Genomic DNA, 144,179 nt, shown 5'->3' on the forward strand with positions numbered 1-144,179 from the left:
GGCAAGAAATGGAGCAGTTGTTCTACCAATGCTTTTACAAAGTCCAAAGGAACGTGGTAACCATCGAGCTCCTCACCTTGATGCAAGACCCTAGGGAGCCGGTTGACAAGTTCATCACCCGATGAAGAGAGTTGGCGACCTTTCATGCCATCCCCATGACCGAGAAGGAAGTAGTCCAGACCTCCATACGAAACATGCTTCCCAATATCGCCTTACATGTCGAGGCATCCAATCCACCCTCCATGTCAGAGCTCATATCTAACGCAGTTCGTATCGAGGGATTGTTCAAGCACCACGGCAACCCTCATCAGCTCTCAAACTCTCGCTCCAACAGTCAGGGCATTCAAAGGGTAGTGATCAGCGTGGCCATCACCGTGACTGACACCAAAGGCACGACTCTCGAAACTCTCGACCACTCTAAAGCACAGACGCCTCAAGCCAGGGGCAAGCAGCAGTCCTACAATGCGATCCCGCCTCCTAAAAACAGTAAGCGAAAAGACTATTAGACCCAGCACCAGAATAAAATTTACCCCTTTGACATAAAGTGGACCCCTGCACTGCTCCTACTGATGTTAGAATAGAACATGATCCAACTACCAAAGGTTACCACTGTAGAGTCACCGAGACAAGAGTCGAATAAGAAGTATTACGCCTATCATAGGAGAGTAGGCCACCCCACTCACAACTGCTACAAGCTAAACGACACTATCGAGGACCTTATCAATAAGGGTCAGATAAAGCTCGAAGAGTTGAAATAAGCATTCGAGGCAGTTGAGGCATCTCACATAGTCACGATCCAAGAGAACAATGGGGCACCCTCTATTCTTCGTGCATTTTTCTCTATAATGCTCGAAGAAGGGATTGCCACACAAAAGACGACAAGGAAGCCCAAGTTCCTACCTCCAGGGACCGAGAACCCTTGGTGTGCGTACCACCAGATACGAGGTCATGCCATCAGCGAGTGCACTGGCTTCCATAAACTTGTGGTAGAAAAGATGCAGCAGTGTCAAGAGGTTTAGGGTGACCCGGCAAGACACCCTTAGGTCCCTCTTCCACCTGTGAAAGAAGACCTCTTGACGCAAGCCCAGCAAAACACTGAGCAAGACCCTCTACATGCCCTCTTTGAGGCAATGCTCCAGCAGGGTCTTGTCACCCCCAAGTCAGCCAGACAGCCTAAGTGTTTTGCCCGAGACACGAAAAAACTCTGGTGCCCCTATCACCAAGTGTGGGGTCACGAACTCAAGGAGTGCACTGGGTTCGAGGCCATAGTCATGGAGAAAGTCTAGCAAGGCCACATCATCTATGCGGTTCTCTCAGGACATGTCTAAGCCCTCACTCCCATTCAAGAGGAAGCCCTGCTACAAGCCCCTCATGAGCATGCACTGGACCTTTCAAAGCCATTGATCTCTCAGCCCTGGGAAGTCTACTATGGGTGAAATAGGCTCAAATCCCTGAAACGTGAGGCAATCTACCAAGCTAGGGCCACTCACCAGCCTGATAGGGCGATCCAAACACCCCCTCAGGGATCTCGAAGGAGACGGTGAGCACCTAGGTCTGCCCATCGAAGGAATCATCTTCCTCAACCACCAGTCGAGGGAGAATTCCTTAGGTCCCTTCCTCCGCTGCCGACCTTGCGGGACTTCATCTCAAGCACAACTCGCCTCATCTTATCATCCAATCAGGTAGTAATCAATATCTCAAGCGTTAGCCAAAATGGGTAACGACATTAAAAGCACCCCACGATGGTCAACACCAGGGCATGACCTTAAATACCCCCCACTCTTGAAGCTAACCCTTATATCGCTTGGGCCTGTCAGAGACCAATCCTCTCCCACGTTGTGCCCCTCCTAGAGATCGAGATGTCAAGATCATGGGTGGCCATACTCAAGATCAAAGAAGACCCTTGTGAGTCCCCCGACGAGGAGCTCCAGCAGGCTCCTAAAGAGTGGGAAGAGGGCGAGCAAGCTATGGCTGATGAGCTTGAAGAAACCAACCTTGGGGATGAGGCCGACCTAAGGCCAACCTTCATCTCAACGGAGATATTCTCGAAAGAGAAAAAAAGGTATATCTCCCTCCTTCAAGAAAATCGCGACGTCTTCGCCTGGCATTATCATGAGATGCCCGGTCTAAACCCTCAGATTGATGTCCATCGCCTCGGCATTGATCCAACCATCAAACCCATGAAGCAAAAATCAAGAAGGTTTAGGCCTGACCTCAAGATGCAGATCGATGTTGAGGTGAACAAGCATAGGCAAGCTGAATTCATACGTGAAGTCAAATACCCAAGATGGCTGACGAATGTCGTCCCAATCAAGAAGAAGAATGGCCAAATCAAGGTCTACATCGACTTTCGCGACTTGAACATTTTTGCCCCAAGGACGATTTCCCCCTGTCGTTCATCGAGATGCTGGTTGACTCCATGGCCCATTGCCAGATCTTCCCCTTTATGGATGGTTATTCTGGTTACAACCAAATTAAGATGGCGTCAGAGGATTAGGAGGCCACTGCGTTCTTGACTCCAAAAGGTGTCTTTTGAAACACTGTGATGCCTTTTGGGCTAAAGAATGATGGTGCCACGTACCAGTGAGCCATGACAACCATCTTCAAGGACATGATTCATAAGGAGGTCGAGTGCTATGCGGAGGACTTGGTGGTAAAATCTAAAACAAAAGTCACTCATGTGCAAGACCTCAAAAAGGTGTTTGAGCGGTTGCGGCATCACCAGCTCACTTGAAATGTGCCTTTGGCATTTGCCTAGCAAAATTCTTAGGGTTTATCGTGAGATACCGTGGGCTGGAGATTGAGTCAGTCAAAATCAAGGCAATTCAAAACATGCCGCCGCCTACAACCCTACATAAATTGCGGTCTCTCCAAAGACAATTCGCTTACATTTGGAGGTTCATTTCGAATCTTTCAGGGCGATGCAGATCCTTTTCACACCTCCTGAAGAAGGAAACTCCCTTCATATGGGATGAAGCGTGTCAAGCTGCGCTCAAGGACATCAAGCAGTACTTGTTGAATCTACCAGTACTCTATGCTAGTGTTAGGAAGGCCTCTCATCCTATACGTGACCGCCCTAGACGAGTTAATCAGGGCACTCCTGGAGCAGAACAATAATGGAGGGAAAGAGACAACGCTCTATTATCTCAGCAGTAGAATAAGGGGCCGAGAAGAAGTACCCTCCCATCAAAAAAATGTGCCTAGCGTTGATCTTTGCCGTACAGAAGCTCCGCCATTACTTGCTCGGCCACGAAGTCAAGTTAATCTCCAAGGCAGACCCGATCAAGTTCGTTATGACCCAGCCATGCTTGTCAGGTCGTTTGGCCAAGTGGGCACTATTGTTGATAGAGTTCAACATCACGTATGTACCACAGAAGGTAGTTAAAGGTCAAGCCCTAGTAGACTTCCTTGCGGCTCACCCAGTCCCTTTAGAATCTCCCCTGTCAAGAGATCTCCCTGATGAAGAAGTTTTCTGTGCAGCGCTAACTCAGCCTTGGGAAATGTACTTTGAAAGAGCATTCCAGTTTGATAGAAGGGGCGCTGGAGTTGTGTTCTTGACTCCCGATGGAGGAATAATTCCTCTATCATTCTCACTTGTAGAGATGTTTTCTCATAATGAAGCCGAGTATCAAGCCCTCATAATCGGAATAGAGATCGCCCAGGAGCGAGACTTAGAGCAGCTAAATATCTTTGGTGACTCTGAGTGGGTCATCTGGTAGCTAGAAGGGATTAATGACGTAAGGAAGGATACTCTCAAGCCTTATCCCAATACAACCAAAACATACATGGCTCAGTTTGATGACTTCTCCCCGAGTCATATCCCTAAAAGGCTAAACTCGTAGGCTGGTGCACCCTCAAAGCTCGAAGCCACCATCCAATTGTCTTCAGCGGGCCCCACTCCAGTCTGGGTAGCCTAATGGAGCTAGATCGTCTTGAGAACCGAAGTTAACGCAGGCAACGAGAGAGATGTCTTCCCTGAGTGTCCGCCTTACCCATTCGGGGCACTTCTCGAGGCTAGGGATGTCATCAAGATAGAGCAGGAAATTTCTCAAGGAAAAGAATCTAAGGCCAGGCAGTAAGAGCCCAGATTCTTCGACCCGATGTGTGCAGAGGTTGAACAAGTAGAAGATTCGAGGGAGCCCATCATGGACTTCGTAAAACATGGGAGGTTGCCTCAAGATTGGGCAGAATGCAACGTCGTACGATGAATGTCCACTAAGTACACCCTTCTCGATGGGGATGTCCTCTTTCATCGGTCATTTGATCGAATCCTCCTCAAATATGTCGATGCACAAGAGGCAAGCAAAGAACTCGAAGAAGTACACTCGGGCATCTGCGGGCTGCATCAATCCAACCCCAAGCTCTATGAGCGCACACACAGACTCGGCTATTACTGGCCTTCCATGGTGGCTGACCCCCAAAACTACGCTAAATGATGCTAAGTGCCAAATTCATCGAAGTCTCATTCATCCCCCCCTCGCCCCCCCGAGCTTCTCCATCCTACAGTGACGTCATGGCCCTTTTCCCAATGGGGCATGGACAATGTAAGACCCATCGACCCTCCTTCTGCTTTGGGTCATGCCTTCATCTTAGCGATGATAGACTACTTTTCCAAATGGGCTGAGGCAGTTCCTCTCAGATAGGTTCCAGGGACTGTTGTGGCTAAGTTCTTACAGCATAACATCATCTATCAGTTTGGGGTCCCGGACCGAATAACTTTTGATAATGGCCCTCAGTTCAGGAGCTAGCATGTGGATGGCCTAGTCAACCTCTTTGGTTTTGAGTGGAAGTACTCGACTATGTACTACCCTCGAGTCAACGGGTTAGCTTAGGTTACACCAAGTGGGACCTATATACTGACGAACTCCGATGGAGAAGAGGCGATGCCCCCTATTAACGGGCAATATTTAAAGAAGTATTATCCCTAAAATGGTAATAAAGTGCGGTGTGTGTGATAAAAAAGATAGAAATAAAGATGGGAAACATCAAGCCAACTCAAAAGAAATTCATTTCTTTAATTGCATTAGAAAAAGTTGCAAATTACAACCGAACGCCCATTGTTAGGGAAGTTACAAAGCTCTTGCATCTGAGGATAAGAGAAAGCAAGCGGTGTTGCTCTTGCATATGAGGATAAGAGGATAGTTACAGGCCAAGAGAAACGCCCTCCTTGTACAGAAGAAGCAAACCCAGCAAAGAAATGCCTGCTTCATGAAGAAGTGGCAAAACCACTTGGAGAAGTTAGCCTCGATACCGCCAAGGAGAATGGTTACAGGGCAAAAAAAAAAGCCAACCACTTTCGAGTCAGCTTCAATTCATCTTACGGGTATGTCAAACATATAGGGCAGACTTCTCTGGCAAGGAACTGGCCTATGATGGAGAGAATACCCTATTCACAGTGGACGCGCCCTTCCACAGAACAATATGGACTTCACGATTGTGCAGGAGGATTTGGCTTCCAACACACTACGGCGGCAAGGCCTCCCCATTTGCCATCACCTAGCAAGATGTCGCCGTCCAAGGTCATCGTCGTGCACAACACAATGTCACGTCCTATCACCACCACAGGTAGGCTCACACCGTATGGGACTATCGCCCCCAAGCGTGGCTATCACCGTGTGTGACCAAGGAGCATGCGAAGGTGGCACTGCATGTGACTTAATGGCATGCGTGACTTTGAAGCACCCCAGTAATGTTCCCCATTTTCGAAGGGCATTGACGCCTCTTCGATTCCCCCAATTGTCACCCCTCACAGATAGCACACCTTCATGCAACCTTTTGCCTTCCCCCCAACCCTCCAGGTTCCCACCGGCATTTCCCCTCTTCGAGGGTAATTCACTCCCGCCCACCAGGAATATCCTTTCCACCTTCTGCTCCTTGCAGAAGTTGGAGAAAACCACCGAAAATCCCCGAAAGCTTCCCTACGACTCAATGGATTGCCCTTCTCTGTGGTTTCCCACTTCAACAGTTCACCAAAGTTCACTGGAATTTCGTTAAGCTTTCAGTGAACTCAATGTGGCCCCGTCTCCTACTCGTCCAACAACTAGAGAGCTGACAAAGCCCTCTGAACTCTCTGCGACCTCCCCTTTAGCAGCAGAACGACCGGAGGAGCACTAAAACTTGGGCAAGGCACCTTTGCAAATGCTGCTAAGGCCCCGAGAAGCCTTGTTCCTTGCTTAGAAAGCCTCGGCACTTCCCAGAAAGGTCTGCAATCAGGCTACGAAGCTTCTCACCTCCTGAAGCTCGCCAGAAAAGTCCTTAAAGACCTGTCCCTACACGTTTAGGCCAGGAAGTGCTCGTCGAAAAACCCTCACCAGAAAGCTTTGGCTCTCTCTCTCTCCCTAAAGCTTTCTACTGTTTTAGCCTTCAATAAAAATAGTAAACTGGGGTTTCTCCCCTTTTTATACGCCACAGTACCAAGAACTGCCCCCGATAGCTCAAAACGACGCTCCAATCCCCAACTCTTGATGGCGATAAGAACAGGCCGGGGCGGGTCAAGCCCGAGACCCGAAGCATCATCACTGCACGCCTCGTTAAGACTTGCGTCACGTTCCTCATCAGAAGGCTAATGTCGCATGCCCCTTCAAGACTTTTATCGAGTGCATTGACCAGAGACGATCGTCGTGCGCCTCGAGTAGAGACTATCATCGTGTGCCTCGACCAGAGACTATCGCTGCGCATCTCGTCTAGAGGTTATCGTCTCGCGTCTCATCCAGAAGTCATCGTTGTGTGTCTCTTCCACAGATCACCACCACATGAAACGTCAAGGCCTACTGCCACGTGCTTCACCAAGGGACCTAACGCATCACCTGGGCTTACTGATGTATGAGCCACTCCACACTTTGTGCCACGTGCATGCCTTGGCACTCCCCTCTAGAACATTGTCCTGACTCTTCAGGAAGTTCATTCCCTGCATCACATTCTCACTCTTCAAGGAGTCCAGTCTTTGGTGACGGACCTGTTCCCCATGGAGTCTCATGCCTTCACCCCTTAATGGTCTGCATTGCATGACCTTAAATTGCAAAGCCATGGTCCGCATTGCATGACCTTAAACTGCAAAGCCATGGTCCGCATTGCCTGACCTTAAACTGTACAGCCATGGTCTGCATTGCATGACCTTAAACTGCACAGCCATGGTTCGAATTGCATGACCTTAAACTGCACAGCCATGGTCTATATTGCATGATCTTAAACTGCACAGCCATGGTCCGCATTGCGTGACCTTAAACTGCATAGCCACGGTCCATGCTGCATGACCCTAAACTGCATAGCCATGGTCCAAACTATACAACCCTAAACTGTAGTGAAGATCTAGTTACATGACCTTAAACTGCACGGTCCTGGTTGCATGGCCTCAAACTGCATAACCACGGTCCAAGCTATATGACCTTAAACTATAGTGTGCATCCTGGCCACGTGAAGTTAAACTGCTTTGCTCAGGTCTAGAAGGCACGACCTTAAAACATGCCCCCATTAATCACACACCCCTTTCATGTGTATCTTCATGCACGCTTTCCCTAACTGACCCATTTGTGTGCACATACCCTCTTCTTCTCTCTAGTGAGCTTACTTAGGTGCACATGCCCTTTACGTGCATCTCCACGCACGTCTTCCCTAACCGGTCAATTCATGTGCACAGGCCACCTTCACCATCTTTCATCCTCCCCCAGCGAGTCTTACCCATGCTCACCAAATGGAAAGCCATCCTGGCACCCATATTCGCCCTCAGCTAGTGGGTCACACCTTTCACCTACCATCCAATCAACTCTCCACATGCAACTACATACCATCCTCCCAAGTGAGTCAAAGTCATCACTAGACTCACTCTAGGGCCTCTACTGACTACCATTCCTTACTGCTACGGTCCAGCTGTATGACCCTAAACTATAGAGCGCGTCCAAACCGCATGTGTTAAAAGGCTTCGCACAGGTCTCAAAGGCACAACCCTAAAACAAGCCTTCTAAACAAAAAACTGGCAAGGTGTACACCTGGACAAGGGAACGCCATGAGTAAAAATTACAGATGGGCATGGTCACAAAACCATGAGTGAGAGAGTTCAGTGGAAAGAAAAATCCAAGCACACTAAAAACCCTAAAAGGGCACCATGAGTAAAAATGGATGAAAAGAGTGGACATGACTGCAAGATCATGGGTAAAAGAGCCTAGAAATAACAGAAGTTAGTGAAAACCATCTTCATAGTGCCACTTCTCCTGTTCAAGTGAAAACCCGCGAAAGGGCGCTTGGACCAATAAAGCAGGTTGACGCACTTCCATAGCCTCAGCCGACTCCCCAGTTTCATGGCTCATCAAGGAGTGAGTGCCTCATAAGATCTCCCCAGTTTCATGGCTCATCAGGGAATGAGAGCCTCATAAGATCTCCTCGATTTCATGGCTCATCAGGGAGTGAGAGCCTCATAAGATCTCCCCAGTTTCATGGCTCATCAGGGAGTGAGAGCCTCATAAGATCTCACTGGTTTCATGGCTCATCAGGGAGTGGGAGCCTCATAAGATCTCCCTGGTTTCATGTCTCATCAGGGAGTGAGAGCCTCATAAGATCTCCCCACTTTCATGGCTCATCAAGGAGTGAAAGTCACATAAGATCTCCCCAGTTCAACAACAACAAGAGTCCTTGAGGGTGAGGACGATGACAAAAATAATCCTTTGGAAATGCTAAAAGCCATCATGAAGGAAAGAAACTGACAAAGCCAGGGTCAAACGTACCACAGTCTTTAGGGTAGTCTTCGCAAAATCCTCAAGGCTACATGGGACTAGACTTTTTGGTTGGGTCAAAAGCCCCCGATTGGACCCTGCTAAATACAACCTACAAGAGATACCTTGAGCATCAAAAGCAAACCTGGTGTCGTAGCAAACAATGCCGAGTGAAGGTTCGTAGCATTTGGCCTTCAAAAAAGGCCTGGTTCTGTACGAGGAGGTATTGACAAAGGCCTCATGCTCCAGGACCACAGATAGTCTCTTGAGGGTGCGAACTCTACAAAGATCCCTCAAACATTCCGAATGATTGTACTTCTCGATTCTCTCAAAGCACAACATTCGGCGAGGCATGCTGTTGGAAGGTATTTTTCATCAACATGGGGCCCCTGCTCAATAAAGGCCTAGCAAGTAGTGAAAATTTTGACTGTCTCAGAACAGCACCAGAACTGGCTAAGATCTTCATGAGGTCTCGTAAGAGTCTTTTGTCAAGTTTTGTTGCATCCGACATGTTTAAGACAGTACAAAATGAGAAGTAGTTCCAGCAGAATATGCATTTAGCACCTTGAAACAAACCCCTATAACTAGAGCTACATTTTTAGCGTCTGAAATTGTTATTGGACCACCACCATTGGATCCAACATGGTTAAAAATCCCCAAGGGTCAAGTTTCAGCTCAAACAGGCATTCCAAGAATAAGTTACAGGTGAAAAAGTGATATAGGAGAAGCCGGATGCTATTCCCATGTGGCCACCTTGCAACACTACACCATTGAAGGGACAATCACGACCAGTGACTTTCGATGCCCATATCTCATTTTTCCTAAGTCATATCGTGCTCAAATTTGGTGAGCATGTTTGTCTAGTCAAGATGAACGATTAGATATGTGGCACGCCCCGTGATGATACCCAAGCGCGAAGAAACGCTAGAGAGAAGTTGCAAATCTGTGAAAATAAGTGCAGGAAATTCAGCAACGTCATGCCTCGCTCAAGTGGCCAAATAATGCCACTCGCGAGCTGGATCGACGCGAGACCAATTCCATTGTGGGCATAAGGTCTCGAGCCATCTTTGACCTGAACCCCATACATGATTAATGGTCGGATTCTGCACACAAAGCTGACGAACAAACTGTAAATTCCGTCACTGGAATAGTTGATTCTGACTAAAATTCCAAACTTGCAAAATCTTCTTTCGGTCACGGAATTGAGCTGCGTTTGGTGCCCCGTGATTGAAGTGGCATGCTCAGTGTGATTCAATGAAGAAAACACAGAAAAACATCAAGGAATCTATCGCTCCAAAGCTTCAAGATCTACTCAAATTTCAAGTCATGTGATCGTGCAACAAAAACACGATCCATTGCTCGAAGTTGGTATCAAATCGATTGTCATGTCGAGCCCTACCCGAAAAAAATCATCTTATTATCAACCAGGTATCAAAACGGCCCCGGATCAACCATGCAAGAGCACATAAGTCTTAGGGCAAAACAGGGACTGTTATGGAATTTCATGACTTGTTAGGAAGGTGCAAATATGTCATTTTGCACCCTATTTTTTAATTTATTTTAATTCAATTTAATCTTAATTTTCAGCAACTAGGGATACTTTTGATCATCCACCCATGTTTAGGGCATAATTTTATATAAACGTATCATCATTGTACACAGGAAAAAAAGAAGAAGCAGAGGCATACACACACAAGAGAGAGTTTTCACTTAATACAAGTTTGTCTTTCTTACCATTGTTGTGTTACACTTGAGAGAAGGAGTGAGGTGAGAGAAACTTTTGATCGATACCCCTAAGGTTGAGGTAAACCTTCTCTCTCTTCTTTTTCTTTTCTTCTTCTCTCTCTTCTCCACTCTCGTCCCCCCCTTCTTCGTCTAAGTTCCTTGCAAAGGTCGTGCAAGGCAGTGGCAGTGTCATGCATGCCTCTCCCTCGGTCTCACAGGGTATGCATGGCGATGGAAGCACCATGCACGAATCCCCCTCCCTTTGTATTCGTCTTTCTTCCAGTGCAGTCTAAAGATGGCACTGCCTATCACGGCCCACAGACATAGCTATGACGTCTCGGCAAAGAACCCAGACGACGAAGCTTATTGCCGCTCGCAGGGGTCTTCCTCTGCTGCACGTCTAGTGAAGACGGTGAAACCTATTGTCGCCTGCTAGGGGCGTCGACAACACCTATCATTGTCCGCGAGCCTCCTCTGCGCACTCGGTGCTTGTCGTCGTTCTCTCTGTGTCCCATGCCTGTCGCCATGCGACTTTGGAGAAACTATCACTGTGTGCCTCCTCAGAAGCTGTCACCATCCAGAAGGGATGTGTCGTCTCCTTGCATTGCCCACCGTGATGCCTATTGACGTCGGGGACTTCCCCTTCTCTTTATCGTCTCGTTCTTTCCTCTTCACCTCTTTCTCTTTCCACTTGACGACCTCGGTTTTGAGTAGTATTGTCGTCGTGCTGGTCTTGAAAACCATCCTCGTCTTGCTACCACTCCGAGTCGGTAATTTCTGGTTGTCATGCTAGTCTCACCCCCATGTCAAGCTCTCTTCTCTTTTCTATCTTTCACCAAGCCTTTCACTTCATCACCTTTTAATGTGGACGTGCATTGCCCTAAGACAAGAATGGGTCCCTTCGACCTACTTGTCTTACAAATTAACCATAGAAGTGTTGTACAGAAAAAACAAGATGATTACAGGTCATGGGAGGCGATTCTGAACCAGCTCAAGCAGCTAGGGGGCTTTCTTCGTGATCTAAGAGGGCGCCCACGCAAGCCAGCCTGAGTAAGTCCAGAAGCCACCTAAAATTCCTCTCTCATTAGTTGGTATACCTTCCCTTGCCCTCATGCAAGGTTCTAAGAGAGCAATCTCAAGTCCCGAGTTTACCAGAAACCCGAGATACATGCCACCAAATCACCTAGACAGGAGGGCGAGATCGAGGCACCTAACCAATGCCTTGGTCGACAACACTGCGGGGCACGAAATGTTGTCATTCATGAACGACTTCTCAGGTTACAACCAGATCCTCATGGCAGAAGAAGACACCAAAACATCGTTCATAACACATTGGGGAACCTACTGCTACTATGTCATGACCTTTGGCGTCAAAACCGTTGGGGCAACTTATCAAAGGGCAATGATAAGCATCTTCCACAACTTGATGAATACCATCATGGAAGATTATATTGATGACATTCTGATCAAGTCGAAGACCAGGCCTGATCATCTCACCAACCTGAGATTCATTTTCGAAAAACTCTGGAAACATCAACTCAAACTCAATCCACAAAAATGTGCCTTTGGAGTTGAATCCCACAAATTATTAGGCTTTATAGTGAGCCAAAGGGGCATCGAGGTGGATCCATCCAAAATACGAGCCATCACTGAAATGCCCTCTCCCCGAAACATTAGAGAAATTCATGGGCTTTAAGATGTTTTATTTCACAACTGGCAGACAAGTGCACACCATTCAATAGGCTCCTTAAGAAAGATACCCCATTCATATGGGATAATAAATGTTAAGAAACTTTCGATCAAATCAAGGAGTACCTAACCAAACCTCCCATCCATAGTCCTCCAAGTCTAAATAAACCCTTGTTCCTATACAATATCTGTGAAAGACAAGACCATGGGGGAAATGTTAGGACAATATGACGATCATGGATAAGAACAAAAAATATATTACATCAACAAAACCATGGTCGATTATGAGACGAGAAATACGGACGTGGAGAAGCATTGCTTAACACTTGTGTGGTCTATGCAGAAATTAAGACACTATGTCTTATCTCATGCAATCAAGATCATCTCAAAAATAGACCCACTCAAGTACCTATTAGAAAAGACCAGTCCTTAACGGACATTTGGTGAAGTGAAGATTATTATTCAATGAGTTTGAGATCGAATATGTCACTAAAAAATCGATCAAAGGACAAGCCATTGTTGACCACTTGGCTGAACACGCACTGCCAGATAACACTCCCGTTAACATAGATCTCCCTGATGAAAACCTCTTCACAATTGAGGACTCAAATTGGGAGCTATACTTCGACGGTGCAAGGAACGAATACGGGTCAAGTATAGGAGTCATACCATGCTCATCCGAGAAGATTTTTAATCCCAACAACCATCAAATTGAATTTTTCATGTACTAATATCATTGTTGAATATGAAGCCTTTATAGCCGGGCTAGAGAAAGCTATGGGAATGAAAATCCAGCAAATACGAGTGATTGGTGACTCTTTACTCGTCATATACCAAGTTCAAGAAATTTGGAAGGTGAGAGAATAAAAGCTCAAACCTATCAAGAAAAGTCTAAAAGATGATTCTATATTTCAAGAAAGTCACCTTTCAGCATGTAACTAGGGAAAATAATCGGTTCACCAATACCCTTGCAACCCTTGCTTCAATGGTTGATATTCCTTCAGAAATCACCATGTTGACATTCTACATCAAGAAAAAACATAATCCTTTCCCACCAAGGATCGAAGAAGAAATAGAACAAGAAAATGAAAACGATGAGGAAGTGTCTCTCATGGCTTTAGATGCACCAAAACCATGGTTTCACGAAGTTCTATCCTCGTTGAAAGATGGGTCATACACCTAAGGAACCACCAAAAAGGATAAAGAAGCCTTTCAAAGGTTTTCTATGGAACTCTTAGTAAGAGGGGATCTCATGATCAAGAAATCCTTCGATGGCATCATTCTACGGTGTCTCGATCAGCAAGAAATTGACCAAGTACTGACAGAGTTACATAATAAAGGAGGTCATTCTGGGGCAGCTGCCTTAGCTCAAAAAATTAGGCGTCAAGGCTATTACTGGACCACCATGGCCGAAGATTGTTGGAATTTCGTTAAGAGGTATCCCAAATGTCAACTTTATGGAGACCTCATCCATGCATCGTCCGTACCACTCAACTCAACACCGCCCCGTATGGCCCTTTACCATGTGGGGTCTTGATATCATCGAAATGATCTCACAAAAAGCCTCAAATGGCCACTGTTTTATATTAATGGCTACGAAGTTCTTAACAAAATGGGTAGAGGCTGCATCATTTGTCAAAATTGAAGAACAACATGTTGCCCGTTTCATAAAGAGCAACATTTGTATTCAGAATCGACGTTCTTGAGTCAAATATTACTGACAATGGATCCAACTTCAAAAATGAAAGGGTCACCAAGGTGTGAAAAAAGTTTGGGATAACGCAAAAATTCTCCACACCTTACTACCCTCAAGGAAATGGATAAGCAGAGGCCACGAACAAAAGACTTCTCAAAATTATAGACAGAATAATAGAAGGTGGCAAAGCTTGGCACGAAAAGCTAAATGACACACTATGGGCCTACCGGACCACTGAGAAGACTCCTACTAGCATGACCCCATACTCATTGGTGTATGGTATGAAAGCAGTGTTATCCATTAAAGTTGAGATACCGTCTCTCAGAGTGCTTATTCACAAAAAATCAGATGATGAACAAAAGATTGAAGCACGAATCGCTGCCCTCGTTACTTTGGATGAAACACGACTACAAGCAACACAAAATATCATTGCATACCAGTGTAGAATCGAGAGGGAATACCAAAGAAAAGTTGTTCCTCGACAGTTCAGAGAAGGGGATATGGTACTCAAGAAAATCTTCCACACTCCTACAAATGCACACCCTTTAGGCAAGTTCAAATCTAATTAAGAGGGGTCATTCGTGGTTACTCGAGTGCACGTAAGCAACTCTTACAAGATAAAAAATCTGGAGGGGTACGAACTCAACGACCCTATTAATGCGATGTATCTCAGAAAGTACTACCCGTAACGAGTTCAAAAGCATGGTGAAAACCTGAAAAGGCATCACAAAGAAAAAAATAAAAAAATAAAAACAAAAAATAGAGGTGGTGAAAACCTGAAAAGGCATCACGGGTAAAAAAAAAACAAGAATAATAAAAAAAATCTCCAAGAACGAGCTTCTGATTCAAAACACTCAAGTACAAACAAGTATTTGCAAGTTCCAATAACACTGCACAAGCAGACTCTTAGGATGAAGGCTACTCCTAAACCCTGCAGGTTCCCAATAAAACCAACTCAAAAAGATGTAAGAGGGTGACATAAATGGAAAATCGAAGTGACTTCGACAACCCTAGAAGAACGTCGAGACCTCTCCAAGATGGAAGCCTGACAAGAATCCAGAGAACTCTTCATAAACCTGCAAAGCATAGGATGAAAGCTCCAAAGGTAAAAGGACAACTTCGAGACTTTTGAGTTCTCACGATCCCACAAGGAAATCCTTTCATCATATTTAGGTAAAACATAATGAAGAAAATGACCACCAAAGGGGCCACAGGTGGCAAAATTGTAAGGCCCGTCCCTTTTGAAAATGCTTTTCCAATTGACTTTTAAATCATCCATTTTCAAGAACAAAACTCTTTTAGAAAGGACTTCCTCCATCACTACAAGAGGTTAAACTGTTAGTGGTCTGGCCTCATTCTCGAAGCCAACTTCCTACACCTATTATGAAGGCTTGAAACTAGCCATGCACTCCATGATTGTATGAGTATAACTATCAACTACCACATATCGGAGATGGGTAAACCTCGTCAATGACGATATTGGCTAGTCTGGGAGTGTTTTTCTCTCAACTAGATCCCCTGAGGCAAATGAGGCAAGCACACCCCTGTGTGTGCATACAATGACCCAATAGCCGAGAATTCGGGACAAAAACCCTACAAGTAGGGAGGTTGAGTATGTAAAGATTCAGTTTGAAAAGTGTGTGCAAAGCGAGTGTCTCGCTCTACTTCGACAAATTAATTGCACACGTACAAGTTGAACAAGGGCCCCCCAATAGGGGCAGCAACAAGGAGAAAATAAAAAAGTAGAAGGGATTCCACAATCCCAGAGGACCAATCAAAATGGGAAATAAAATTTGATTTTATTCTTCCATTGAAAATGGCTTATTACATACACTTACACAATCAACTCTGGTTTTGAGTCCAAAATTTCTACTGTCCTAACAGACTTCAACAAAAATAAAACTACTGAAAATAATGCTGATCATGAGATCAACTTATTCATGCCAAGAAAAAAATTAAAGAAAAAGAAAATATTTGGCTTTTCAATCTTCGGCTTTGGATCAACATCCTTCTCCTTGAGTTCCGCTACGAAGGCCATCCATCGAGCCAATTCGACTTCAGCCTCTTCCACGCTGATGGCGTACACATCCTCATTGGATTTGATTCGTTTATTTGAGGAAGAGTCATTGTCCTCTCGAGAAAGCATGGAATCCTAAGCAGGAGAAGAAGGTTCACCACGAAGTCTCGAAGATCTAGGGCATAGTGGAAGAGGGCAGGCACATCCCCACCAAGTATAATAGTTGGAAGTGGTCGTGGGCTTGTCTTTCTTAACCAACCCCTCACTAGAAGAAGACTTCTTTCCCTTCCACGACAAACCCGCCTTGACCATAAGGGTGAAGAGTGTCGTCGTAGTGTAAAGATAGGGCGATGATCGATCACTTCCCCAGGAGAAGTATAATTTTGAGCATGACGAAACTGGCGAAGCACCCTTTGAGGGAAGTACCCCTCTGTGAAGAACTTCCCTACTAAAATAAGACATGAACATCCCATAGAAGGTAGAAACAGGGGCACATTCTCAAGACCCCTAATGACCCAATCGAATGATGACAACTCGTCAAGAATCCCACGATAATGGTTGACATCACGTGGTCCGGTGGTGTCATTCACATATGTCAGTCCCAGAGCAGCAGATATAGCTGTCGTTGATTGAGGACAACGAACAATGGCAATGTGTTCATAGGCCCAAATCTGTAGAAAACAGGAGCAAACATGATCCCAACAGGTCACAAAACAGAGCCCTAGACCCCGAAACCATCCGGGACAGATTTACTTGGGCGACACAGGCAGTGTCGCCCAGCATGTGTGGGCGACACCATCAGTGTCACCCAACTGAGACCGTTCCAAATCGAGTCAGGCTTTTTTTAGTGAACATATGTTGCATGAATACGGGGTACAATGGCCAAAACTAGAAGAAAAACTAAGTTGCAGGGGCAAAAATAAAGTAAAATTGAGTTAAAAAATATACCTGCAAACCCTCAATGAATCGGTCACCTCTGGTGACCCAGTCGTGAAGACCTCGGTAAATGCCAGCCAACATGGCCTGAACAATGGTGTAAACCCCTCGCTCCCAAAAGGCATGGGTTAAAGGAACAAGAGAACTATGAACCGTCTTATGACCACTTGAAAAAAGAAGGGAACCCAACAGCACAAAAAGGAAAATATCGATCTGTTCGGCTGCTCGAGATCACTCTCGATTCCTGACCAGCAACTCCATATCGACCCACTAACCATGTGAAGAGTAGACCGCCCCCAACAGTCACGCACTCATGATGGAATGATCGTCGAAAGTAGTAGAAGGTTGATATGCAATCCTGGCCAAGCTCAAGCCCAAAACCCTGACAACTTCCTCTAAAGTTTCGCCGGTAGGAAGGAAGAAGGTGTTTGTTTGATAGTTGAACCTCTCCATAAAAGCCTCGAGGAGCGGAAAGTTCACATGGCAAGAAGCCGTGTTCAAGATGTCTATCATTGAAACTGAAGCCAAAAAGGCCGTGAGCTCGGGCCATTACTGACAAAAAAGAAACCAATCCCTGAACCAGGGCCCGATGACAAGAAAGCCATTGACACGTCGAGGAACTTCACCCGATCGAAAGTCCTGTAAGATATGGGAGGGAAGACCTTCAGGGAAGTGCCTAACCCTAGGAAAAAGAGGGAAAGCCTCCTCCTCTCCTCCATTGTCAATCCGCTTGAAAACCTTCCCCTTGCCCGTGGAGATTGCGTCGTCCTTCTTAGGAGCCATGAAAGCCTAAGGATGAGTGTAAGGAAACCCAATAAGATCAGAGGGAAGACGCTGAAGAAGGAAGAAGATGGAGATGGGAAGAAGAAAGATGAGATTGAAAGATGTGAGAAGAATGGGAAGGAGGTGATTTTTATAAAAAATAGGAAATCCGAACTAAAACTCGTCCTGTAGCTATCCACTTCGACCAACATAAAGTTTAGATAACCCTAAAGCCTTCCAAAATGATAAACTTTGATTTTGGAGGTCTGAGGTCTGGGCGACACACCTGGTGTCGCTCAATTCCTTACTCAAGCTAGGCAACACCACCAGTATCGCCCGAGCGACACTACCAGTGTCGCCCACAAAATTTTGAAAAAAAAAACCCTCTTTTCATCTCAGCATTTTACAAATACAAAAAATAAATAAATAAATAAATAAATAAAATAAAATTATATGAGCGACAAGCCTAGTGTCGCCCATCCTGTGAGGGCGACACTCCTCATGTCGCCTGAGCAACACCACTGGTGTCACCCTTATCTTTTTGCAAAAAATATTTTCTTTTAATTCCCCGACAAAGCACAATTAAAAAAATAATAATTTTTTTCATGGGCAACACGCCTAGTGTCGCTCAGCCTGTGAGGGAGACACTCCTCATGTCGCCCAAATATTTTTTCCAAAACTCTTTTTTACTTTCCCATAAAAAATATAAAAAAATACATGGTTGACATACGCCTAGTGTCGCCCAGCCTGTGTGGGCGACACTACTCGTGTCGCCCAAATTTTCATTCTCTTTTTCAATTCCAAGAAAAATACATAAATAAATAAATAAATAAATAATTAGGTGGGCGACATCACCAGTGCTGGCTGGGTGACATGCCTAGTGTCGCTCAAAACATTTTTCCAAAAAAGCCCCACTCAATTTTTGAGGCCTTCCAGGGATCAGTCTTTGGCTTATCATGTGTTTTATGACCATTTTCAAACATTCTGATTAATTTTCAAAAAATTCAATAGAAAGAATAATTCGCTCCTCGGTTGCATGAGCCTAAACTACCAACCAATTTTCCAGAAAAAAGAAAATAAACAAATCAAAAAGAAAATGCTCCTTGGTGGCATGAGCCTAAATAGCCAACCAAAGTCCAATTCAGAAAACGTCAAACTCGTGCAATGTAAAAGAGCCGAGACAGGAAAAACGTCACACTCCTGCGATGTTAAAGAGCCAAGACAGTTCCATCTAGCCCCGTATGACATGAAAATTCGGGTGTATCCAGTTCAAAAATCAAACTCGTGTGATGTAAAAGAGTCGAGGCGAGTAACGTCTAGCCCCATATGACATGAAAGGTCGGGTGTATTCCATCTAGCCCCGTATGATGTGAAAGATCGAGTGTATTCCGTCTAGCCCCATATGACGTAAAGGGTCGGTGTATTATGTCTATCCCTGTATAACGTAAAAGGGTCGGGTGTATTTTGTCTATCCCTGTATGATGTAAACGGGTCAGGTGTATGGTCCATTGCAGCATGATGCTAAATTGCTTAGAGGGCTCTATGGTTGCAGGAGTTAAAACTACTAACCAACCTTGTTTTTCGAAATATCTTTCTCTTTTCAAAATTTTCACTATATGTCTTGTGTTTTCAAAAAACTTAGTATCTTTGTTAAAGTTGTAACCTATCCTTGCTCCGGGTTCTATTTCAAATCTCCCCCTACTTTCAAAATTTCCTAAACGTCTTTTAAAACAAAGGAGCTTCGACACCCGTATATGATGAGTATCGCGTTGCCGTGATTGCTGCGTTGCTGCCTCGTCTCTCTCTTCAGATTCTACTAGACAAGTCTCTTTCTATAGAAAGCCTTTTCCTTTAGACAGCCTTAGGAAACCCTAAGAAAATCAAAGAAGATGCCAGGGTTAAAATTTTCAAATTGTGAAACCCCTGAAGTTAAGTGGCATGGACAAAAAATCCAACTCGAGTTTGAAGCTTGTGTAACTCACCGACATCTCACACCAAAAACCCTAAGAGGAAAAAGGCCCTAGGTGGGTGAGCTCAGTGAGCGCAATGACTTGGAGGGATTAGTTGGTGCACCCTCTGACCATGTGACCTCAGGATGAAATTTAAAATGTCTGTATTGTCTTTGACGTTCACTTGCCCCTCGAAGGACAAGGAATACCAAAGTGTCTACTTCTTTGCCACTTACCTGTCCCTCGAAGGACAAGGAGTGCCAAAGAGGGGCAACTGTAGATACCCCATTTTAAATCTGGCAAATTCTATAGTTTCTTGAGCCCTTAGGACCGCATTATCCTAGTACACCCTAAATCCATAGTTCACAAAGCCTACCATGTGACCCAAAACCAATCTGCCTATCTGGAACCCTGCAAAAACCTTGTTTTGATTTAGAATCCTGCAGACGTCTTATTTTACCAAAACAATCATTAAAAATAGTAAGAAAATACTTTTTGACCCAAATTTTCTTTGAGTGCTTCACAAGAGGCTGACGAACACACCATAAGTGAAAAATATCAATTTGGATCAAGTTTGACATGGGCGACACTCCTAGTGTCGCCCATCTAAGACTTTAGTAGCGCCCAAATTTGGGCGACACTACCAGTGCCGCCCAAGCGACACCACTGGTGTCACTCAAACGTTTTTTGCCCAAAATGAAAATTTTCTTTCCCGTGTTGTTTTTCCTACCTTTTGTAAGGTATTTTCCCATTTTACTTGGGTGACACTGGGTGTGTTGCCTAGATCCGTACCCCAAAAAATGATTTTTTTAAATAGGGATATGTTGGTTATGGAAAGTTATCCTTTCCAACATATCCTTGATCCCTATAAGATGTCTTTTCGTGGCCATTGGAGGGACGGCTAGAAGAGAATTGAAACCCTAGCGGATAGACTGGCTTCAGAAACCCTAGCCTCCTGAAACCTTAACCCTAAGCCTGAGAAAACCTAGACCTAGGACACAACAACCCTAGATATAAACCATCTCCAGGGCATAACAACCCTTTTTACACCAGAGACTTGTTGGTCAACATTCGAATCAGAGAGGCAAAGAGGACGCCTTTGATACGGGTGAGACCTTGAAGGCTCGGGAGTCCCGAGCCATTCGGCCCAGTTTAGTATTGTGTTTTCCCTTTTATTTCTTCTTTTTACTATTTTCATTTTATTTTGATCTTATTTTTATGTCTTGGATCATGCTGGCTCTGCCACAGATCTTAGAGCAGATCTGCTCGTTTTCTGGCAGATTTGGCCTTAGATCTGAATTCGATTTATCCCGTTTTCTCTACCACATCTTTTTCATAAGTTTAAGATGTCAAGATCTGAGAGATCTTCATCGGAAGATCTGTCAGGTTTTCATTGTAAACAACTCACTCATCTTTCATTCAAAAGTGGTTTTCACTCATTCAAACATGATTTGGTCAGTAAACTATTCAATACAAAAACAAGTAAAGTTTCTAGAAAATTTCCTGTCATCACTATAGTGACCTCTTCATAGAAAAAGGGGAATAATTTCAGAACCACATGGAATTTTGTTTTGATTCCGAAAACATATTTACAGTAGATTCACTCATATTTCATTCAAAAGTATTTTGAGCTCATTTGAACATGATTTGGTGTCACGACCCTGTCCCCTGAACCCTACCGTCCCATACCGCAGGGAGACAGGGTCCGGGATCGCGATCACAGAGGTCGTGAACGTCACTCAGGTGGAAGTGGCTCAACACATAAGATAGGCAGAATCAGAAGCAAACCATGAAAGAAAACTAAAACTCCCACCATAAACATGACAAAAGCGGGATAAATTAAAACCATTCATATCCATAAATAGTCTCAAAGGTCATAACTACAATATCCAGAATATTACAATCGTCCAAGGCACTGCTGGCTTGCCATCAAAATACATAACTTCAACAACAACAACTGCATGACCGACAATTAACAAACACCTACTGAAAAACTACACAAGAACAAGGATCCGCTCGTCGAGCGTGCGATTTCCATCCACCAAACACAATCACCTCCTATTGCTCTCAACCTGCAACAGTCAATTTGCAAGGGTGTAAGCAAAGGAATGAGCTAAAAATGCCAATAAGTAGATCACAGCATTATGCTTCCCTGCCTATGAGTATTATCACACATCACAGATCAAGATTCTATGTCATGCTCATAAAACAGGAGTCATGCATCACAATTCTGTCACAATTATAGGATGATGCTTTTCAGGTAGAGCAGGCACCATATAAGATATCAGAATTCACATTTGTTCAATGTTGTAATTATTATTCACATTCACAATACAGATAATGGATATCACATGAATTAGCAGTTCAGAAAGACCTTTCCTCAGGAGTATCATCATATGCATTCCTCAATATTACACATTCATCTATAACTGAACATGTTCTACAATATACATACTTATCACAATGGAGCATACTCTTATTTCATAATAATGCATATTTTAATCCCTTAGTACTCACAGAGTCAAGTAGTGCATTACACTTCAAGGCATGTACCTTACTGGCATCAAACACACAAGCAGACGCTGCAATACTCTCAAAGCGGTGCCCACTCATATAACAAAATTAGAATATCCACTACCAATGGAGGACCCATTGCGTAGTGGCAAGAATTACAGTATCAGTCAATGCAGTATGCCTAAAGCAAATCGAGAAATCACTTATCATCTCGTGGTCATGCAATACGCTCAAACCACACCACTTAGTCACTTAACATAGTATGGTCACATAATCAGGGCCTGCAATACCCACAAAGCAGGCACCTCACTAATATCAAACAGTCACATATCTCAGGCAGTGCAATATGCTCAAAGCATGCCGAGAAGTCACACATAGCTTATCATCTAATGCGCACCTCATGAGAAGTTACATGTCCCAGGCAATGCGATACGCACAAGGCATGCCGAAATATTCCCATATCACTAAAAATGTCATCATGCCACAGCTGGTAGTGCAATACGCTTAAAGCATGCCAATAACTCAGTATGTTGGTACCATTATTCACACAGTAGGTACCCATTCACATATCACATAAGCAGCACGGTACCATCATTCACACAGTAGGTACCCATTCACATAACACATAAGCTGCATGGTACCATCATTCACACAGTAGGTACCCATAAACATAACACATAAGCAGCATGATACTATCATTCACACAGTATGTATCCATTCACGTAACATATAAGCTGCACAATACCATCATTCACACAATAGGTACCCATACACATAACAGATAAGAAGCATGATACCATCATTCACACAGTAGGTATCCATTCACATAACACATATGCTACACGGTACCATCATTCACACAGTAGGTACTCATACACATAACACATAAGCAGAATGATACCATCATTCACACAGTAGATATCCATTCACATATCGCATATCATATAATGACGATATCAGTATCTTGTCATGATAGTAGCAATATCACATTTTCAGTGTGGCACAACACATTTTAACGATATCACAATGACAGTTCTATAGTAACAGTGACATTATTTCAGTTAAGCCTTATTGCTCAATTTCCTGCCATCAAGGAAATGACGTGTGCTTACCATTAGGGCCGTAATCATTGAACCATTTAGAGTTTGAAGATGGTTCCAAAACCAATTTTCCTCCTATCTTTCAAATCGTGGTAGTTTGAAAACAATTGGACCTTGTTTGGCCCCTCAAAAGTTCAAAAGAATGAAGATATTTTATCTGAAATCTGTTGTGCAGTGAAGGTAGTGACGTGTCTTCAAACTATACTTCATAACTCACAATCAAGAAGAAATTCCAAAAAGTGCTCAACATTTGCATTTAATCTGACTCATGAACCGTTCAAATGGTAGTGGTTTGGAATAAAATGGACCCCTTTTGGCTAGTCAAAATATGTGACGACAGAAGCATAAATTCTGAATTTTATAAAATCTGTCCATAGTGACATATTGTTATAATTAATCATGTAACTCTCAAATTAGGGAGAATTTCGAAAAGTTCTAAATCTGTGATCTCAAAAATATTTCAAATGGCAGTGGTTTGGAAGAAATCGAACCTCATTTGGTTGTTCAAAACTCTTGACATCAGAGACATCATATTGGTGTTTTTATCAAAACTGTCTACGGTGATCTACTGGCATGTTTCTAAGTATAACTTTACATAAATAAAGAATCAGAGCAAGGTCAAAACAAAAAATCAAAATATACTCATGCATCTTTCAAATGTCTATGATTTCATGTCATTTGGACTCCAATAGATCAGGCAAAGTCTCAGTACAATAAAAGCGATGTTCCTGAAAATTTTCACAATTTGATAACAGTGACATTCATGCACATTTCACATCATCTTCCAATCTATCAAGAATATTATTTAGACATAAGCATCAAACTCAAAATAGACTCAGAAATATTTCCAATGGGGGTGATTTGAAGCAATTTTGAGATCATTTGATAGGTCAACAATGAGACACAAAAACCCCAATTCTCCCTGGAATTCCACAGTCTAGCATAACATACCTCAAAGATCAAAGCATAACTTCTAAAGTATACAAGATAATCACATGAAACCAATTCTAGCTTAAACTAGACTCACAAGAGCATCAACCCACAAATTTTAAGACTCAACAGAAATCACAACGGTGCATATCATATTGTACAAATGATCCTAAATTTCTGGAAAATCGAGCACAAACACACATGCAAATCTTATTCTTCCACACAAATTTCTATACAATCCCATGCTAATATCATGCTTAATTTCACTCTTATTCATGCCTAAATCATTCTTCATACATGCTTAGATTCATGCTTCAATTCAAGCTTCATACTAAAACACACAATAACGTGATCTACTTACCTTGAGCTCTAAACTTGCTCCAAAACTCCTGCACACAGCCACTTCTCCAAGCTCCCCAACATGAGACTCTACGTGTTTTAGAGAGAGAGAGAAAGAAAGAGCAAAACGCGGGAGAGAGGGGGCCAAAGCTCCTGAGTGGGATGAGAAGGGCTATATGTATAAAAGAGGAAACGGCAGCAAGTGACAAGTGTCATTCATGCAAAGCTAAATGATATGCATGAACAAGCATGGAGACATAATGATTATGGGTACAACAAGCATGGAAAACAAAATGATTATGAGAGAGAGCGAGAGAGCTCCTAGACTACCATGCACTCAACCACTCACGAACAGCGGTGACTCTGTTTACGCACTGCGTTATACAACCGGCTGGTCCATCTCTCTTCACAGCCGGCGCTACGCCTTCTCACACAACCGGCGTTACACCTCAACACAGTCGGCGCTAGCTCACTCAGAAACACAACCGGCACTGGTACACTTCTCCTCCACTCAGCCGGCACTGGCCACAACTTCAGCCGGCACTAGGCAACTCAATCGGCGCTGACACTTCTTCCCCTTCACAGCGGACGCTGTACAACCGGAGCTGGGCAACACAATCGGTGCTGGCCTCCTCCTCCAACACAACCGGCGCTGACCTCTTCACACTACTCCAACAGGTGTTGGCCTTTCATACAACTCCAACAGGCGCTAGCCTTTCACTCCTACTCAGTCGGCGCAGGTCTCTTCTTCCTCTTCACAACCAGCGCTGCACAACTCAGCCAAGAAAATTTTGGGTCATCACATCATCCCCCAAAAAAAAAATTATTTTGTCCTCAAAATCGTACACTTTATTATCATACAAAGGGGGTTCAACCATGGCACTTCTCTCTAAACAATCCACTGAAGCATGCACACACAATCAGGTCACGCTTAGAAGGGCGCCCAAAGACCTAAGCATCCAAGAGAAACAAATTCTATAAGCAATACTATAGCACACAAACACACAATACATCATTTAGAGTCAAACACCAAAGAGATTCCACCAGAATTTTTTACAGGTTAAACACATTAAGCCATGAATCATAAATCAAGAATCTAGATCCACTTACAGCACTAAGTGAAGATCCAAAGTACTCTACACATGTTCATTTCAATACCAAGCTCCAAGGTTAGATTCAAGCTCCAAAGCTCTTAAGCCTAAAGAGGGCGGGCGTGCTAGAGAGTGGGCAGGGAGAAGAGAGAGAACAAACCTCAAGGTAGGGTGGGAAGTGGGTATAAATAAGCAAATGAAAGGGGGGTGGCAACATGCACAATACAAGTGGAACACAAGACAGCATGCAAAGGACAAGTGGTACACAAGGAAGCATGCAAAGGAGAGAGAGAGAGAGAAAGCAAACAAGAGAGAAAAGAAGAAGAAGTCGACTGGACTATCATATTCAACTGCGCACGACGGCTCACACCCACATCATGTACAGTAGCTCACGTCTATTCGTGCACAGCGGCCCATATTGCACATGGCAGCTCACATCCATTCGTGCACGATGGCCCACAACACACATGGCAGCTCACATCCATTCACGCAATGTGGCCCACATCGTGCACGGCAGCTCACCTCCATTCACGCATGGAAGCCCACAACGTGCACGCAGCTCACTTCCATTTGCGCAAGGCGGCCCACAACGAGCATAGCAGCTCACATCCATTCATGCATGGCGACCCACAACGTGCACGACAACTCACATCCATTCGTGCAGGGGCCCACAGTGCGCATGGCAGCTCACATCCATTCGTGCATGGAGGCCCACATCACGCAAGCAACTCACATCCATTCGACCCACAACGCGCATGGCATCTCACATCCATTCGCACACGGCGGCCCACATCATGCACTGCGGATCACATACATTCGCGCACGGTGGCCCACAACATGCACGGCAGCTCACATCCATTCACGCACGACGGCCTACAACGTGCACGGCAGCGCACATCCAATCTCACACAGCGGCCCACAACGCGCACGGCAGCTCACATCCATTCGTACAAGGCAGTGAAAAGTCTGGGTCCTTACATCATCCCCCGCTTAAAAGGATTTTGTCCCCAAAATCATATTCTGCTAATCGAACAAATGGGGGGGGTACTTATTTTTTCACTGTTACTTGATTCAACTACTTATAGTCTATGCAAAGTCTCATGGACTCATCCTTCTTTGCACAAACAGAACCGGTGCACCATAAGGTGACAGACTAGGTCGAATGAATCTCTATCCAACAACTCCTGCAATTTCTCCTTCGGCTCCTTCAATTCTACTGGGGCCATCCAATAAGGGGCTTTAGAGATGGGAGTAGTGTCAACGACCACTTCTATCTTAAACTCTATCTCCCTTACTGGAGGTAAAGACGACAATTCCTCATGAAAAACTTCTGGGTAATCTCTTACTACTGGTATCTCTTCTAACTTGGACTGGACGTCCCGATTCTGTACCACATAGGCAAAGTATCCAACACAACTTTTTTGCTAAAAGATGGTAAGCCCGAAGGGCCGAAATAAAATGTAGAGGGGGAACCTCCTTGATATCAACAAAGTGCAACTTAGAATCCCCCACAGGCATGCACACTACTAATGTAGTCAGGAAGTGAAGGTTCAATATTTAGATGACATGCAAAATGAGGTGCAACAAAAAAATAACAAGAACCAGGGTCAATCAAGATTTTAGCTTCTCTATCACAAACAAAGAGCGTACCTCTGATCACTGAGGTAGACGCCTTCGCGTCCTACTCTTTGAGTGCAAATACTCGACCTTGAGTCTCGGTTTTCCGGCTTTACCATAAGGCAGTCGTTGATCCAGTGGTCAGGCTTTCCCCACCTAAGACATGTTTTCGATTTCTTGTAGCACTCTGCTGCAAAATGGTTGTCAATCCACAGTATGAGTAGGTTGGGCACTGGTTCTCCCTCACATCGCCCGAAAGGTCTTTTGATTTTTTACGTTGTCTTCGTTTGCCCTTCCCCTAAAGTCTCTCCTAGAAGGCGACCGAGTCTTCCTTCCAAAACTTCCAGGCTGCACGGACCTTTCTCTCCCTTCTTTCCTTAGCTGGAACTCCTCACAATCCCTCTTGATCTTCATAGCAAGGTCCACTAACGGGGAGAGAGTCTTAAGGTTGGCTAATATTACTTTCCCTCTTATATCTGGTCGGACGCCCCTTTCAAACTTTCTTGCCTTACATGCCTCTGTATTGATGATATGTGGCACGTGGCAGGAGAGCTCTGTAAATTTAGTTGCATACTGCTCCACTGACAGTCTCCCTTGCTATAGCTCAATAAATTCCACTTTTTTTCTGTCTCAAACTGAATCAACGAAGTACTTTTCACTAAATTCCACTAGAAAACTTTCTCAAGTTTTCGCAGTTCCTGTCTCCTTCCAGGATTGCCTCACCAAACCCCACCAGTGCTTAACATCTCCTTCTATCATAAAGGTCCCCAATCTCACTTTCTTCTCATAAGAACAATATAACACTTCGAAGATATTTTCTACTTGCCTCCTCCATTTTTCAGCCTTTTCCTCTCCTTTGTGTCCCGAGAATGCTGGAGGTGCAAGTTTCATAAACCTCTCAATCAATCCACCACCATCTAAAACCTACAATCAAAAGAAGCTTCCTCGCCGAGTTCGGGGCTCCAACTGTTAGCTGCGATTGCCTAACCATCCCCCTCAAATCACAAGTTATCACTCTACATTGAAGAAAGTCAAAGGGATGAGCTATGAAGCCCAATAAGTAGATCCAGATGCCAAGCTTCACATTTATATCTAGCAATGAGTTGTAAATGATTCTTTTCAGGGATATGCAATTACAATGCAGATATCATATGAATTAGCAATTTATCAAATCTTTCCATCACAAGCATCATAACAGTCATCATAACTATAACTCAACAAGCATAATAAGTATAAACCCATTAACAGACGTTAACCAACTCACACCTTAATTCACCTACTCCCGAAGTACAAGCCTTATTCATTAGGCCAAGCCAATCTCATTGTTTAGAACTTCTACTATCACTCGAGAGGGAAGATAATAACAAGTGGGTAACCCACTTTGTAATGCCTTCACACACACACACACACACACACACACACACACACACACACACAATCCCAGTGCGCTTTGGAGCTTTTGATAGACACTGGACTTGTAAGACACGACCTCTCATGTGCCCTTCTGACGAGAGATCGTTACACTACCAAAAGGATCCCAATGGATAGTGCCTCATACAGAAATTTGGGGGGCACGACCCATCCCAACAGAAATAATCATCCTAGCTCCAATCCTATCATAGAGAGTTACAGAAATATCTCAACTGCCGGCACAACTTTCTTATCAGATCACATTACACTACCAAAGGATGACCCATTGTGTAGTGCACACTTTTATTGGAGTATATGCTTATCAAAACACATTCCTATCAAAGCACAGTCTTATCATAGCACATTCTTATCAGAACACATTCTTATAGAGCATAGTCTTATCAGAACACATTCTTATCATAACATATTCTTGTCAGAGCACAGTCTTATTAGAGCACATTCTTATCAAAACACATGACGGCCATGCTACACTCAAAGCAAGCTGAAAAAATTACATATCACTTAGGTTGTCTCAAAATCATGCACACGTATCACTTACATAGCATTTATCTCCAAATTATACACACATATCATGTACACATCAATTATCTCAGAATTATGCACATATATCACTGCAGAATGTGTATCATAGTCATGTACACATATCGTAATAGGGCGTATCTTACAACATGCTTTTATATCATAACAGATCCTATATCATTATCATGAATTCTTGCAACCAAAGAGCATACTTTAATGCACACAAGTATAAGAATTATTTTGCTGGTTTGAGAAGTGAACACAGTCCACCTTTAAGAGCATAATGTCCAAATCACAAGGAATTTCATTTTGATTCCAAAACATTATTTAAAGTAGAATCACTCATATTTCATTCAAAAGAGTTTTGAGCTCATTCGTACATGATTTGGTCAGTAAACCATTCAATACAAGACATGTAAAAGTTTCTGAAAATTTTCCTGTCATCACTACAGTGACCTCTTCATAAACAAAGGGGAATAATATCCAAACCACAGGGAATTAAGTTTTGATTTCGAAACCATATTTATATTAGACTCACTCATATTTCATTCAAAGGTAGTTTGAGCTGATTCAGATATGATTTGGTTAGAAAACCGTTCAATACAAAAAATGTAAAGTTTGTAGAAAATTTCATGTCATCACTATAGTGAGCTCTTCATAGATAAAGGAGCATAATTTCCTAACCACATGGAATTTGTTTTGATTACTACCATATTTATAGTAGACTCACTCGTATTTTATTCAAAAGTGGTTTGAGCTCATTTGAATATGATTTGGTCAGTAAACCGTTCAATACAAGACCATGTAAAGTTTCTAGAAACTTTCCTGTCATCACTAGAGTTACCTCTTCATAGAAAAAAGACATAATTTCCAAACCATATGAAAAAAAAATTTGATTCCAGATGCATATTTACAGTAGACTCACTCATATTTCATTCAAAAGTAGTTTGAGCTCATTCTGACATGATTTGGTCTGTAAACAGTTCAATACAAAAACATATAAAGTTTCTGGAAAATTTCCTGTCATCACTACGGTGACCTCTTCATAGAAAAAGGGAAATAGTTTCCAAACCACAGAGAATTTTGTTTGATTCCAAAACCATATTTACAGTAGACTCACTCATATTTCATTCAACAGTTTTTTGAGCTCATTCTAACATGATTTGGTGAGTAAATAGTTCAATAGAAAAACATGTTAAGTTTCTGGAAAATTTCCTTTCATCACTATAGTGACCTCTTCATAGTAAAAGGGGCATAATTTCCTAACCACAAGGAATTTCATTTTGATTCCAAAACTATATTTACCGTAGACTCACTCATCTTTCATTTAAAATTATTTTTAACTCATTTGGATATTATTTGGTCAGTAAATCGTTCAATACAAAAACATGTTAAGTTTATGGAAACTTTCCTTTCATAATTCTAGCATGTTCTGGAAAATGGCTCATAACTTTCCAATCAAAAGATATATTGATTTGGGGTCTTTTTCTTCTTAAAATAAACTCAAAGAGGTATTTCCACACAAAATTTCATAATCAACAAAGATATTTTCGGTTCGCAAACAGTTACTCAAATGGCAGTCATGGTTCTGGAAACATAGTACATGCTTAGTAGAATACTTAGCAGAATTTCAGCAATATATTTCTACACCCATTTTCACAATCACATTCATAATCATAATTCAATTTCATAATTTTACAAAAAAATTAATCATGCATCAATCAAGGCATGAAAACATGGAATCTAGATCCACTTACAACACTAAGTAAAGATCCAAAGTACTCTACAGAGGTTCACTTCAATGCCAAGCTCTAAGGTTGGATTCAAGCTCCTAGGCTCTTAAGGCTAGAGAGGGATTGCGTGCTTGAGAGAGGGCAGGGAGAAGAGAGAACAGACCTCAAGGTAGGGTGTGAAGTGGGGTACAAAAAATAAAAGGAAAGGGGTGTGGTAGCATGCACAAGACAAGTGGCACACAAGGTAGCATGCAAAGGACAAGTGGTACACAAGGCAGCATGTACAGGAGAGAGAGAGAGAGCAAGCAAACAAGAGAGAAAAGATGAATAAGTCCCCTAGACTACCATATTCAGCTGCATATGGCAGCTCACACTCACATCACACACGGCAGCTCACATCCAATTGTTCACGGCGGCCCACATTGCGTACGGCAGCTCACATCCATTCACACATAGTGGCCCACAATGCGCACGACAGTTCACATCCATTCGTGCACGGATGGTGGATGGGGGAGGACGGACCACTCCTTGTCTCCCGGCAAGCGAGTTGAGCCTCTGACAGGGAGGTTGGAAAGAATAGAGTCTTTTGGGAGTCCTGTGTGTGGTAAACCTGGTATGTGAGCTTGGTTTCATTTCTTCCTTTATCAAGAATAGAAAGGGGCAGGACTTCGGGAATTTGTAGTTTGGAGGGGCTCTGCTGATGTATTGCGGGGGATCAAGGCAAGTTTCCTTTAGTCTTTTCAACATACAACACCTTAGGTATTTGCAAAACTTTGAGCCGATTTGTGGGATAACTGATTTGAGAAGTGGAGGCACCATCCCCCCTTTTTAGAGAGACAGGGATGCATAAGACATTCTGATCAGGTTTTCGTTCTACGTTAGTTGTATGCGTCGTCTCAACTTCGAGAAGGGGGATGAGGATATGTAGCATTTTCATGCCATCTTGAGCATAAGTGACTATAGATGTCTGTGGCCCTAAACCAGCAATTGCACCTCTGCTACGCTCACGCTGAGCTTCCACTGACAAGGATTCTTGTGCTGAGGGAACTGGGGGTGAAACTTCCTCTTCGGTTTTTGACCTGTTGTGTCTTTTGGGGGTGAGGTGAGGTTCACGTTAACAGGGGTCAGAGGGATTATTCTCTCATATCTATTTTCCTCTTGAGAAAGATGATTAAGGGATCATGTCATGTTTTCTACATCCTCATGAGAGGTTGGGGCAGTTTCTGTCAATTTCAGGTCCGTACGAGCTTTCGCATGAAATGAAGGGTACTGAGAGTGTATTTGATTTGCAAAATAATATTTTTCATCGGCATAGTGTGATTCAGCGATGGGGAACAATCGTTTGTCAGCATAGACTGCATGTTGTTTCCCATCTCGGCTATATTTGAAACATTAATGAAGCGTGGACGGAACCACACCATGCTCATACAACTAGGCACGACCCAATAGGATGTTATAAGAGGTATTTGTGTGAATGACATGGAATAAAGTGATAGTGTTCAAATCTCCAATTCTGAGTTTGAGCTGGATCGTACCAATCGGCTTTTCTCCAGATTGATTAAATCCTTGAACTGTTAGGCTTGTAGGTTCAAGTTGGTCCATGCGCAACCCAATCCACGTAAGGATCCTTTGGGGCATTAGGTTCACTGCTGATCCTCCGTCCAGCATGATTTGGTTGACCAGACAGGCGTGCAGCTCGCCTGTCACGAAAAGGGGTCATTTGTGCGATTTCTCCCCCAGTTGTAAGTCATCGTCTAAAAACATGATAGCCAAGCAACTGTTGAGTATTACAAGGCCTACCTCGACTTTTGTACTGAAGAATGCTTGTACCAGGGCCATTCGGAGGTCATTAGACAATATGAGGGCATCATAGATACCCAGGAGAGCTGGAAGTTTTCTTAGGGGGCCGATCATCTCATATTTAACTTTGTCGGTCTTGGGAAGGGTAGTTCCTCAGTTCTCCGCTGATTTGAGGGGAGCAGGTTGCAATGGGATGGTTTTTGGGGGAGAAGGGTTCGTCATAGCTGTCTGGGAAGCATCAGCCGTTGTCACAGGTTTAGACCGAGAAGGCTGGCTAGACCGTGCAGCTAGAACAGGCACAAGGGGAATAGGTTGGGGTGAGGACTGCGCCGGCGTGAGGCTCTAGGCGTGGGCAAGCAACGTGTTTGTATGAGAAATTGGTGCGGTTTCAGGGTGATTCAAGAAAGAGGGTAGTTTATGGAGGAAAGTGGTGGGCTCTGAATAGGGAATCGGTGGTGACCCCGGGTATTTTAGGGTTTTGGATGAGGGAGGCCTCTAATCTGGTTTTAGCCTTCTTCCTAACTGTAATCGCATCCCGTCAACCGGGACTGCCATACATCCTTGACGGAATACTAACATGTGGCATGCTTCTCTATTTGAAGAGTCAGCTTCGTTCGACTCCCTTGATACCTCTCTCCAATTGGATTTAATAGATCTCTAGGTTTCGCCACTGCCAGGCTTGGCGTTTAACGGCCTTGGGGCCAACATTCAGGTTGGTCAGGCTCAAGACAACTTTCGAAGCATATTCCCTTTATTTTCTCATGATGACCTTGGGGCTGAGGGTCGAATCGAGGAGGCCCACCTTTCTATGCCTCGATGACGTAGTAGTGAATAGTGTTGCTCGTTTCAGGTTCTTCCGCGTCTTGCAACGGTTCGAACTTGTTTTGTTTCATAAGGCCTCCTGAGGTGGAAGACCTTAATTTTTGCTCTTGGAGAGGCACTTCCATGCCCCTCGCTTGTTTAAACTGCAAGCTCTAGTAGATCTTTCCCCAGAATCGAGAACGATTCCAATTTCCTTCCCGACTGGCTCGCTTGACAGAGGCAAAGTATGTCGCCTGTGAAGAAGGGAGCTCGCAGTAAGCCTTTGGGACTTAGAACAGTCCGAAGAAGGGGCGGCAGGCTGGTCGTCGCCAAGGGTGTCCTCTTATCTCGAGCCCTGCCACGAGGGCTAGCTCGCACGTGCAGGAAAGGAGGATTGGAGAAGATGATGCTCAAGGGGAATTTCTTCGAGTACCATTTAGTGAATGGCTTTGGGGCAGTTAAGGGTGCGACGGACGCTCTTTTCCCCTTCCCACAGACAGCATCCTTGGATCTTCATGTGTGTGCACGATCCACAGCAGTGTTTGGGGTGGTTCTAAGCCCAACCCCTTGTGAAGTGAGACACTAAGTATTTGCAATACTCGCCAATTTGATTTGAGTGGCCTTAGAGCCTCCAGCATGCATGTGCACTTGCTTGTGGGACCTTCGATTATCTCGAAAGTTGTGTGCTCATTTGGTTATAGCCTTTGGGCTGCCCCAAGCTATAGGATTAATATGCATGGCATTGGTGGTATTGGAACCACCTATGTTGAGTTTGGGTCTGAAGAAACTTGAAGCAGTTGAGGAGACTGGGGTGGGCTGTTGCCAGCCCTGTCTTATCACATTGATGGTTAGACCATCAGCAATGACGTGAGTGCATGTGTATGCGGTGGTTGCAGGGCCGCGAGGACTGGCATAGGGATTGTTAGAGTGTGGTGTGTGTAGTGACATGCTAGTGCTAACGACACATTTGTGCGACATAGGTGGGTTTACCTTTTGGTTACCCATAGAGACGGTGGTCTTATTGGGACCCATCGAGCGAAGAGGAGTAGTGGCGTAGGGACCACGTTGAAGCTTTCGACTGGCGGGGTGTCCACCAGTGACTGGGTGCTTATGCGAAGGAGCGGTTGCGATGCCACCCATGCAGTTGACATCAATGGATTTCCCTTTGATGCGGAAGGAGGAGGGACAAGGGGTTTCAGTGCCCGTGCCCCGAGTTTTCCTAAGTTGGACTAGGATGGCAGGGCTAGTCAGGCCACTTGAGTAGGATGTGAGGGAGGCAAGATCAACTGATCCGCTCGCCACAAATGAGGTCTCAAATATGGGGATGAAGAAATTCCCAAAATGGACAAAGGAGGGGTAACAGAATCCCATTGCAATTTTAAAGAGAGAAAGAATATAAGTTTTCGCCTGAAAACAGTCCAAGTCAACTATAGTGTGGCGTGTCCCTAGTGGAGTCGTCAGTTTATCGGGGCTGGATTTCCTTTAGGTCCTCACGTGTGGATGGGATGGATGCGCAGGGGACAAAATCCTCTCTTAAACAACCGTGGAGGGCGCACGCGTCACATGTTCATGGGTGTGCGTACGCAGGCTCTCCTAAGTGCGGATAGGAACCAACAACGAGAGAGATTTTACAGCAGGGATACGTTCAGACGCTTACTTCCCTGTTTGGGGTTCGAGGGACACACCCGGGCAGTTCGCCTTCTTAGAACAATAACGAAGCCCTCCGACTGTCTGCGAGTGCAATTTGGACATGGACTCTCTTCATGTCTTCAATACGTTGCTTCTCTCTCTGTCGTGCTTGTAATTGCGATGTGGGTTCGATTATTCCTCATAATGACGATTCTCTCGAGGAGGCTGACTGGCAAAAGGATAGAGTGCAAAGGAAGGGTGGTGAAAATCTTCCTCTCCACGTGAGCGTTGGGCGTTCGAGCACTTAAGCTAATCAAAGAGTTGGATCCCTCTTCACTACTAGCTCAGGTTGACTCCTCCCGAGTGACTGAGGGAGAGAGCGTACACGTCCCTCGGCTCAACTCAATTGTACGAGAGGAAGTTAGAGCAGTGGCCCGAGGGTTAGAACTCTTGGGTTCACTCGTGGCGGAGCGTTTGTCGCGGACGGGGTTACTGCGCAGGGTAGGTAACGATTAGAGAGGAAGAGAGAGAAGGCTCGGGGTGAAAGAGAAGGAATGAGACCGTGCACTCAAGGATATTTTCTCCCTTTGAAAGTTTTCTCTCTCCTCTCGACAGGATTAAAGGGTTTAGAAACAAATGACATGTGAAAACAAATGTGATGCCTCTATTTGAGTGATGAATAATTTGCCCTTCTACAATTGACCTAAGCTTATTTACATAAAGAACTCACCAAATAGGGGTGAATGCTCAAAAACTAAGCTTAATTAGAATTAAAAGAATTTAGAACAAAATCCTGAAATTAGGTACAATGACCAAAATGCCCCTAAAACTTTTTGAGCTAATGACGAAACCATCCCTCTCTGAGGGGCCTCCCACTATTGCCAGATCCTGGAAGCTTTTCCATAAACTTGTAGCGATGGTTTAGACGATTTTCTATTATTGATTACGTACCTCGATCTCGCCCCTAGGTCGAGTTGACCTGATGGCGTGGTTCCAGGTTCAAGATGGACTCGGGACCTGAGATCGCTCTCTCGAGAACCGTGCAAAGAAGACATGGGCAGGAGTACCAACTAGTGAGAGAGGAATTAAGGTCGTGAGGCGAGACTTACCTCACGTAGGTCCATGACACACTTAGGCTAGCTCACATGGGCACCCTCTTAGATCACGTTGGAATGCCCCCTTGGCATGTGACTGGTTTGGAATCGCCTCCCTTGACTTGTTTTCTCCTTTCCTGCAAACACACACACATACATTAAAAGTACAGACGAGTGGGGCATAGGTCCCCACCTTGTTATAGGGCGAGTGCACATGTGAGTGTGTACTCAAGGAAGAAACAGAAAATAACATAGGAGAATCCGTATCAATTCGATAGCCTCACGGTGTCTTCTTCACAAGGGACTCTCAGTACATATTTTACAAGAAAGAAATAGAAAAGGGGAAGATAGAGAGAAAGGAAGTGTTTGTCTTTGAAGGAGAGAAGAAGAGGAATAAGAAAGAAGGCGAAGGCCAGCTTGACTCTCACTAAACCCTTCCAAATGGGAGGAGAGACGAAGAAGTGAGAGAAGAGAAGAGAAGAAAAGAGATAAAAGAAGTGAAAGTGAGAGAAGAAGTTTGACCGGGCGGCTAGCATGGCACAGTGGCTAGACCAGTATGGTGACTGATTTGACGTGGTAACAAGACGGGCATGGTACCTCAAACCGACGTGGTGGATTAACTACTCAACGACAAAAACCAACATCGACCAGCCTGACGTAACAGCTAGTCTAACGTGGCAGCTAGACGGGCATGGTGACTCAGACCGGCATGACTGCTAAACTACTCGACACCAAGACTCGCACGAGTACCAGGCTCAGCCTGCCTTCTGGTCAAACGATCAAAGGGGAGAAAGATGAGAGATGAAGACTAGCTTGACTCTCTCTAGGTCTTCCAAAAGAGAAGAAAGCGAAAAAAGAGTGATAAAAAATGAGATGAAAATAAGATAGATGAATTAAAATAACATAAAACTAAAAAATAGGATTACAATTAAAAAAATTAAAATAGAATGAAGTGAAGTAAAATAAATAAAATGAAGTGGAGTAAAAAAAAAAAAAAAGATGAGATAATGAGTGGAATAGAGTAAAGTACGGTGGGATAAAGTAAGTGGAATAAAATAAATAAAATAACACAGGACAAGGGGAAATAAAATGAGTGAGTGAAATAAAATAAAATGAAGGGAAGGGAATAACATGAAAGGAACGTGGTAGAAGAAGTAAAATGAGATGGTGGAATAAAATATAAAGAAAAAAAGATTGATTAAGAGAGAGAGTGGGTTTGCTCATTGGGTAGATTAGTTAGACAGAGAGGGCTTTTGTTGAGTTCTTTGGATGAGAGAGAAAGAGAGAATTGGATATTGGGTTATTTGAATGAAAGGGTTTGATAAAAAACAAGGGCTTGGACGAGAGAGTAACGAAAAGGAGAAAGGGGGCAACAGGAGGAATGAAGAGAGGGGCCTCTTATTGGGTTTTTATGTGAGAGGCTGGGATGAAAACGTGAGATAAAAAGGAAGAAGGAGATAGAGGCTTAAACGAAATAGAGAGCAAGGAGCAGTGAACGCAACTTTGACGAAAACGAAACAATGAAAAGAAAACGAAGTGGGTTTTCTTTTGTGGGTTTTTTAGAGAGAGAAAATAAATAAATAAATAAGGGAGAGAATGGGAGGTGATCAGTGGGTGGTCGATCGTCATGAGAGAGAGGGAAAAGGCGAGAGAGGGCTGCGAAGGAAGAGGATGGGAAAGGTGAGAGCAGGCTGCGAGTTGTAGACGATGGGTCAGCAGGGTAAGGGCGCAGTGAAGTGGCGGAATTCGTGGAGGATTAGGTGGTGAGCAGCAGAGGTATGGGGCAGCAAGGTGGAGATAGCAGGTGACAGGGCAGTGATTGGCTGCAGGTTATTGCAGCAAGAAGAGTAGGGAAAGAGAGCAGGTGGGTGTGGCAGAGGAAGTGGAAGAGGTGATGGCTGGTGTGGGTCGTGGGTGATTGAAGAAGGGAAAGACGGAGATGGCTGCGAAGGATTGCTGGTTGGGGAGATGGTTGCGGATGGTTATAAGAAATTAGAAATTTTTGAGAGGGAAAGCAGCAGAGTAGATGGGAGAAGAAGATGGGTGGCAGTGTGGTTGGAGAGTGGCTCGGCAAGAGAAGAGTGGCGTGCGACGATGGTGGTGTGCGGGCTCGGCTGTGACGCACGGCGTCGGTGTTGGGCGGGAGTTGTCGTGCACGGCGATACGGTGAAAGTCGTGCACGGCGATAAGCTGGAAATCGTGTACGGCGATAAGGAGAAAGGTACGGATGGACAAGAGCGAGCATAAACAGTGAGAGGGAAAAAGTGAATGTGAGGATGCATAACAGCGGCAATGTGAGGGGACAACGTTAAAAAAAGAAGGGGAGGCAGCCAAACATGGAGCAAGTAGACGTGATTTGCAACGGGTGTTTTTTTTTAACAGGATGGAAAGTGAGTATATATGAGGAAAAATGGTGTTAAGGTGGACATGCGAGGAGTACACATAGTGAAAAGATAAAGGTGGATACGAAAGAACATGGGAAGTGAAGGTTTTTTATTTTAAGCAAAAGGCATGTCGTGCTCGACCATAAGTACTGCCGAGCTAGATAAAAAGAGGAGAGAAAAAGAAAAAAAAGAGAAAAAAAAAAAAAAGAAGAAAGAGAAGAAGAGAAAAGAAGGAAAAGAGAGAGAAAGGAAAGAAGATAGAGAAGAGATAGAAAGAAAGAGAGAAAAAAGAGAAAAAAGAGAGGAGAGAGAAAAAAAGAAAAGGAGAAGATGAGAGAGAAAGAGAGAAGATGAGAAAAAAGAGAGGAGGAGAGAAAAGAGATGAGGAGAGAAAATTATCTTAACTCAAAGGTACTAAACCTTTTTTCTCTCTCCTCTTTGTCCCTCCAGACCGTGGCCCACAAACTCAAGCAAAAATCTTAATTTTTATTCATTAAGTTGGGGTTTTTTATATTGAGGTATAACGTGATATATATAAAAGCGAGATCAAAACATGGGTGGATGTTTAAAATTTACCCTAATTGTTAAAAAATACAATTTATTTGAATTAAAAGAAAATCTAAAAATAGGTGTAAAATGATGATTTTGCCTCTGTCCAACAATACGCGAAATTTCAAACCAATCCATGTATTTGCCATAGAACGTGTGTAATCTTCCAAGGTTGATTCGGGGTTTCTCTGGCATTCGTTTAGCCAAAAGATGAGTGTTTTCTTATTTGGTTCAGAATGACGATCGATTTGATCACGTTTTTAGACCATGATCATGTGACATGAAACTTGTAAGAAACTTGAAAACTTTGAATTGATATTGCGTTCGTTTCTTGACATATTTTCATGATTTCTTCGCTGAATTGTATTGATCATGCCGTCACGATCGTTTTGCAATAAAAGCTGCTCGATTTCGGACCCAAACGAGGATATTCCACTTTTGGATTTTTGGCCGGAATTTGGATTTCGGCAATTGGAATTTTACGGCAACTGGAATTTTACAACAACTTTAACGTCTTCATACGCCAAATCTAACAGTTCATCAAGTGCGAGGTTTGGCCCAGATGTAACCTCAGACCTTATGCATGCAATACAACTGATTTCGTGTCGATCTGTTGTGTGAGAGTCGTGATACGGTCGTTCGAGGGAGACGTCTCGCTGCTGAATTTCCAGCAACTCTTGTCACGAATCATCAACTTCTCTCTAGCTTTTTCCCTTCTCGAGCTTCGTCATCAGACGTGCCACATATCAAAACGCTCAACATAACGAGACGAACACGCTCAAAAAATTAAGGCTTGATCCGACTCAAGACGAGGGAGATACGGCCTTCCAAAGTTGAGCCTGAAATTGTGAAAATCAATATTCATTAATGTCAACTGGTACAGGGAAGGCACACGAGAATAGCGTGTGGCCTATCCTTTTTTAGTATTTCGGCCATAACTTTGTCCTAGAGCGTCTGATTGAGATGAAACTTAAGCCCTAAGGGTTTTCAACCTGTGATATTCTATGTCTTTACTTTGTTTGCAAATGAAATAGGAGACTGTCACAGTCATTTTGAACCAAGTTTGGTTTGTTTTGGTCTTCATTTGCAACATTCCCTAAGATCTCGGTGACCAGGCAGACCTGCTTTATTATGTAACCTTGGGATTTGTGCTTATCTTACCTTAGATTAAGTACAACAGTTATACCAGTTTACAGTTGAGAAGGTCTCATTGAACTCAGTTTCACGATGATCTGATGCACGGATCTCAAGTTGTGCTTTACGAGGTTCGAGATATCTTCCTCTTGAAACTCTGATTTTTGTAGTTTCGTGCTCATGGTCTTTCTAAGAGAAGTTTGACTCTGGGTCCCGTCATGGTGCATGCCTTATGTCAAAATGACGGGGTCGCCGTGATTAAGAACATGTCCAAGTTTTGGCTTTTTTCTGATTCCAGACGAAGGTTCTGTAGATCCTTGAACTCCATCCCAAGATGTGAAGTCGTAGCCTCCATGATTGGGTGACTGGTTCAGTGAAGCCGCACCACGATAGCATAAAACCTACCCATTTGAGGTAATTTGGGCGTAGAACCCTTTTGAGTGGTTCGATTGAACTCAAATTTGGTCCTCGTGGGGTTTTGATGTTCTGAATGCAACGACGGTTGTCTGGTACTGTTCTGAAGCCACTAGTACAGGGCTACAGTTGTAAGGTGCTTTCTTGGCATGAAAGTACTCTTCCCAAGTTGTCTAGTTTGAGGCTTATTTCGTAGTATAACTTTGGTCTGACAGTGTCTTGAGTACCAGCAGGACAGAGTTGTCACTGGTTCTCTCTTTATTCATGTGGGGGATGTAAATACGTCAAAAATGATATACAACACCTATTTGTGGGATCATAAAGCCATTGAAACTCAACATCGTCTGACCTGAGACAGGATAGAACCAGGGAACTGAGCCATAATGTCCAGTAGGTCTAGTCATACTCATCCTACAGGGTCTAGACTATACAATAGACGTAATAACTACGTTATAACAAACTATGGACATAACTACAAGACTATGCATGAAAATTTTTTTTTTTTTTGTGTCCAACGTTTTGCTTTTTATTTTATTTTTTTAGCTCTCTAAAAAACAAGATAAAGATGCTTCTAAAAAGAAAAATATGTTTTCTTAAAAAATAGAGATGCACCTAAAGAAGATAAACAATGCTCTAATGAAGATAAATGATGCTTCTAAAAATGATATAAAGTAGATAAATAATGTTCTAAAGAAAATACAGATTTGAAAAAAAAGATCCTAAATTTTATGGAGATGAGGTTCTTTCAAGAGAAAATATAAAGATCTAAAAGAGGAAATAAAAATTCTAGTCTAAAGAAAGAAGATAAGAGAAAATCCTGTCTTTTTTTTTCTTTTTTCTTTTTTATGTCTAGGAAAGAAAATTTTCAGTTTAACCTGTAGAAGAAGTATAAAACCAAAGATAATCCAAGTGGAAGGAGAGGGGGACATGAAATTTTAATGCAGTAAGCAAAAGGCAGAGCAAGTGCTCATTAGTAAAAAAAAAAAATTTTTTTTCTCTTGAAAATAGCTTTTGTAATGAAAATCAGAGAAGGACAAGTAAGATGGGAAATCTCAAAAAATCCTAGGCTGAGAGGATTTGATAAGAAACCAGGGAAAAAGAAGTGAAAAGTTAGAAGGTAGAGAGAGAGAAAAAACGTATACGGCAAAGTGCCGGTGAGCAGAGAAAGCAAGATATTTTGTTTTGTTTTGTTGTTACGAAACTATTATAGGAAGAATCAGGGATGAGGATAGAGGTGTGAGAAAGAGACGAGGATAAAAAAAAATCAAGGAAGTTATGTGCGAAAATAAAGATTGGACCTTTGTACTTCTCTGAAAAAAAAGGTTTTCGTGATAACTTTGCTTTGATAAGTGTTCAAATATATACACTGATAATATGATACACTGATAATATAGTTACCCAAATCCCATATTTTAGGCAACTAGATACCATGATGATATATTTAGGAGGTATTTAGAGATATCAATTTTTTTTACTTATTATCTTGTATTTTCTATTTAATACTCGATGAATGAAATTATGGGCACGATTGAGTAGCCTTTCAACCGTGGCTGTAGGTCAATGAGTCCAAACAGTAAACTTGGTTTTTCTTCTTCTTGCCTCTTCATCTCAATTTTCTACATAGTATCAAAGCAGAAGATCCACGACCTGTTCTATCCTATTCGCACAGTTTCTCTCTTTAGAAAAGTCTGATCAAAACCTTCTCAAATTTGGATAAAGTTTGCTCAACAAATTGTTCTCCTTGCAATTACCCCCACGTATTTTTGTGCTTGCAAAGCAAAAGCTTTTGCAAATCTCTTTTTGCAGTAGTTTGCAATATATGAATTATATCAATCGAGGGTAGATGATATGGTCCTTCTTATTCACAGTTGCAAGAACACACAAGACCTAGTGAAAGGCAAAGTGATCCATCCGAAAATCCACATTTTGCATTTGGTAGACTACATGATAAAGCTATGTACATCAAAAAAACTTCTTCCAAAGGTAGTTGACTTTGCTTTAAAAGGTTTCCTTTAAAAGTGTGTGGTCTTTAATCAGGTACAAAGAGCTCTTTGGTGCATGTATTGGAGCAGGTAGTGGCAAGTCAGGCAGATGTGTTTGTTATCCACAGTCTTCATCCACCTAGTATTTCTTAAAACAAGGTACATCAAGGGACTTTTGTTCACAGATCTTGCTGTCCACAATGATAGTCATTTTTGTTGGACCTTAAATTAGGTAATCTCTAAGTTTTTCTTCTAAATGGGGGATCAAAATTCCGGTTCAAACATTGTAGTGTATGAGGGAAACCAAATTGGAAAGACGAACATTGCTTCCTCTTCTGAGATACTGCCTACTACTCAAGGTATGTTTTATGCTCACCTATCTTCTACTGATTGTCATTCTTGGATTGTTGATGCTAGAGCTATAGATCATATGATTGACCATTGTGAAGGACTCGAAGGGTTTGAATACACGTCTTCAAGAAGTCATGTGTCATTGGCCAATGGAACTATGATACCAGTTTGGAGAGTAGGAAATATTAGCCTTTCTTCTAAGGACAAGCCATCGGAAGTTTTATATGTTCTTTTTTTCCCTGTAAATCTTTTGTCAGTTAGTCAAATCATAAAAGCCTATAATTGTTTGGCTATATTGTCTGCTGATGAAGTTGTTTTTTCAGGATCATATATCTGGAAAGAAAATTAGTGAGGATAACCAATGACATCGATTTTACCTATTGGATCAAACATAAAAAAAAAAATTGTAGGAAAAGTGCAATCCGAGGACAATACATAGCATTGCAAATTGGGACACCCATCTGATTGAATTCTAAAGCAGGTGGTCTCTAGGATTGACGCATCATTTGCATCTGGTGAGGTTTGTTGGTATGCAAAACATACTTGATTTCCATTTCCAAATTTTGATAGAATCAACAAAAATAACTTTGATATTATTCATTCAGACTAATGGGGACCTGCTTCAGTAGATTCTTGTTCTGGTTTCACATATGTGATTTCTTTTATCGATGATAGAACTCCTCATGTTTGGATTTATCTTTTGAAGTTCAAGAGTGATGCATTCCTTGCCTTTAAGGAATTTCATGCTATGAAAAAAAACATTAATTTGATGCTAAGGTGAAAATTTTCAGAATTGATAATGGTACTGAATATACAAATAGACTTTTTTCTTCATATTTAATTGATCATGGGATTATTCGCCAAATGTCATGTGTAGAAACTCCCTAGCAAAATGGAATTACTGAGAGAAAAAATAGGCACCTTCTTGAATTGACATGTACCTTACTTTCTCAAATGAATGTTCCAAAATCATACTGGTCTGAGGGTATTCTTACTGCCTGTCATCTGATAAATCGATTGCCTATTAGAATCTTGGATAACAAAAGCCCTATGAAATATTGCATGGTCGTCCTCTAATTGTTCATCATTTAATGATATTTGGTTGTCAATGCTTTGTGCACTTATCAAAAAATCATAGAGACAAACTTGATAAGCGATCCATTAAATGTATATTCATGGTATATTCACCTACCAAAAGGATGACAAATGCTATGACCCAAAAACTAGGCAAATATACATTTCATGAAATTTTGATTTCAATGAACATACTCCTTATTTTCAAGCTGATAAGCCTCAGGGGGAGATTAATAAGACAACCTCTACTGAAGATCTCTCAAAAATAGATGGTCTTGATTCCAAAGTCAAAATCAATAAGAGTATTATGGCAAGTCAGTAAATACCTCAAGAATCCATTCTTGAAGCACCACAAGATTCCAATGAGGATGTTCATTCAAATGAATATCAAGGGGAAATATCTCCTCACGACTTTCTACCAAGACGATCTGGTAGTATTAGTCAACCTCATCCTGGTGTAAAGGATTACTATACATGTCAGGCCAAGGAAATCCATCACAAGGTTCCTTACCCCTAAATATCGTGCTTTTTTTACCAAAATTTTCTCAATTAAAGAACCCACTAGCTTCGAAGAAGCTAATTCAAATGCAGTATGGAGGACTGCTATGAAAGAAGAACTTGTTGCTTTAAAGAAAAATCATACTTGGGATGTTGTTATTCTTCCTAAAGAGAAAAAAACCAGCTAGATGCAAGCGCGTCTATCAAACAAAATACAAAAGTGATGGAACTATTTGAGAGGTACAAGGCAAGACTTGTTGCAAAGGGACTCACCCAAGCGTATGGTGTTGATTACAAGGAAACTTTTGCTCATGTGGTCAAAATGAATACTGTGAGGGTTTTACTTTCTATCACTGCCAACAATGACTGACCTTTATATCAATTAGATGTAAAAATGCCTTCTTGCACAGAGATTTGGAAGAAGAAGTTTACATGAAACTTCCTCTTGGTCATCCTCAAGAAGACAACAAAACTCTGGCATGCAAGCTCAAGAAAGCAATTATGGGCTCAAATACCCTCCCAGGGCATGGTTTGCAAAGTTAAGTCAAGATCTTGTTGATATATGGTTTTCTCAGAGTAATGCTGATTCATTCATGTTCGTAAAAAGAAGGCAATCCATAAATGTTATTATCCTTGTCTATGTTGATGACATTGTTATAACAGGAAGTGATTCAAATCCCAAGACAAAATTGAAAGATTACCTTTATACAAAGTTTGATATTAAAGTTTGGAAAACTTAAATATTGTCTTGGAATTGTGGTTGCATGCTCTCACAGAGGAATTTTTATTTCCCAAATAAAATATGTTTTAGACCTTTTGCATAAAACTGGCAAGATAGGTTGTAAACCTATGGATACTCCAATTGAGACAAATTATAAAGCAAACATAGACTCAAGCAAAGCTTTGGAAGATATTGAAATGTTTTAACATTTGGTTGGTCGACTAATATATCTCACTGTCACTAGACGTGTATTGCTTATGCGATCAGTATGGTAAGTTAATTCATGCACTCTAGTTAATTCATGCACTCTCCAAAAGCTGCTCATCTTGAAGCTGTCAATCAAATTTTAAGGTACCTTAGGTCATCTCTTGGAAAAGGTATTTTAATGAAAAAGAATGGTCATACTGATATTATTGCCTTTTCTGATACTGATTGGGCAGGAAATCCTACAGATAGAAGATCCACCACAAGATATTGTACATTTGTATGGGGTAACCCTCTAACTTGGAAAAGTAAGAAACGGTCGACGGTTGCTTGATCTAGTGCTGAGGCCTAATACAGAGCCATGACAACTACAACCTACGAATTAATTTGGCTCAAATTTCTTGTCAAAGATATGGGTTTCGATATTTTGCATCCAATGGTTATGAATTGCGACAACCACACTGCTATACATATCACATCAAATCCCGTATTTCATGAATGGACTAAGCACATAGAAACATATTCTCTTTTTGTGAAAGAGAAAGTTCAAGCCAAGGAAATTACTACTCCATTTGTCAGAAGTCAAAATCAACTTGCTGATATCCTTATAAAGGCCACAAGCAAAGTACAGTTTCAAGAAACATTAAGTAAGTTGGGCTTGATAAATATCAGCGGACCAACTTGAGAGGGAGTGTTGAAATATATCCGTGTACAGTTTTACTACTGAAATATAATACACATATGATATAGTTACCCAAATCTCATATTTTGGGTAACTAGATGTGAAGAATGTCATGATGATATATTTAAGAGATATTTGGAGATATCAATTTTTTTTTAGTTGTTATCTTGTATTTTCTATTTAATACTCGATGAATGAAATTATGGGCATGATTGAGTAGCCTTTCAACCGTGGATGCAGGTCAATGAGACCAAACCACGTAAACTTGGTTTTTCTTCTTCGGATTTTACCAAATAACTGACAACTATGATTCAAATTGCTGTGAAATATTTTTTCAGAAAGTCACGAGTGCCGCAACTTTGCATGGTTCAACCTTTAAATTCTTGGTGTGGAAAATGATTTTTTTTTAAAACATGGGTAATACCTTAGGGATGGATGGCAATGAACGTAAACGGTTAATCATAACCGTTTTTTTCTCTTTTCTTTCTTTTTTTTTTTTTTTTTTTTTTTGTGTGTTTTTCTTTTGAAGAAATCGTAAAGAGATCCAAACAAGGTGAGCGCAACGCAGAAGAAAATCTCAGTAGAATGTCAACAAGAAAGATAAGTTCAGCTGTTTTTATTGAGAAGGAAGAAAGAGACGGCAAACAAATAAATTGGTGCTAGGAGATGCAAAGAGGCATGCACAGCCAGAATGCAAAAAGGTGGGCTTTTTATACAAAATTTTTTTTTAAAAAAAACAGCAACAGTGCATTCAATCTACGGAAGAAAATTTGTCACCTTTTTTTTCCCATAAGGAGAAGGCCTTAAAAGGTTTTTTTTAATTTTTGAATTTTGCTGAAAATAAATATGAGAAGAAAAGAAGAAGTTTTTTTTAAAAAAAAATCTAAAATACATATCTGAAGTTTAAGAGCCCCACGGTGGGCGCCAAACTGTTTATGCTTTGATCTTCGCATATCTCTGAAATGAGATTTGCTCAAATCTTATCAAAACTAAGTTTTTTTTAAAAGGTCGCTTGAATTATGGGCTCAAAAAAAGTCCCAAATCTATACAGATCCTATCTTTTTCTGAGTCCACTGACAGTGCCAGCTCCAATCCGTATTTGACCTAAAAAAAAAACTTTTAAATTTAATCAAATCTAATAATAAATAAATTCCCGAAATTAGGAAATAAAAATATTGGAAAGAGGGTTGAGTATACATGGCCACTCACCACCTCATTCCCCAATCCTCACCAACCCCTCTCTAAAAACCCACTCTAAAATCCTATTCGCACCCCACCGCCCCCTCTTTCTCTCTCTAAAAACCCATTCACTCTCTCTCTAGAAACTCAATCTCTCTTTTTCTAAAAACCCAAAATCCGTTTTTCTTGTATAAAATGAGTTACCATAATCGGGCAATGTAAGAAAGAGATTAGGAGATTGATTTCATCAACCTCATACATCCATCTCTACTCAGCTTCTGGCAAAGAATGAAGTTTCTAGTGAGAATATTGCTTATTAACTGGCAGCTTGTGATAAAGAGAGAAGACTTGAACCCTATTTCTGTCACTCTAGAGAAAGGGAAAGGGTAAGGTTTCTATGCTTCCCTTACAACAAAGAACTTCTATCCTCCCCCTTATCCAACAGTTCATTCTGATTGGAGAGCTAAGATTGCCCCAATCACAATATCACAACTCTATACTATTTTATTTTTAATTTTTTTTCTATAAATTATTTTGACACCAAATTTTGGACATCTATTCCTCTATTAAACTCGTACTAACGAAAAATAATAAAAAAAAATATTTTAAATAAAATGAAATGATCAAAATACCTTTTAAAGTTTCAAAGGGTATTTTGATCATTATATTTTATCAAAATTTTATTTTTAATATTTTTTATAGGTGCACCCCAATGAGAAGATGACACATACCAAATTTCATAGTCATACAATTTGTATAAAAAAACTAAAAATAAAATACTTTGAGATGGATCTAAAATCAAACAGTGAGTGGCTCTCTTGATCAAAATTGGACGGCTGGATGATAGGAAGATAGAAATTCTTTATTATAGGGGAAGCATATAAACCTTTCTCAAAAGAAAATAGGATTTCGCAAGAGACCAACAAAAGTCTATTTTTGGAAGTGAGAGAGAGATGGCAGATGCAGAGAGAGGACAGATGGCGAAGGGAAGTGACAGAACTAGATGGTGGATGGAAGAGAGAGAGAGAGAGAGAGAATTTAGACAGGAGAAGTGGGGCAAGGAGGGCTTCGGGCTTGTCAAGCAATTTCGGGTTGGCCCGTTTAAAGCCCTTCCCAACCCAATAAAGACCAACTTTCCTTTAACCTGGCCCAGCCCGATAAAGACCGACTTTTCCTTTACCCCGGCTTGAAGCCCTACCAGGCCCAAAATGGCCTGAATTTATGGCACGGCCCAAAAGCTTGAGGCCCGGTCTGGACCATTGACAGCCGTACACCACAATCTATAAACAAAGGCCCCTTACCCATCCCTAACTAAAAAGAGACATTGGCAAATGACTTCAGCTAAAAACAGAAGGATGCCTAATGGACTTGTTTTAATCGAAAATTAGATGAAATTTGAGCCCACAATCCAGAAAAAGAATTATTTGTTTTTTATGGATACGTGTAAGAAGTTGTCAATTCCAGATTCAGCTGAAACGACAGGTTTCAAACCGAAAATATTTTTGAACCTGGCTTTGAGGCGTTGTAGAAAAGAAAGAATGGGGAATCTTTTTTATCATTCCCCCAATCATGCATTTATATTTTTCTCAAAAGAAGTATGGGCATAAGTCACACACAACACATGCACAGGGAGAAAAGACTGAGTACGACAATAAGGGCAATGACGGGGAAAGCGTAGAGTTTGAGCAAGAAAGGCTGGCAGTCCTTAGGAAAGATCTTTTTCCTTTCTTACTCATATTCATACATAGCTGAAGTCTGAGACTAGCCCATGGCATACTTTTGGGTCCAACTCCGTGCGGTAGTCTCATACTTGCTCCGGTCAGTCTTGTACATGTGCGCAATCTCTGGCACCAAGGGATCATCGGGATTTGGATCCGTCAGCAAAGAACAAATTGAAAGCAAGACCTGATTGTCGATCACCACAAAAAATTTCGCTAAGTGGCAATATGAAATTTCCCTTTGCAAAATCAATAAATTTTTCTTCTCTAGGAAAAGAAAAAAAAAAAAAAAATGAATTACAGAACATTGGGCAAGAAATTCAGATGATAAGCAAGCTATGTTGGAAATACGTGATAGGATTCAAGTGGCTCCAAAAACATAGTGGTCTTGAGTCGAGCATGAAAATTTTTTATCATTCAAGGACATGTTTTGAGTAAATCATGCTAATGGGCTCCCAAAAGGCTCTCGTGCCTGCCAAACAGGCCCGATAATTGGGCAGGTAGAGGTCGTTGGTCTCAATCACAGTGATATTATGGAACTTCTTGGGTAATCTAAAACCCCATAAAATATCAATATCTTCATCAAAGATAAAAAACCCAAGAAACTAGTCCCCCTAGATCAATATCTAGCTACTAGCACCAAAATTTCATGTTCTAAGTACTAATCAAGTCTTTCAATCTTCATTACAAGGTTATCACCAGAGCCCCACTCAATGAAAGTATTCATTCAACAAAACCCTAATGGACACTTTGGTCACCTATGCATATGCGAGCCCAGGTCTTGAATCATAACCTGATAATGCGAAACCATGGTTACGCCAAAACCAGGCTATGGGGGCAGAGCTGTTTGGATAGCTTTTGGAAGGAACTCAGGTTCTACATATATCTTGTTTATGTCATTTGTTTGTCTAAGCCAGGTTTAATATTCATTATTTCATATGGTCCTTAAATATATTATCATATGTTATTTTGAAGTTAATAATGATGATGATGATGTTGGTGATCAGGATAAGAACGATAATAAATTATTATTTATGGTATACAACAATATATTAATATTATGCATATCATGTGTACGAACATCTAGTGGAGAGACGAGTGAGTTTTCAATGACAATAGTTCTACATCAAGGATCAGCATTGAGCCCGTACCTCTTTGTCTTAGTTATGGACGACTTAACTAACCACCTAGAGGATGAGGTACTGTCGTGCATGTTGTTCGCAGATGATATAGTTTTTTATTGATGAGACCCAAAATGGTGTCAACACAAAGTTAGAACTTTGGAAGGATGCTCTAGAATCCAAAGGTTTTAAAATTAGTCGGACTGAGACAGAATATATGGAATGCAAGTTTAACAATAATATGAATAGAGACCGCACTTTCGATATCTTGGGTCCATAACCCAAAAAAATGGAGAGATCGAGGAAGATGTTACACACAGAATTAAAGCTGGTTGGACGAAGTGGAGATGTGCAACTGAAATTTTATGTGATCACCTTATAACAATGAAGTTGAAGGACGAGTTCTATAGGACAGCGGCAGTGTTTCAAAAAGCGTTAGGCGGTACCTAGGCGGTCAGGGGGGTCCCAGCCACTCAGTGCCTAGGCAGGTGCCTAGAACCTGAGCGGCCAAGTAAAAAAAAAAAAATTTGTTTGTTTTTCTCTCTAAAATAGACTCTAATGGGTTTTAGGCTCATTTGAAACCCTAAACCCACAATTTTCACCTTCAGTATTTAAGAAAAATGACCTAAAATGACCCAAAAATGGCCTCAACGAGCAGTACTTTCACCTCTGGGCGGGGTGCAGGGCGGCCCCGCCTAGGCGGGTTGCTGGGCGCCTGAGGATGCCTGCCTAATATGGCCGCCTAGGCCTGGGCGCACCGCCTAGGCGGCCGCCCAGGCTCTCGGCAATCCGCTTTTTGAAACACTGGACAGCAGTGAGACCAGCTTTGCTCTATGGGGCAGAATGTTGGGCCGACAAAAAACAATATACCCATAGAATGAGTGTAGCAGAGATGAGGATGTTGAGATGGATAAGTAACAAGACAAAAAGGGATAGAATTCGAAATGAATCTATTCAAGAAAATTTAGACTTGGCACCAATAGGTGATAAAATGAGAGGGTAGACTTAGGTGGGCTAGCCATGTGTAGCGCTGACCAAGTACAGCACCTGTTAGGAAGTGCGAGTTAGTTCAAGTGAAAGGACTGAAAAGAACAATGGGTAGACCCAAAAAGACATGGTTGGAAGTAGACTGAAAAGATATAAAGACTTATGGCCTCGCTGAGGACATAACCTTTAATAGAACAGAATAGAGAATCAAGATTCCTGTAGCCGTATTTGTTGGGTTGATTGCGATAATTATTAATATATATTTATTTCATGGTAGGTATTCTCATCATTGTCATTATGCAATAAACATAATAATATATATCGTACATATATGTTAATAAAAAAATTAATAAATATATATAATATATTCTACTCTATTCTATTCTATTGTATTCTATTATAATAAAATTGACAATATATTAAAATCACACATAATAATAATAATAACAACAAAACTGATGATGATGAGAGAGAGAGAGAGAGAGATAGAGAGCAGTAAACGAGCAGCTCATGCCCCAAGTAAATAAAAGTTTGCTTTTGCATAATCATGTTATACATAACGGAGTTTCCTTTTTTTTTGTCCTTTTTTAACTACTTTGAGATAGTAAGGCTCTGAGGTACTTTTTGCTTAGCAACAATCTAACTTTGGGGAAAAAAGGTCGCCAAACAGCTTTTTCCTTGAGATAACTTGAGTATGCAAAACATGAGTTCGCATGCACAAGGATCCAAACGACCCACAAGGTGGGATGAGCCGTTACCAAGTGGGATGAGTAGATATGAGATTACTCATGTCACCTCATGATGGAAAGCAATAAATGCATAAACATGCAAAGAAGCCTTAAAACCATAGAAATCAACCTCATGAAACAAGGTTGGATCTCACTCAGAAGAAAAGATTAGCACAATCATTTTTTAAATCTTTTTTGAAGAAACAATCATTTTCTAATTACTACTATGCAAACCTTATACCAAATAAAAATAGCTCCAACAATTACCATTTTTTTTTTTTTTAATATCATCAAACCAAAGGTGGAGAACCAAATAAATTATCAGGTATGCATGACCCCTAGAATTAAGGATGCGGAACAAAAACCCCATGTCACTAATCAATAGTTTAAAGAGGCCATAAGCCTCCATTATGTTGAACCAGACCCAAACATGAGCTGGATCAAGTTAACCAAATTAACAAAATGGAGCAGGGGATTCACTTTACAAGCAGGTAATCAATAACTTCTTGACATGTTAATAGCAGGAATAGACAGGTAATCATTAACTTCTATTAAATAAAAATCATCACTAGGTAAGCATCATGTGGAAACTTCAAGTTTTTCTTTTTGTTTTTGGTGGGGTGGGCGGGGAGAAGGTCAAGCGTAATAACAAATCAGAAATATGGGAGGATGCATATAATAGTTGAAAAAAAAAAAAAACACACACACACACAGAGGCTAGTATCCTCTTATGTCCAATAATACCTCAGGATCCAAAGAATGGATCCCTCAGCCCAACCTTTGCCAGCCCTGTACCAGTCCTACGCCATCTTTATCGCGACCAGCCTTCCCTAGCTCGCCAACCCCCTCCTAATCCTCTACCTCTCCCCCTCCCCCTCCCCCTCCCCCTCCCCTTGTCCACGTGTTCTACGCTTGTCGCCATTGCTCCACACCTCTCGGGCTCTACGACTTTTCCGGCTCCAGGATCCCTCTCCTTCGGAGGCTCTTCTCAATTCCCTTGTGAGCTGCTTCCACCCCCCTAGGGGCGATCAGAGGGCCATCAAAAAATGGGCTCAGAAGGGTTGAAACAAACCTAATGTTGGGCTGCAGGTCTCTGCAGAGAGTCGGTATCCTATTCTTATTCCTGTCCCAGGAGGCATCTCTTCTTGCCTTGCGCATCCCTTTACCGGCTTTCAAAGGGGCTTCTCTCTCCGTTACCAAATGGATGCACCCTTGTGCGCAAGGCAAGAAACCGTTGCCGCGCTTACCCCCCTACATTTTGTCGATGCCATTTTCGGACGAATGGCTTTGGCACCTGAACAACGACGGCCGTCGCCAAACCCCTGCCCCGTTCTCTGCCCACCTCTGCAATCCATATGCGTGAAGCTCCACCGCCATAGATCCCTTGCTCTGAGCCAGTGTATCAAAAAGCATTAGGCGGTTCCTAGGCGGCCTGGGGGTTCCAGGCCGAACAGTGCTTAGGCAACCGCCTAGGCAGGCGCCCAAAAACCTGGGTGGCTGCCAGTTGAAATTTGAAAATAAGTAAAAGCCATACCAAATTATTACCAATATAATATCATACTCCAAGTTGAAAAAAAAAAGATAAACGTTGAGAAGAGAATTTTGATAATCCATATTGTTAAAACAGTAAATTGTAAAACCATACAAGTGTAGGTAGAATATAAAAGTCAACACTCAACACAACAGAAATTTAGAAAATATACAGTATAGCAAAAGTCAACACTCATGACTCAACACAACAGTCAACAGACTCCACACTCAGCACCAAGAGACAAGAGTCTTCAGTCGCCGTCATTATCATCATCATCAGAAGAAGAAGAAATATTAATAGGGCAAGCCTCATCATATGCATCAAAGTCGAGGCCATCATCATCAGAGTCATCTCCCTCTTCAATATAATGCTCGCTGATAGCTTCCGGAACATTTTTACATTTGGAAAATAAGGATACTTGAAAGTGTTTCCTTGATGAGGGTAAGCCTTCCTGCCAGGGAAAGAAACTTGCCTTTCTATCCTGCAAATCTTTTGTCGAACTTGTCAATTAAGTGGGACCAAAGACAAGCTTGGGTGTACCAATGCACATGGGTGGACTTAGGTAGGAGGAAGGTAAGGGTTGGGCCTTACACCCCCAAAGGTTGGCGAACTGCGAGAGCTCGGTTGAGTCTATGGCCACCCCCATCACAGTAGTTTTGGAGAGGTTCACTTTGAATCCCGTGGCCCATTGAAAGCATCTTAAGAACAGGCGAAGAGATTCGACCTGATCATGCTGTGCATCGCTGAACAAAAGAGTATTGTCGGCATATTGAGGATGGGAGATGTGGGTCCTCTAGTGCTCACTTGGAAACCACTAACAAGGCCAGCATTATATAATCTAGAAAGAGTAGCGCTGAACAGCTTGGCTACATTGGAGAAGAGAAAGGGCAATAAAGGGTCCCGTTGCCGAAGCCCCCTCAACGCTTGAAAAAGGCCCTTTGGGTGCCATTAACAATGACCGAGAAAGAAGGTGACGACACACGCCCCGTCATCCACCTTCGCCACCGAGATCCAAACCCCATGCGGTATAAGGTCTCATCGAGGATATCCCAATTGACATGGTCATAGGCCTTTTCCCAATCTAACTTGATGACCAATTGTAGTTTTTTGGCAAGGTGCCAAGAGTGAAGGCACTCGTGAACGATCAGGGCGCTGTCGAGGACTTGACGGTCCTTGACAAAAGCACGTTGAGAAGGAGAAATAACCCATCCCAGGACCCCTCAAATTCTTGAGGCTAAAACCTTAGAGAGAATCTTGTGAGAGCTATTGACAAGGTTAATAGGCCTATAATCCTTTAAATCTTCTGCTGCTTTGTTTTTATGGATTAAGGCTTGGAAGGTAGCATTCATTGCCTTGTTTATTACCACTAGAATGGAAGTCCAAAAAGAAGGCCACCAGATCAGCCTTAAGGGTATCCCAGAATTGGTTGAAAAGAGCCATAGGAAAGCCGTTAGGGCCTGGAGTTCTGTCTTGGCCGAAGTACTTGATTGCATCATGGATTTCCTTTTCATCGAAAGGACGTTCTAACCACACGGCTTTTTCAGAGGGGAGGGACTTGAAGTTCAGAGAAGACATAACGGGCCTCAGTCCTCAGACCTCTATCCGCCTTGAAGAGGGATTTGAAAAAACAATGGCCTTCTCAATGAGGTCCTTGTCTTCGAAGATCTGATTGCCCACTTTGTTGAGAGAAATGGTGTTATCGCGTTTGTGACAATTGGCTTTCTTGTAAAAGAAAGCGGTATTGTGATCACCAAGTTTCAAACACTTGACCCTGGACCTCTAGCCCAATATTTTTCCTCCTTGCGAAGAATAGAATGAAGGGAAAGCATGGCTTCGACGTGCTTATTCAGAAGGGCTTGGGGGAGGGGGGAGGATTCCTCAAAAGAATGGATGTGGCTGATGGCTTCAAGTAGGGGTTGCTTTTAGGCATGGAAGTTTCTGATAAGATTTTGACACCAATGTTTGAGGGAAAGCTTTAAGAGTAGGAGCTTACGCTGTAATCGAAACTTCGGCCAGCCATGGACAAGGGGGTGAAGGATTGCCACCAAGAGGAGATGAGAGAGGGGAGGTTGGGCTCCTCCAACCAAGGGAGAGCTCAAAACAGAAGGGCTTAGGACCAAGGCCTGGGCATTAGTGAGGAGGAGGATGGGTCGGTGGTCGGATGTAGGCTTCAAGAGAGCCGAAGAATGGGAATTAGGGAAAGAAGAGTCCCAATCAAGGGAGAGAACATACCGGTCGAGTTTGTACAAGTTTGGTTCCTCGGAGTGGTTCGACAAAGTGAAGCAAGCCCCTTGGAGGGGCACATCTAAAAGCTGGTTCCTTGATATGAAGTCAGAAAAAGCCGACATCGAGGGGCGAGATTCTGGAAATGGAATTACATTCAAAGGACCATCGGGTAATGTTGAAGTCCTTCCCCCCCCCCCCCCCCCCCTTAGTGCACCAAGTCGAGGGAGGGGTTGAGGCAATCATTTGCAACTCTTTCCCCAAACTGTCTCTTCGGGAGGGGGAATTGGGGCTATAGACGGCTGTAAATTTCCGCGGCAAGCCATTTGAATTTCTAAGGAGGGAAATTAAACTGAGAATTCTCCTATGGAAGAGGAGAGGAAATGAAGAGATGGGCCCAAACTACCCAAATGCCACTAGAAGCCCCGTTGGCAGAAATGGCCAACCCTTGACAAGGGTGATATCCCCAAATTTGGTGAACCTCGAGAAATGAGGGAGCTTAAAGTTTGGTCTTGAGAAGGGCTAAGACGACAGGGAAGTGTTGTCGACAGAAGTTCGATGTTTGAAACATGATGGTACGTATGGGGTTCGTCAAGACCCTTTATATTCCATGTAAGAATCTTCATGGGAGGGAAAGAGAGTGGGCATAGCATCTTTTGGAGAGCCTGGTGCAAGGCCGACCACATTTGGGGGGCAGGGGGGGGGGGGGGGGGGGGGGAAGGCAAGGAGGATGGCCGATGGGGGTTGTTCCTCTGTCATAATTTATGTTGCAGAACAGATTGGCCAACTCCCTATGGCCCCTTGATATCAATCTGGCTTATAATTGAGGGCCACTTGTGATAAAGTCTCCACGGGCATGGGAAAGCCATACCCATAACCTCAAGGACATTGACAGTATCACCTTGGGCTTCATCGAGTGCATTTACGAAGATTGAATTGACCGAGGGCACATCCGAGGAGCTTTGGCAAGCCTCAAAAGAGCTAGCTAACGAAGGAGAAGGGGGACAACTGCTAGAGGCTAGGGTGAGGGAGTCGTCAAAGAAGAAGAAGGATGGTGGGGAACTCATGGGGGGGGGGGGGAATGAGAGGAGTAGGTGCGAAGAAAAAAGGGGTACGACAGCCAGGGGAGTTGGTTTGAAGGGTTTGGAGGGCTGCTGCAAAAGGAACAAGAGCATCGAGAAGGAAAGGGTCACTGCAGATGGAAGGACGTGGGATGGGATGGGTTGGGGGTGGGGGGAGAAGGAGGAGAGGGAGGGTCGTGTTTAGAGAAAAGGGGGGAACAAGAGGTCCATCCGCAAAGGAGGGGCCTAGAGAGGGGGATGAAGAAAAGATGGGTGCAAAAGGGTCTGAAGCTTGCCGGGGAGATAGGAGAAAGGAAGGGAGAGAGGGTTAGGAGAGAAGAAAGCCTCCTTACCTCTGCAGGGGAAGGGGCAAGAACGAGCCAGGGAGGGTAGATGCACGGCAACCGCACGCGCTTAGAGATTACAAGCACTACGAGAGGCTAAAGACGACGGCAACTGCACGCACTTAGAGATTACAAGCACTACGAGAGGCTAAAGACGACGAAGGCTGCACGAGGGTAGGTGTAACCGAGGTACCAAGAAAGGAAGTGTGGACAAGAAGGGGAGAGAGAGGAGAAGCCGTTGACTTGGTTGAAGGCAAGTGGGCTTCTGGCAGGCCGAGAGGGTGACCTGAGGAGAGAAGTTACAGTGATTAAAAGTGGTTGGGGGTGGGCCCTCGGGCTAAATGTGAGGTTGGGAGGGGGGTGCCAGTTGTCATAAAGGGAGGGGCAAAATGGGGAGGGATGAAGATTGCGCTAGGGGATTGGGGGGGAGGGGGGAAGGGGTCGCCGCGTGGCCTAGAGGACTCCTGAAGCATGGTGCGTGGCAGGGCAAGGTGGCCTTGATGAAAAACTCGTGGTAGGGGGGCAGGTATATCTACCACCAAGCATGAAAGGGGGCCAACACAAACAGGCACCTCAGTGCTAAGGCCAAAAGGGGAAACCCTCTCGATCAATGAGGGTGGCTCAGAGCATTGCTCAAAAAAGCGGACCGCCCAGCGCCTAGGCGGTCCAGAAGGTCTAAGCGCATCACCCAGGCCTAGGCGGCCAAACTGGGCTTGTGCCCCTCTCAAAGGTGGACAATTTTTTTTTTTTTTTTTGTTCTTTGCAAGATATAAAAGTTTATAAAGATGGGTTTTAGGTTCATTTGAAACCTAAACCTCGAAGAAACCCTTTTAAAGAGAAAGAAACCTAAAAAAAACTACATTTCATTAGATCGAATCATTGAAGTGTTTCTCAAAGTTTGGAGTTCGAGCAACCAAAGTAAGTGCAACTTTTAGATTGCTTGTTTTATTTTGAGATGTCTTCTTTAGGAGTTTGTCGGAGTGGAGGTTCGGGTTGGAAAATATAGATACAACCCGAATCCAAATGACAAAAATTGCGTTAGATGCTATTTTTGTGAAAAAGATACAAACTGAGGCATAAACCGGTTTAAGAAACATCGTGCCGGTATTAAGGGGGATGTTGCCCCTTGTAAAAATGTTCCGGAAGCTATCAGCGAGGAGATGGTTGTAACAAACCTAATGTAAATCCCGAACGGATGCATTATGTGTCGTAACGAGGCCGAGGGCCGAATCCAATGCTCACCTTTTTTTTGCACTGCGACAGAGATGGGAAAGGTGCGGAATGTAAATCCCTAACCGATGCATTATGTGTTCTAACGAGGCCGAGGGCCGAGTCCAATGCTCAACATTTTTTTGCACTGCGACATCGCTTCCCATCTCTGTGGCTTGACCCTTACCTCTTCGGATGCCATTGGCTCACTCTAAATTCCATCCCCCACCTCTTTTCATCGTACTTCTCGCCACCATGGGCCAAATCTGGTATTTTGTTATGGCGAGCCTCAATGGCAGCAATCCTTTGGACCCTTTGGCAGGAAAGGAATCACAGAACTTTCAAGGGAGTATCTTCTTACGTTGATACTTAGTTTGAAAAGGTGCAATTCCTTGTCATCTTTCGAGCCTCCAAGTCCAAACCTTTCAAGCATCTCTCCATAGCGGATTTTCCATCAAAACTGGAGGGCCCTTCTTTACCTCAAGCCTTTTCAAATCCCTCGGACCTCTTTTCGTCTCCTCCCTCTCCCAACCTTAATAACCTCAACTTTGATGGTTTCTCCTTGGGCCACCCGATCCATTTCACTCTTTTCTCCTTTGTCCACTTCATTGCCTCCTCGGACTCTAATCAGACAGAGGCAATGGCTCTTTTAGTCCGGTTGAGATGCTTCAACACGGATCGGGGTAACTCCCTAATCATTGAAGGAGACTCTGTCAACATCATCTCGTGGGCTTCTAGAGTAGCCCCTTGTCGGTGTTGGCTCGACCCCATTTTTGACAAGATATTCCATAACAACTCGGACCTACATTGTCACACCCCAAGCTTTATAACACTAATATTCCCGAGGTGTGACAGTCTAAAATTCATTGACCGGAATGCAAATTTTCAAACAACTGTTTTTACAAGAAAATAAGGTCACTTAAGCATCAAATTTACAGTATCTTATATGATAGATGAAAATATTACAATTATGTGAAGAAGTTACCAGTTTATATAGCTATTTTATAGGAAAATGAGATCACTTGCTTTTATATGTCATGAGATGGGTGTGTTCCTACTGTCGCCAGAGCAAGATTGAGATTAATGGCGTTCAGCTAAAGGTATGGAAAAAAGAGACCAATTGAGTTCATATCGGAAGCATAAAAATATGTTCATATAAGAGAGAGAAATATTATATGCCTATGAGAGAGAGAGGAATTATTAAGACGGGAGGAAGATATAATTTTTTTTATATATATATAAGAACATTATTATGAGAATAATATTATTTTTACGAAAATATTATAGTTATGGATATAATAATCATATAAATATAGTATGATATAAAAGACAAATTCAATTTGTATGGTATTGTTCAAATTTATTAATGTGAAACAGTGTGATCTTACATATCAATTTTATTCATACTGAATGAGTGACATATATATGTAATATTTGAGATACCATATAGTCCGTTTATCACATATACATCACTCAAGTCTATATGAATATGGTGTGGCATTATAGACTATATTCATCACTGTAGATAACAAATTTTATTATATGGATACCATATAGTCCTTACATCACTATAAACTTTAACTATTTTTATAATTAAGAGAATAAAGATACTATTATTATAATACTAATATTTATGAGAGGAGAAGAGAGAAAATAAAAAACTAATATTCGAGAGGAGAGAGAAGACTAATTATGATGGAATTATGAGAAAAATCATGGAAGAAGAGAAAATAAATGATTGTTAATAAGTCTATATTATGATAAAGTTAAAAAAATGTATAAGAGAGAGAGAGATGAAATTTTTTTGATGAGCTTAATGATTAGCTCATGAAGGGAGAGGGCCTTTTAATAGTGAGGGAGAACCCTTCTCCTTGATACACATATTCAAATATGTGTCCTACCTTTTGTTTAGTAGTCACTTGTTTTAGTCAAAATTCACATTTACTCAATTTGGCATCCAATTCATTCTCTTAGTATTTGCAATACCATTCTTATATGTTGCTCACACTCCTCGCGATCCTTGGAATAAATTAGAATATCATCAATGAATACTACCATAAACTTACCTAAAAAGGGCTTGAAGATTCGATTCATCAAATCCATAAATATAGTTGGTGCATTGGTTAATCCAAAAGGCATGACTAAGAATTCATAATGTCCATATCTTGTCCTGAAAGTTGTTTTGGAAACATCATCATTTCTAATCTTTAGCTGATGATACCCAGATCTGAGATCAATTTTTTAAAATATTTACGATCCTTGTAATTAATCAATAAATCATCAATTCTAGGCAGTGGATATTTGCTTTTCACATTCACCTAGTTTAGTTGTCTATAGTTAATACATACCTCATGGACCCATCTTTCTTTTTAACAAACAATACTGGACACTAATACTATAAGAAAATGAATTGTATATCAAACTGAGTAAATGTGAATTTTGGCTAGAACCAGTGACAACTAAACAAAAGGTAAGACAAATATTTGAATATGTGTTACAAGGAGGAGTATTCTCCCTCACTATAAAAAGGCCCTCTCTCTCCCCGCATGAGCTAATTATTAAGCTCATCAAAAAAAAATTCATCCATCTCTAGTACGTAAGTCCTCTCTCTCTCTCTCTCTCTCTCTCTCTCTCTCTCTCTCTCTTATTCATGTTTTTAACTCTCTCATAATTTAGAATTATTAACAATCATTTATTTTCTCTTTCTTCCATGATTATTCTCATAATTTCATCATAATTGGTCTTCTCTGCCTCTCAAATATTATATTTTTTTCTCTCTTCCCCTCTCATAAATATTAGTATTATAATAATAGTATCATTATTTTCTTAATTATAAAAATAGTATGTAAAATTTATAATAATGTAAAGACTACATGGTGTCCATATATTTTAATTTGTTATCTATAGTGATGAATATAGTCTATAATGCCACACCATATGCATATAGAATATATTTTAATTTTTATCTAATATAGTCTATAATGCCACACCATATTCATATAGACTTGAGTGATGTATATGTGATAAACGAACTATATAGTATCTCAAATATTACATATATATGTCACTTATTCAGTATGAATAAAAATGATATGTAAGATCACATTGTTTCACATTAATAAATTTGGACTATACCATACAAATTGAATTTGTCTTTTGTATCATACTATATTTATATGATTATTATATCCATAACTATAATATTCCCATAAAAATATTATTATTCTCTTAATAAAGTTCTTATAAAAAAAAAACAATTTTATCTTCCTCCCCTCATAACAGTTCCTCTTTCTCTCATAGGCATATAATATTTCTCTCTAATATGAACATATTTTTATGCTTCTTCTCCCCATATTAACTCATTTGGTCTCTTTTTCCCACACCTTTAGCTGAACGCCATTAATCTCAATCTTGCTCTGGCGACAGTAGGAACATACCCATCTCGTGACATATAAAAGTAAGTCATCTCATTTTCTTATAAAATAGTTATATAAACTGGTAACTTCTGCATTTAATTGTAATATTTTAATCTATCATTGTAGATACCGTAAATTTTATGCGTGACTTTATTTTCCTATAAAAACAGCTATTTGAAAATTTGTATTTCTATCTATGAATTTTAGACTGTCACACCTCGGGAATATTAGTATTATGAAACTTGGGGTGTGACATACATGCAGTTTGAGGACATACTTGAAGGGAGGCTAATTCCATTGCAGATTCTCTTTGAGCCTCCAGTCTAAGGAAGGGGCCCGAGGCTCCACTCCCTTAGGGAGAGGCTAAGGAAGGGGCTCGAGGATCCACTCCCCTGGAACCTAATATCAAACTCCCCTCCTGAGCCTCCAGTCTAGTGACTTTTTTGAGCTTTGTGTAATCATTGTATAATTTCTTAGCCCTTTAAAGGGTTTCCTGAACACCAACCGAATCAGAAATACAAAGTCTGAAATAAAGATCAGAGATTCAAAGGATAAAGTCCCGACCTCCAACTTCCCATATGCCATCACTAACCTACTTCTTTATCCAAACAACTACAACTTGCAGCAAGTGCCTAATGATCTATGTCCGACCCTAGTTCTACTGATTCTCACACCAAAAGAACAAAATAAAAGTTTCTAGAGCAGCAGCACACCCCCCAACCTAATCAACATGACTGTATTCCATGGGTGTGTAGTGTGCCATTCCTCTTTGGGGATTTTCCTGCATATATTACAAACATCTCCGACCTTTTCACTTGGATGTAGGAGGTTACAGCCTTATGACTCTACAATATCCACTTTCTTTCCACCTATGCCAGATGTATTTCAGTATTTCTTCAAACACTTTTGCAGCTAATGCTTGATTATTCAAAATCTCAACAAATATTTTTCTAGCTCATGCCTAGCAATCTAGCATACATCCAAATCTCTAGAACTAATCCTTGTTATTTTATATTGTGTTACCTCAACGAAAGGAACAGAAAAAAAATACTTTCCTTTTCACTGGTAATGTGCATGTGCTACAAAGAAAAATCTGTTGAAGGAAATAGAGCACCAAACTGTTACATTGTCTATGCATGGTGATAGATTACACAATATGTAGCATAGAACATAAAAGTCCATAACATAAATCAAATTGTTTACCACTGATGAGAAGCCATATCATAAATTTTTTGCAAGGATTATGCATTGGTATTAATTTAAGAATTTACCAATCGCCATGAGAGGCAATGATCATCATAACCTATGTTACCTAGAGATAGGCATGGGAGTCCAAATCCAATGCAAGTCAACGGGTCAGATGTAGCAACCAAAAATCGAGACATGAGATATGTCCCAACGCATATTCAATATTCAACTACAGACACGCACAAGCACATGTACACAAGAACACACTCGCGCACACACACACCCACCCACAAGCACACACATGCACACAAGCATGCACACACACACATACACATAAATATGGGGAGTGATTTTATACCACCATTTTGTTATAATATAACGAAACCACTCTTTTACAAAACCATGTTCAGGGCAATTGTCTGACCCCAAATGTTGCAAACACGTTCACTTCATTATTCCAATAATCAAATCATTCCCAAAAAATAAAAAATAAAAATAAAACTTGCACCCTAGAAAAAGGCAAATGAGTCCAACAAAGGATCAACATCCATTTAGTACAATAAGATCTAGGCCTTTTAAAGAACTCAAAAACATTTTTTCTATTTCAAAATTGTTCATTCACTGATGATAAGGCCATTTACAAAATTTGGGATAAAAATTGAATTCCTGTAAGGCCTAGACCAAACCCTCCCATCAAATGAAAGGGTTGTGTTAATTGGGTAAAAAAATTCACTCCTTATGGATTTTCATAACTTTGCCCCCGTGAGATTGTCCATCTAAATGAAACAATGTACATTTAAACATTAGGGTCAAGCAAATGACCCTAAAATGGTTTCTAAAGTACGTTTCATTATATTACTATACAATTGTTACAAAAACACACACACACAACCCCTCAAATACAAAAGTTAGTGTTAAAATAGGTTGTGATGGATGTCTTTACTAAGTCATCATTACTTTTTGGGAAAAAGTAGTTTTTCGTAGTTAATCCTTAAGTAACAATACATTTGAAATTTATATAGAAGCACAATCATTTTGAGAGTAAGCGTCCTGGAAGTTTGGTACTACAAATACCCTTGTCCTTTAGCAAAACTTTCAACAATTTCACATGCATAAATACTAAAAGCACAATCATTTCAAAAATTTCAACAATTTCATGTACGCACACACGAAGGCACGCACACAAACATACATAGATACACACACACACACCTACACACAGACACCCCCCCCCACACACCCACACACACATACACACACACACATAAACATATGAACACATACATACATAAACACACACACACACACACACACACACACACATATATATATATATATATATATATATATATATATGGAATGATTTCATCTGACTTAGCTCTAGAAAACCGTGTTTGTAGCATTTTTATGAACCCAAATTTTGCAAACACACACTCTTCATTCCAATAATCAATCCCAAAATGATAAAATTCAATATGCACCCTAGATATCGTCAAAATGAATGCTCTCCAACAATGAATCTCAACCATCCATATGGTGAATTTAAAGATCCAAGCCTTAAAGAATTGAAAATCACTTTTTCCTTTTTTAACATTGTTAATCTTATGATAACAAAGCTATCTAAAAAATTTGGAAAGGAAAAAAAATCTTTCTAAAGCCTAGATCTAAGCATCTCACAAAATGGACGGCCGACATTAAGTGTCCCTCTCCCTTGTTCTCAGTGACTCATCAAATGGCACTCAATTCATATCTGTAAGTTCAATCATTGACAAGGTTCAAAGAAAAGATAACCCGAACTTCGTCTCTATCGTTGTGAAATAACTCTAATCTTTTGGGCTCTTCAGCTTTCAAGTTTGAAGTAGGGAACTAAGGTTTTGAGCTAGGCTTTCTTTCTTTATCATGTAAAGGCCTATAAGGCTGCCATGAGGTCAACAACCGAGGCTATTTTCTTACTTAGGCAACTAACTGAGAAGTGTATGTGAAGGGAAAAGACCTCCACATGGTCTTTATTGACCTAGAGAAAGCTTATGAAAGAGTACCTCGAGATTTGATTTGGTAGGTGTTGGAAAAGAATGGAGCCTCCAAACACTACATCGACTTGATGAGAGATATGTACAATGGAGACGACTGAGTTTTTAGTGACAAGTGGTTTACATCAGGGATCAGCATTGAGTCCATACCTCTCTGTCTTAGATATAGATAACTTAAATAGGCACCTACATGATGAGGTACCATATTGCATGTTGTTCGCAGATGGCATAGTTTTGATCAATGGGATCCAAACGACGTCAACACAAAGTTAGAACTTTAGAGGGATGCTCTAGAATCTAAAGGTTTTAAAATTAGTTGGACTAAGACAATATATGGAATGCAATTTTAGTAAATATAGGAGTACAAACGAAGAAGTAGTTAAGAATGAGGGCCAGGAAATACCAAAAAGCGTGCATGTTTGATATCTTGGGTCAATAATCCAAAATAATAGAGAGATTGAAGAAGATGTCGTACATAGAATTAGAGCTAGGTGGGTTAAGTAAAGATGCGCGCAACCTGAATTTGATGTGATCCGCATACCAATGAAGCTGAAAGGCAAGTTCTATAGTACAGCTGTGAGACCAAATTTGGGTGTTCAAAAAACAATATACCCATAAAAATAAGTGCCACGAAGATGAGGATGTTGAGATGCATGAGTGGCAAGACAAGAAATAATAGAATTCGAAATGAGTACATTCAAGAAAATTTAGGTGTGGCACCAATAGTCAATAAGAAGAAAGAGAATAGACTTAGGTGGGCTAGCCTCATATGGTGCAAACCCAGTACAAAACATATTAGGAGGTGCAAGTTAGTTCAAGTGGAAAACTAAACTAGGGCAAGAGATAGGCCCCAAAACATGGTTGAAAGTAGTGAGAAAAGATATGGAGACGTATGGCTTCACTGAGGGTATGGCCCTTAGTAGAGTAGAATGGCGGACCAGGATTTGTGTAGCCAACCCCAATTAGATGAAAAAAGACTTGAATGATGAAAAGAATGTATATTTAAGAATTGAGGTCAAACAAATGGACCTAACATGATTTTTTAAGATTGTTTCATTGTATTACTATAGAACCATTGCATCATCACTGTCTAATATATATATATATATATATATATATATATATAGTGTATGTTTTGCGGATGGCATAGTTTTCATCAATGAAAGCCAAAGCGATGTTAACACAAAGTTAGAACTCAGAAGGGATACTCTAGAATCTAAAGGTATTAAAATTAGCCAAACTAAGACGGAGTCTATTGAATGCAAGTTTAGTAATAATAGGGATAGAGACGAGGAAGTAGTTAAGATTGACGGCCAAGAAAAATAAAAAAGGGAGCATTTTCAATATCTTGAGTCGCTGATCCGATAAAATGGAGAAATTGAGGAAGATGTCACACATAAAATTAGAGCTAGATGGGTGAAATGCAGATATGAAACTGGAGTTTTATATGATCACTGCATACCAATGAAACTGAAAAGGATATTCTATAGGACAACTATAAAACCAATGTTGCTTTATGAGGGACAGAATGTTGGGCAGTCAAGAAACATCATACCCATAAGATGAGTGTAGCTGAGATGATAATGTTGAGATGGATAAGAAACAAGACAAGAAGAGATAGAAATCCAAATGAATACATTCGAGAGAACTTAGGGGTAGCTCTAATAGGAGATAAGTTTTTTAGAACTTTCAATCTAATCAATGACATGCTCACAACCACCTGATTTGAAATCCAAAGGATAAGAGTGATTATGACCTCCTTGTAATAAAAATAAATCATCTCTTTGGAGACGTTTCTTTATACGTATATATATATATATATAGGACAATCTAAAGTTCACAACCTTTCAAATTACAAAAGTTAATGATCGAATGAGTTGTGAAGGGTAAATTTAATAACTTTGTGGGTTTTTTAAAAAAAAAATTACTTTTGTGATATCTTCATCATTAAGGGTAATTTTGTAAATATCACTTTAAGACAAGGGGTATTTTTGTCATCTCCATAAGGGGTAAAATTGAAATTTTTACTAAAGGACAAGAGCACTCTACAAATAAATTTTCAGGACACTAACTTCCAAAATACCATTGTACTTTTGTAAAAATTTCAAATTTACCCTTGCTTAATGGTTAAGTTACCTATTAAAATAATTTTTTAAACAAAAAACAATGATCTTTTTGATAAATACACTTATCATAACCCCGTCTAACTTTAACATTTGTATTTTGAGGGGATGTTAACTCTAGACAAACCATATTATATATATATATATGAAAAATGTTGAGATTAGCCCACTAGCTTATATGAAAATATGAGTTCATATGAGCCCAATGGCCCAAATTGAATCTGGGCAGATCAAATAGTGACTACTCATTTCGTATTTTAATTTTAATTTTTTTTTTTCTACGAATCCAAATAACTTGAAATTTTAGGCGTGTGTTCTTCAAAAATAGGATAATATATTAAAATTATCAAAAAAAATATATTACAAAAAATAAATTGACAAAAATACCCCTGAAACATTTTGGGGGTAGTTTGGTCAATTTATTTATTTATTGCAAATTATTTTTAAATATTTTTATTAAGTACGTCTTGATGAGAAGAATGGACAAATAAAATTTCAAGTGATTTAGATCTTTATAAAAAAACTTAAAATTCAAAAACGAAATGAGGTCGTGACCGTCAGATCAGCCCAAATTCAATCTGGGCCGTTGGGCTCCTATGTTCATGTGAGCTAGTGGGCTAATCTCATAATTTTCTATGGGAGTCACCGCTGTACGCCCATACACGAATGGCCCAGATTGAATTTGGGGCATTCTGTGGCCGATCTAACTATCACAGATGTCAATAGTGTTTTAATTTAAATTTTTTTCTACAAATCCAAATCACTTGAAATTTTAAACGTGTGTTCTTAAAAAATAGCCAAATCTACGAAAAATATCAAAAAACATTATATGAAATAAATTCACCAAAATACCCCCGAAAAGTTGTGGGGTATTTTTGTCAATTTGTTTTCGCAAATTATTTTTTTTATATTTTTATTAGGTATACCTTGATGAGAAAAACACACGCCTAAAATTTTAAGTGATTTGGATCTGTAAAAAAAAATAAAAAACTCAAACGCTATCAAACATCATGGAGCGTCAGATCGGCCCAGATTCAATATGGGTCGTGGGCGTTTACTGTAGCAGTACGCACCTGTGTGCACAACATCTTTTCCCTATAATATATATGGTTATGTTAAAGTGCTCACACTATAGAACATTTTATAATTGTACTCAATAAATTTTGGACACTTATACACTCTTGTTTTGTACATGGAGCTTTTTTATGGTAACGGTATTTTTGGTCATTAGAAAGGGTATGACATCATCCACATGGGTATGACATCATCCACATGGGATGTGACATCACGCACATGGAGTATTAAATACCACTAGTGTGCTCTATGTGGGTGACGCCATACCCTATGTAGATGATGTCATTCCCCTCTTAATGAACAAAAATACCCTTATTAAAAAATATTGTATTACAAGACAAGGTTATATAAGTGTCCAAAACTGTCCAAAACTTGTTGAATAGAATTATAACGTGCTCTATAGTGTGAGCATCTAACATAACATATATATATATATATATATATATTCACCAAGGGTAACAAAACACAAAAAAGGGTCCATTTTTCCATTTGCTGTTGATTCTTAAGAGAGAAACTCATTTGCCTAACCTTTTGTTTGTTTAAAGAGTAAGAGAGTGGACTCATCTAAACACAGAGAGAGGTTTCCAATCACAGAGAGAGGTTTCCAATGCACCCTTGTAGTTTCTAGTGCTAGCATAGCACTCAAAGCGCTCACGCATAGCTTTGCTCGTTGGCTACACAAGCTAGACCAAAAGTCCCAATTTTGAAAAATATCTTGCATCGCTCATTGATTGAATAAGTTTGATGTAAAGGGTATAGGTTGCTCTTTATTCATGTGCATGACGCATTCAATGGATTCCATCATGAACCAGGAGCAGGTGAAGACATACAACTTCCGCTAACAAGGTACATAGTTACACGCTAGGGTATATACCACACCCATCCAGATGTGCAAGGTGCAGCATCTGCCTGAATGTGGACAGGATTTCTCTCAAAAGCTAATAGGCTCGCTAAGATCCAGTTTTAAATAATTTCCCAGTGCATAGATTCCAAATGATTCAGCACATAATTGCTGGGATGTCGTCCACATCCTCTTTGTCAAGTTCCTTTTCAAGAAGAAAATCTTAAAAAGAGTAACTCGGGAATCTCTTTTGCCGGTTTGTAGAGTAGAAAGGGAGAGGATTGTTTCAACTAGTGGAGAAAGAGCCATTGGTGAGATGGGTTTCCACTGAGTGAGATGGCCCGCCCAAACTCATAGAGAGAATCAAACCATACACTCTTATCTACGAAGAAAATGACTTGTTTCTTAATGTTAAATTCATATTTAACAAAATAAAGTCTTCTTTGTTAAACTTGGATTGATAAATTAAATTTGAATATATTATCATATACAGCTTACAATCTTTGGTGTTCAGAGTATGTGGCTTTAAAGCATAAGGCTATAAGTTCAACTCTTGTTGGGGTATTTTTTGCCTCTGTGAACAGGGACACTCAGTGTCTACAGTGTCTAAACTATTCGATAGTGACTAAAACAGTAATAAGTAGATTGATAAGAAGTGAATAAAAGAAAAGCAACGTCAAACCTTTGATATGGTCAAAGCAGGACTCCACTGCTCCTTCAAGATATCAAGACAAATGCTGCCATTACTGTTAATATTCGGATGGAAAACTTTGGTCCTGAAAGCCACCTGTATAAGGACAAGCAATTACTGTATAAAGCAGTTTCCTTCGACACACTTCAAAGAAGTAATACAAACATGCATAAAAGCTATTATTCGCAGCAAATTCTACTTTCTTTCATTAACATATTGTGAAGATGTAAACCTTAGAGTAACATATATAGTAAAACGCAAACACGACATGCACACAAAAACACATGCGAACACACACATTCGCACACACAAACAGAACATACACACACACAGGCAATTTAGCTTTGCTAACGAGGTTAGTAAGAAACAACCTTTTAGGCACTTTACATAGATATCTGTCGAATGTAAATGTGCATCATCAAGAACGATGTCAAGCGACAACAGAGAACGAATTGTGAGTGATGGAAATGAAGATTCAGCCAACGCCAATAAATTAGATGTGGCATCTAGGTGGTTGTGCAAAAACAAACCTCTGATAGGGTTAGCACTCCTGAGTTGTGAAGGCAATGCACATTTCCCAGTAGTTTTATCATGACTCACAAGAAGCTTGAATCTGAACCAAAAAGGTACTATTTTCAGAATGTCAGTAAAAAAACAAGCAGGTGTTCGTCTGAGTGAAGGAATCCAAATGGGGTTGGATTAAGTGGAAAGGAGAGTTGAACTCGGATCTTTTAAGTACCCAAGAGGGGTGCAGGAAATAAGCTCAAAATGACATCGATAGTTAGCAGAGTAGCTGAGAACATCGCTATGTGATGGGAGGGGAAAGGGGAAGCTAGGGAAAGAGGTGGTGTTCGCAAATCCAGCCATGGAACATAGAAAGAAAAGAATACTTTAATCAAAAGAAGGCTAATGAGATAGTGGTTAGTCATGAAGGGAAGAAATTTCATAATCCTCCAAGATCTCAAATCAAAAAGTGTGAGGCATAGAAACACAGGTCATTGACAGTTGAGGTGGTCAAGGGAATCTCACATATGTTTTTGCCACCCCCACGCAAATATTGAGAAGTGTTAAACATTTATATTATTGAAATAAAATTACAAGAGGGTCAAAAAAACGAAAAAAATCACATATGTTTTTGCCACCCCCACCCAAATATTGAGAAGTGTTAAACATTTATATTACTGAAATAAAATTACAAGAGAGTCAAAAAAACGAAAAAAAAATAACATATGTTTCTGCCACCCCCACCCAAACATTGTGGAAGCTTGAATCTGAACCAAAGAGGTACTATTTTCAGAATGTCAGTAAAAAACAAGCAGGTGTTCGTCTGAGTGAAGGAATCCAAATGGGGTTGGATTAAGTGGAAAGGAGAGTTGAACTCGGATCTTTTAAGTACCCAAGAGGGGTGCAGGAAATAAGCTCAAAATGACATCGATAGTTAGCAGAGTAGCTGAGAACATGGCTATGTGATGGGAGGGGAAAGGGAAGCTAGGGAAAGAGGTGGTGTTCACAAATCCAGCCATGGAACATAGGAAGATAAGAATACTTTAATCAAAAGAAGGCTAATGAGATAGTGGTTAGTCATGAAGGGAAGAAATTTCATAATCCTCCAAGATCTCAAATCAAAAAGTGTGAGGCATAGAAACACAGGTCATTGACAGTTGAGGTGGTCAAGGGAATCTCACATATGTTTTTGCCACCCCCACCCAAATATTGAGAAGTGTTAAACATTTATATTACTGAAATAACATTACAAGAGAATCAAAAAAACGAGAGGACCCTGAGAGCGAGTCTCTTAGTATGAAGTTACAAAACGGGCTTATAAAAGTGCCCCATGCAGGTGCCCCTTAACAGGGAAGGGTACAATGAAAGTAGAAAGAAAACGAGATCAAAAAGAATGTGGTTGGTGTTCAAATCCAAAAACGAGGTGTAGCTGCAGGCAAAGCTAAGGTGTCTTCCTAGCTCCGTTTTTCGCTAACAGATCCGCTGGCTCGTTTGACACCCTCCAGTTATGCCTCTATAAGACGTCCATATCCCTATATAAATTAGCAATCTCATGAAAATAGATGCTAGGTACCAAGGTGGTGTCGTAGACCCATTAGCCCATGCTATAACATTTTTTGAATCTCCTTCCACCAGTAGTTGTGTGCCCCAATCTCTATTAAAAGATTTAAGACCAAAGAGCAGGGCCGAAGCTTCGGAATGTTGTGAGTCATGGCGACCCAGATATTCCGAGTAAGGAGAATCTGGCTATTATGATCACTGAAAACCCCGCCTGCCCCTGCATGGCCGGGATTCCCAATAGAGCAGCCATCAAAATTGAGCTTGATGGTGCCTTCAGGTGGGGGCTACCAGTTGTTAGCTCTTCTAGGTTTTCGAGGCCTATGTTTGAGGATGCATTGCCAGTGTGTATGGAAGGAGTTCGCTGAGATACCCGAGAAGACCTTGGATTTGAGGCCCAAAAGATTACTAAGGAAGTAACCTTGTGGAAGAGTGCTTGAGTGTGGTTAAAATGGCCCTCAAAGATCCTAGAATTTCTCTCGTTCCAAATGGTTGCAGCTACTGTCAACCCCCACAACTTTGCCTTACAAACTTGCATCATCAAAACTCTCCTTATAGTTTATGAAAAATAACACATAAAAGCATTTCTGTTTGTGAGGAAGGATCACATGATACTTTACACAGGGTGCAGTAAAAAGCAGGTCATGCCAGAAAATGTCAATCAAGATTGAGGATTGTAGAAGCAAGAGAAAAATCAGATGACCAAGAACTGTACCACAGAATCATCCCTCCCTTTCTTTCACAACACCCCCCCCCCCCCCCCCCCCTTCCCAAACAAAAAAATAAAAACACCCCAAAACCCCCACCCAGTGCTCTCGGCCACCCCTTAGAGCGTCTAAATTCGTCCCCTTAAGGGCCTCCTCCACAAGTAATGTAGAAAGACGGGGCATGGCTCCTATACGAGCTTGACATGTGAGGTGGGTGTAGAGAGAAAGGGTTTTGGGTAGGGGAATTCTACTTACGTTAGGATTAATTATAGGTTCCTACAAAGATTGGGATAGGTTTTGGAAGTCTTGAGGTTTTCTTTTCACTATGACGAGAGGATAGAAGACCAAAAATGGGTAGGACTTAGACGGGCTACTGGAAAGGCTTGTTTTGAGTACGTGGGGATTGGTTTTAGGTTTTAGGAAACAGATGTAAGACCAAGGGAGCTTGGCTCCAAAATGAATGTGTGACACACATGGTGGTGTAAAAGGATAGGGCTTGTGTATGATTGGGAATTTTTATAAGGTCCAAATTAGTTGTTCTAAAGGATTTTAGCTTCCTCGAATGATTAGGACAGCAGGGCTTTGGAAGTCTTGAATCTCTATGTTGAGTTGGAATGGATGACAGAGGGCCTAAAAGTAGTAGGACTTAGATAGGCCAATGAGAAAGGCTTTAGTATGACAAGGGAAACAATTTTTAGGGCTTGATTTAAGGCTTTTAGGATAGGAATACCTTGCTGGAAATCCATAACATACAATGATGGTTACAAAGGAACCATAGGGTTTAAACTTTGGTATGAAGGCCACAGAGGGTATAAGGTTGCAGCCTTATATAAACTTTTTCCTTTAGTTAATAGATGAAGGATGCAATTTGAAACCAAGTCAACCAAGCCAGCTTAATGTTCAATTGTCAACCATCACCAAGCAGCTAAGGTTCATGAAAGAATGCATTGGTAGAAGGGAACCAAATGCAGAGAAATCTTAGCAAAAACATGCATAAGCAGCCTGCTATAGGTCCCAGACATAATTCTGCAACTAAAAAAGAGGAACTTCTTTGAGATAGCAACCATTGAGCTAATAGATTACCTTAGGTGGCTTAAATGGATAATCTGGTGGAAAATGAATAGTAACTAGAAATACTCCTCCTGCATATGGACTATCAGGAGGACCCATGATTGTTGCTTGCCAATGAAACATATCTTCAGCTACAGGTCCTATAAAATGTAAATAGTGCAGCAAATGGTTAATACAAGAAGAGTCAAACTAAATAAATCTCCAAGGGTCTTATAAAATGTAAATAGTGCAGCAAATGGTAAATACAAGAAGAGTTAGACTAAATAAAACTCCAAAAGGAACTCGAAATAAAAACATGCAAAAATTTACTAGCTTAAATATCCAGCAAGAGGTGAGCAGGCCAAACAAAAGGCTAAAAGCCAATTAAGAGAGAAAATAACAATATAAAAGCTGTCCAATAAATAGATTGTAGCGAAAGAATAGCAGTTAAATATATTAGTATTACAAAGAGGAAGGTTCCCCAAAGCCCAGGCTAGTCTAGCCAAAAAAAACAAAGCGCAGTTAAATATACCTTGTTGCGACCATATGCACAAACAAAAGACAAACAAGCTAGGAAGAAACGGGCCTTCCAGATTCCTTAAATCCTACCCAACAGAGAAAGAATCTCACAAACATTCACTAGCTCTACAGATCAAACAGAATAAATGGGAAAAAGAAATCCATTGTCCCTCTTCTCTTTCTGGATGGTTTAGTTCATCCCTTCTTACTCCCTTGAATATTAACAGCTATCTGAATTGTATGGTGCCACCTAATCTAGAAAACAACCATGCGTGTTTTAAGACTTCAGAAATCTTGTCCTTCAGAAATCTTGTCATCCCTTTCTTTCCAAAGCCTCGGTGAAATAACGCACCACATTTTCTCAATATGTAGATGATGCACTACATCTTCCATTATTCATCCAGACCCATGATTCAAATTAAAAAATATAAGAATACATCTTAGTGAATCCATAAGCAACCAATGTAGGAATTGCACACATTAATCATTTTTAATGCACCATTTCTCACATGCAACACCAATCCAGCAACTATTTACCTCCATTCTTCAAGCCAGGACAAGTTAGAACCATAGTAGCCAAGAGCATTTATTAAAGTGGGACCAGTTGATTAGGAATTGCATGAGTGTCGTTTGTTTTTTCCTTTCAACTCCATGATGCTTCAGTAACCAAATGTAAAACCACAAAAAATCAGGATCCAATATTCGGCTAGCAAACACAAGAGGACAACCACTTTAGCCTGACATAATAAAACCATCAATCCCATAATTAAGGATGGTAAGCCCCACCACCGTGCTTCATCCACTCTACTTACATCTATAATTACTCAAGTCCACTATCAAACACACTTAGACCGATATTATCAAAGTGTTGAGCAATCAGGTTCTTTCACATGTACACAGTGCATGCTACAAATATCCTACTTTTTTTCAGTTGCACAACAATCCAAGTTTATGTTGCCTACAACCTCAATGACAATTGACACCAAAGCCAAAGTGGAGAAAGAGAAAACAAAAATTAAAATAGTGGCATAACAAGATTACACTAGATCTTCCCAATGCTTCAAAAGAAGTTTGATTTTATCTACTACCAGCCTCACTTAATCGCAGCCATTCTGTCCATCATAAACAAACATTTTCTATCCGCTTTGACTCATACATTCCATTTTAAATCTTCATTCACTCAATAAGCACTCTTTCAAGATGACCAACTTAAAGATCCAAGAACCAACAAATAAACGATCCTAATAACCAAGTAGGTTAATGACCCTAATAACCAAATCATGTATGGCCATAAATGTAAACTACCCAACAAACCAGTAAAATGAAGCCCAAAATCTGAGTATCACACATTGCCAAGTTTGAATGAAGTTGAGACTGCCTCATAGCATATAGACATACTAAATGTTCGAGAAGGTGGAGGTGCCCGCATAGGGGTCCTGGCCACATAAGCAAGCGCCAGAAACACCTTTGCCCCCCCACCCAGGGGAAGGAGGGGCATTGGGGTTGAGGTGGGGGGTTAGGGGCAGGAATTTGTTGCACCTTGGCTATAGTCTATTTATTTCAAACGTAGTTTTTTTTTTTTTTGGCTTTATAGTCTATTTATTTCAATCAATGATAGCCCAATAACTCAAAATACATACATGAAGGGATATGCACAATATTTTTCACCTTTTCACACGAACTCTTTGTTGTGTAATATTAAACAACATATTGCACTTATCCATAGTCAAATTTCTTAAGATTTTTTGTGGGGTTTAGCCAAATTTCTTAATTGTCTCATAATTAATCTCCCATCTAACTAAAACATGCAACTAACCCTAATTTGTGAGGGTCCCTTGCATATTTAGTACTACATATCATCGAGATTGGTCCTTTTTATCATCAACGGTCAGTTCAAAATCACTTCTAAAGAATAAAATTAAGCCATCATTCTAAAAATAATCAATAGAAATCACAACTCAATTCCTCAAATTAACCATTAATTGCCCCGAATTAATTCCATTAGAGTAGCAAAAAATCAATGATATAATCCCAAAACCCAAAAGCCCTTAATAAGTTAATAAAGGGCGCTTACGCTTTTTGGGGGGTTTGGGGGATTAGATTGGTCTCGAAAACCCTTTCCCCCCTTTCTAAAAGAAAGACCCTTTGGGGGAGGGTACTTTTTTGCCCTTGGCCAAGTTGCCTAGGAGCAAGGACACCCAGGGCGCTTACCTAGGCCCTGCCAAGATGTTGGCCGATCGAATTTAGGAATGACATACTAGATAACAAAAAATAAAAGAAAACCAGCCAAAAAGACCAGTTTAGAAAAAACTCAACAAGTTAGTCAACTAAGGAACCAGTTTAGAAAAAACTCAACAATTTAATCAACTAAGGAAACAATGTTCATTTTACTTACCAAGAAACATACAAATTATACACACACACACACATATATATGTGTGTGTGATTTTCTACATATATAGTTATATAAACACACACGTGTGTGTGTTAGCTAACATAGGGTCTATGCCCTCTTTAAAGTATGAAATGAAGCCACGATCCATGACTATAGAATCAAAAAGGGGTCTCCACTAGTGTCAATAGATAGGGCACGTGGTATGCCCATGTGTCTACATGTTGTGTTTCAAGAAATTAAGACTATCTCACCATGTGTCTACATGATGTGTTTCAAGAAATTAAGACTCTCTCTAAGATAATCCATGTATCGCTCAACCACATTTGAAGAGAATACAATGTGGAAGCAATGTTGTGGCGCATGAGGATGTAACTAAGTCAAAGATTTTTGTGAACTCTTGAAGACTAGTGTGTGAATTGGCTACTGTCAAGAGAATAGTTATCGGAATCGAGAGCAAGGTCAAATCCAGGATCAAGATCGAGACCACATAAAAGAGAGATGCACGAAGATCTATGCAATGGGGATTGAGATCTGTACACTGTGAGTTAAAGGGATAGCGATCCCAATATAAAAGGAGTGCAATCCAAATTTGTCTAGGACTAAATGATAAAGTACATGGCGATTAGGATCTATCCAGCTTAGAATTAAGGGCCCCCCAAGAGCACTTAATAAGGGTACTCTAGCTCGGGAACGAAGTCCATTGAACGATATGATTAAGGGCCTCCTTGATTCGTGGAAAATTTTGGGAGTGGGAAGCCCAAGTTCTGCCAATCAGCCCTTACATGTTCAACGAGGAGCATGGAAGCTGAAAAAAGGGATTGCAGCCTTCGACACCCCTATCAAAAATGGCCCTTGTTTGGAAATACTACTTAAAACTTTCAGTATGCTTCTTTAAAATGCCATTAAAAAAATACATATACCACAAGAGGGAGAGGGGATACATGGACTCTTTTTCTCCTTTTCTATTTTTTTAACTTTTGGTTTTTGATAAAAGAAAACACATAAAGGCCTGAATGTTGAGAAATAAACGACAATGTTTCAAAAAAGGCTAGGCAGCCCCTAGGTGGCCAGCCTAGCGCCCAGGCCCTAGGTGGGTGCCCAAAATCTCAGACGCCATGAAATAAAAAATTAAAGAAACGATTCTTTTTCAGTCATTTTTGGGGATGCGAACACTATCATCTTTGAATGCTTCCATAGGAATAATTATGTATCATAATCGTGTTTGAAAGGATGAGCATTGGGCATTATAGTAGAAGAAAATTTGCTCAGATTTGTTATGGTGCTCTGGCTGGGCATTGGGCCGCCATGTGTTGTTCTTGCCTACATGGATAGAGCCGTCTCATGGATGCATATTTGGAGGGAATCAAATGGCCTGGCGGACCAAATGGCTAAGGATGGAGCTCTCGCACAGGCCGTGGATCCGTAGTTGATCTTAGAACCCATGCTTTTTGACCGCAGCCTCATCTTTTTGTATATCTACGCTTTTTGTATATCTGCGCATTTTGTGGTCCTCCTCATCAAAACTCCTACTCTTAACGGACCTTTCTCTTATTTCTTTTTTTGTACATCTCTATAATGGGCAATGTTATAAGCCCTCCTCATTTTTTGTATAGGCATACTTGACCAAGGTTAGCTTATTTTTTGCCGAGAGGCCCCGTATGTGGGTTCCCTCTCTAGATCATTGTACTTTATTCCTTTTTTAAATACAACAGTTAACAGTAGCAAAAAAATAAAAACAAGGGCCTCTAGATTGACAATTTCCTTTTCTATAAAATTTGCTCTGCTTAAAAGACCTCTTTCGATGGATTTTGTGAAATTTCAGAATTTTTTTTGTCTTTGCCCCCTCAATGTTGTCACAGGATTTAGGACCAATCATTGGAAGTTGTTTTGCAGCACCAATTTGATAACATAATTTTTTAAATTTTTTATGCGCACAAATCCAATAACATCTGAAATACCAAGGATTTCAATGCTATTCCCTCAATAGATATTGTTTCAATCACCATATCTGCAATGTTTCCAGGTAAAGATGCTAAATAGGTGGCATTGCACATGGGCGTTCAATGTAGCTTCAACCTGGAACATTCATTGCTAAAACTATCAGAGAAGATTTCAAAGTTGTCTAAATCAAATTATCTTCTACTCGATAGTAGAAGCATATCCATGGCAGTCTGTCCCGAGTGACGATTTACAAATTCTGTGTATATATTTTATACAAGCTCATTTAATTCTCTATATAGGATGATATTCTTTTCTTCATCAGTTAAACCATACCAACAATAAGAGCTCCTCCTAGTAACATTCCAATAGCTCTGTCCACAACATCTTCATTTGCCCATCTTCTTATTTCTTGAACCAATTTGCATTTATTGGCCCATACTATAATGTCTTCTTTAGCCTTAATAGTGATTAATCCATTGATATTTAGAATAAGAAAGTTAATTCTTTTATCTCTCAGGCTGAATTTTTTTGACGCTCTCATCATTTTAGTTTGAGAAATAATTTCTGACACTCCATCTATTTATTCACTGGTCCCTTGAAGCTTTCTAGTACGAGTGAAGAAAGATCTAGATTCTTGAACTTTCTTTTTCTTTTAAGTTTCCCTGCTCTAAGGTATTTTTAAATGTTCATCACGAATACTCATAATCTTCTGTTTTCCTTTCAAAGCTTCCTTTTCTTTTTGCTGCTTGACCTAGTTAGTAATTCAAGATTCTTTTGAATTTCTTTCAATTGTTTATCAATTGCAAAAATGTGTTTCTCAGCAAAAGAAGTCCAATGAATCAAATAATTTAGCTGCCTGACTTCATTCTTTTGGACTTTCTAAGAATCAACACAATGGCGCAGCTGATAGCTGAGATCAGCTTTCAGATTTGGGCTTTCAGTACCAAGCTGATTTGGAAGTGTTAAAATAAGCCATTTGGGGCCATTCTCTATCTACAGTTAGCTTTTCTTCACTGCTATCCTTGACTTAAATATTCTAAACATTTTTGCCAGGGCTGAGTTTCTATTAGGAAAATCAGTAATGGTTTCTATAGTGGATTTAAGTGGACAGTAAGCAGTATAGGAGGTTAAAGAAGAGGATGTAGAGGAAGAGGTTGTAGAACAATGGGATTTAGGAAGAACTAGAGAAATTTTAGAAAAGCAAATAGCATATTTATATGGATTTTTTTAGAACAAACTAAAGTCTGCATTTCCTTTTCAAAATTTTTGGCCTCAAAATATTATGCAATAGCAGGGAACCCTAAAATAAACCGACCAGTATTTACAAGAGTGCTTACTTCTGTAGTAGTTTGAATACTTAGGTAAATGAACTGCATAGTCTAACCTAGAACAAGTGACAACACTATCTGTTAAGTGAAAAATACATCTAGATGCTATGGCGGCATATACAAACTCAATACCCTGATAAAAGAAAACATTGACTATGTTTTTGATGTTCTTGAATAATAAACGACAACGTTTCAAAAAACACTAGGTGAGCCCCCGAGGTGGCCGACCTGCCACAGCGCCCAGACCCTACGCAAGCATCCAAAACCTCAGGTGCCTTGAGGTGAAAAACTTTTAAGAAATATGCATATATGTGTTGTTGAAACATACATATATGTAGATATGTGTTAATTTTATATTGTTTTGCATTTATACATATTTTAACTTTTTCCATCCAAATATACATACATCAATGTTAAAACACATTCTAAACTTCAAATCATTGAAAATTTGGTGAAAAAACATAAATGAGCCCATGGTGTATTAGTCTCCAACTCTCCAATCCATACTCCATATTGAAACACGATCATGATACACGCACATAGACAATCTTCTAATACCTATGGAAGCATTTAAAGGCGACAATATCTAAATCCTCGAAAATGACTAAAGAATAACATTTTATTTTAGTTTATGAAAGGTTTAAGCATATTCATTTTTCTATTGTAAAGTAGATTACTTTAGCTTTTGCTTTTCTTTTGAAAACATGTAGATAAAGATTATTTAGAGTTTTTTTTATTTGATATAAACCACCTAATGTGATGTACAAGTGGTTTGAGATTCCTTTTGAGGCTTACAAATATGTAAGCTAGTATTCAAATAAAGCAATCGAGAAATTTTGAGAGAACTTGTCTCAGTTTAGAGATCATTGCTTGGAGTGTTAATTTAGGAGTACAAGTTTTCATAAGTCATGCTCTTAATATGAGTGATTCCACTTTGGAAGAGCACCACTAGGGGTGTTCATTCTGAAAGATTGCATCACACCCACCGGAACTATAAGTCCTAGTAAGACTTCCGAGCATCTTGATCGGATTCTCTCATTTATTTCTTCTCAAGAACCTTCATATAGCAAGTTGGCAATTGCAAGAGAGGAAGGGAGAGAGGGTACAGGTTTTTGTGATTTTTTGATAAAAGAAACAAAAAAACACTCTCAAAGACTGACTCTATTCTTGGTATTTTTTATATAAAAAAAGACAGACTCAACGCAAAAAAAAAAAAACAATCTTGATTTTTTTCCAATCAAGAGAGAGACAGAGAGAGAGCGAGAAAGAAGGTGGAGGAGATAAGAGAGGCAGAGTCACCTAGATGGCACTTTAGAAGAAGTAGATGAGAGAGAATCCTAACAGGATGCTCAAAAGTCCTACTAGGACTTACAGCTCCACTGGGTGTGATGCAATCTACCCTAAAGAACACCCCTAGTAGTGTTATTCCACAATGGTCTCATTCCTATTAAGAATAAGACTTAGGAAAGCAAGTTTTCCTTGGATTATTAACGCACCAAAGCAAGGATCTCTATACTGAGACAAGCTTTCTCAAAATTTCTCGCTTGCTTCATCTGTATGCAATGTTTCATATTTATAGACCTTAAAAGGAAGCTAATACCACCTTTACATCATTTTAGGTGGTTTACATCAAATAAAGAAAAAGCAACAAGAATCTTTCGTTACATCTTTTTCATAAGAAAAGAAAAAGAAAAGGACTCTACTTTAAAAAACGGAATTTGCTTCACATAAAGTAAAAAGAAATTATTCTTTACTCATTTTCTAGGATGTAGACTTTTTCATCTTTGAATGCTTCTTCGAATTCTTCTTCAATCTCTATTATGCTCTATGCCAGCTAGATTTCTTTTTCAAAAATTGCCCTAATCTACTTTGGAGATTTTGATGGGCATTGGGCTGCAACATGTCTGCATGCATAACAAGGACCTCAAGAGTGAGCATTTCCTTTTTAAAAAAAATTATAGGGTTCAAAGACCTTTTTCAATGAATTTTTTGAATTTTGGGATATTTTAGGTCTCAATACCCCCATTATTGTCACAGACTTTAGGACCAATGTTTGGTAATTGTTTAGATGCACCGATATAATAACATAATTTTTTAATCTTGGTTTGGGCAAATGCAACCACATTTGATAAGACCAAAAATTCTAAGGCTATTCCTTTTATAGAAATTATTTCAATTAACATTTTGTGATATTTCCAGGTAAAGATGAAAAATAGTTGGCATTACACATAGGCGTATGGTATAGCTTTCTTTAGTCTATAACATTCATTACTAAAAGAATCAGAAAAGATTTTGAAGTTGTCCAAATCAGATAATCTTCTTGGTAGTAGAATCATATCCATAGAAGTCTGTCCTAGGTGACGGTTTACAAATTCTGTATATGTCTTTGACCCAAGCTTACTTAAGCCTCTATACTCTTTTCTTCTTCAGTTAAATTATACCACCAGTAAAGAGCTTTCCTTGGTAACATTCCAATAGCTTGGTCAATAGCATATTCATCTACCCATCATATTATTTCTTGAACCAATTTGCAAGTATTGGTCCATACCATAATATCTTCTTCAGCCTTGGTAGTGCTTAATCCATTTGTATTTAATATGGAAAGGTCAATTCCTATATCCCTTAGGACGAAGATTTTAGAAGCTATCATCATTTTAGCTTGAGAAATGAATTTTGAAATTCCATCTATTTTCTTCACCAGTCGTTTGGAACTCTCTAGTAGGGGTGAAGAAATATCTGGATTCTTCGATTTTATTTTTCTTATGTGCTTCTATATTCTCAAGCATTTTTAAATGGTCATCATATATACTCATAATTTTCCCTTCAGAACTTCTTTTTTTATTTTTTGTTGCTTAACCTCTGCCAGTAATTCCATGTTCTTTTGAATTTCTATCAACTGCTTTTTGATGGCAGAAATATGTTTCTCAACAAAAGAAGTCCAACGAATCAAATATTTAACTAACTGAGATAATCCTTTTAGACTTTCTGAGAATCAATATTTTGGACATTCTGATAAAGAAAAAGTTTATATATAGCCTAGGCTCTAAACAATCAACTTAGAGCCCACCTCAAAAATTTAACTAGAAAAGGTTGTTTTGATGCCCAAATATTCTAAAATTGATCATCTCGACATCAAGATGTATGGACATGATAAAAAAATGGAATTCAAGTTGTAACACATTTTTGGACCGTCAATTTTCAAGACTTTCAAGTTCTCATTGATCTGCTCGATCTACACTATTTTTTAAGCTTCAACTTTTATAATTAAAGATGAAATTATATTTTAAGGCTATCACAAAGATTTTAAATATTAAAACCACATTTCTCAACACTATTTGAAGGTGTGCTTTACTTTGATTGTTTAGAGCCTCGGCTCTATACAAAATGCAACCTTCTGATAATCACAATTACGCAGCAGCAAATAATTGACATCAGCTTTCAGATTTCAGCTTTCAGTATCTAGGTGAACTGGTGTGGTGGTAGAATAAACCATTTTGAGTGGTCATTCTCCATATGCAATTAGCTTTTCTTCACTCCCATCCTCGATATTTAATGTTCTAAATATTTTGCCTGAGCTGACTTCCTATTAGGAGGATCACTAAAATTTAACGGGATAGTTGGCCGTAGAGGAGGTAAAGAAGAGGATGACAAGGAAGAGGTTCTATAATAATGGGGTTTAGGAAGAACTAGAGAAATTGTAGCAAAGAAAACAGCAGATTTATATGGTTTTCTTTAGAACAATTTAAAATCCGCATTTCTTCTGGAAAAAACTTTTCAACTATAAAATTCTGCATTGGCAGGGCATCCTACAATAAACCCATCAGTATTTACAACAGTGCTTACTTCTTTAGTAATAAACTCATCATTTAGAGATAAAGAAAAATTTGGATGTATAGAACATAAACTATCTTTATCTAAATATCCCCTAAACTAACACAATAAAGCTTCACCGCATGCTACATGCCTAACATCTAATAAGAAACCAAATACTCTGCATACATATTTTTTAAGTTATAGTTAAAATGAGGGGGAACTAAAATATCAATTTGCCCATCAGGTATTTTTTGTCTATCTACTGTTTAATTTCGGTTTTCTCAAAAAATGGTAAAAAGACTGAACATATACCCCTCAATCTGGGCTGAGCCATGGATCCCTAGCCCAAGCCTCTAGGAATAGATTTCCGGCTTCGGCTTGGCCCACGAGCCAAATTTAGTGCCCAGGACCAAAGCCAAGGCTAGCCCATTGCCAAACCAGCATATGGGAAAATTTTCCATACTGCAAAGTGCGAACCCCCCTTCAAGAACACCTAAGGCCCATAACATCCTAAACATTATTTTCATACCCGTCGACCGGAGCACATTGTCATCTCTCCTATACATCCACACCTTCTTGGTTCGGTCTATTAGCAAGCATTACTAAACACAACAAGACATCTATGAAAATTGTTCCACTTAAATAAAGTGTTAACTCTTCCAAATCCTAGAAAAGAGAGATACCAAGTAATCATCTGCATGAGTCAATAAATCAAATATGTAATAGATGGCACTCCAGTGAGTGCAACCTCGAATGTGGAGAAGAAAATGATGATATAAAATATAGTTAAATCTACAATGCATAGTGCATGAAAATTTGTGCTAGGTCGCCTTAAAAATACAAATAACCACAGGCTAGGACTTATTATTGCCATGGAAACTTAATATAAAGTTTATGAAGGATGAACTGTTTTCCAAGTCACTAACATATCAACGTTGACAAATGGCTCCATGGTTACTTGAACATGAATGCCATGTGCATCGGCATAAACCAATAATATTGTCGGAGCAACAGTAACAACTTGCTTGCCACAAGAGGAACCCTTCAGAAAAGGTGTTACTGGGCATGCCTCATAAGTATTGAGTTTCAGGAAATTCTGAACAGATTCCACTATTTGGGATCAATTATTCAAGCCATGATGGGGAAAAGAAATCAATAGCAATGATGAAAGTAAGAGCTGCTACAAACATCCCTAATGAATGTGGTGAAAAGATACCAATCAATTGATGGTGCTTTCACTCACACCGATAAGCTTTCATAATAAGTGATTCCCTAATCTCTACTTTGAATAGATGCCAGATGATCCTGCAACACATTGCTTTTGGTTTTTGAATAAGCCAAATTCTAAACATATATTTCTTTGATATTCAATTTGTTGGCAAACACCCCAATAAGTACAAGCATAATCCCAACTTACATGCCAAAATTCATCATTTTGTGATGCCTTCCAATATATATACAATCTAAAAAAACAAGATGATATCCATGTTAACAACAGAAGTCAAACATGTGATAGTCACTCTATTATGATACCTCAGACCTATTTTAGCATGTCTGATACTAACATTATATTTGACAGGGTAGAATGCTCGATACTTCAGAACTCCTAGAAAACATTTCCAATTCAGAAAACACTAGACAGCGCCTAGGCAGCTGGGGGGTCCAAGCCACCCAATGCCTAGGTGGGGCGCCCAGAACCTGGGTGGCCCAGTAGAAAGAAAAATGTCTCTATAGTCTAATAATATAAGTATCATTGTATAATACATAAGAGTTAGGGACTTAGGGCACATCAAATGTATTGTACACAAGTTCATAGAGCACACTCCTCTCCATACTCCATAAGTCCATATCCAATCACCCATAGTTTGATAATCCATACTCCACACATAGTTAAAACTTAAAATATACCAACCAAAGTTACCAAACCGATGAACCATAAATCGACAATACACAACCAAGAGGAGGAAAACAAAAATAAAAGAAATATAGTATATAGATAGACTAAATCTATATCAATGGGTGATGCTTAGATCAATTTCTCGTAACTTTGAGAAATCCTTCGATCCTATGGAAATCGCTAAAAACTAGTCTTTTTGGATTTTTCTCTCACTAAAATAGGCTTTAATGGGGTTTAAAATTCAAATGAACCTAAAACCCACAATTTTTCCCCTTTCATATTAAAAACAGCACCACAAAATGCCCTCAACGAGGGGCATTTCCGCCCTTGGACAGGGCACATGCCCTAGGCGGCCGCCTAGGGACAGCTAGCCTAATTTGGCCGTGGCCTGGCCGATGCGCCCAGGTCTTCTAGACCGCCTAGGCTCTAGGCGGTTCGCTTTTTAAAACAATGTTTCCAACTAGTGTTGCCACCATGTATGAAGTTCTTTTTTGTGTCAAAGACAAGGCCATGAGAATTTGGCCAACTACAAGTGTTCAAAAATTTTGGACATCCATATCTGAATTGCAGACATGCATGCCCATTATAGACAAATGAGTAGAATTACAGAAATGTGTACAAAATCTTCAAATTTTTGTATCAATTCTATACCTAACTATGTTTTATTTTTAGCAATCTATACTATGCCTCAAACACATTTTGGAGTATCCAACACCTACATGATATCTGAACGCATGCCGTGAGTATCAACAATTTCAGCTGATACTTCGAATTATTTTCACCACGCAAGTATCAAGAATATGTCAAATATGAGGCCATGCAATGATCACTAACACATTTCCAGAAATTTGAACATGAATAGCTGGATTGCAAACACATGCATGATTTAGACAAGTGAATTTGGATTGAATGGTGTGTGCATCAAAGTTGGACATGCACGTCAATATGCTGGACAGATCTAATTTTGTGTATTAATTTTGTTCTTATTTGGTTACCTTTCATATTTTATATAGTATTGCATTGGACACATGCATCATTACTGGAACACCTTGAAGACCAAAGCACATAAAGATACTAGAACACACACATGTTGGGCATGCACAACCTCCCATGCACTAAAAAAGGGCATACATGCAGAGTGTGCATGAGTCCCTCAAGCGCATAGAGGTACACAAACACACACATAGAGAGATAGAAAGAGAGAGCTTATTAGAAATATCAATAGCTCAAAAGATAAACTTCTGTCAAACTTCTTCGATCACTTGCAATGAAATAATTCATCCATAACAAAGAAAGGTACATATGACATAAGAACTACGATTCAAAAATTTGCCAAGTCTAGCTGAGTCTTACTCAACTGAGTTACTCTGACTGGGAAGCCTGTTGAGACTAGAAGGCCCCCAGCTTATTGGGGGCCTGTACTATAGCAATACTTGCAAATTTTACTGTAGCAAGATGACCATTTCCACATAAACGCATTGAATCTGTGGCTTTTTTGCATAGTGAGGGGGAGGGGGAGGGGGAGGGGGAGGGGGAGGGGAAGGGGCCTAGGGGAGCAGCAGAATATAATCTCCTCTTTCTTCCATTTTCTCCATCAATTGAGCTCAAATACCTTTGAAACTTCACCCCTAGGCTTAGTTTTTATCCTCTACTAGATGCAAACATTTGACTCAGCCAAAAAATAAAAATCTTGGTTTTGAGAGATCTTTCTTTTCAATCTAGGGCTTGGCTGAAGTAGTTTTCTTTCAAGATTTTTGCAACTCTAGCTTGATCCACCCTTAAGATTCTTCCCTAGGCCCATTTTTGTGCTATCTATTGAAGCAAAGGCTTAGATTCCACAAACGAGAAAAGAGAGAAAACACAAATCTGGAACTCGCGAGATTTTGAGTGTCAAAATCATAGATGTTTGGATAGGGAGTGGGAAATGGTACCAGGATTGGGATCGGGCGCAGGGGATCGCGGAATGCTAGAAGATTCCTATGGTTGCGAACATCATATGAACAATGCATATATTAGGGATCAAGATCCCCAAATGTTAGGGATCGAGATTCCAACCTTTTGAGATCTTTATCCCGACCTTTTGAGATCTTGATCCCAATTTTTTTGGGGATCTTGCAATCAAAATTAAAGTGTATGATGGTCTAGGATTACCGATTATGTACGCTCCTTAAAGTAGGATGTAGGGATCTCATTATTTATAGCAACTAAGCCATGCAACCATCTTAACAGTATGGTTGTTGTCTTGGTCTTTAAGGTTGAAAGCGAGATCCCTAACAACATGAATCGAGATACCAAAATTTAAACATCAAGATCCTTGAGAGATCCATTCCGAGAACGACAGAATCGAGATCTTAGAAGGGATCGCCTACCAAAGTAGGAGATGTCAATAACTATGGTTGAAATCAAGCAATATTAAATTTTTTATCTGATTTATGCCAGTAAAATAAAATTTTCATTTTTTGACTTGTATATTGGTTATCTTAATTTTTATGATTTTCCTTATCTTTTTATAATTCCTATTTATTATTTCTCCTTAATTTTTTAGGATTTTTTAGAATTTTATGAGTCCTTGAGTAAGACTCAGCTAGTCCATTCGAGACTCATCAAGCTTAATTGCTCTAGGCACTCTCGAAGACCAAGAGTGAGTCTTGGTCTTAGAAAAATGGGAAGAACGTAAAAAACTCACAGACAATTGTTGTTCCAAATAATTCCATGATGGAGGAGAATGCCTTTCAACCGTCTCTTGACATGCTCGTTGTTAGATAAAGTTCAATTGCATCTAAGTTTCTAAAGCTAGCAATTATAAACCAACAAGGCCTACTCTTCTTATACAATACCGTAATAGTTTCATTCTAAAACACACCCATTCTTAGACAAAGATAAACATTCAACCACAGTGCAGACAGATGATGTAAAAGATCACCAACTAAACATCATAGATCATCAAAAGTGACTCCATATGTACAAATAACAATTTATGAAAGTTACCACTTCCAAATTTAAAACAAAAAGTGTCTTCCATCATTTCAGAATGTTAACTTTCAAAAAATCCAACTACTTTTTGAAACACCCACCACACACACACAGTATCCTATGCTGAAAATTGGAATAATTTTATCAACCCAAAATCAAAAGTTCCTGATCAGGCCAGCTTATAAACAAGACACACTACAATGTTCTACACAAGTCCGACTAGTTTTCACATGCGCATGCATGCACGCATGCACAGAGGAAATCATGTTGATAATTGAAATATTTTTTTACTATAAACCTTATTCCACTTTTCTGATCTCAAAAGCTTCTAAACAAGATACATCAGAAGTCTAAAACAAAGTTTTGCAGAAGAAGCCATAAGAAATAGAAAAGCCAACAACTTTCATCATACACTACAGACCAATAACCACAAAATACACCCATGAAACATAGAACAGCATACTTAGAGCATGAACACACCTGACAGACATATTAGAAAGACACAGACATGTGTCACTAACATCGGTGCCTAAACCTAATGTATTTCTAGCATCTGTCCTCAACAAAAAAAAAAAAAAGAACTTAAAAAAGTCATTCAAAAGCCAATAGTCCATAAGACTACTGAGTTTCATCACTCTTTCATTCCATTCTGTTCTATTGCCAAGTCGTGGACAACCCCTGAATCAAAGATTATTACCACAACAATTTTGGGCAGCTTCATTTTCTTAATCATGCACTGAGCGACAGAGTTAACAAGTAATCCTATTTTCACAGAAGTGAAACTAGGAGAAACCAAAACACCTCAATATCACAATGTGAGTAACTAATCATTACGCTATCAACAAGATTATATATTATAGCCTCGTCATTGTCTAAGCCAGTTTCTAAGGGAAGGCAATAACAAAGAGAAGAACTGGATAGACTCAGAATCAAAAACCAGAACTCCAAATAATAAAATTAAACTGAATCCGATAAGGAAAAGATTGGCTGAATAAAATTCTCTCATCAAGGGCCATTTATTCATGGCAGAAACAAAATCATGCATCTGAATTACCCAACAATAACAACAAATAAACCCTAGGTCAAAAGGAGACACCGCATAAAGATCATCAGCAAAAACAAGAGTTCATCTGGTAAAAACTCAAAATAAACCCCAAAACCAGAATGCACACCTGCACTGCATGACGTAGGAGGGTCCTTCTGAAGATCCTTGAGCTCTTTCAGGATCCTCTTCGAAGCCATCGCCAAAAAAACCCAGAGGAATAAAGCCTTACATGGTCAAAACGAATGCAAAAACAGAATCAGAGAATTTAAAGGTCGATCAAAACAAATAACAGAGAAGAACTAATTATGACATACCCTAATGGAAGATGAAGAGCATAGAGAAAAGTAAAATGGGGGAGAATGGAGAACAGATGATGATGATGGGTGAGAGAGAGAATTTATAGAGAGGGGTCTAGAGGAAGGCGATTGGTTGCTCCGCGAACCCACCGACGCTTAATTTTGACGCACCCTGTCTTTCTCGCGCACACTCCATCAAGTGGTGGTGGGCCCGGCGGCCTTTCTCCCACACGCACACATTCTTGACCGCTCATGCCGTATGCATTTTGATTCGGGTTTTTTTTTTGGTTCAAATTTTTTAAAAGAGAAATCGCTAAAAACCCTCAAATATGAATTTTATAGTTACTTTACCCCAACCTAACTTCTTTTACATATTTTCTCTCAAAATCAATTTTTCTAGTTAATAACCCAAATACAAAAAGTTCACTTTTTTTTACGAAAATACCCTTTTTCGTACCTAATAATAGTTTTCATTGGAAAAGGGCAGTCCGGCATTTAGAAGAGGCGGTCAGGCGATTTGAACTAGCAGTCTAGCGTCTTAAAATAGCAGCTTGGCATTTCATTATGATGGTCCGACGATTATGCAGTTCGACATTTTAAAATAGCGTTCCAGCATTTGAAGGGGCAATCCGGCATTTTGAAGTGACGATGCGGCATTTCAAAGGGCAGTCCGACGTTTTAAAGTGGCGGTCGGACGTTTTGAAATGAGCAATCTGACATTGTACAAGTGTAGTCTAGTGTTTCCTTATATTGGGATCCAAAAATGATTTATTTTGTACGAGAAGGGCATTTTCATAAATAAATAAATAAATAAAAAAACTTTTTGTATGAACTTTTTGTATTGGGGATATTAGCTAGAAAAGTTTGTTTTGGGGAAAAATATGTTCAAAAAAGTTAAGTTGGGGTAAAGTGCCTAGAAAGTTCATAGTTGAGGGCTTTTAGTAATTTTCCCTTTTTTAAAAGCAACACCTACCAATACACATAAATCTATGCAGTGTTGTACTATATGTTTGTAAATAAAGCAAGGACCACTCCAAGAAAAGCAAGGAAATATAGGGTTTGTACGTAATAGTGCATTGGGGAAAATATGTGTTTGTGAATGGAGGATGAGCTATAGGTCGGGATTGTGGAGGGCGGTCCCATAGGCTTGGGCACGGACTAAGCCCGAATTCTCTATATTATGCTCAATTCAAGCCCGACTCGCATGTACCTAGAAGTAGGGCTATGAATGGGTTTGTTTTAGGTCTAGGTTGACCTAGACTTCTCAAGGTTAGTGAACTTGGACCCAAGTTGTGGGTTTAGAAGTCTCTATATTAGGCTCCATTTTGAGCTCAGTTGCATCTGCTTAGGAGTAGCATTGTAAATGGGTTAGTTTTAGGTTTGGTTGAGCTGCGCTTGTCTAAGTTAGTCAGATCTAAACTTGAGCTGCGGGACCAATTGGGTCAGGTTCAAGTATAGTCATGCCTAATCTCACTTTGATCCAACTTGTATAGGTCTGAGTGAGACTTGGACCTAGAGGAAGATACAATCAAGTCGGGATTTAGAGAGTAATGCTGGTGTCATGGTCATTCAAGGCGTTGAGTTTGCTGTTCATTATAGGTCTTGGTCATAGTGGGAGTTCTATGGAACGCTACACTTACCAGATTTTAGTGAATTGGTATCTGGCAGTGTTTCAAAAATGCTAGGTGGCCGAGGGGTTTAGGCCACCCAGCGTCGGAGCAAGTGCCCAAAACCTGTCCGGCCTAGTAGAAAGAAAAATATCTCTATAGTCTAACTCTATGGGCCTGTTTGATAACTGGAAGCAAGTTCATGAACTGTAAGTTGGAAGTTCCTGAAGAACTATAAATTAGAAGTTACTTAAGAAGTTCATGGTTTCTGTGTTTGATAACCTCCCTGGGAAGTTAAGAAAATCATAGTTTTTTTGTTTGATAACTCCTGAGATATATGGTAAATATATTATATTTATATTTACATTGGTAATAGTTTAAATATAAATATATAATGTTTATAACATACTATAATATATTATATACTGTATTTTATATTTATTTTTAATATCTATATATATGTGAAAATATCTTATATTACATAAATATATAATATATAAATATATATTTTATATAATATGTATAATATAGTATAATATATAATATAATGTATTTTATATTTATTTTATTATATAATATATATTATATATTATATAATAAAATATATTATATTACATAAATTTATAATATATATAACATAATAATATAGTTTTTATTTATTTTATTATTATATATTGACATAAAATAATATAGTATATTGTACATTGTATTTTATATTTATTCTATTAATATATATTTTTATTATATAATATTATAAATATCTATTATATTTTATAATATTTATAACATACTATAATATATAATATATTGTATTTTATATTTATTTTTAATATATGTATATAGGAAAGTGTCTTATATTACATAAATATATAATATATAAATATATATTTTATATAATATATATAACATAGTATAATATTTTTGTATATTTTATATTTATTTTATTATATAATAGATATTATATATTATATAATGAAATATATTATATTACATAAATTTATAATATATATAACATAATAATGTATTTTTATTTATTTTATTATATAATATATAATAAAATATATTATATTACATAAATTTATAATATATATAACATAATAATATATTTTTTATTTATTTTATTATTATATATTGACATAAAATAATATAGTATATTGTACATTGTATTTTCTATTTATATATATATATTTATATATTTATATAAAATAATATAATATATTATACATTGTATATATTTTTATTATATAATATTATAAATTATATAAACTATAATATATAACAAAGTATATTATATATGATACAATGAATAATATTTTACATTATACAATAAAATATATACATTTTATATATGGAGGGGGGGGGGGGGCGGGGCGGGGGGTAGGGGGGTTCATAAAAAAAAAAGTTCCAAGTTTAAGTTCCAACCCTTGGGTTGGAACTTTTTGTTTAAAGCAAGATTGGAACTTTAACAGTTCCTTGAAGTTTTGTTTGAAGTTCAATTTTTTTATCAAACACGAAACTTGAACAGTATTAAGGCACATCAAATATATAATACACAAGTCCATATAGCACACACTCCTCCATAAGTCCATAGTTTGATAGTTTACTTATTCTAATATCAATGGGTGATGCGTAGATCAGTTTCTCGTAACTTTGAGAAACCCTTTGATGGGCAAGGCTCCCCTCATCAGTATGAGTTGCTGATAACCATACTGACTTAGATTAGTCTCAATGCATGACTAAGAATAACCATTTAAAGACATACAACGAAACATTCAATGGATGATACTGAAGGATCAAGAATGAGTATGGTTCTTAATTGTTCAAGTGTGCTATACTTCAAGCATGGCTTAGTCTATGAATTTTGAGATTCAGCGAAGATTCTCGAAGCGGCAGTCTGAAGCTGCCAAGAGACAACCTCAATGCAGTCTTAAGCTACCCAGAGATGGCTTAACCCATCTCAGCCTCAATGGCAGTCTCAAGCTGCCTAGAGATGGCTTAACTAATCTCAACTTCGATGACAGTCTCAAGCTACCCAGAGATGGCTTAACCCATCTCAGTCTCAACGGCAGTCTCAAGCTGCCCAAAGATGGCTTAACCCATCTTAGCCTCAACGACAGTCTCAAGCTGGCCATAGATGACTCAACCCATCTCAGTCTCAACTGCAGTCTCAAGTTGCCCAAAGATGGTTTAATCCATCTCACTCTCAACACCAGCCTCAAACTGCCCGGAGATGGCTTAAACCCATCTCAGTCAACATAAGCCTCGAACCGCCAGATGATGGCTTAACCCATCGTCAGCATCATTGTCCAGCAGTTAAAGCCTTAAAATCTTTACGGATCGTGCGACAAATTAGTGATCGCAAAAGGGGAACTGTTTCTTCAGAGCAAGGAATTCTCTCGTAAGATCAACACCTTTGAACCCTCTGCTCCTTGCTCTATCACCCTTAAAAGGTGTAGCATGGATTGAGTTGAACAACGGAAGTGGTTGCAACCCATTGACAATTCTGGCGAATCTCTTATTTTGCTCTTGTAAGATCATGAGGTTCGAAAGTTTGAAATTCAAAAAAATGTGTCATTGATTGTATAGGCGAAAACAACCAAGTACTGAGATCAACAACGTGAAAAGGTAAACACAAGAAGTAAGTAACATTACGAAGATAATGATTACGCCCTGCAAGATCTGTGATTCAAATGAGTGGATAAATTCAGAATGAAGATGGAGGGTGAAGATTCGAAGATGAGAAATGTGTGGTTATCCCTTGAACAAACACAATTTAGCACTATAAAAAGGAGACCTCTAGATAGAAGAGAGGTCACACTTTTCTGATAGACACACTCTGGTCGAGATAAAGTGTTCTTCAGAGGTTTTATCTCGGTAATAACCAAGAGTGATATTCAAGACATGAAGAGAGATATAATTGTTTTCCTATGACTCGGGAAGACCAGACTCGAAGGATAACACATCCCTGCGTATATCTACAGGTATATGGGCCGATATGCCCTTTCATTTTTTCCCTTTAATTTTACCCTTGAATGCGTATATCAAACCTTTCATTTTTTCCCTTTCAGGTATATGGGCCGATATTTCTTCTTTAGAAATGAATGTACTGATTTCGAAGCCAAAATGAAAGGTTTTCGGCTTATTTTCTTTTCTTAAGTCGATGTAAACTGTAACAGAGGATTAAACCTCTAGAATTCCTCAGTGCTCATTGTAAATATAAATCCTATGTTTCTGATATGAAGTGCATGGGTGAATTTAGCCCCAAATGTGATGTCCTCTGGTTTTTTTTTTGGAGTCCAATGTTTGTCTAAACAATATATTTCGTAACACATCCACATTTTCGAGCGACCAATTTTTTTACGAATCCAATGGGGAGTAATTCACCTTTCATTTCTGGTAGAGTCTAGGAAGTCGAATCTCTCTTTGAATATGTCTTGATTCATGATCTTTTCCACACTACTCTCTTGTCTTCTTTATTTACCTTGACGAGCGAACCACTGCATTAATCACAAGTCGTTAGAGGTAACAATAGCTACAATAATGACATCCTTCCATATGGGAACCATGAAAGTTTCACTACGCTCCTCCTTGATAAGGGGTCAATCTGCTTTCCCTAAAGCTGCCGTTAGCCTGCATGACGGAAAGGCAATGACTGAAGGACAAGGAGCTAAGTCACGAACTTCAAAGGTTAGGACAATGAGGAAATATCGCCCTCAAGTGGACTTCGTCCCAGGTAGCAGACCATTGAGGGTGATTTTGACTTACCCCAACTGGCATTTGCAAGCAAAAGCTGACAATGGTGTTATCGCTCACAATGTCTCAAGACAAACGTAACCGCTGCATTCCGCTAACCCAATCGTTTCCGCACGAAAGAAGAGTATCTGAACTATTCATGCGAGGTTTAAGTTGTGTAGACACCTCATTTTAAATCTAACAAATTCTGTGGTTTTCTGAACCCTTAGGACCACACTTAAACCCAAATCCATAGTTCACACAACTTACCCTGTGAGCCAGAATCAGTTTGCTTGCTCGGAACCCTGCAGAAACCCTGTTTTGACCTAGATTTTTGTAAATACCCTATTTTACTAAAATAATCATTAAAAATAGTAAAAAAATCCGTTTTAACTCAAATTTTCTCTGAGAGCTTCACAAGAGGCTGAAGAAGACACAAAATTAAAAACCATCAATTTGGAAAGGTTTTGGTTTGGGCAAAATTGGGCGTGCCCCCCAGGCGACACAGGGCGTGTCGCCCAGGCGACATAGGGGTCATCTTGTAAATGCCCTATTTTACCAAAACAATCATTAAAAATAGTAAAAAAATTAATTTTGACCCAAATTTTTCTTGGTAGCTTGAAAAGAGGCAAAGGAACAGACCTGAAAGGATTATTTTCAATTTGGAGCAATTTTTATTTGTGCGACATGGGGCATGCTACCCAGGAAACACGACTCGTGCCGCCCAGCTGCATTTTGGCCCAAACAATTTTTACGTATTTTTCATGTTTTTAGGTTATCTTGTGGGTGGTTTGGTCACGTGCTGCTATTCGCGTCGGTCAAATCCGAATTTAAAAAAAATTAAAGATTGGTTTGACCAAGGGATTTGTTGGTTACGGGATAACTCTGCCCCAACAAATCCGTCGTTCAAATGAACTCACTTTGGGTGACCATAAAAGGATGAAAAATGAGAGGGTTGAGAGGGACGAGACTTTTAAAAACTTTAAACTGGAAGAGAAACCCTAGCAGAGTAGAGAGACCTTCCCTGAGAAAACCCTAACCCTCATCTTACGCCTGAGTAAACCTAGACCTAGGGCACCACAACCCTAGATCTAAACCATTTCTAGGGCACAACCACCCTATTACTACCAGAGACTTGCTGATTGACATCTGGACCACGTGGGCAAAAGGAATCGGTTATGATACGGGTGAGCCCTCAAAGGCTCGGGAAGCCTGGGCCATCCGGCAAGATTCGGTATTTTCTTCTCCTTCATTTCTTCTTTCTTTTATTGTGTTTATTTTATTTTGATCTGGATTTGATTCATTCTGATTGAAAATTTTGTTTTAAAATGCTTCGGATCACGCTGGTCTGCACTAATCTGAGAGCAGATCTGCTCGTTTCTAGACAGATCTGATCTCATATCTGAATTCGATTGTTCCCACTTTCTCTACTATTGGTTTTTTATTTATTTTTTATTAGTTAAAAGTGTCAGATCTGAGAGATGTACATCGTTAGATCGTTCGATTTTACGCTATAAACAGTTTGGCACCCACCTTGGGGCAAATCAAGCGTGACCCGAGCATCAAAATTTCAAAAATCTCAAAATATTTTGAAACTTTCCAGGAATGTTCTAGGTAGCAATTTTTTACTATTCCCAAAGTTTCAGATCAAAATAAAATATTTAAAACTACAAAAACAATAGTTTTATGTTAGATCTGCTATCGCTTTATTTTAATTTATTTTCATCAAAAAGAATTTTATTTGTTGTTTCTCAAAGTTTACAGTAAGCTTATTTTATCAATATATACAAGAAAAAAATATAAAAAAAATAAATTTTTTGGGCGACACAGGGCCCGCGGCCCAAGCGACATAGGGAGTGCCGCCCAAGTCCAGGGTGACACGCTTTCTGGTTCCCCACGTTACCCAATTCAAATGTTTTTGAAAATTTCAGGCTGGGTCCTGAGACTTTCTATCACTGCTCAAAAACTTTTGGAGAAAAATAAAACTTTTAAAAATTCCAAAAACATATTTTTCTTGATACAGGTTTGTTCTATATGTTGTTCTTCTGTTTCACTTTGTTTTAATTTTATTTCATCACAAATTCTGATTTTTCTGCTTCTGCAAGTTTCAGCAGCCTTATTTCATTAAGATCAACAAGATAAAAAAAAAAAAAAAAAACTTTTTTTTGGGCGACACGACCCGTGCCACCCAATCTACAGGTGCGACCGACCCATGCTGCCTAGGCGACACGGTCCGTGCTGCCCTATCACAGAGGTCTCAGAAAAATTCTGCCCACAAGCTTGTTCCAAAGCCTTTTTTGTGATTGTTCACCAATTTTTGGCTTAAAATAAAATTTTTAAAACTATAAAACAATATTTTTCTTCAGATAAGTCTGTCCTGCTCCTGACTTTTCTTTTTTTATTTTAGTTTATTAATTTTGGCTGAAACCATTTTTCCCTGCTTTCACCATGCTTAGTCTAATTGGATTTCATCAAAGTTAAAAAAGTATAAAAAAAAAAAAAGAAAGAAAAAAAGATAAACATATATCGAGGGCTACTTGCACCCTCCTGAACTGTGTCCCGTTTGAGTCACTCTCGAGCCGGGCCATGCTCGACTTAGCACATATTGTGCCTGGTCTCATTTTTTCTGACTTTACCTTCTTAGGTTCTTACCCCTCCATCTATACTATGCTTCAAGCGAGTTTCGCCTCAAAGCTGCATCGCTAGGCATAATCAGTGCCAAGCACTCACTTATTGCCTTGCTTATTGTGTGCTTGTGTGCTTAGACTTTATTTTCATTTGCGTGCTTCATTACACACTCTAGCACACACTGACCGGGAGTCCTGGAAAATCAGAAAACAAATTTTTTGAATACCCCCAAAATCCGCATTAACGGCGTGAGGGGAACCTAACATTGAGAGCCGAAGCCGTTGGGATTCGCGTAACTTTAACTGTGAGCACCCCTTCATAATCCTTTGCCTCAAAGTACCTCCACGTATAGTAGGACTTGGTGAACATCCTATAACAGGAGGTTAGGGCCTATGTGGGGACCTATATCATCCTAGCCGCATTTCATTAATTAGGTACCCACTCCAAACCTAGCCTACCTATAGTCTTATATTCTTCTAGGTCAAACATTTTTGTGTGCTTGTTTACTTACTTTTGGTAGATTAACTTAGATCTCAGTCCGGACCTACTTTGGGTCCGAGTTGAACCTTTTGGGTCCGAGCCCAAGCTGGTACCCAGTTTAGTCTAGGTCCGAACCAAGTTTCGCCTTGGTCTGAACCCAGGCTCCCCCTTGGTCTGAGCCGAACGCTCATTCCTAGCTCATATTTGATCCATTCCAGGTCCACACCTGGTCAGATCATTCAAACTCTCTTGGTCCAAGTCCAAGCTTGTACCCCACCTAGCCTAGGTCCGAACCAGGTTTCACCTTGGTCCGAACCTAGGCCCCCTCTTGGTTTGAGCCGAAGGGTTGTTCCTAACACTTTTGATCTAGTCCAGGTCCATACTTGGTCTGATCATTAAAACTCTTTGGGTCCAAGTTCAGGCTTATACCCAGCCTAGCCTAAGTCCGAACCAAGTCCACACCTAGGTCCAAACCTAGGCCTCATTTTGGGTCGGAGCCAGAGCTCGCGCCTAAACCAACTTGGATCCAGTCCGGGTCTACACACGTTCTGAGTTTCACAACCCTCTAAGTCCAAGCTCAAGCTTGCACCCAGCTCAGTCCAGGTCTGAACCAGTCTCACACTCAGGTCTGAACCTAGACCCACCCTTGGTCCAAGCCGAGACTCGCACCCATCTAGTCTAGATCTTTGTCTATGTTCTAGTACAGGTCCAAGTTTAGGGTTACCTCTAGGGTTGGATTAGGCTTACCCTAGTTCAGAATCTAAACCAAAACACGTTGAGTCTAGATTCCAAGCTAATTTTAGCCTAGTTGTCACTCAAGGTTTGTCCCTAAAGTCAGGTTACGTCTACCCTAAAGTCAGGTTACGTCTACCCACGTCTGATTCTAGAACCTTGCTAAGGGTGATCACCATGTCAGTCACCCAAGGCGATTATGATGACCGCTCCACGGTTGACTCTAAACCGAACCTTCCTAAACCTTGGGACCAGTATGTCGCAATCCCTTGGGATTACGGTCAGAACTCGGGCCAATCCATTATCCATCGTCCAGGTCTTCAATTAGAAGTCGAGTCCCAGGGATCCACTCCTAAGCCTGAGCTCTGTATGGTCCGAAAAGTTGGCTCTGCCTGAAATACATTGAATAGTCAGGGGGTCTGATTGGGCATTGTCCTACAGGGAGCCTTACGTAGCCACAGTAGGAGCCGTCTGACCTTAGGCAACCAAAGCAAGAGCAGTGCGAGGTAAGAAGTTCATGCGGCATCTAACGCTAATTTCCACAACTCGAACCAAGATAACCCCGAGATGCAACGGTCTCAGAACCAAGACCCACCTAGGTCTAAGAGATCCAATCCAACCTCGAGCCACCGTCGTACAGCCCACGATGTCTTGAACACTGTACGCAGCCGAGGCGTCAATCTAAACCAACCCTTAGGCGAGATAGGCATCCAGGCTGCCCTCAAAAGTCTAGTTGACTTAGGTTACAGAGTTCATGCCCCAGTTCATGGGTCGGTCCAAAACCAACCTAATAGCATAGGTCAACCCATAGCATAGCTAAGTCAGCTGATTCTTCAATCGGTCCCTCCTGTGTATCCGGTCCAACCAACCATGCAGTTTCCGCAACTGGTGGCGATGCCTATGGGTCATTATGCCCCTCAAGGATAAATGTGTCAAACCGCCCCAGTAACTCATCCATCACAGGCCCAAGCAGGCCAACATCTACCCCAAGTCTTGACTCATCGGTCTATGCTTGGGAACCCACCGACCAGTGAGCCTACTCTCATGCCGAATACCCAATAAGAAGGTACCTTAAAAGCGATACAAGATATGCTTGTAAGAATGGGTATGCATGAAATCCTACCCCCAAAGGCCTATGTTCATGAGACCCTTGGAGGCTTAGAAGACCTTCCCCCTGGGTTTGTCATCCAAGAGTTTAAAACAAATTCAATGGGAATAATGACCAAGATATTCATGTCAACGCGTACCTCCTCTCCGTCCGAGCTTTGCGAGACATGCCTAACAAGTTGAAGGCCCTGTTTTCACAAACTTTGACCGATGAGGCTTTAAACTGGCATCAAAGAATAATGACCGCTCAACCACACATAACTCCAGACGAAATGTTCAACTAGTTCGTCTCTCATTACCGTGGGTTGACACCAATATCTCTTTCCCTGGGCGAACTCAGTGCAACCAAACAAAGCCCAGGAGAATCCTTCGAGGATTTTATCGGTCGATTCCGCGAGGCGACGATGCGGGTCATCGAATGTCCACTTACGAACCCAGCTAAAATCTCCATGGCCTTAGAAAATGCAGCTCCTGAATACAGGACCTTCTTTAGCCAGGGGCTTATCCCCCACTCTTTCGACTCCATAATCGAGCGTGTGGCCCAAATGAAAGGGCGAGAGGGACACCCCGCAGCACTAGGCCCGATAACAAATCCATCACGACTCCCCAGAATAAAAATAAGAGCAACAATAAGGGGAAAGCTTTCGGCCAGGTTAACGAAATTGTCATTAATGGATCGGCTCAGGGTTCAACCACTCAGCATAATAATAGGAATCAAAATCGAAGGGGTCAACCTAGAGCTAATGCTCAAAATAACAATCGAAGGCGAGAGGACAACTTCACTCCTCTCAAAGACCCGTTAGAAAAAGTGCTGGAGTTACTCTTGAAGAAAACGATGGTTCAACTCCCGCCATCATTTGAACCACCATTTGAGGTTAAGGATAAGAACAGATGGTGCAAGTGGCATAGAAACCATGCCCATGATACCCAATACTATTTCTACTTGAAGCGGGTGATTCAAGGGTTGATTAATAGGGGCGACATCATTATCAGTCCTAGAAATCAACATATTGAAGAACCTAATCAAAAGATGGGTATCTTCACAAACCCTCTCCCCAAAAATACGGCCTACAATGATTGAAGAAACGGGAGCTCCGAGTAACTCAAAGGAGCATGATTGAAAACAGAGACGAAGAAGATGATCCCCGCCAATTCATATTTGCTTGTGATCATCGATTGTGCCACTTTACGCCTAAAGGTCGGTGACCCCGTTCCTCAAATTTTGCAAACATCTACATCGATGGAATGTCAACATCGATACGGTTTTGAGTCCCTCGAAGCCTAGCATGTGCTCCTCTCCCAAGGCTTCCAACCAGGCCAAGGCTTGGGGAGTCAAGAGCAAGGCGTAAAGGAAGCGATTTTTGCATCACCTGGAGCCAAAACTGGAAAGGGGATCAAAGTGGGCTCAGGTATACTCTCACCCTATTTCAAAGCCGGATAAAGCCTTCAAGCCCTCCGTGCTTTATATCAGGGGGCATTCAAAGCCTCGATCCTCTCGATGCCCGTCCTCCAAAATGGTCGAAAGTGATTCTTGAATCCCCAATAGGAGATAGTCACTCTTCCACATCTCAGCACACACAAGGACTAGGAATTGAAGATCTATTTGTTGACCTGGATCTGGAGGAGGTGTGCACAGTTGGCTCTAACATAGCCAAGGGTGCTCATCCACCAACACCAACCCAGGGACAGAATTGGTCGATCATTCCTTTATCTCAAGAATCACTGGAAGCATACCAACGACACCTTCACGTCCAATGCCAAAAAACAGATAGGCGCGGGGTGGCCATCTAACCACCTTGAGCATTCAGTCCTCAACATTTCTCTCACGAGTCCCATAAGGGACGCCTCTTACGACATTTCAAAAACCATGGAAAATTCAAAACATGATAATGAAAAAGAATTTTCAAAAACGACGTTCTCTCAAGATAGCCCAATAACGGTGCATAATACCCGAGACGATAAATTAGACCACTAAGATGAAGATCAAGAGAGTCAAAAGTCTGAAGAAATCCCTCAACCAGAGGAGCTCACTTCCCATGTTGAGCAGTTCAAGAAGAGGTTTGATGGTGACCCAATGACTATCATCGAAAAGACGATTGACGTAAACCTAGGAATTGAGAAGGACCCAAGGTTAACCAAGATTGGAACCTCTTTATCTTTTGAGGAGTGGGAAAATGTGATTTCCTTTCTCAAGGAATATCGCAATGTCTTCGCTTGGTCATACGATGATATGTCAGGGCTTGATCCCACATTGGTGGAACATCACTTAGCATTCAACGAAGGGGCAAGGCCTGTAAGGCAGAAGCTCTGACGTCAAAAGACTCACATTGAGCTCAAAATTAAGGAAGAGATTGACAAGCTGCTCAAGGTGAGGTTCATCACCCTTGTCGATTACTTGGAATGGTTGGCCAACATAGTGGTCGTACCCAAGAAAAACAGGAGGATCCGAGTGTGTGTCTACTATAGAGACCTCAATAAGGCATGTTTCAAAGACAATTTTCCATTACCAAACATAGATACCTTGGTCGACAACACTGCGGGGCACGAGATGTTGTCTTTCATGGATGGCTTCTAGGTTACAACCAAATCCTCATGCCAGAAGAAGACCAAACTAAGACGTCATTCTTAATGGAATGGGGAACCTACTGTTACAAAGTTATACCCTTTGGTCTAAAAAATGTAGGAGCAACTTATCAACGGGCAATGACTAGCATCTTCCACCATCTAATGCATACCATTATGGAAGATTATGTCGACGATATTTTGGTCAAGTCGAAGATAAGGTCTGATCATCTCACCAACTTGAGAACCATTTTCGAAAGACTTCGAAAACATCAACTCGAACTCAATCCAAAAAAATATGTCTTTGGAGTTGAATTCGATAAATTACTAAGCTTTATAGTGAGCCAGAGAGGCATCGAGGTGAACCTGTCCAAAATACGAGGCATCACTAAAATGCCTCCTCCCCGGAACATCAGAGAAATCTGTGGGCTTCAAGGTCGCATACAAGCCATAAGGCGTTTCATTTCACAACTGGCGGATAATTGCACACCATTCAATAGACTCCTTAAGAAGGACACCCCATTCATATGGGATAATGAATTACAAGAAGCGTTCGATCAAATCAAGGAGTACCTCACAAAACCTCCCATCCTTAATCCTCCTAGTCTAGATAAACCCCTATTCTTATACATATCTGTGAAAGACAAGACCATGGGGGCAATGTTAGGACAATATAACGACCATGGAAAAGAACAAATGATATACTATATCAGCAAAACCATGGTCAATTATGAGACAAGATATACAGATGTGGAGAAACATTGCTTAACACTTGTGTTGGTCATGCAGAAACTAAGGCATTATGTCTTATCTCATTCAGTCAAGCTCATTTAAAAAATTGACCCACTCAAGTACCTATTGGAGAGGCCAGTCCTCAACGGACGTTTGGCAAAGTGGAGAATGCTATTGAGCGAGTTTGAGATTGAGTATGTCACTCAAATCAAAGGACAAGCCATTGCTGACCACGTAGTGAATACGCACTACTAGATTCCCGTTAACACGGATCTCCCTGATGAGCACCTCTTCACAATTGAGGATTCGATTTTGGAGCTATACTTCGACGGTACAAAGAATGAATATGGGTCAGATATAAGAGTCATACTATGCTCACCAGAAAATATTTTAATGTCAACTGCCATCAGATTGAATTTCCCATGTACCAATAATGTTACTGAATATGAAGCCTTGATAGCTGGGTTGGAGAATGCCATGGGAATGAAAATCCAGCAAATACGAGTGATTGGTGACTCCTTACTTGTCATAAACCAAGTTCAAGGGATTTGGAAGGTAAAAGAAGAAAAGCTCAAACCCTATCAAGAAAAGGTGGAAAAGATGATTCTATATTTTAAGAAAATCACCTTTCAGCATGTAACTAGGGAAAATAATTAGTTCGCCGACACCCTTGCAGCCCTTGCTTCGATGGTTGATATTCCTCTAGAAATCACCACATTGCTATTCTACATCAGGAACAAACATGACCCTTCCCCATCAATGATTAAAAAAGAAATGGAGCAAGAAAAGGATAACAATGGGGAAGTATCCCTCGTGGCTTCAGATGCGCTACTTATAGCAAAACCATGGTTCCATGATGTTCTGTCCCTGCTAAACGATGGGTTATACCCCGAAGGAGCCACCAAAAAGGATAAAGAAGCCCTTCGAAGGTTTTATATGGGATTCTTAGTGCGAGGTGATCTCCTATTCAAAAAGTCTTTTGATGACATCATTCTACGGTGTCTCGATTAACCAGAACTTGACCAAGTACTAACAGAGTTCCACAATGAAGGAGGTCATTCTGGGGCAGTTGCCTTAGCTCAGAAAATCAGGTACCAAGGCTATTACTGGACCACCATGGCTGAAGACCGCTGGAAGTTTGTTAAGAGGTGTCCCAAATGTCAACTTTAGGGAGACCTCATCCATGCACCATCCGTATCACTCAACTCAACACTGCCCGTATGGCCCTTCGCTATGTGGGATCTTGATATCATCAGAATGATATCACCAAAAGCCTCAAATGACCACCATTTTATATTAATGGCTACAGAATACTTCACCAAATTGGTAGAGGCCGCATCATTTGTTAAAATTGAAGGCTAACATGTTGCCCGTTTCAGAAAGAACAATATCGTATTCAGATTCGGTGTTCCTGAGTCAATCATCACTGACAATGTATCCAATCTCAAAAATGAAAACGTCACTAAGGTGTGGAAAAATTTTGGGATAACTAAAAAATTCTCCACACCTTACTACCCTTAAGGAAACGGACAAGCAGAAGCCACAAATAATGAACTTCTCAGAATCATAGACAAAATAATAGAAGGCGGGAAAGATTGGCACGAAAAGCTAAATGACGTAGAAGACTCCTACTGGCATGACCCCATACTAATTGGTGTATGATATGGAAGCAGTGCTACCTATCGAGGTTGAGATACCATCTCTCCGAGTGCTTATTCACAAAAATGAAGACGAAGAACACAAGATTGAAGCACGAATCACTGCCCTCATTGCTTTGGATGAAAACGACTTTGGGCAACACAAAATATCGTTCCTTACCATCGTAGAATCGAGAGGGCATACCAAAGGAAAGTTGTTCCTCGACAGTTCAAAGAAGGGGACATGGTACTCAAGAAAATCTTACACACTCTTACAAATCCACACCCTTTAGGTAAGTTCAAACTAAATTGGGAGGGGCCATTCGTGGTTACCCGGGTGTATGCAGACAATTCTTATAAGATAAAAAATCAAGAGGGGTACGAACTCAATGACCCCATTAATGCGATGTATCTCAATAAATACTACCCGCAACAGGTTAAAAAACATGGTGAAAACCTGAAAAGGCATCACAAAGACATAATAATAATAATAATAAAAGATCTCCAATAAGGAGCTTTTGATATAAAGCACTCAAGTACAAACACGTACTTGCAAGTTCCAATAATACTGTACAAGCAGACCTTGAGGATGAAGACTCCTCCTAAACCCTGCAGGTTCCCAATAGAACCAACTCAGAAAGATGTAGGAGGGTGACATGAATGGAAAATTGAAGTGCTTTCAATGAACCTTGGAAAACGTCAAGACCCTCCAAGATGAAAGCCCGACAAAAATCTAGAGAACTCTTCATGAATCCGTGAAGCATAGGATGAAAGCTCCGAAGGTAAAAAGACAACTTCAAGACCTTTGAGTTCTCACAATCCCATTAGAAAATCCTTTCATCATCTTTGGGTAAAACATAATAAAGAAAATAACCACCAAAGGGGCCACAGATGGCAAAACTGTAAGGCCCATCCCTTTCAAAAATTCTGTTTCAATTTAACTGTTAAAATCATCCATTTTCAAAAAGCTTTCTTCTTTTATAAGGGACTTCCTTCATCACTATAAGAGGTTAAATTGTTAGTCATCTGGCCTCGTGCTCGAAGCCAACTTCCTATACCAGTTATGAAGGCTTGAAACTAGCCAGCCACTCCATGGTTGTATGAGTATAACTACCAAGTACCACATATAGGAGATGGGTGAACCTCGCCAACGATGAAATTGACTAGTTTGAGAGTGTTTTTTCTCTTGACTAGATCTCTTGAGGCAAAATGAGGCAAGCTCATCCCTGCGTGTGTGTACAACGACCCAATAGTCAGAAATTAGAGAAAAAACCCTATAACTAAGGGGCTGAGTTTATAAATATTTAGTTTGAAAGTATGTGCAAAGAAAGTGTTCTACTATGCTTCGATGAATAAAATTGCACACTTACAAGGGCAAGCTTAGCAAAGACCCCCCAACAAGGGCAATAAAATTGTTTTTTTCAAACTCCCCACAACAAGGGCAGCAACACTTAAAAAAAAAAAAAAAAAAAAAAAAAAGAAAAAGCAAAAATAAGATAGAAAACATTTTTATGGCCGACACACCTGGTGTCACCCAGCCAAAACATAATAATATTTTTTTTTTGAAATGGGCGAGCCTGTGAGGGCGACACGCCTCGTGTCGCTCGTGTGACACCACTCACTAAAAACCTTTTTTTCTTTTCAATTAATCCAATTTCCAACATTATAAAAAAAAAATAATCAAAAATTCCATATGCTCCTTGGTGGCAAGAGCCTAAACTGCCAACCAACTTCAAAATCTTCTACGCCTCGTTGGCATGAGTCTAAACTGCCAACCAATTTCAATAAAATCTTTTGCTCCGCAGCAAGGATTCAGATCGTCAAACTCATGCGATGTTAAAAAGCTTAGCTAACACGTCAAACTTGTGTGACGTTAAAAAACCGAGCTAACACGTCAAACTCTTACGACATTAAAAAGCAACTCTTACGACATTAAAAAGCCGAGCTAACACATCAAACTTGTGCGATGTTAAAAAACCGAGCTAACACGTCAAACTTGTGCGACGTTAAAAAACCGAGCTAACACGTCAAACTCGTGCGACATTAAAAAACCGAGCTAACACATCAAACTCTTGTGACATTAAAAAGTCGAGCTAACACGGCAAACTTGTGCGACGTTAAAAAACCAAGCTAACATGTCAAACTCGTGCGACGTTAAAAAATCGAGCTACTATGTCAAACTTGTGCGACGTAAAAGAGCCGAGACAGGTAATGTCTAGCCCCGTATGACATAAAAGGTCGGGTTATCCATTTCAACGTCAAACTCGTGTGACGTAAAAGAGCCAAGACAGGTAACGTCTAGCCCTGTATGAAGTAAAAGGTCAAGTTATCGAGTTCAACGTCAAACTCGTGCCATGTAAAAGAGCCGAGACAGGTACTGTCTATCCCCGTATGGCGTAAAAGGTTAGGTGTATGGTCCATCGTTGCATGGCACTAAACTGCTTAGAGCGCTCTTTAGTTGCAGGAGTTAAAATTGATAACCAACCTTGTTTTTCAAAATATCTTCCTCTTTTCAAAATTTTCATTATATGTCTTGTGTTTTCAAAAACTTAATTTCTTTGTTAAAATGGTAACCTGTCCCTGCTCCAGGTTCTATTTCAAATCTTCCCCTACTTTCAAATTTCTAAAATATTTTCTAAAACAAATGAGCTTGGACACCCGTATATGATGATTACCGCGTTTGCCATGATTACCGCGTTGCTACCTCGCCTCTCTATTCGGAATTGATCAGACAAGTCTCGTCATATAGAAAACTTTCTTATAGACAGCCTTAGGAAACCCTTAAGGAAATCAAAGAAATTGCCAGGGTTAAAATTTTCAAATTGAGAAAACCCTAAGGTCCAGTGGCATGGCTGTAAAATCCATCTCGAGTTTCAAGCTTGCATAACTCACTGACACCTCGTGCCAAAAACCCTAAGATGAAATTTCCCTATGTGGGTTAGCATGGGAGTGCAATGGCTTGGAGGGATAATTGGTGTGCCATATGCTCACGTGGGATCGGGATGACATTCATCTTTGTCATTCTCCTGTCCCTCGAAAGGCAGGGAGTGTCTAAGAGACTAATGTTGCTACTCACCTGTTCCTTGAAGGACAGGGCATGTGCATTCGCCTGCCCCTCGAAGGACAGGGAACGCTAGCTTGTCTACTTCTTTGCTACTCTCCTGTCCCTCGAAGGACAGGGAGTGCCAAAGAGGGGCAATTGTAAACATCCCATTTTAAATCTGGCAAATTCTATGATTTTCTGAACCCTTAGGACCACACTTAACCTAATAAACCCAAATCCATAGTTCACACAACCTACCTTGTGAGCCGGAACTAGTTTGCCTGCTTGAAACCCTGCAGAAACCCTGTTTTGACCTAGATTTTTGTAAATGCCATGTTTTACCAAACAAATCATTAAAAAAAGTAAAAAACTCCATTTTGATTCAAATTTTCTCTGAGAGCTTCACAAGAGGATGAGGAAGAGGAAGACACCCAAATTAAAAAAAATCAATTTGAACAAGTTTGGTTTGGGCGACAAGGGGCGTATCTCCCAGGCGATACAGGGCGTGTCGCCCAAGTCATCTTGCAAATGCCATATTTTACCAAACAAAATCATTAAAAATAATAAAAGACTCCATTTTGACCCAAAGTTTTTCTGGTAGCTTCACAAGAGGCTAAGGAACACACCTGAAAAGAAAATTTTCAATTTGGAGCATTTTTTATTTGTATGACATGGGGCGTGCCGCCCAGGCAACAAGACTCGTGCCACCCAGGCGACAAGACTCGTGCCACCCAGCCGCGTTTTGGCTCAAATTTTTTTTACATATTTTTCATGTTTTTAAGGTTATCTTGTGGGTGGTTTGGCCACGTGATGCTCTCTGCGTTGGTCAAATCCAAATTTTAAAAAATTAAAGATTGGTTTGACCAAGGGATTTTTTGGTTATGGGATAACTCTGCCCCATCAAATCTCTTATTCAGATGAACTCACTTTGGGTGACCATAAAAGGATGAAAAACGAGAGGGTTGAGAGGTACGAGACTTTTAGAAACTTTAGGCTGGAAGAGAAACCCTAGGAGAGTAGAGAGACCTTCCCTGAGAAAACCCTAACCCTCATCTTAAGCCTAAGTAAACCTAGACCTATGGCACAACAACCCTAGATCTAAACCATTTATTGGGCACAACCTATTACTATCAGAGAGTTGCTGGTCGACTTTTGGACCACAAGGGCAAAAGGAACCGGTTCTGATATGGGTGAGCCCTCGAAGGCTCAGAAAGCCCGGGCCATCCGGCCCGATTTGGTATTTTCTTTTCCTTCATTTTCTCTTTTATTTTATTGTATTTATTTTATTTTGATCTGGCTTTGATTCATTCTGATTGAAAATTGTGTTTTGAAATGCTTCAAATCACGTTGGCTCTGCCATAGATCTGAGAGTAGATATGCCCTTTTTTGGGCAGATATGATCACAGATCTGAATTCGATTGTTCCCACTTTCTCTACCATTGCTTTTTAATTTATTTTTTATCTATTGAAAGTGTCAGATCTAAGAGATCTACATCGTTAGATCGCTCGATTATGATAAACAAGTTGTGGCTGATGCCGTCTGAGCACTCTGTTCCGTTGCCTCAGGGTCTGGCCTTTAATCATACGAGTCTCACTCTCAGTGGCTAGCGGATAAAAATCCTAATCTATCTAGATTGCCATATGCAGCTTACATGCTGGCGGTTAGGCATTTCCATAGCACTAACTCGCTCAATTCACGTGATACTCATCGAATGATAGTTAAAAATCCTCGTGATGCTAATCCTCCTAGATCACCATATGCGGCCCACAGGCTGGCGATTAGGCATTTTCGTAACGCTAACTAGCCCGATTCACGTGATTCTCATCAGCAGGTGGTTAGAAATCCTCTTTATGCTAATCCGCCTAAATCACCATATGTAGTCCACAAGCCGGTGGTTAGGTATGTCCGTAACGCTAATTCACCCGATTTGTGTGATACTCATCGGTTGACAGTTAGAAATCCTCGTGATGCTAATTCATCTAGATTGTCGTATGCAACCCACAATCAGGTGGTTAGGCGTTTTCATAATGCTAACTCGCCTAATTCACGTGATACTCATTAGCTAATGGTTAGGAATCCTCACAATGCTAAGCCACCTAGATCTCCTCGTATTGTTTGTTCGCATGTTGCCAGGATAGAATGCGATCTGATGCAAGATGATTGCAAGCCTGCCCATGTTCCCAAGGTGGAGTCCAGGAAGTACAATCAAGCCTAAAAGGCCCATGTTAAGATAGTCCTCAAGCATGCGCATGGATTTCTTACTCAGTACATCCGGGATAGAGCAAGGGAAGCCATTCGAGCAGATCAATGTCATATGAACAATACACGACCACAGCAAGGTCAGTGACATGAATCAATCTGGAGTAAGATTTCACAAGATCTAGGAGATGAGATCCTCGAAATATGGCCTTGTAATACGATCGGGACGACTACCAAGAAGCTCGATGAGAATGAGGTAACCCTGAGGGGCAAGATGGCCCCGATTTTGATGATATCACATATCTCTAGTCTAATGAGGAACCCCCACTTGCCAAACCTCTTGCAAAGAAGGTGAGACGTCATCAAGCAATCGAGAATCCTCACATCACTCGCAATGTATCCAAAGCACGAAAGGATTCTATTGTACCTACATTATCTTTCCCTTTTTAGTTCCCAGAGTTCGTCGCACCAATCTCAGATAATGAGTCCACTGGACCAATTGAGCGAGACCCTTTCGTGAGTGTAATGATGGTTCGAACAGGGAATGACTCCCTCGGAGCCAAATAAATGGAGCGCCTTAGGGCGGCATTAGCCTAAAATGAAGCAAAACTCCAAACCTAGACTGTTGAGCTCGAAATGTTGAGAGCCACTAAGGTAGCTCCTAACCGCAGTGACCCTTCAAGGCAGCAGTCCTTGAATTCGGCCATGGAGAACCACCCAGAGCCTATGCCGCATTAACCTTTGAACACAACTAACATTGCCTTAATGGAAGAGACTGTGTGAAATCTAGTAATGGAGAACCTGTGAGCACTCCACCTTCCGGGTGTACAAGCCCTCGACACTTATCGAAAACCATACCCAACATATGTCGATGAAGTGTCGTACCCTTCAGGGTACTAGCATTTCCCGAAGTTGGATGGGCAAGGCTCCCCTTATCAATACTTGGTCCACTTCATATCTGTATGTATAAATTCAACTAATAACGGGAACCACCTGATGAGACAATTTGTACAGTCACTATCAGGCCCAACCTTCACTTGGTACTCATGACTGCGTCCTGAAACAATATTTACATGGAAACAAATGCAAGAAGCATTCTTGACTAGATTTCACAACACAGAAGGAGTGGTTCCCTTGGTTGAACTTCTCAATGTAAAGCAAAGGGATCATGAACTCGTGTAGTAGTATATCACTTGGTGGCATAACCTCAGCATAAGGCAGGCAACTCTGCTCCCTGAAGACCAGGAGGTCCTCATGTGTATTAAAAACATGAGATCTGACATTGCAATACCCTTTGTGTTGGACGTCGCTTCCCGTGTTTTTTGTACTTTCACATCTTTGAGTCATGTGATATTTCTCTCGTGCGACGCTTCAGTTCGCATACCAGTTGTGCTTCGGTGTCCCGTTTTCACGCGACGTGTCGTTTCACGTGTTGCTAGCATTTCTTCATGATTGGGACATGTGTCACACCGTCAGCTTTGCACGATATGCCGTCCCTCGCCTCCCTCTGGCTTTATAAAAGGGGGTGCATAAGGGCAGTCTTTGTTTTTACTAGGGCTTTGATCAAGAGTAAAAACCCTAGTTTCTATTTAGACTTCTACTTGTGTTTTGGTTCACCATCACCCTTTTGAGTTGGAATTTCCTCGGCCACGAGAGTTTTGTCGATGGCAATGGCCAGCACTAGCTCCACTTCTTTTTCTGGCGTGGCTCTTATGCTAAGCATTTGAGGGAATGTCTTTTCGCTCTTTTCTATGCTAATCCCTCTCCTCTTTCGTTCATGCCACAAGATCAAGAGGCTTTTGCGAGATCTCCTATTGAGGAGAGGCGCGCACAACTGAAGGATTCGAAAGCTAGTTTTGCTCATGTGAAAGGTGAAATGTATGAGTGGAACGCCCTCCTCGCATCTTCCATTGAGGCTAGCACCTCCGAGTTAGTGGCTTCATTGTCGACAATCAATGCTTTGGCCCTTAGGCACCGTGGGAGGCGCACCAAGCTGATTAGGTGAGAGTTGCTGGCCTTGGTGGTGATGCTCAATGTTTTTGTCCTCAGGAACCATGGGAGGCGCGTTGAGCTGATTAAGTGCTGGCGAGAGTATCGAACCAACCTCGCAACTTTGAGAGACCTCGAAGGCCGTTTGGTTGAGGTAAGAAGACTCATTGAGCGTGGAGGTTGAGCGGTGGCCGATGCTAAAGACCGAGAGGGTGGGATTCTTCACCTTTCGCATAATCCGTGAGGCTTCTCTTGAGGGGGTGCAGGAGATGAAGGCAAAGATGCATGAGGCACTTGACCATTTTTACAGTTTTTTGTTTTGTTTGCGGGCTTTAAAAGCCTGCCAAAATTTTGTAACCTTATGTTATGAATAAGATGGCTATCCTCTTTTTCAACTTCTTGATTCATGTTCAATCCACTAATGTTTTTCTTCCCACGCTCCTACCTCAAACTTCGTCCCTCACCTTTAAGGAAATGAGAGAATGAACCCAAAAGCCCACTGGGAAGGCGTTTTAGTCCCTTCATGTTTGTCAAGAATGCCTGTTAGGGTTTTTCGTTCAGGACATTTGTGTGTGTGTATATATATATATATATATATATATAGTATTATTTTTTTTGTTTTTTTTTGAGGAGCTAGTTTTAAAGTCATACCATCATGACTATAGTGAGGCGTGTTTTAAAGTCTTGCCTTCGAGACTGCTAGTAGAGCATGTTTTTAAAGTTTCTTGCCTGCGTAGGGCACACCCTAGACAGTCCTTGTAGTGGTGTATTGACCTTCCTCAGTGAAGAGGACTTGCCATGGGATGAAGCCATGCAAGGCAGGAAGGGGGGAAGAATCCCATTCAGATGGAATGTCGAGGGGATTTGAAGTTGTGGGTTCGGGTCGTCGGGTTTTTTCAGTTTCCCCCTCTTTTGTTAGGCGAACAGGGCTCTTGAGCTCGGGGCATGGGTGCCATGTCTCCCTGGCGAGCCTCATCCCTTCTAATAAAGTTCACCTTTCCACAACCATGGTACACCTTCAATGGTGCGAGCACCTTTGCTTGGGTGTAGGAGGTGGAGGTTTCAAGAGTGCTTAGGGTGGGGCTTCGAACCTGTTCTGACCTCTGATGAGGTTGGGGCCGCTCCTTAGGAGTTCTGCTCAAAAGCAAAGGCTGCTTGTAGGTTAGGACTATCCAACTGCTTTGGAGATATCCTTGGAGGATGGATCTGAACCCATGGCAGTGGCATAAGTTGTGAACGCTCTGCTGATGGTAGCGACACCAAAGGCCTTGGTCTTTACCGATAGTCCGCCCTTGTTTCTTTGTGGTGCATGACACTATCATCTCGTGCTGCACCAATATGTCAAAGATGGTGGGAAGCCAGTAGGGTGGCAGTTCACTCGCGGGGATCTCATCATCTGACTCCTCTTGGAGTGTGACCTATGGGAGGCCTCAGAGTCTTCAAAAGCCTTGTTGAGGTCCTCCAGGTTGATTTGCCCCTTCTAGATTAAGACCTCAATGTGGTTTTTCAACTGGATACAGTCTTGCATTGGGTGGCCTAACATCTAGTGGTAACCACAATAGTTGGCATGATTGACTCACTTCGCCTGATCCAAGCCATTTGCTAGGGGAAAGGACCACCATGTCCTTCTCAATTGGCATTCTTAGGAGTGGCACCCATGCCTTGTTGAAGCTATACTGCCGATTGAGTCTCCGCCCAAACTCTTCAGTCTGGTAGTAGCATTGTGGCGGAGACACCCTGTTATAATCTTGTTTTTGGGGCAGCTGCTGTTACGTTGCCTCCTGAATTCTTAGCTCTAGCCCTCAGGAGGTACTTAATGTCGGTAGGGGAGCCACATTGGGTGTAGGTTGGGAGGTGGTTATGAATGTCGCACTAATCAAATTTATTGATTGACTAGTGCGGGGATGGGTTCTACCGCTTCGGGCCTGCCCTCCCCCAGTTTAGGCTTGATCTCCTCCATGATGTTTCAACAACCTTTCTATTTTAGCTGCTTTTGTAATCATGTCAGAGAAAGCGGTGGGGTTGCGTGCCTCAACATGTAGGGAGATTTCTTTCCTCATGTTTCTTATGCATGTTTGTACAGCCTCCGTTTCGCCCATGGGGTTGCTCTGGAACATGGCCAGGTCTCTCCATCTCTAGATGTACTGTCCCACCGACTTGTCTGGGTTTTGGGACATGGTCAGGAACTCTATAACCTGTGTATCCAGCTCCACTTCATAGAAGCATTTGTAGAAGAGCTGCTCCATTTCTTGCCAGGAGTGTCCTGAGTTGGGCTACAGGCTGGTGTACCACTTGAAGGCAGGCCCGACTAGAGTTTCTACAAACTACTGGAGCAACAGTCTGGGGTCCGAGGCTAACTCTTAGCACGCAGACATGAAGTGGGCCACATGCTGCTGAGGTGAATGGTTAGTTGCCTCGATCTCGCCCTCCGAATCTGGATGATCTGGCAGCACGTGTCTCGAGTTTCAGGAGAACTAGGGACTTTGAGATCGCTCTCTCGGGAACCTTGCTTATGAACAAGGGTAGGTATACCAATCGATGAGAGAGGAATTTAAGGTAGGTTGGGGACTTACTCGGGCTAACTCACGTGGGTGCCCTCTTAGATCATGAAGAAAGTCCCCCAGTCATAGAACTGTTTTGGAATCGCCTCCCTTGGCCTGTACTCTCATGTTTCTGCAATCACACACACATGGTTAATTTACAAAACAAGTGGGTCAAGTAATCCCTCCTTGTCTTTGGGCGAATGCACATAGGCGCATGCACATTCAAAAGAAGAAAAAAAGGGAAGAGAATAGATGAAAGAAGAAGAAAGGGATAGAATAGAGGAATGGGGGAGATAAGAATTTGACTAGGTGGCTAAACTAGCACAATAGTTAGACCAGAAAGTGATTGACCTGACGTGGTAGCAAGATAGGCACAGTAACTAAACCGACACAATGACAATACTACTAGATGACAGAAAGATCATCGACCAGTCTGACACAATGGCTAACCTATCATGGCAGTAAGGCGGGCATGGTAATGAAAACCGGCACATCGACGATACTATTAGACGATGCGACTACCATGGCAGTGCTTGACTTAGCCTCCCTTATCAAACGAGAGGGAAATAAGAAGAAGAGAGAAAAGAAAGAGAGAGGGAGAGGACATGCACAGTACTACCGATGTCGTGCTTGTGAGAAAAAGAAAGGAAAAAGATAGAGGAAAAGAAGGAGCAATAAGAAAGAAGAGAAAGGGGAAAGAAGAAAGAAATAAGGGAGAGAAGGAAGAGGGAAGAAGAGAGAGAAAAGATGGAAGGCAATGAGCATCTGTCGTCCATGATAGGAGAATTTAAAAGAGAGAGAAAACATGGATGGTGATGAGCATCCGCTGTCCATGACAGGGAAATTAGAAGAGAGAGAAGACATGGACGGTGATGAGCTTCCATCGTCCATGACAGAGAAGAGAAGAGAAAGAAAACAAGGACCATGGTGTGCTTCTACCGTCTATGATAGAGAAGAGAGGAGGACAGAGAAAAAATTGATGGCAATGAGCTTCTGCCGTCCATGACACAAGAATTAGAAGTGAGAGAAAACATGAATGACGATGAGCTTCCACCATTCATGACAGAGAAGAAAAGAGAGAGAAAACATGGATGGCGATGAGCTTCTGCCGTCATAGAGAAGAGAAGAGAAAAGACAAAACATGGACGATGATGACCTTCTGCCATCCATGACAGAGAAAAGAAAAGAGAGAAAACATGGACGATGATAAGCTTCAGCCGTTCATGACAGAGAAGAGAAGAGGAAAAAGAAAACATGGACGGCGATGAGCTCCCGCCGTCCATGACAAAGAAGAGAAGAAAGAGAAAACATGGACGGTGATGAGCTTCCGCCGTCCATGGCAGATAAGAGAAGAGGAAAGAGAAAAACATAAATAGCGATGGGATGACCAAAACCTTTTTCAGCCAGTTAGAAAGCATGGCAGGATAGAGAGGCCAGCGCCGGTTGGAAGTGCCATCGCCGAGTGAGTTGGAGAAGAGGCCAGCACCGGTTGGAAGAGCTAGCGCTAGGTGAGTTGGTGAAAACGCCAGTGCCGGTTGAAAGTGCCAACGCCAGGTGAGTTGGTGAAGAGGCCAACGCCGGGTGGAAGAGCCAGTGCCAGGTGAGTTGGTGAAGAGGCTAGGACCTGTTGGAAGAGCCAGCGCTAGGTAGATTTGTGTGAAGAGGCCAGCGCCAATTGGAAGAGCCAGCGCCAGGTGGATTTGTGTGCAGTGCCGGCTGTGTCTCTAACATGAATGAGTTGGGTATGTCATTTGTTATCGGCATGCTGATTGAGTGCCATATGTCCAAATTTTACAGTCTTTTGGTGACACTTGGCAGACCACCTCAACCCAAGAGTACTTAAACCCCCTTCCTCACCCGTGCCACTCATTCTTACTTCATTTCTCTCTCTCTAAGACACAAGGTGGGAAGAAGTGAGTGTTGGTGGGTAGCCACTGTTGGGTGGGTGAGAACAATGAGGAGAGGAGCGGAGAAGATACCATTGTTGGTTAGGTAAGTGAATCCATCACCATTGCATGATAGTCGTAAGGGTGCATGGAATTTATGCATATAAAATGAGAATGAAAGTGTATGTGATGTAAGAAAATCCTTACGCCTTTTTATTTAGAAATTGGGGTTCTTGTTTCATGATATATGGTGAATGTCAAGAATGAATGCATGATTCTTAGATTATATAAGAAATGCATGCTATGCATGATTATGTGTGTTTTCACATTGTGAGAGAATGGTTTTTATCAAGGGCCTTACCATGACATGAAGATCATGGAATGTATGCTTGAGACATGTTGTATGCCACTTTCAAATTCCAGAAGTTGGCATGTACTTTTTAGATGCTTTTGAACAGCAAAATGGGGTCCGATTAACCTCAAACCACCCCTATTGGAAAGATATACGAGTTTAGTAAAATGTTGCTTTTTACCCATTGCTGAAATTATTTACAAAAATGAAGTTATGTTTTAAAATGGGAAGGTATATTATTATTGACTGTTTTCCTGGATTTTTCATTTATGCCACTGTGGTCACGGATTTTAGCTAGACAAACAAAGTTTATTTTCAGCCAAACCATAGCCATTTGAAAGATCTTTGAATGCGCTAAAATTTTCATGCGGAAACTATTATGAAAAGCTTCCTAGATTGAAAGTTATACCCTGCTTTATGAAGGTATGTCACTATGGGAGGTATTGATGAAAATCAGAACTATCACCTTGTTTTCCATGAAATTTTGAACCACCAAATAGAATCCAAATGCTTAAAAACTTGGTTTTTTAGAAATATATATGTCTTGGCTTAAATGTTTGTTTTGTACTCGTCACAAGTTGACGTACGGTTTGAATGTTATAATGATTTGAAGCAGGGTTTGTCACTGTCCACTGTACACAGCAAAGGTAGTAAGTTAACCGTCATTTCCTTGAACCTTTAAGAGTTCAAAAGGAACCTATTGTCTTTAAACCACTCCCAAGTGAAGGATAGATGTGTCTGGTACGAAATTGATTTTGGAGCCATCTTCAAATTCTAATGGTCCAAAAGTTAGGACCCCAATTGCTAGCGCACATACGCATGCATGAAAATGATGCTTATGCTATATGTGAATGGATACCTACTGTGTGAATGATGGTATCATGATGCTTATGCTCTATGTGAATGGATACCTACTGTGTGAATGATGGTATCATCATTCTTATTCTATATATGAATTGATACCTACTGTGTGAATGATTGTATCATGATGCTTATGCTATATGTGAATGGATACCTACTGTGTGAATGATGGTATCATGATGCTTATGCTATATGTGATTGGATACCTACTGTTTGAATGATGGTGCAGACAACTGCGAAGCTATTATGTTATATGAAAGGGGACCTATTGTGTGAATGATGGTGCTGACAGCTGTGATTTTTCTATGATTCCCCATGATAGGACGAGACTCAGGATGTGAGTAGTTGGGAGGGTCGTGCCCCCTAGATCTATGTGGGCACTACACATTGGGTCACCTAATGGTAGTGTAATGTCCTCTCGCTAAAAGGGCACAACGAGAGGGTAGTGTCTTGCAAGGCCTCTCCCTATCAAAAACCCCAAAGCACGTTGCGGATGTGTGCGTGTGTGGGGGCCTTACGAAGTGGATCTTCCACTTGTCGTGGTTCACCCTCTTGAGTGAGGGTAGATGTCCCAAGTTCAGGATTGGCTTATCCATATCGATGTGGCTTCTACTTCAGGAGTAGTTAGATTTGTTTGCTTGACTTATTTATGCTTTCTGTATGAGCTTTTAATTGAAGTTGTGATCTGCTGTCTTTATTACTCTACTTTAAGAAAGGTGATTGTGACGTATGCATTATAGATATTGAAGTGCCTTTCTCACATTTCTTTTAGAATGTTGAGAAGCATGTTAAGGGACCTTATTTGATACATGTATACATGTGTTGTGTATTGTTATCATTATCATGCTAGTTGGAATGCAATGGTATAGATCTGCTTACTGGGCTGTTAGCTCATTCCATCTTATTTTCATAACTGTAGAGTGAAGAGTGTTGACACTTATGCTTAAGGTGGGTGACCATTGGGGATTTGAAGCTTGAAGTCGAGAGCTTAAAAAGCCATCCTATGAAGACTTCCATTGTATGTTTTGGATGTCTCAGTAATGTGTGGTGTACCTCATTTTTTGTATTTTTTGGCCTGTAGTGCCAAGAAGGAATTGTAAAGACTTTTTAATATTGGATGAATGAGATGGCTGTACTTTTGGAATTGTTATTTGTTTGGTTTAATGGTTTTATTCTGGTTTCTTTCATGGTTTGCTCTTGATTCCGTGTTTTCATGCGTTTAGCCACTCACACTTGAGTGACGTTCGCGACCTCCGATCTCGATCTCGTGCTCCATCGCCCTCCGACAGGGGTCAGGGAGCGGTGTCGTGATAGTTGTGGTATCAAAGCAGTCAGGATAGGATTCTTAGCCTAGGGAGTCTTAGAAGTGTCTGTAGGGTAGTTTTGATAGGCTAGTAACTGGGTGTTTCTGTTTTAGGTTGAAGATGTCGAGGACTCGTACCAACAACACGAGTTCAAGTAATGGGAACACTAGGGCCTTCGATGAACTCACTAGAACTTTTGAGGCCTTGACTCAAGCATTGAGAGAAGCTAGGCCGGCCCCTTCTACCCCCGCCCCTGATGTGAACGATAGTAATCTGATAGAAAGGTTCAGGAGGATGGCACCTCCAAGCTTTGTAGGGCACGAGGGACTAGAAAAATCTGAGAGATGGAGAAGGCAGATAGAAAAGATCTTTGAGGTTCTAATTTGCACCGACGAGCAGAAAGTCAGGCTGGGTACCTTTATGCTTGAAGGAGAAGATGAGCACTGGTGGAGCTCAGTAAAGCACTCACGGGAAGGGTCAGGAGTTGTGATTACTTGGAAGATTTTTCTAGAATTCTTTTATAAGAAATACTTCTCTGACTCCGTAAGGGAAAGGAAGGAGGTAGAATTCATAGAGCTACAACAGAGGAATATGTCCGTTGAGGAATATGTAGCAACATTTGCTGAACTCGCCCGAGTTACGCCAGATATTATTAGAATTGAGGCACGAAAGGATAACAAATTTGAGAAGGGAATTTGGCCTGATATAAGAAGAAGGATTATTGCAGCAAACCTTAAGACCTTTGCCCCGCTACTGAACATGGCCCTAAAAATGGAGAGAGATGATGACAAATTTCGGGCAAGAAGAGATGGAAAGTTGGGTGTCACCCACTCTGGGAGTTTTAAGAAGAAGACACAACCCCCTCTATGGAGAGAGTGGAAGGGGAGAAACAATCAAGGTGGTGTCAGGATCCCGAGGGCTATCCCAAATGATGTAAGGGGCAACCGATGCCCAGTTTACCCTCACTGTGGATCGGGGAACCATACGGTGACATAATGTTTCAGAAAAACTAAGACCTGCTTCTGGTGCAGTAAATTGGGCCATTTAATTAAAGGTTGCCTCATCAAAGGATCAGATGACAGACCAAGAGTTCAAGGGCGGGTGTTCGCCCTAACAGAGCAAGAAGCCAAGGCGTCTTTGCATGATCCTGGTTCTTCCCATTCATTTGTTGCACCACACTTTGCATGACATCTAAATGTTAAATCTGTATGACTTGTTTGGACTTTGATAGTATGTACGCCTATGGGGGAATCAATAGAAACTGATATGATGTATAAACAGTGTGGGATTGTGATTGAAGGGCATTTGTTGCCTATAGATTTGATACTTTTGGATATTTAATATTTTGATATTATCTTGGGTATGGATTGGTTATCTACCCACTATGCCACAATGCGCTGTTTTGATAAGATTATAACTTTTAGATGCCTGGGTCAACCTGAACTACATTTTAAGGGGATTAAGGATGTTTCTCTTTTACACATCATCTCAGTCCTTTGGGCCTCTCGCCTGTTAGCCAAAAGATGTGTGGGATATTTGGCTTATGTAGCAGAAAATTGGGGTGTTCAGTCTAAATTGGAAGAGATACCGGTGGTGAGAGAATATCCAGAGGTATTCCCTAAAGAGTTAACTTCTCTACCCCCGATTAGAGAAATTGAATTTAAAATAGAGGTGGCCCCTGATACTACTCTTATTTCTAAAGCACCTTATAGGATGGCCTCAACTGAGTTGAAAGAATTGAAGGAACAACTACAGGAATTATTGAATAAGGGGTTCATCCGACCTAGTGTGTCACCATGGGGCACATAGGTTCTATTTGTGAAGAAGAAAGACGGGTCTTTGAGGCTATGCATTGAGTATTGACAGTGAATCAGGTTACAGTAAAGAATAAATACCCGTTTCCCAGAATTGATGATTTATTTGATCAACTGCAAGGGGCCTAATTATTTTCAAAGATTGACCTTCGGTCTGGGTACCACCAATTGCGTGTTAAGGAAGGTGATATCTCCAAGACCGCCTTTAGGAATCGTTATGGTCACTACGTGTTCTTAGTCATGCCGTGTGGGTTGATGAACGTCTCAGTTGTCTTTATGGAATTAATGAATAGAGCTTTTAGACCCTGTCTAGATGATTTTGTGGTGGTATTTATTAATGATATTTTGGTATATTCCAGGAATCAGACAGATCATGTGCAACATTTAAGAATGGTCCTCCAGACTCTAAGGGCGGAAAAGTTGTATGCTTAGCTCAATAAGAGTGAGTTCTGGCTTCCAAGCGTGGCTTTCCATGGGATATTGTTTCCAAAGACGAGGTGGCAGTTGATCCTTGCAAGATTGAAGCTATGCTTAAATGAGAGAGACCAATGAATGTATCTGAAGTTCGCAGTTTCCTAGGACTGGCAGGGTATTACAAGCGTTTTGTAGAGGGATTCTTGAAGATATCACTTCCCTTAACCCGCCTACCCCAAAAGGAAGTCAAGTTTGTGGGAGAGAAGTTTTCAACAATTGAAGGAAAGATTAACTATAGCTCCAATATTGATTTTGCCCGAGGGGAATGAAGATTTTATAGTTTATACTAATGCCTCACACAAAGGGCTTGGGTGTTTATTGATGCAAAGGGGAAAGGTTATAGTCTATGCCTCTAGGCAGTTAAAGCCTTATGAACAGAACTATCCCACCCATGATTTAGAACTGGCAACGGTGGTTTTTGCCCTAAAAATTTGGAGACATTATCTATATACAACTCAATTTAAAGTGTTCACCGACCATAAGAGCCTCAAGTAATTGTTTTCTAAAAAAGAATTGAATATAAGACAAAGAAGATGGATGGACTTGCTCAATGATTATGATTGTACCATCAATTACCACCCAGGTAAGACTAATGTTGTGGCAGATGCCTTAAGTAGGAAGCTCGTGGTGTCAATGGCTCACATGATGGTTTGAGAGATGAAGCTACTAGAAGATGCAGTAGAGTGGCATCCAACTCTGCCCCTTGATGGTGGGAAAGGAATAATTTCATGTATGAGAATAGAGCCACATCTCTTTCAACAAATCCAAGTGGCATAAAAGGAGGATCCTTGATTCATGAAAATTTTCAAGGAAATAAGGTCGGAAGGTAAGGAGGACTTTACTCTGGGCAATGCTGATATGTTGAGATTCAACGGATGGGTTTGTGTTCCTAATAATGACAAGGTAAAAAGGGCTATTTTAGAAGAGGCACATCACACCCATTATTCAGTGCATCCAGGAAGCACAAAGATGTATCAGGATTTAAAAAGAGTCTTTTGGTGGAATAACATGAAGACAAAAGTAGCAAAATTTGTTTCTAAGTGCTTAACTTGTCAGCAAGTGAAGGCTGAACATCAGAAACCTGTGGGACAGTTACAACCCTTACCTGTGCCATAATGGAAGTGGGAGCACCTAACTATGGACTTCGTGTCTGGCCTGTCGAGATCAAGTTCGAGGCACGATAATATTTGGGTCATTGTAGAGCTCAATAAAGCTGCTCATTTATTGTCGGTCTGTACTACTTATACCATGGATAAGTTAGCCCAATTATACGTCAAGGAAATTATAAAACTGCACGGGGTGCCTATTAGTATTGTGTCCGACAGAGACTCTAGATTTACTTCAAGGTTTTGGAATAGCCTGCAGTCGACTATGGGGACCAAACTTACTTTTAGTGCAAGTTTCCATCCTCAAACTGATGGACAATCCAAAAGGACCATCTAAACCCTGGAAGAAATGTTAAGGGCATGTATTGCAGATTTCAAGGGAAGTTGAGATGATCATTTGCCCTTGATAGAGTTTTCTTATTACAACAGTTTTCAAGCCAGTATCTAGATGGCGCCTTTTGAGGCACTGTATGGGAGGAAGTGTAGATCGCCCATATATTGGGATGAGGTCGGTGAAAGAAGAATGTTGGGACCAGAGATTATTCAAATGACCTCAGAAAAGATCGCTTTGATTCAGGAAACGCTTGAACATCTTAAAGTTGGCAGAAGAACTATGCTGAAAATCGGAGAAGGGAACTTGAATTTATAGTAGAAGATCGGGTTTTTCTGCAGGTATCACCAACCAAGGGCAGAATGAGATTTGGTAAGAAGGGGAAATTGAGTCCACGGTTTATTGGACCCTTTGAGATTTTATAAAGGATTGGAGCCGTGGCATATCGATTGGCCCGACCGCTCGAGTTGGCTAATGTTCATAATGTGTTTCATGTGTCATTATTGAGAAAGTATCAGCCCGATCCATCCCACATCCTAAAGTATAAGACGATCCCGATCAGGGAGGATTTTAATTTTATAGAACAGCCTGTTCAGATACCGGATAGAAGAGTCAAGATATTGCGTCACAAAGAGATTCCTCTAGTCCATTGTTTATGGCAGTACCACTCGAGGGAAGAATCAACGTGGGAGAAAGAAGATGAAATCCGAGCCTTATACCCCCATTTATTCAACTAACAATTTTGAGAACAAAATCTTTCTTTTAGGGGGGGATGGTGAGACGACCCAAACTTTTCTCGGTTAGTTAGAAGGTATGGCGGGATAGAGAGGCCAACACCGATTAGAAGTACCAGCACTGGGTGAGTTAGAGAAGAGGCTAGAGCCTGTTGGAAGAGCTAGCACCGGTTGAGTTGGTGAAGAGGCCAGCGCCGGGTGAGTTGGTGAAGAGGCCAGTGCCGGTTGGAAGAGCCAGTGCCAGGTGAGCTGGTGAAGAGGCCAGCGCCAAGTGGATTTGTGTGAAGAGGCCAGCGCTAGTTGGAAGAGCCAGTGCTGGGTGAAGAGCCAGCGCCGGGTGGATTTGTGTGCAGCGCCGGCTGTGTCTCTGACATGCCTAAGTTGTGTATGCCACTTGTTATATGCATGCTGATTGAGTGCCATATGTCCAGATTTTATAGTCTTTTGGTGACACTTGGCCAGCCACCTCAACCCAAGAGTACTTACATCCCCTTCCTCACCTGTGCCACTCACTCTTACTTCATTTCTCTCTCTCTAAGACACATGGTGGGAAGAAGTGAGTGTTGGTGGGCAGCCACTGTTGGGTGGGTGAGAGCTATGAGGAGAGGAGTGGAGAAGATACCATTGTCGGTTAGGTAAGTGAATCCATCACCATTGCATGATCGACGTAAGGGTGCATGGAATTTATGCATATAAAATGAGAATGAAAGTGTATGTGATGTAAGAAAATCCTTACGCCTTTTTATTTAGAAATTGGGGTTCTTGTTTCATGATATATGGTGAATGTCAAGAATGAATGCATGATTCTTAGATTATATAAGAAATGCATGCTATGCATGATTATGTGTGTTTTCACATTGTGAGAGAATGGTTTTTATCAAGTGCCTTACCATGACATAAAGATCATGGAATGTATGCTTGAGACATGTTGTATGCCACTTTGAAATTCCAGAAGTTGGCATGTACTTTTTAGATGCTTTTGAACAACAAAATGGGGTCCGATTGACCTCAAACCACCCTATTGGAAAGATATACGAGTCTAGTAAAATGTTGCTTTTTACCCATTGCTGAAATTATTTACATAAATGAAGTTATGTTTTAAATTGGGAAGGTATATTATTATTGACTGTTTTCCTGGATTTTTCATTTATGCCACTGTGGTCACGGATTTTAGCTGGACAAACAAAGTTTATTTTCAGCCAAACCACAGCCATTTGAAAGATCTTTGAATGTGCTAAAATTTTCATGCGGAAACTATTATGAAAAGCTTCCTAGATTGAAAGTTATACCCTGCTTTATGAAGGTATGTCACTATGGGCGGTATTGATGAAAATCAGAACTATCACCTTGTTTTCCATGAAATTTTGAACCACTAAATAGAATCCAAATGCTTAAAAACTTGGTTTTTTAGAAATATATATGTCTTGGATTAAACTTTTATTTTATACCCGTCATAAGCTGCCTTACGGTTTGAATGTTATAATGATTTGAAGTGGGATACATTGCTGTCAAACGGAACCCTGCTGTCTTTAAACCACTCCCAAGTGAGGGATAAGTGTGTTTGGTACGAAATTGATTATGGAATCATCTTCATACTCTAAATGGTTCAAAAGTTAGGATCCCAATTGCAAGCGCACGTACGCATGCATGATAATGATGCTTATGCTATAAGTGAATGGATACATACTGGGTGAATGATGGTATCATGATGCTTATGCTATATGTGAATGGATACCTACCGTGTGAATGATGGTAGCATGATGCGTATGCTATATGTGAATGGATACCTTCTGTGTGAATGATAGTATCATGATGCTTATGCTATATGTGAATAGATACCTACTATGTGAATGATGGTATCATAATACTTATGCTATATGTGAATGGATACCTACTGTGTTAATGATGGTATCATGATTCTTATGCTATATGTGATTGGATACCTACTGTGTGAATGATGGTACTGGCAGCTGTGATGCTATTATGTTATGTGAAAGGGCACTTACTATGTGAATGATGGTGCTGGCAGCTGTGATTTTTTTCTGACTCCCCATGATAGGATGAGACTCAGGATGTGAGTAGTTGGGAGGGTCGTGCCTCCCAAATCTATGTGGGCACTACACATTGGGTCACCTAATGGTAGTGTAATGCCCTCTCACCAAAAGGGCACAAGGAGAGGGTAGTTTCTTGCAAGGCCTCATTTTATCGAAAACCCCAAAGTGCACTGGGGATGTGTGTGTGTGTGTATGTGTGAGGGCCTTACAAAGTGTGTCTTCCACTTGTCATGGTCCACCCTCCTAAGTGAGGGTAGAAGTCCCAAATTCAGGATTGGTTTAGCCTAACCATGCGGCTGCTACTTCAGGAGTCGTTAGATCTGTTTGCCTGACTTATTTACGCTTGCTACATGAGCTTTTAATTGAAGTTGTGATCTGTTATCTTTATTACTTTACCTTAAGAAAGGTGATCGTGACATGCATTATATATATTGAACTGCCTTTCTCACATTTCTATTAGAATGTTGAGAAGCATGTTAAGGGACCTTATTTGATAAATGTCTACATGTACGTATATGTGTGTTGCGTATGGTTATCACTATCATGCTAGTTGGAATGCAATGGTGTAGATCTTCTTACTGGGCTGTTAACTCATTTCATCTTATTTTCATAACTGTAGAGTCAAGAGTGTTGACACCTATGCTTAAGGTAGATGACCATTGGGGATTTGATGCTTGAAGTCGAGAGGCTAAAAAAGCCATCCTCGGAAGACTTTCCTTGTATGTTTTGGATGTCTTAGTAATGTGTGGTGTACCTCATTTTGTGTATTTTTGGGCTTGCAGTGCTAAGAAGGAATTGTAAATACTTTTTAATATTGAATGAATGAGATGGCTATACTTTTGGAATTGTTATTTGTTTGGATTAACGGTTTTATTATTGTTTTCTTTCATGATTTGCTCTTGATTTTGCGTTTTCATGCGTTGAGTCACTCCCACCTGAGTGATGTTCGCGATCTCCGGTCGCGATCCCGTGCTCTATCGCCCTCTGGCAGGGGTCAGGGAGCAGGGTCGTAACAGGTGATGAGCTTCTGCCGTCCATGACGAAGAAGAGAAGAGAGAGCAAACATGGACGACGATGAGCTTTTGCCATCCATAACAGAGAAGAGAAGAGGAAAGAGAAAACATGGTCGGCAATGAGCTTCCGCTTTCCACGACAGAGAAGAGAAGAGGAAAGGGAAAACATGGTTGGTTGTGAGCTTCCGCTTTCCATGATAGAGAAGAGAAGAGAGAGAACATGGACAGTGATGAGCTTCCGCAGTCCATGACATAGGGAAATAACAGAGAGAAAACATGGACGGAGATGAGCTTCCGCCATCCATGACACAAGAATTTTAAGAGAGAGAAAACATTAACGACAATGAGCTTTTGTCGCCCATGATGCATGGGAATAGGAGGTACCTTGACAGAGGCCCGGCCCACCACTCAGGTTAAGGCTCGACCCACTATTTATGCCCCAGAAGTGGGAGGACATCACACTCGGGGATAGGCTCAGCCATGTATGATCAGAGAAGAAAGAGAGAGAAATAGAGAGAGAGAAGGAAAGTGAAAAAAAAGAAAAGAAAGATAGAAGAGAGAGAAGGACAGTGAATAAAGAAGATTAGAGAAGAAAAAAGAAAGAGAGATATAGATGAGAGGGGAGAGAAAGAGAGAGATGAGAGGAGGAAAGAGAAAGATAGATGAGAGAAGGAGAGAGAAAGATATATGAGAGGAGGAGAGAGAAAGAGAGAGGAGAGGAGATAAGAGAGAGATATGAGGAGGAGAGAGAGAGATAAGAGGAGGAATAGAAAATTACCTTCATCAAAGGGTACTGGACCTTCTCTTCTCTCTCCTTTTTCTCCAAGATGTGCCCACAATTTTAACATGAAAACTCTCACATTTTATTGATGAGTATTGAAAAATCAAGGGTCCTTTGACAATTGTGTTTAACATGTACTTATAGAATTGGGCCCAAACATGGGTGTACATAAAAAAACTACCTAAATTGATGATAATTATAATTTAATTGAATTAAAAGAAATTCTAAAATTGGGTACAAAAGAACTGTTTTGCCCCTGCCCGACAATGTGTGAAATTCCAAAACAATCCCTGTTGCTGCTCTAGAACTTGCGTGATCTTCCATAGATTTTTCGAGATTGCCCCGACGTTCGTTTGGCCAAAAGATGATTACTTTCTTGTTGGGCTTGGCATGACGATCGATTTGATACCAACTTCGTACCATGGATCGCATTTTTTGGCCACGATCATGTGACTCAAAATTTGTATAAATCTTGAAAGCTTCCGATCAATAGTGTGTTTGTTTCTTGATTGTTTTTTTTTTATTTCTTTACTGAATTGTATTGAGCATACTGTCAGGATCACGTGGCAACAAACGAAGCTCAATTTTTTTTCTAGACAAATATTTCATCGTTTTGGGTTTTTTGGCTAGAGTCTGGAGATCTGATGGCCAAAGTCTACAACATGTTTGATGCATTCATGTGCCGAATCCAACCATTCATCGTACGCGAGGATCAGACCAAAGATAGCCCTAGACTTTATGTACATAATGCAATTGGTTTCGCGTCGATCGGGTATGAGAGCACCGTGATATGGCCACTTGAGTGACGTGTGGTGTTGCTGAATTTTCTGCAACTATTTTCACGAATTATCAACTTCTCTCTAGTTTTTCTCCCTGCTCGGGTAGTGTCACGGGGCGTGTCACATATCAAAATGCTCGTCTTGACAAAACGAACACGCTCACCAATTTTGAGCGCAATCTGTCTTAAAACGAGTGAGTTATGGGTCTTTGAAGTTGTTTCTCGGGACTATGCACACCAGCCTTCTTTAATAGAGATTGGTGCAGGGAGGCCACACGGGAATGGCGTGCGGCCTACCCCTCTTCGGTCTTTTACCCATAACTTTGTCCTGGAGTGTCCGATTAAGCTAAAACTTGATCCATAAGGGTTTTCGATCGTGCTGGATCCAATGGTAGTAGTCCCATAGCTGTTTAACACACCAAATTAGAGTTCTAGTTACGGAGTGTGTTTTAGGGTGCTAGAGGCTAATTTTTCCGAAATTATTTCTTTGTCTGCACTTCCTTAAACATGTCGGATTGTGATAAACTTTGGCAGGTGGCCTTTTGAAGTGCTTAAGAAGATTATGACCTATTATGGGGAATTATGAAACTGTCTGGAAATTATACTGTAAGTCGAGGCTTTATTGATTGACTTCTCTTTTATTCTGCATCGGGACTCAAGGTGTTGAAAAATGTGTCCAAACAGCTTGACCCGTCGAATGTTGTGCTTCAAGAGAAGCAAGAAGGACAACATTCAAAAAGTTTCCTTTGGCTTTATTACTTTTTTCTTCCTCGTTGCAAGACCACGTGAAGGCCGAGGAGATCCACGCAATGCTGTAACTTGGATGTTCAGACGTTTGGATGCAATGTACAGTTTCATCTGTGGAGACTTTAAGGGGAGAAGAGACTGTTTTGAGGGATCCTATCAAAGTCCTAACAGCTGAGGATTTTGTACGCGCCTCGTTGGTTAGAATCAGGCCCGTCTGCCAGTCGAGTGCCGTGTTGAATGGCATTTTTCCCATTTAGTCTGGGTTTTTGCATCCTCTGTTGTTGGTCCATGTTTCGAGGATTTTGCTTTGTTTGTTTTGGATGGTTTGTTGAAGGGCCTTTCGTTAGCATTTGTCTGGGTTGTGCACTAGATATTCCTTGATGGGCAAGGTACCTAAGTTTATCGAGGTGATCGGCTTTGGGTATAACCCCTACCCACTGCTAACAGTTTCAACAATCAAGATACCTCTCTTCTTTATCCGAGGTGACTCCTGAGGATTCAATCCTAATTACTGCATAACAAGTCTAAAGTCATGGCTGATTTGGCTTTCTTGGGGCTTCTTCAACGTCTTTGAAGTGTGTTAGTGACCTTGTGGCAATAATGCTCTTCTTAATGAGACTTGTCTTGCCTTCTTGGCAAGTTTTCTGTCCTTCGAGTCCTTTTCGTAAATGGACTCAGGTTGTCGAAATTTTTTTCTTAAAGCTAGTATTTTTTTATTTTTTTATTTTTGGGAAGGCGTATTTAGGGTCATGCCTTCGAGACCTGTACAAAGATGTTTAATGTCCTGCGGCCAAGACGTGCACTACAATTTAAGTTCATACAACTGGACCATGGTGGTGATGAATGGAGTCTGTGGAGGCCATGGAGTGAGTATGATGGTGGTTTTGACTCACTTTGGGAAGATGACACGATGACACCTATGCAAGATGGATGATGTATGTACGGAAAATGGAAAGTAGTGACCCACTAGCTTACGGCGAGTATGGATGGTGGGATGGCTTACAGTTTTGTGAGCATAGGTGAGACTCACTGGGGAAGATGAATGGTAATGAAGGAAGGTGGATTTACTGGAGAATTATGAAGGTGATGTGCGCACACGATGGGTCGGTTAGGGAAGACGTGCATAAAAATGCATGTAAAGGGCATGCGCACATGTGTGGGGGTGAATTTAAGTTCATGCCTTCGGGACCTGTGCAAAGTAATTTTAACGTCATGTGGCCAGGACATGCACTATGGTTTAAGGTGATATAGCTTGGACCATGGTTATGCAGTTTAAAATTATGCTACTAGGACTATGTAGTTTAAGGTCGTGCAAGTCTTTTATCATCATGCAGCCATGGTGCTAAGCCTTTTATCGTCATTCGACCATAAAATGTACTATAGTTTTAAGGTCATACAGTTGGACCATGGTTGTGCAATTTAAAGTCATGCAACTTGGACCATGCAGTTTTGAGTCGTGCAATTAGACTTCCACTACATTTTAAGGTCATATAGTTTGGACCATGGAGTTTAGGGTCGTGCATCTAGACCGTGGCTGTGCAGTTTAAAGTCATGCAGTACGGACCATGGCTGTGCAGTTTAAGGTCATGCAGCGTAGACCATGGCTGTGGAGTTTATGGTCGTGCAGCACAGACCATTGTGTGGGTTGCCATGTAAGTGAAGCTCCATGGGGCATAGGTTTGTGGATAGTAATTTGACTCCCTGGGGGTAAAATGATAGCAGGGGTTTTAGATGAGAAGCAGACTTCACTGGGGATTTGGGGACAAGTATGATTCCTTAAGGTGAAAGATGGAACTCCGTGGGGAATAGACTCCTGCACGTTAACTCGAATCCTGGGAATAGGATAGCTTGATGTGCGACTGATCCATAGGGTGTGAAGGAGTAAGAATGTTCCTAACTCCGTTAGGGATAATAAGCTATAATATAGATGTGACTCTTATTAGGGATGAGGGGCAGTGGCCTGCTCCCGACTTCATTTTGGATGATAAGTCATGGCTTGGGTGCAACTCCACTGGGGAACATGAGTCGCGGCCTGGGTGCAACTTCGCTAGGGATAGTTGTAGGACATACACAATGGTGACAGGTTCTAGCATGTGTGGCACTAGAACATGCGACGTTAGCGTGGGGAGGTAACACACACAGCAGTGGACTTGAGGAGTAGAAGCATTGACATGTGTGGAGTTTAGCACGGGCAGAGATAACACGCGACGCTAGTGTGTGCATGGCAACACACGTGGCAGTAAACTTGAGGACACAGCCAGCGGTAAGCTTTTGGAGAAAACAACCGGTGCTGGGTCGTTGAGAACGTAGCTTACGCTGGGTCATTGAGAACACATCCGGCACTGGGTTGTTGAGAGCACAGCCGACGCTGGAACGTTGAGAAACACAGTTGATGCTGGGTCATTGAGAACACAGCCGACGCTAGGACATTGAGAACATAGCTGGTGCTAGGTCGTTGAGAACACAGTTGACGTTGGGACGTTGAGAACACAGCCGGCGCTGGGTCGTTGAGAACACAACCGGCATTGGGTACAGGTTAGTGTTCGGGCCTCGGGTCCAAGTTCGACCCGGTCCTGGTCTTTGTTGCTTAATTTTCATGGGCGGCACTAAACCTTTATTTAGGCCTCCGGTTCAAGCCCGACCCAGTCTGGCCCATCATCGTTTGGCCTTCAAGGACCTGGCTGGCATTCTAAGTTTGCAGGGATACTTTAGGGAAGCTTCGCCTATATAAATGGGGGTAAACCCCATTTTTATGTTTTACCGTAGGTAAAATGGCTAAGGCAAGTTGTTTAATCAGTGAGAGAGAGCTTCCGACAAGAACTCTAGCGAGCGCGCAGAGTACTTGAGTGAAGTTTGCAGGAGTTTGCCGGCAAGCAGGAGAAGGTTCTGGCTGAAAAAAGAGAACAACGGAGGGAACGCAGGGGCATTCGCATGGTTGCATAAGTTTTCTGGCAAGGGTAGTGAGGAAAACAGGGAGTTTCACTAGGGAGCTTCAAAAATTCTGATAGTAGTTTGGGGGTTCCGGAGAAAAGGAAAAGCGCGGAAGTTGCAGCAGGGGCTGTCTAGGGACTTTCGCTGATTTCTGGTGGTCTTCCGGCAGTGTGCAGAAAGGGGAAAGGTTTCTCAGTCGGTTTTCGGTGGGAGAGGGGGAGTTTCTGCTGGGAGATCGAGAGGCCGTAGGGAGTGAATGGTTACAGGGTGATGAACGGTCACAGGGAAGTGATTAGTCGCATTGAGGCGAAGGGCCACCGGGAGGTGATCGACTGTCAGTCCACATGTGCGAGGACGTGCGTCAAGCCACATCGTGGCGGTAGTTGTCAGGCAGTGCAGCGGGGCTCGAGGTGACACGTGCAAAATTTGTAGCACATGGAGGAGATTTGAACACAAGTGTTGATAGTTCTTTGAAATCACAGCCGGCGCTAATTGTTGGTGAACCCAGCCAGCGCTAGGCTTTGATGAACTCAGCTAGCAGTAGGCATTAGCAAACACAGCCGGTGCTAGGCATTGGTGAACACAGCCTGCGCTAGGCATTGGTGAACATTGCCGGCACTAGGCATTAGCGAACACAGCCAGCACTAGGCATTAATGGACACAGCCGGCACTAAGCATTGGCGAACATAACCGGCATTGGGCCTTTGAGAATGCAACCGGCGGTGGATTTTGGCTAACACAGGCGGCGCTAGTCTGTGCCTTAATGATTTTTGAATAGAAGTGAGTCCTTGTGCTTCATAAGATGGCCGAGCCTTCTCACAGGATCCCTAATGTGAATAACCTTTCGAGGGGAGAAGAGGTCAGCACCAGTGAATTTATTGGTGAGATTCTAGTGAGGGGCGAGCCCATTTGGCTCATTGATGCATTACGCAGGCCAGAGTGGCCTCTCAGCATCACTTTGTTACTGACCCCATTCGTTTTGAAATCTGGGAGGATGATGACGGAAATATCCATATCGAAGAAGGAGTGGCCCTTCTTCATTGCATGCATACGAATGTGGCCTCCAATGCTAATTTACCCACTTTGGGGAAGAGAATGGCGAAGACCAAGGGGCTGATGTGGTCTTATGCAGGTCTTCGTGTGTAAGGGGAGCACCAATATTTAAAAGGGTACTCTTCTTAGACCATTGAGGTGCTAGGGTCACACAGAAGCATTCTAGAGCGTGCTTCTTTGCTAGCAGTAGCTCAGTGCTCAGCTAGCTATTATGATCGGTGCTCCAATACTGTCAAGGTTTTGTTGGAGACATGGAGTCATGTTAGCAACACATGGCTCCTTGGGCATGGGGAGGCAGGAATCTCCTAATTGGATCTTCATTTCATTAGTGGCCTTCCACTGATCGGGGCCATGTATGATGATGTCTTGCCTCAGAACTCGGTCATCTTTGGTAGTGCTCAGTTAGGGAGAGAGGAACCGCATGTCAGTCTTCAGAAAGTTTTCGAGATATACCAGTTGCTTCATTCCAAGTCTAGCAACGGTCGGGTAACCTTCACCGAATGGATGAAATTCTTTTTCAGGGATTATCCTGAGGGTGGTTGAGGCTCTTCAAGAAGAAAGGGAAAGGCAGTTGTTAAGGAGACGCCTCCCATCTATCAACCTAAGACCAGTGATAACTCTGTCTTCTTGGCCGCTTACCTAGCCTTATTCTTATGCAAATTCATTATTCCTGGTGGGGCAGATGACATCCGACTAGGCACACTCTATGTAGCTTGCGATATGGTGAGGGCATGCCAGTATGCTCTCGCTCAACCAGTCCAACATCTACCACGGACTGGGAGCCATCTCTAGGGGGAAAGCCTACAAAGGCAAAGAGGGGGGAAATTGAATTGTCAGGGGAGAAGCCTTTTCTTGAGATTTTAAGACTCCATTCCCCATCCATTATGTGTATCGGTGGCTAGCGGCCTATTTCCCTTCCACCTATGTCAGGAGTCAGGGGTCGGGGGAGAACATGTGCCCCTTCTTGATGAGAATTGTTAGTCAAAACGCTATCTTTCATAGCCCAAGGGATGCTCGGAGCTTGTTTGGGAATGACTCCTCAAATATGCGGTGGGTCCCATTTATAGTTGGGAGTTTTATCGACCATGCTTTTATTGATGAATTGAGGAAGTAGTTGGATGACACTCCCATGCTTATCAGGGAGCTCATGTTCATGTTGAGCATTAGAGGGGAGGTTTCACCTTATCAGACCCCACACTGTGCCATACTGGAGGGTACTTCCCTCATCGCTTCGCCCGTCAGCGTGGGCTTGATCAGAGCTGCCCCTTCTTTATGTTTTTTGAAAAGCGATGGGACAGAGTAAACACCCGGCAAAAGGAAGAGCTTGGGACTCTTCCTAAGTGTTGGCCGCCAAAGCATATACGGACCGCATGGTCCACATGTTTGGAGGCGACGGAGATTAGCAAGTATGTGCTACCCCATTTTGGCAGAAGGGTCTGGGTGACCGAGGCCCATGCATGCTGGTGGAGGATTACCAGCTTGGGATACTGGGAGGCTGATAACCCTTGGAAAGGGGAGAACTGTAATTGGCGTCAAGAGATTAGACAAAGGAGGATCATCAATGCTCTTGCTCTTGGTGAGATTTTTTACTTAGGCTATCCTTGGAAATGATATTCTCTTAAGATTCCTCGAGGGATAGCGGCTGATGACACTTCGCCGTAATTTCTTGCCATGAAGAAAAAGACTGAGAGCTTCTTTGATAAACTCAACTCTGTCTTCAAATGGAAGGAGGGTCGGAACGTCCCAGGTCATGAAGGGCATCAAATCTAGGATTTGAACGCGTTGTTCGGGAGTGGCCCCAACATTGCTCTTGTTGCAGGCTCTTCACAAGTGAGGAGTTCTGAGGCGGCTGCTTCTCCTCCTGCAGGAGGGAAGAAAAGGAAATGCTCTACCCCTACCAGTGTTTGTACACCGACTCAGGCTGTTAGACCTGCTCGAAGATGTAGGGTTGCCAAACTTCCAGTTACTTTGGAATCAGGAGGTAGCTCTTCGTCCTCTGATTCATTAGCTGCTTCCTCAGTTTCACTTTCTGTGCTTTCTTGATCATCTATTGCCTCTTCAGAGACCGAAGTGGATGAATTCGGCCCCTCTGAGCCTATTATTATCACTTTTAATCGAGACATGACTCCAGAACTTGGGGTGGTGTCTCCAGGTCCAAGGGGTGTTCCTGAATCAAATCTGATTCCAATGAAGGTCAATGAGGCTAAAGGCTCTGCAATCATTGTCCAAGGAGAGGAACCTAACACTGACATGGCCTCTAATCCTCAGGAAATTACTGCCTCGGCTGAGACAGGAGCTGAGGTAATGGATGACGAAGGCCAAGGCATCTTTCTTGGGAAGGGGCCTATGGTTAGCGAGGCTCTTGAGCATCAAGAGGCTATTGCCGCAGAGTGCACAAGTCAGAAAGATGAAGGGGTTGAGCTTTTTGTGACAAGAGTTTTGGCTGTAGAGGATGCAGGCCAGTTGGAAGAGGCCATGGTTGAACCCGAAGTGGTGACCTTAGAAGATGAAGGCCAAAGGGAAAAAGTGGCCTCTGAACTTGTCGAGGCTGAAGTGACAGCTCTGAAGAGTGAGAAACAAGGAAGATATGCTGGCCTTGAACTCATTGAGGCCATGGTAGAGGGTGAGAGACAAAAGGAAGAGGCTCCTTTGAAGCATGTTGGGGTAGGAGTGGTGGCCCCAACAGGCGAGGATTAGGGTGATGAGGCTGGTTTTGAAGAGGCCAGGCAGATTGAGGCTGGGGTTGCCTTTGAACCTGAGGTGCCTGAGGCTTTGGGCTTCACAATTGCTCTAGAAGAGCCAGTGATTCACATGCCTGTCGTCCCTTCAAGCCCAGCCCTTCAAACCGAAGTTCTTTCAGTAGTGGTGGACTTATGAGAACCATCCAGACCTATTTTTAGTGGAATTTCTGGCATAATTGTGGACATGCTCCGTGCAGGTATTCAGGGTCTAAGGGAGCCGCCTCTCGGTAAGATGGGCAAGGCAATAGTCAAACTCAGGGAATTTGCTGCTGTGACCAGCATTTTAAGGAATGCTCCAGAAGTCCTCTCTCATTTTAACGCTACTTTGGATGAGTTGGAGAGTTGGAGGTTGCATCATGAGGCTGAGACCAACAAGTTGGCTTCCTTGGAGGAGTCAATCTCACGCCGTCAGAAGGGAATATATGTCTGTGCTCAAAAGAAGGCCACTATGATTGCCCGTCAGCTTGATCTCAAGATGGAGGGAAGAGCTTGCTTCAACAGGATGGTAGGCATAAGGGAGGAGATATGAAAGCTGAAGGATGAGTTTATTGCTCTTGAGAGTGAAATGATTTAGAGAAGGGCCTTGAATGCTTCTTTGGCAGAGGATCTATTAGAACTCACTCGCATCATCGAATTAGAAACCGCCTCTATGGAGCAGGAGGCTCAAATGGTGGTCAAGCTAAAGGAGCGTATTCAGCATGCCGAGGCTTCTTCTGCAGTATCCAAAGTAGAGATCAATAAGATCATTGATCATTTTTAGAGTGTCCTTTCTTTGTTAGCACTTGTAAAAATTTTGAATTTATGAATGAGATGCCCTTTTTTTTTTCTTTTGGCTAATTTTGCTGCGTGATTTCATCCTTCTTTTATATTGCCGCTCCTCATTTGCTCTTTTTGGGCTTGAACACCTCTTAAAATGTTTATTGTCTCAAGGGGTCAAGGCAGAATACCCTAGGCCTTGTTTCGTCTTGTGACAAGCTGTTGTGGCTACAATGACCTCGAATGGGGGAGCAATTGCTTCTTCTCCCCTTAACATTTGATTGGACAAAGGCTCATAATCCATTTTTCTCATTATTTGATGAGCCTGGTTATTGTAAATAGTCCAATCAGAAGGGGTTTTGGCCTTCATTCAAGGTGCATTAACTTCAAGCTCCTCATAGCTCAAGGTCTCAGGCACAAACTCCTTTAGATGTTTTGAAGCAATGCCCATAACCTCCAATTAGCTCTAGAGACTGCGAACTTTGCTTCTTAACTCTGTTAGGGGATCCTGTTCCTAAGGGTGAGACGGCTGTCCCTTCTAAAACTGCTCTCCTCTAACAGAATTAGGGAAGCGCAGAACTTGTAGCTGACTCCTGGTCTGAACTAACCCTACGGTGGGACAAGGAGCATCATCTATGCTTATGGCAACTGGTGTTTGAAAAATCTTCCACGGCGGTTGGCGCCTCTTTTTTGCTTTCAAGAGTGAACCTTTTGACAATGAGACTATCATGGTAGTATCTGCTTTCAAGAGTGCAATAGGTACTGCTAGACGATGAGACAATCATGGCAGTGCTTGACTTAGCCTCCCTTGATCAAACGAGAGGGAAAGAAGAAGAAGAGAGAAAAGAAAGAGAGAGGGAAAGGACATGCACAGTACTACCGATGTCGTGCATGTGAGAAAAATAAAGGAAAAAGATAGAGGAAAAGAAGAAGAAAGGAGCAGTAAGAAAGAAGAGAAAGGGGAAAGAAGAACGAAAGAAGGGAGAGAAGAAAGAAAGAAGAAGAGAATGAAAACATGGACGACGATAAGCATCCGCCGTCCATGATAGGGGAATTAAGAAGAGAGAGAAAATATGGACGACGATGAGCATCCACCATCCATGACAGAGAAATTAAAAGAGAGAGAAGACATGGATGGTGACGAGCTTCTGCCGTCCATGACAGAGAAGAGAAGAGAAAGAAAACATGGACGGTGATGAGCTTTTGCCATCCATGAAAGAGAAGAGAGGAGGAAAGAGAAAACATGGACGATGATGAGCTTCCACCGTCCATGATACAAGAATTAGAAGAGAGAGAAAACATGGACGACGATGAGCTTCCATCGTCCATGACAGAGAAGAGAAGAGAGAGAAAACATGAACAACTATGACCTTCCCTCGTCCATGACAGAGAAGAGAAGAGGAAAGAGAAAACATGGATGGCGATGAGCTTCTGCTGTCCATGATAGAGAAAAGAAGAGAGAGAAAACATTAACGACGATGAGCTTCTACTGTCCATGACAAAGAAGAGAAGAGGAAAAAGAAAACATGGACGGCGATGAGCTTCTACCGTCCATGACAGAGAAGAGAAGTGAGAGAAAGCATGGATAGTGATGAGCTTCCGTCGTCCATGATAGAAAAGAGGAGAGGAAAGAGAAAAATATGGACGATGATGAGCTTCTGTTATTCATGACAGAGAAGAGAAGAGGAAAGAGAAAACATGGACATCGATGAGCTTCTACCGTCCATGACAGAGAAGAGAAGAGAGAGAAAACATGGACATCGATGAGCGTCCACCGTTCATGACATAAGAGAATAAAAGAGAGAAATCATGGATGGCGATGAGCTTCCGCTATCCATGACACGGGAATTAGAAGAGAGAGAAAACATGGACGGCGATGAGCTTCCATTATCCATGACATAGGGGAATAGGAGGAACCTTGACAGAGGCCCGGCCCGCCACTCGAGTTAAGGCTCAGCCAGTACTATCTATGGCCCAAAAGTAGGAGGACATCACACCCGGCGATAGGCTCCGCCATGCATGATCAGAGAAGAAAGAGAGAGAAATAGAGAGAGAGGAGGAAAGTGAAGAAAAAGAAAAGAAAGATAAAAGAGAGAGAAGGAAAGTGAATAAAGAAGATCAGAGAAGAAAAAGAAAAGAGAAATATAGATGAGGAGAGAGAAAGAGAAAGATAGAGATGAAGAGAGAAAGAGAGAGCTGAGAGGATGAGAGAGATGAGAGGTGGAGAGAGAAAGAGAGAGATGAGAGGAGGAGAGAGATGAGAGGTGGAGAGAGAAAGAAAGATGATAGTAAGAGAGATAAGAGTAGAGAGTAGAGAGAAAATTACCTTCACTAAAGGGTACCAGACCTTCTCTTCTCTGTCCTCTCTCTCTCTCCAAGACTTGCCCACAATTTGAACATGAAAACTCTCAAATTTTATTGATGAGTATTGAAAAATTAAGGGTCCTTACACAATTGTGCTTAACATGTACTTATAAAATATGGCTAAAACATGGGTGTACGCCCAAAAACTACCTAAAGTGATGATAATTAGAATTTAATTGAATTAAAAGAAATTCTAAAATTGGGTGCAAAAGGATTGTTTTGCCCTTGCTCGACAATATGTGAAATTTCAAAACAGTCCCTACTACTGCCTTAGAACTTGTGTGATCTTTCATGGATGATTCAGATTGCTCCGGCGTTCGTTTGGCCAAAAGATGATTGCTTTCTTGTCAGAATTGCCATGACGATCGATTTGATACTAACTTCGAACCCTGGATCTCATTTTTTGGCCACGATCATGCGACTCAAAATTTATATAGATCTTGAAAAATTTTGCTCAATAGTGTGCTTGTTTCTTAATGTTTTTCTTTGGTTTGTTCGTTGAATTGCACTGAGCATGCCGTCACGATCACGTTGCAACAAACGCAGCTCGATTTTGTGTTCGGACGAGGATTTCATCGTTTTGAGTTTTTGGCGGGAATCTGGAGCTGTGATGACCAGAATATGCAGCAACTTTGAGGCCTTCGTGTGCCGAATCCAACCGTTCATCATACGCGGTTCGGACCAAAGATATCCCTAGGCCTTACGTACATAATGCAATTGGTTTCACGTCAATCGAGTATGCGAGCACCGTGATATTGCCACCGAGTGAGGCGTGCTGATGCTGAATGTTTTGCAACTATTCTTCACGAATCATCAACTTCTCTCTAGTTTTTCTCCCTGCTCGGGTATCGTCACGGGGCTGTCACATATCAAAACGCTCGTCTTGACAAGATGACGATACTCACCAATTTTGAGCGCGATCCATCTCAGAATGAGTGAGATACAAATCTTTGAAGTTGCTACTCGGTATTGTGTCCACCAGCCTCCTTTAATGGAGATTGGTGTAGGGAGGCCGCACGGAATAGCGTGCAGCCTAGCCCTCTTCGATCTTTTATCCATAACTTTGTCCTTGAGTATCCGATTAAGCCAAAACGTGACCTATGGGGTTTTTTGACTGTGATGGATCCAATGGAGGTGGTCCCACAGCTGTTTGATGCACCGAAAATAGAGTTCTAGTTACAAGGTGTGTTTCAGGGTGCTAAAGGCCGACTTTTCCGAAATTGTTTCGTTGTCTGTGCTGCCTTAAACATGTCTGATTGCGACTAAATTTGGTAGGTGTTCTTTTGAAGTGTTCTAGGGTAATTCTGAAACTATCTGGAATTCCACTGTATGTTGAGGCTTTATTGACTGACTTCTCTTTTATTTTGCATCGGGACTCAAGGTGCTGAAAAATGTGTTCAAACAGGGAACCCGTGCTATCGATGGTTGGAAACCTCCCCTTTTGGTACCCTATAGGAAAGGGGACCTGATCAATAGAAGGTGGGTAAGGCTTTTGGTACAAAACACTTTCTTGTGTTTTTTATGCCTGTAAGCCTTGGATGCTTTTATTGATCATCCATTGCACATATTCCTGCATGAACATCGACGGTGCCACTTGTGGGGCTATGTTGGGCTGGACCTCAAAGGAGGTAGTGGCCTCGGTGTTTGAGCCAGAGGGGGAGGTTGAGGTATTTCTTCCTTTCCGAGTAACAGATAGGGGGAAGAGTTCGCCTCTTGATGGGAAAACACTATGGGAAGGGCATCTTTGAGCCCCATGAGCTTGTCTAAGATGTTGTTTAGGACATTCTCGAAGCAGGCCATCGGGTTTTCAGGCTTGTCCTCATCATGGCTCACCGTCAATACCTCAACGTGTTGGTCGGAGTCAGATAATTCAACGGGAGAAGTGATCCTGGTCCTTTTCGTGCTCCTATCCGGCACTCCAAGTAGCAAGGGTTGGGCTTTCCCCGTATGAGCCAGAGATATTTTCAAGGACCGCATAAGTACAGGCATTAGATGACCTCGGGGTCGGGCAGTTATCGAGCCTGACGCTTGAAGGCCTTAGGGCACTAGCTTGCTTTGGATAGGCTTGTGATGACCTAAGGAACGTAATTCATCCACTGGATTTTTATGGCCTTGAGGCCGCCGGTTGGGCGAAGTAGGTTCGCCTTCCTATGTCACAACAACATTGGAATGGACCATGTCGTTGGTCTCGGATTCCTCCGTGTCTTGTAACGGGTGGAATTGGTTTTGATTTGATAGGTCTTCTGTGATAGAAGACTACTTTTTGTGGGAGGGGCGAGACTTTCATCCCCCTTACCTGCTTGAGCCGCAGGCTCCTATAGATCTTCCCCTAGAATAGGAAGCGATTACAGTCTTCTTCTTGACAAGCTTGCTTGACTAATGTGTGGTCGAACTTTATTAGCTCAGGCAATGTGTGATGCCCGAGAAGGAGGGAGTTTGTAGGCGACGACGGTGGCCAAGGAACTCCTGAAGGAGGGGTAGGCTGACCGATCGTCATTAACAGTGTCCTTCTATTTTGCACCAACGACAAGGGCTGGTTTGCACGTGCAGGGAAGGAGGAGTGAAGAGGATAGTGCTTGAAGGAAATTTCTTCGAGTACCACACAGCTGGTGGCTTGGAAGAAGTTGGTGGAGCGGCTAACGCTTGTCCTTTTTTGCGGTTGGCAACATCTTTGAACCTGCACATGTGTGCACCATCCATGGTGGTGTTCATGTGGTCGCAGGGCCAACCCCTTGTGAAGTGAGGGGCGGAGTACTGGTGATACCTGTCCCCTTAGTTTGTGAGGCCTTAGGGCCTCAAACATGCATGTGCACTTGTTTATGGGACTTTTGATTGTCTCGAAAGTCACGTGTTCATCGGGCCTTGACCTTTGGGCTACCCCGAGCTATAGGGTTAGCATGCATGGTGTGGTTGGCCTTAAGACAACCAGTGTTGCATCCGGGTCGGAAGAGACCCGAAATAGTTTGGGAGAGTGGTGTGGGCTATCGCCTTCACCGACTCGTCACAATGACAGTTAGACCGCCAACAATGATGTATGTATAAGTGCGCGTGGCGATTGGGTGGCCATGCGAACTATGCCAGCGTACGATGTGTGCAAGGGGGTGCCAGCATTGGCAACACCCCTGTGAGACATGGGGGTCACCTTCCGGTTACCCATGGAGGCGGTGGCTTTGCTAGGACCCACTGGGAGAAGTAGAGTAGTGGTGCAAGGACCACGTTGAGGCATGTGACTGGTGGGGTGTCCCTCATTGACAGGGTGCTTGTGTGAGGGGGGGCTATAGTGTCGCCCATGCAGTTGACATCAAGGGATTTTCCCTTGATGGTCGAAGAGGAGGGGCAGGTATCTTGAGAGCCCATGCCCCGAGTTTTCCTAAGCATGACTAGGATATCAAGGCCAACCTGCCCACTTGAGTAGGACACGGGGCAGGCAGGACTAGATGGTCCGCTCGCCCTAGGTGAGGTCGCAGATATGGGGATGTAGATATCCCAAATCCAGACAAAGGAGGGACAGTGGGATCCCATAGTAACTTTAGAGAGAGAAGAAAGAGAGGTTGGTACCTGAAAATAGTCAAAGCCAACGATAGGGTGATGTGTCCCCAGTGGAGTCACCAGTTGGCTAGACTTAGTTCTTAGGGTCAGGAGAGAACCCTCTCAGACAACCGCGGGGTCGCTCACACGCAGATGTGAGGGCGTGCACCGGTGTGGGGTGCGCAAGAACGGGGGCTCTTGTGAGCAGATATGTACCAACAATGAGAGATTTTGGATGGTAGGGGGCACTTTGGGGCGCTTGCCTAGTCGCTTGGGGTTCAAGGGACACGCCCGGGCGGTTAGCTCTCTTAGAACAATTAGGAGGCCCTCCGGCTATCTGCCAGCGTGGCTTGGACAGGGACTCTTATAAGGATTGCAACTGTAAGGACTCGTACTTTTCTGGCGCCGTGCGTGCATAAGGATTCATGCGCGTTGCCTACGTGGGTGTTATCACTATGCGCGATGCCGCTGTGTGCATTACCACCATGCGCGATGCCTTCGTGCACATTTCTGCCATGCGCGTTACTGTCATGCGTGATGCTTCCATGTGCGTTGCCGCCATATGCATTACCACTATGCGCATTGCTGTCGTGTGCATTACCGCCTTGCGTGATGCTACCGTGGGAGTTACCACTGTGTGTGATGCCGCCGTGCACAGCAAAGAGGGCGCCGCCGTGTACAACAACGAGCAGAGGATGCTACTGTGCGCAGCAGAGAGCAGAGGGTACCACCGTGTGTGAGGACACCGCCATGAGTGAGGACACCGCCGTGCGGGAGGATGCTGCCATGTGTAGAAGACTGTGGTGCTGCCGAGTGCAAAGGAATCTTCTCTCATGATTGTTTGCATGCTTCTTGTGTGCCAAGTGGCACCTGCATGTCTCTTTTATGCCACTTGGCTTTTGCATGCTGCCACCTCCTCCCTTTGGCCTATTTAAATATCTTCTCACCTTTCTTTAAGTCTTTCTATCTCTCTCTCTCTCACTCACGCCCACCCTCCTTAGCCTTAAATACTTAAGACCCATAATCCATCCTTGGAGCTTGGCTTTTTGGAGTGCAATTGGAGTTCTTTAAGTACTGTAAGTGGATCTAAGATCCCATGTTTCATGCCTTATTTGATGCATGTTCAACTTATCTGTTAAAGCATTAAAATTGAGTACGGATATGGATGTGATTGTGGAAAGATGCTTCTGAAATTTTGTTAAGTATGCACTCTGTTTTTCCAGGATTGTGACTCCCCTTTGAGTAATTATTTGAGCACTGAAATTATCTTATGAAATTTTGTGAGGAAGTACCTTTTTGAGTCTTTTATGGGGGAAAAGACCCCATGACAATATCTCTTTTGATTGGAAAGTTATGAGCCATTTGCTAGAACATGCTAGACTTGTGAAAAGAAATTCTAGAAACTTTATAAGTTTTTGTATTGAACAGTTTTTGACAAAGTCATGTCAGAATGAGTTCAAACAATTTTTGAATGAAAGATAAGTGAGTTTACTTTAGATATGGTTTCGAAATCAAAACAAAATTACTCACGGTTTGGAAATTATGCCTTATTCTATGAAGATTTCACTGTTGTGAATGCATGAACTTTTCCAAAACTGTTACATGTTTTTATGTAAGATTGTTCACTGACCAAATTATATCAGAATATGTTCAAACCACTTTTACATGAAATATGACTGAGTCTACTTTAAAAATGGCTTTTGGATCATACTGAAATTCTCTGTGTTTTGGAAGTTGTGCTCTTAAAGGTGGATTGTGTTCACTTCTCAAACCCGCAAAATAATTCGAAATTGTTTTTAATGAGTCTTATGATTTGTGTTTTGCTTTGGACATACTTGTGTGCGTTAAAATATGCTCTATGGTGGTAAGAATGCTTGATAATGAGATGGGCTCTGACATGCTTATGAAATATTGAATGTGCATGGTTGTAATAAGACATGCCTATGAAATATTGAATGTGCATGGTTGTAATATGACATGCCACAGATGTGATATGAAGCCCTATGCAATGGGTTATCCA

General features: G+C 41.3%; 1 protein-coding gene across 2 annotated transcripts; it reads right to left on the bottom strand.

The window, feature by feature from the left end:
* Positions 1-21,314: 21,314 nt before the first annotated feature.
* LOC18439128 (ubiquitin-conjugating enzyme E2-17 kDa) lies at positions 21,315-89,612 on the bottom strand. 2 transcript variants are annotated; one of them, XM_011626921.3, is made up of 5 exons: positions 89,578-89,612; positions 89,391-89,487; positions 73,386-73,513; positions 69,526-69,630; positions 21,315-21,551 (listed from the first exon to the last, which is right to left on the bottom strand). In XM_011626921.3, the coding sequence occupies exons 2-5, from the start codon at positions 89,458-89,460 to the stop codon at positions 21,531-21,533; spliced, it is 324 nt and encodes a 107-aa protein (XP_011625223.1). In that variant the 5' UTR covers positions 89,461-89,487; positions 89,578-89,612; the 3' UTR covers positions 21,315-21,530. The 2 variants fall into 2 exon arrangements, with proteins under 2 accessions (XP_011625223.1, XP_006849364.1); XM_006849301.4 differs by lacking the exon at positions 21,315-21,551 and adding an exon at positions 48,777-49,154.
* Positions 89,613-144,179: the final 54,567 nt, after the last annotated feature.

This window comes from Amborella trichopoda, chromosome 1, assembly GCF_054954075.1.
Source record: "Amborella trichopoda isolate Santa Cruz 75 chromosome 1, AtrichopodaSantaCruz75HAP2 v2.0, whole genome shotgun sequence".
NCBI lineage: Eukaryota > Viridiplantae > Streptophyta > Magnoliopsida > Amborellales > Amborellaceae > Amborella > Amborella trichopoda.

Coding starts and splice junctions, on each gene's coding strand:
- LOC18439128 (XM_006849301.4), bottom strand. CDS start 89,460: ATGGCTTCGAAGAGGATCCTGAAAGAGCTCAAGGATCTTCAGAAGGAC. Junction 69,631..73,385: donor ATCCATTTAAGCCACCTAAG/GTAATCTATTAG, acceptor GTCCTTATACAG/GTGGCTTTCAGGACCAAAGT. Junction 49,155..69,525: donor CTGCTTTGACCATATCAAAG/GTTTGACGTTGC, acceptor ATCGACAATCAG/GTCTTGCTTTCAATTTGTTC.